General features: G+C 45.6%; 6 protein-coding genes across 12 annotated transcripts in view; 5 read left to right on the top strand and 1 right to left on the bottom strand.

Annotated features, from left to right (window-relative positions):
* The window catches only part of LOC308469338 (uncharacterized protein), a 23713-nt gene extending 20770 nt beyond the window's left edge, over positions 1-2943 (top strand). For both annotated transcript variants that reach the window (XM_080991629.1, XM_080991628.1), the window contains one exon: positions 1-2943. This exon is cut by the window's left edge and continues 700 nt beyond it. In XM_080991629.1, the coding sequence (XP_080847755.1) occupies positions 1-2155 (2155 nt within the window). In that variant the 3' untranslated portion in view covers positions 2156-2943.
* A 12313-nt stretch (positions 2944-15256) lies between these two features.
* Positions 15257-79434, top strand: LOC308469372 (uncharacterized protein). Of its 4 annotated transcripts, XR_013982103.1 has the most exons (4): positions 15277-15627; positions 16859-17032; positions 38620-41627; positions 77573-79434. XR_013982103.1 is itself a non-coding variant. In XM_080991713.1 (3 exons), the coding sequence occupies exons 2-3, from the start codon at positions 16900-16902 to the stop codon at positions 41091-41093; spliced, it is 2607 nt and encodes an 868-aa protein (XP_080847839.1). In that variant the 5' UTR covers positions 15277-15627; positions 16859-16899; the 3' UTR covers positions 41094-41773. The 4 variants fall into 4 exon arrangements, 1 of the variants encoding a protein (XP_080847839.1); XR_013982101.1 differs by lacking the exons at positions 38620-41627; positions 77573-79434 and adding an exon at positions 20734-22224 and having other exon boundaries at positions 15257-15627; XR_013982102.1 differs by lacking the exons at positions 38620-41627; positions 77573-79434 and adding an exon at positions 33188-33357 and having other exon boundaries at positions 15264-15627.
* Positions 56285-77363, top strand: LOC308469392 (uncharacterized protein). The gene is made up of 3 exons (XM_080991771.1): positions 56285-56405; positions 57952-58125; positions 74776-77363. The coding sequence occupies exons 2-3, from the start codon at positions 58002-58004 to the stop codon at positions 77163-77165; spliced, it is 2514 nt and encodes an 837-aa protein (XP_080847897.1). The 5' UTR covers positions 56285-56405; positions 57952-58001; the 3' UTR covers positions 77166-77363.
* Positions 79435-83309: 3875 nt separating the features above from the next.
* Positions 83310-95685, top strand: LOC308469419 (uncharacterized protein). Its single transcript, XM_080991859.1, has 3 exons — positions 83310-83819; positions 89179-89352; positions 93283-95685. Exons 2-3 carry the CDS (start codon positions 89220-89222, stop codon positions 95481-95483), a joined length of 2334 nt encoding a protein of 777 aa, XP_080847985.1. The 5' UTR covers positions 83310-83819; positions 89179-89219; the 3' UTR covers positions 95484-95685.
* Positions 95686-106441: 10756 nt separating this feature from the next.
* LOC308472099 (E3 SUMO-protein ligase ZBED1-like) lies at positions 106442-110692 on the bottom strand. Its single transcript, XM_080996591.1, has 2 exons — positions 110445-110692; positions 106442-108561 (listed from the first exon to the last, which is right to left on the bottom strand). Exons 1-2 carry the CDS (start codon positions 110645-110647, stop codon positions 106593-106595), a joined length of 2172 nt encoding a protein of 723 aa, XP_080852717.1. The 5' UTR covers positions 110648-110692; the 3' UTR covers positions 106442-106592.
* Positions 110693-112968: 2276 nt separating this feature from the next.
* LOC308471533 (uncharacterized protein) lies at positions 112969-118168 on the top strand. 3 transcript variants are annotated; one of them, XM_080995570.1, is made up of 2 exons: positions 112969-113077; positions 116605-118168. In XM_080995570.1, the coding sequence occupies exon 2, from the start codon at positions 116712-116714 to the stop codon at positions 117462-117464; it is 753 nt and encodes a 250-aa protein (XP_080851696.1). In that variant the 5' UTR covers positions 112969-113077; positions 116605-116711; the 3' UTR covers positions 117465-118168. The 3 variants fall into 3 exon arrangements, with proteins under 3 accessions (XP_080851696.1, XP_080851697.1, XP_080851698.1); XM_080995571.1 differs by lacking the exon at positions 112969-113077 and adding an exon at positions 113559-113594; XM_080995572.1 differs by lacking the exon at positions 112969-113077 and adding an exon at positions 113605-113736.
* The last annotated feature ends 3807 nt before the right edge of the window (positions 118169-121975 follow it).

The raw sequence follows: 121975 nt of genomic DNA on the forward strand, positions 1-121975 counted from the left end.
GTGCTTAGAATGCGGAAAGAGCTTCATTCAAAGTTCCGCTCTAACTATGCATCATAGAGTCCATACACGGGAGAAACCCTATCAGTGCTTGAAATGTGGGAAGAGCTTCAGTCACAGAGAGAGTCTCACTTGCCATCAAAGAATTCATACAGGGGAGAAACCCTATCAGTGCTTGGAATGTGGAAAGAGCTTTAGTCAAAATGCACATCTCACTTCCCATCAAATAATTCATACAGGGGAGAAACCCTATCATTGTTTGGAATGTGGAAAGAGCTTTCGTCAGAGAGGTGCTCTCACTTTACATCAAAGAGTCCATACAGGGGAGAAGCCCTATCAGTGTTTGGAATGTGGAAAGAGCTTTCGTCAGAGAGGTGGTCTCACTTTACATCAAAGAGTCCATACAGGGGAGAAGCCCTATCAGTGCTTGGAATGTGGAAAGAGCTTTTGTCAGAGGGAGCAGCTCACTTCCCATCACAGAAGTCATACAGGGGAAAAACCATATCCATGCCTGGAATGTGGAAAGAGCTTCAGTCACAGCCAGAATCTCACTTCCCACAAAAGAATTCATACAGGGGAGAAACCCTATCAGTGCTTTGAATGTGGAAAGAGCTTTCGTCAGAGAGGTGGTCTCACTTCCCATCAAAGAATTCATACAGGGGAGAAACCCTATCAATGCTTAAAATGTGGGAAGAGCTTCAGTCTCAGGCACGGTCTCACTTTGCACCAAAGAATTCACACAGGAAGGAAACCCTATCAGTGCTTGGAATGTGGAAAGAGCTTCAGTCAAAGTTCCGCTCTAACTATGCATCATAGAATTCATACAGGGGAGAAACCATATAAGTGTTTGGAATGTGGAAAGAGCTTCCGGGAGGGGGCCAAGCTCACTTCCCATCAAAGAATTCATACAGGGGATAAACCTTTTCAATGCCGTAAGTGTGGAAAGAGGTTTCGTCACAGTTCCAATCTCACTTGCCATCAAAGAATCCACACAGGGGAGAAACTTTTTCAATGCCATGAGTGTGGTAAGAGCTTTGGTCACCATTCCTATCTCATCACCCATCAGAGAACTCATACAGGTCAGAAACCATATCAGTGCTTTGAATGTGGGAAAAACTTCAGTCAAAGCACCCATCTCACGACCCATCAAAGAATTCATACAGGGGAGAAACCCTATCAGTGCTTGGAATGCAGAAAGAGCTTCAGTCATAGTTCTGCTCTAACTATGCATCATAGAATTCATACACGGGAGAAACCCTATAAGTGCTTGAAATGTGGAAAGAGCTTCAGTCACAGAAAGAGTCTTACTTGCCATCAAAGAAGTCATACAGGGGAGAAACCGTATAGGTGCTTGGAATGTGGAAAGTGCTTTAGTCAAAATGCACATCTCACTTCCCATCAAAGAATTCATACAGGGGAGAAACCCTATCAGTGCCTGGAATGTGGAAAGAGCTTTCGTCAGAGAAGTGCTCTCACTTTACATCAAAGAGTCCATACAGGGGAGAAACCCTATCAGTGCTTGGAATGTGGAAAGAGGTTTCGTCAGAGAGGTGATCTCACTTCCCATCAAAGAGTCCATACAGGGGAGAAACCATATCAGTGCTTGGAATGTGGAAAAAGCTTCAGTAAGAGGATACAGCTTACTTCCCATTACAGAATTCATACAGGGGAGAAACCATATCCATGCCTGGAATGTGGGAAGAGCTTCAGTTACAGGCAGATTCTTACTTTGCATCAAAAAGTTCATATAGGGGAGAAACCCTATCAATGCTTTGAATGTGGAAAGTGCTTCAGCCAGGGGATCCATCTCACTTCCCATCAAAGAATTCATACAGGGGAGAAACCATATGAATGCTTAAAATGTGGGAAGAGCTTCAGTCTCAGGCACAGTCTCACTTCGCACCAAAGAATTCATACAGGAAGGAAACCCTATCAGTGCTTGGAATGTGGAAACAGCTTCCGTCAAAGTTCCCATCTCACTTCCCATAACAGAATTCATAAAGGGGAGAAACCCTATCAGTGCTTGCTATGTGGAAAGAGCTTCCGGGAGGGGACCAAGCTCACTTCCCATCAAAGAATTCATACAGAGGGAAAACCAAAAAGGAAAAATAATAACGCAAACATTATTGAACAACCCTTACAAAACACATTTGTATAGAAAAGAGAAAGGGCGGAGGAGAATAACTAAAAATACCCTTTATCACATTTGTATCATATATATCATATCATTTGTCAACACATAGAAAGGCAGGCTCCCCCAGCTCTCCCCTGGGTGCCCCCCTTCTCCCCGTCTCCCACCCTGAGTGATCATTCCTCTGCAGCAGTAATTATTCAGAATATGCACTCCAGGATAAACCCAGCTGTGTTTAGTATCCAGTATTTAGTATCCAGTATCCTTCAGCAAGATGGCACTTTTCCTACATTGTGCCCCCACAGCCCAGCCTTCAAATCTTAAGCACTCAGACAGTGCAATATGACTCTTATAATGATAGCCTAATAATCCAAATTAGTATTTCTCCAGTTTCTAGGTCCAGTTTCTATAAAGCCTTATTAAAACTGTTCCAACAAGTCTCAGTCAAGTCACAGTCCAAAATTATTGTCTCTTTCAATGTTCATCCAATCCTGCTTCCTCTTCTTTTACTAATCTTCTTTCCTAATCCACTGGGGATGGGGAAGAAGGCATATTAAATCCCTTTCCTCATACGAGATCATAGCTTGTGTTATGAACAGTTTCAGTAGTTGCACTGTATCCCCTTTTGCTGGATGTACATTTTTCTCTGCTGATAATTCCCACACCAGCTCATCCCAACGCAGCCTTGTCTTTCCATGGAGCTCTTTTTCTCTCCTCCTGTTCTTCCTTCACCTGCTCAACAGAACCTTCTGCCACTCCCAACAACTCCTTTCCAACGACTCCCAGCTTATGACCCACACATTCTCCTCGGTCTCTTTTTCTGGGACCCATCTTGGTCTTCAGTGCCAAGGCGCTCCATGTCTGGATGGAGAGCAGAGCTGCAGAAGTTTGTTTGGAGTGGATGCATCTGGTTCTCCATAAATCAGGCAGAGGCAAAGTTTGTTGGCAAAAGAAGAACTTTCTACTAAAGGTTTTCCAGCTTCGTTACAGATAAAAGCTTCAGGAGACTTCACAGATGTGAAAGTTAGAAAATGAAAGTAAGAAAGAGAAGCCAGCTCACTGAGCTCACAAAGTTATTTTTCTGGCTCAGTGTGACCTTGAGATAACAAAGCGCAAATCATAATAAATCCAGCTGCCTCAGCAGAAAAAACAAAACCTTCTGGAAGGAACCAGTGTTTTCCAGTATTTTCCGGTTTCTGCCCTCAAGATTTTAGCCATGACATTTTGTCCCACTGCCAGAAAAACATCTTTAGCTCCCTAGTTTCTGTGGCAACACTTTGGCTTAGGTTTCCATCACAGAATCGTAGAATGGGAGAGTCGGAAGTGTGGGGATTTTTAGGGAGGCAGGAGAGGATATATTGTTTACTAATATCCTTCCTAACTTGTGTTAGCAAGTTCTATAACTTAGCAGAGTTCCAAACATTCCCCTTTTTAAATTTGCACGGTGGTTAGCTTGTTGCAGGCTTGCTTAAGCCTCTTGAAATATAGGATTCCTGGTAAGATCCCTTCTATTCCCTCATAAAAAGACATGACACAATCTTGCTAAAGTCAGTATAAAAGTAGTTTACTCACTCATTCAGTTCACAGATGCATCCCTGAAGGCAGACTTAGGTTACAAAAGTGTCTATATGAACTATCCCATAAGGGAGTTAGTCCCAAGTGACTGCAACTGACCTGTCACTTCTAACATATAGAAAGACAAAATGGAGAAAAAGAGCAGAACATGGAGGACATGTGCTCCTCTACTCAGAATAGGCCACACCTACTTCAAGTCACATGCAGTGGAAGTCTGTCCCAGCTCAAGAGGAAACAGGAAGTTTTCTCCTGAGTGCTACGAAACATCCCAAAACATGTTCACTGAAGGAATGTTGTACTTGACTTCTATAAGTTTCACATCCCACAGGAAGGGAGCCTGGGTGTCATCTGGTCCTGCCCCCTGCAAGTCAGGAATCTCGTCCAAAACAGATGGCCATCCAACCTCTGCTTTGAAAACTACCAAGGGAGTCTGTTTCACTCTGGAAAAACTTCCTGTCCTAAAGTATTTCCTGAGGTTTAGCTGGAATCTCCTTTCTTGTAACTTGAAGCCATTGCTCCATCCTGAACACCTTGCTCCATCCTGCAGGTGACAGCCCTTTCATAACATGTATACGTTGTAGAAAATAACAATTCCATAAAACGGCATTTGGATGATTCCGATTTCTTTTAAGCCTATGGCTTAGCCTAACTGAAAAGGCCTATGCCTGCCTACCTTTGACAGAACAGAACGAGCTGCTTTAGGTACTGTATGTAGCAAATGTCTGTTCCAGAACCCTGAAAAGAATAAAGTGGGAGTTGTATACATGAAAAGAGAATCAGCTAGGCATGGCAATTGTGATTCATCTTGAACTGTTTTGTAGATGGATGAAAGAGGACGTTGGAAGACATTTAGTGAATAGGAATAGTAGCCAAAGGCTTAATAAAGAAAGACACAATAAAATAGTTATATGTCATGACATGATATTATGATGAGGGCTTCTCTGAAGAGCCAAATGATTTTGGTTAGCTCAGGATGATGACATTGGGTTGCAACTATTAAGATTGCTGCGGTCCTTTGATTGATGAATAGAAATGATGTGCAATTTGCCATTCCATAAAAAAAACCCTAGAATAAAATATAAATTACTTTTTGATTGGAGAAAGAGAGGCAGATTTGACCTACCTGACCTGGAATTATATCATGGTGCAGCAGCTCTGACCTGCTTAAGGGAGTGGATTAAGTTAAAGGACACTGATGTGTTAGATCTGGAGGACGTAGGCACTCAATTTGGATGGCATGCATACCTAACAGATGAAAAGGAGAGAGTCCACAATGGTTTTATGGACCATATTATAAGGAAGTCATTGTATAAAATATGGATGAAATATAAAGGGATCCTAGAACCCAAAACTGTTGGATTTAAGCAGACGACTTGCACAACCTGCTATGATTTCTGGCCGTCCTTCACACTTCTCTGTGCCTCTGGACGTTTCCCAGTTTCAAGCAGAGTATCGCAGCTGCGGTGTGTGCCTTGTGTAGGTGCAATAAATAACAGGTCCATACACCGGCTTTTTCCTAATCTAAAGAAGCTTTAGGTAAGGTTAAAGGGACCCCTGACAATTAGGTCCAGTCGCAGCCGACTCTGGGGTTGCGGCGATCATCTTGCTTTATTGGCCGAGGGAGCCGGCGTACAGCTTCCGGGTCATGTGGCCAGCATGACTAAGCCGCTTCTGGCAAACCAGAGCAGCGCACTGGAGTGCCATTTACCTTCCCGCCGGAGCGGTACCTATTTATCTACTTGCACTTTGACGTGCTTTCAAACTGCTAGGTGGGCAGGAGCAGGGACCGAGCAATGGGAGCTCACCCCATCGTGGGGATTTGAACCACCGAGCTTCTGATCAACAGGTCCTAGGCTCTGTGGTTTAACCCACAGTGTCACATGCAGCATAGCAAAATAAATCATCCAGGAGAAAGCGCAGGCCTCTCCCGTTTGTCAACGAAAAACAAAAGTAACTCACACACGAAGAAATATTCTTGAATGTGAAAAAGCCACACCTCTCAGTAGGCAGGACGATACCTAGAGCTGTTTAACCCTGTAAGTTCTGATTCTCACAAAAACACCTTGGTGGGCCTCACCTTAGAAATCATGACCGTAAAGAGAAAGAATATGAGTAACAACTGGGCAACATATAAGGATTACTGGGAAAGGAAAATAATAAACTTAAATTGAAAAAATATAAGGAAGTTAAGAGATATTTGAACAATTGGCTGCAGTTCTTTAAATTATTAAGAGATTGGCAAAAGATAAACAAAAGGGGTTTTAGAAAGAAATTTCAAGATTGGATGAGTACTTAATCTAATCTAAAAGTAAACATGTTTCCAAACTATATGATTTGCTCCCAGAATGCAAGGTAAAGGAGGAGCAAGTGAAGACAGAGAATTCAGAACATGATTAGAGTGAAAGGAGAGTAAAGTTAAGATAGAAGAGATTAAAGAAATAATGAAATGCGTTTAAGTCAATTGGATAAATAAAGTAGCATAACAAGAACGGCAAAAAAAGAAGAGGAGTTTGGATTTGATATCCCGCTTTATCACTACCCGAAGGAGTCTCAAAATGGCTAACATTCTCCTTTCCCTTCCTCCCCCACAACAAACACTCTGTGAGGTGAGTGGGGCTGAGAGACTTCAGAGAAGTGTGACTGGCCCAAGGTCACCCAGCAGCTGCATGTGGAGGAGTGGAGACAAGAACCCGGTTCACCAGATTACGAGTCTACCACTCTTAACCACTACACCACACTGGCTCAAGTCACTTTGTGGCTGTTCATGTGGGGTAGGTGTGTTGGAATGTATAGTATAGGTAGGTATAATATAGAGTAATGTTAGGTATGCTTTATGTTAGGAAATAAGGTATTGTGTATAGAGTGGTACCTCGGATTAAGTACTTAATTCGTTCCGGAGGTCCGTTCTGAACCTGAACCTGTTCTTAACCTGAAGCACCACTTTAGCTAATGGGGCCTCCTGCTGCCGCCGCGCCGCCGGAGCACGATTTCTGTTCTCATCCTGAAGCAAAGTTCTTAACCCGAGGTACTATTTCTGGGTTAGCTTAGTCTGTAACTTGAAGTGTATGTAACCTGAAGCGTATGCAACCAGAGGTACCACTGTATGTACTTTGTAAATGTATGTGTTCTATATGCTAATAAAATATTTTAATTTTTTTGAAAAAAAGGAATGTGGTTGGGAGGGATGTGGTTCTTTGCAGACACATTTGTATTTAAAAAAAGGCCTATCTTTCTACTTGGAGACTTCCTCCTTTTCTTTTGGGTTTCTGTGTGGATAACCTCCAGTCTGGGAACCTCTTTTTGAATTTCTACTACATATACATGACAGGATTTTTAATTTTTTTAAAAAAAGTGATTTGTAATGAGACTGAATACAATTATTGGTAGAAACAACTCTTTAAAACTTTCAAAAAATGAATCAGCAATACATTTTAAAAAAGAAATTTTTCTTACCGTGAAGTTGAGTTTACAGATGGTTGGGGAGGGGGCACAATATGCCGAAGCAGAGCCCATTTTTTATTTTTTATTTTTCAAATCATTTTTATTATTTTTTCTAGTAAGGCTGTTTCCCATACTATTTGGTACCATTGGTCCATGCTTACTCCTGACAGGTCTCTCCAGTGTCTGGTTATTATGCTTCTGGCTGCTGAAAGTAGGTGGGTTATGAGTGGCTGAGAGCGAGGAGAGCAGAGGGAAAGGGCCCCTCGCTCACGAACCCCCCCAAGTCTGAATCTGTGATGGAAGCAGGGCTGCGTCCCAAGGATTGAATGGGAGCACAACACAGGGAAGGAACGAGAGGGAAGGAGCAGAAACCCAGGGAACATTTGGCCCCCATTTCTAGAAAGCAGAACATCCGCCTGAAGTGGAGCAACTGCTTTTTGGCAAGCGGAGCGGAAGAAAAGCTGTGCCTGTCCTGCTGTGACATCCTCCAAGTTGAAGGAATAAGTTGACTTCCGCCATAAAGAAGACATCTGACAGCAGGTTTTTCTGGGTAAATAGAAATTTTTGTGTTTGTTCAGCTTCGGCCCAAGACTCTAAATCACCAAGTTCTCCCTCACACAAGAGAGGCTGTGGTCAATGGCAGAAATTCATTTAATGGGCGTACCGTGAGGCAGATCCACTATATTTCATTGGGGGCCATTAGCAGGGACATAATGCGACTTTATTAATGGGAGGCTTGAGGTGGGATCCGCTACAGGGCCATTATAAAATGATCAGAAAGAGTACAACAGAAAGAGTTGGAATGCATTTATACCAAATACAGTAGGTTAAGAATCAACATACATGTTTTTGAATAATAATATCACCTAGACATTAGATAAGTATATATGGAATTGGAATTGTTAACTCTTATAATAATATCCAGGGGTACCTCAGGTTACATACGCTTCAGGTTACATACGCTTCAAGTTACAGACTCCGCTTAACCCAGTACCCTGGGTAAAGAACATTGCTTCAGGATAAGAACAGAAATTGTGCAGCGGTGGCGCAGCTGCAGCAGGAGGCCCCATTAGCTAAAGTGGTGCTTCAGGTTAAGAACAGTTTCAGGTTAAGAACGGACCTCCGGAACGAAGTAAGTACTTAACCTCAGGTACCACTGTAGTGTGTGTTGGGATACTGCCAGGGAGATAAAGTCCATCAAGGCCCCCAAGCCGTCTGCCGGACAATCCATCGACCTCCCGTAGGCACGCAGCGACATGAGTTTCTAGAAAATATCTTGCCACATTCTAGAGCTCATGCACACTCTATCAGCAGATAATGCGCAGCCAAAAGTTGCAGTCAGGAGAGCATTATTTACAAGTTTATTCAGCGTTGATCAGAACACAGAAAAACATGACTGCCTGCTGATTTAGTGTCTGCGACACCGAGAGAAAACGAAAGCAACAGAAAACATAAACATCCTGTGAACAGGAAATACGCAGACTCTGTGACTCACAGCCTGCTCCCTTTTAAGGTGGAACGGAAATATCCTAACATCCTCCCCCTTTCCGTGTAACCTGTAGTACCTGTGGTTCAACCCAATTGCAACCTTTGTACGTAAACCTTAAGTTGTTCTCTGTTAACAACCTTAGACAACAGATCAGCAGGAATTTCATTTCCTGCCATGTAGGACACCTGAATGAGTCCTTTCTGAATACACTCTCTTGCACGATGTAGCTTAATCTGCAAGTACTTGGTCCTTTGCTTGCAACTCTCCGAGTTCAGCAAAGCCAATCACGATCTATTGTCTTGATACACTTGTACAGGACATTTCACAGAAACTCCGATGTCCTTAAACAGTTGCATCAACCATTCACAATCCATGAGTGAAAATGACAGAGCATTGAGTTCTGCTTCACAGGAACTTAGGCTCACTGTCGTCTGCTTTTTGCACAACCAGTCAAACAGGCAGTGGTTGTACATGTAGCATACTCCAGAAGTGCTTGTACCATCCGTGGTGTCACTTCCAAAACTTGCATCTGCAAAGATTTCAAGACCTTCAGTCTTCTGACTGGTGAACCTCAGCCTGTAGTGCAAAGTCCCTTTCAGATAGCGGGCTATGCGCTTCAGAGCTTTCCAATCCTGAACAGTAGGATTATTGGCATGTCTGCTAAGCAGGTTACAGCTTACAGCTATGTCAGGTCTTGAACATCTAGCAATGAAATTCAGCTTGCCTAGAATGCATCTGTACAGCGTTGTGTCAGAAAACGCTTCAGCAGTACTATCTACCTGGTAACCTGTCACCATCGGTGTGTCTGCTGGGTTTGCATCAACCAAATTCAACCTGGTTAATACATCAGCAATTTTCTGTGTTTGGTGTACCAGAAAATTACCTGCTTGGTCCCTCTCCAAAAGATAGTTGGATACCTCACCAAGATCCTTCATGTCAAAGTGCTCCTTCAGCTGAGCTAGGGTGCTTTGGTACAAAGCCTGATTCTTCCAAAACATCAGAAGATCATCAACAAAACATAAACAATACAGTTTGTTTTGCCCCTCCTCCTTGACAAACACACATGGATCAGCTTTGGCCTGGTGAAAACCTAGAGAAAGCAATGTCTCAGTGAGTTTCGTGTTCCAACACCTGGCACTCTGCTTGAGACCATATAAGGATTTCCGCAGTTTACAGACCATTCCCTTCTGTATCTGCATTCCATCAGGTGGAAGCATAAACAGCTCCTCCCCCAGAATCCCGTACAAAAAAGCTGTATTAATGTCATGATGGGAAACATGCAGTTTCTCCTCTGCAGCTATCTTGAGCATCAGCCGAATGCTCTCATATTTGACGGTGGGTGAGTAGGTCTCGTGGTAATCCTGTCCTGGTACCTGTGAAAAACCTCTGGCAACCAATCTGGCTTTGTGTCTGACAACCTTGCCATTCTGGTCTGTCTTGGCCTTGAAGACCCATTTGCTGCCAACCAGTCTCATTCCTGGGACTACCGGTACCAGTTCCCAAGTTTGGTTCCTATTCAAGGAATCAACTTCAGCCTTCATGGCATTAAGCCAAGGCTCAGCATCTTTAGAGGTTAACTCCTGAACCTCTTTGAAGCTTGAAGGTTCCCATACCTTCTCTGAGCTACTAAGAACAGCAGTTGCTGTCTTAGCAAACTCATCAGCAAATCTCTTTGGAGGTCTGCCCTTGGTCGCTCTCTCAGATCTGCGTACTAGACGCAAGTCTTCTGGACTCATCTCCTCTTTCTTAGGAGAAAAGTGACCAATGGTGAACAGTGGCTCTTCCAGTTCATTGTCAGACGCATCAGATGGTCTGACTGAGGCCTTTGCGCTCTTGTAGTCTGCTGTGTCACCACTGTCACTGACATCAGCAACAGCGCCGCCCACTGAACTGGAATCCGAACTCTGATCATCATCATCATCATCCTCAGCAGCTTCCTCAGCTTTAGCTGCTTCTTTGACATCACCTTCATCCTCCTCTGGGTAACTCTGGAAAATTCCCACATTTTCCCCCCACTTAGGATTGTACTCAACACTCTTTGTGAACTTAATGGACTTAGAGTCAGTCATCCATACCCTGTATGCTCCTTTGTCGTACCCCATGAACAAACCATGTGCCCCACGCTTCCCAAGCTTGTTGCTCTGTGGGGTGTGTACCCACATGTCAGAACCAAAGATTCTCATGTGTTTGATGTTGGGTTTCTTACCAAACATCTTCTCATAGGGAGTACAACCAATAGGTGATGACAATCGGCGATTATAAGTGTAAGCAAAATTCGACAGAGCCTCCCCCCAAAACTTATCAGGGAGATTGGCATCATGCAACAATGTTTTCATTCCTTGCAGCAACGTTTGATTTGCTCGCTCCGCAAGCCCATTCATCCATGGTGATCTAGGCGTTGACAAGTCATGCTGGATTCCCTTCTCAGTCAGGAAGAAGAAGAAGAAGAGTTTGGATTTGATATCCCGCCTTTCACTCCCCTTCAGGAGTCTCAAAGTGGCTAACATTCTCCTTTCCCTTCCTCCCCCACAACAAACACTCTGTGAGGTGAGTGGGGCTGAGAGACTTCAAAGAAGTGTGACTGGCCCAAGGTCACCCAGCAGCTGCATGTGGAGGAGCGGAGACGCGAACCCGGTTCCCCAGATTAGGAGACTACCGCTCTTAACCACTACACCACACTGGCTCTCAGGAAAGCTTCAAACTGCTGAGAAGTGAACTCCCCGCCCCGATCAGTAAAGAGACAGCCAATACGTTTACCGTGAACATTCTCCAACCAAGCACAGAATGCCTTGAACTTAGGAAACGCTTGCGATTTCTGCTCGAGCATAAACACATGAATGTACCTGGAAAAAGAATCAATTAGAACCATGAAGTACCTTGCTCCACCCAAAGAGGGCGCAAGTGGACCAACCAGGTCTGCGTGCACTAGCTGGTAGGGTTTGGAAGCCTGCCTGCTAGACTCCTTGCCTTTTGGAGCAACCTTCACCTTGTTCTCTGCACAAGATACACATTTCATGTGAAACTTACAGGGTTTGATGTTCAAACCCTCAACCATCTCTGGCATCTTGGCCAGTGCCTTCCAAGAGAGATGGCAAAACCTTCTGTGTGCATCGTGAATGCATCCTGCATGAAGAACTTTGTTAGTTTGTGCAACACAACAAGAATCAGCATTAGACACAATAGCACCATTGTCAGCATAAGTTATACAGAACAAGCCATCCATAAACTTTGCATGCAAAATGTCCTCTTTGCCTTTTCTGATGACACAGACGCTCCTCTTGAAGGAAATCTCAAAACTATGCCCAGTGAGCTGTGGGACACTGAGCAAATTGTCTGCAGCGCCTGGAACATACAGTACATCTTTGATGGTAGTGTGCAGACTTGCCAGTTTCACAGTCCCGACTCCTGCGATTCGCAACGTCTTTCCGTCAGCCAGGTGGATCTCACCTTCTTGAGGTTTGAAGGAGATAAAGAGATGGCGGTCTTTTGAGACATGGCGGGTACAGCCTGAATCAACAACAAACCTGGCTTTGGCCTTCGGAGCAGTCTTTGCAGCAAGCAAAACCTTGTTTTCCACCGGCGTGGGCTTTTGCAGCTTGCCCCCCTGCTCCTGGCCATCAGACTTGCCTTTAGCCTTTGGTGAGGCTGTGCCAGCAAACAAAACCTTGTTTTCCACTGGCGTGGGCTTTTGCAGCTTGCCCCCCTGCTCCTGGCCATCAGACTTGCCTTTAGCCTTTGGTGAGGCTGTGCCAGTAAACAAAACCTTGTTTTCCGCTGGCGTGGGCTTTTGCAGCTTGCCCCCCTGCTCCTGGCCATCTGCAGGCGTCTGCCTCTGTTTACCTTTGCCCTTCCGGCCTCTGCAAAGGCGATGACCTTGGCTCCCACGAGAAACAGAGCTCTCAGCTGCCGACTCCTTGGCTCCCCCTGGAGGCTGGAATGCTGCCTGGGATGACATGACAGTCAGCTCCCCTTGCAGTTTGCAACCGGTGCCCTCAGCATCCCTGCATTCACTCGCATTCTGGGAAACAGCCAGGACCTCCGATGCAGTCAAACTCTGGGCTGGGATGACTGGCAAATGGGCTATCTTCAAAGCATGCCACATCTTACGTGCAGTCAGATTGCCAGCTAGCGTTTTTATTTCCTCCAGAGAGACGGACAAGACGATTACGTCTATCGCCCTCAAATTTTCGGCCTCCCATCTATCTGTCAGAGGAACTGGAGGGGCCTCACACACAGTATGCCACACTCCAAACTGACGCAGCAAGCTCTCACACCACACAGCCCAGGTCCCATAATTGTGCCGATTTAACTTTGGGCACTCAGCAGCCTCAGAAGCCTGGAAAAACTCCATTCCAGCTTTTTATTTGAGCCTGAGTCTTATTCACTTCAGAGACGTCTTATCTCAGCAGCTCATTTATCATGAAGCCTGCTGGGCTCGACGCCCAGACCAATTAGTCTGCCGGAGTTCAAAGGCCCTTGCCTCGGCAAACAGAAAAGCCTCACTTTCGCTTTTCTTCCACATACCTTTTAGCAGTCTGTCGCAGTCTTACTCTCCTGTAAGTGCTGTGAATCTGGGCCCGAAACCTGTTGTTGGGATACTGCCAGGGAGATAAAGTCCATCAAGGCCCCCAAGCCGTCTGCCGGACGATCCATCGACCTCCCGTAGGCACGCAGTGACATGAGTTTCTAGAAAATATCTTGCCACATTCTAGAGCTCATGCACACTCTATCAGCAGATAATGCACAGCCAAAAGTTGCAGTCAGGAGAGCATTATTTACAAGTTTATTCAGCGTTGATCAGAACACAGAAAAACATGACTGCCTGCTGATTTAGTGTCTGCGACACCGAGAGAAAACGAAAGCAACAGAAAACATAAACATCCTGTGAACAGGAAATACGCAGACTCTGTGACTCACAGCCTGCTCCCTTTTAAGGTGGAACGGAAATATCCTAACAGTGTGTTGGTGTTGTTTAGTGTTGTTCAACACTGATCTTTTAAAAAGAACTAATAATAATAAACAACTGTGAGGTTGGACCCCAACTGACATCTAGTCCCACCCCCTGCAATAAAGAATCCCTGACATTTGGCCTTCCAGCCTCCGTTTGGAAAACCTCCAAGGAAAGCAATTCTGACACTGGTGGTTTACAAACAGAGATCGGGGAAGGAGTGTTTGCTGACACTGAAGATCCAGAGAATCATTTAATTTTGTTTAACTTCTTAACGCAGGAGTGCTGGAAAGGAGACAAAGCAAGAGTTTGTGTGGGGGGGGGGGCATAATAATTAACTCATGCCCAGGTTGGGAAATGCATCAGCCCCACAGTGAAATGGGTGCAGTTTCCCAGCCTCAGTTGTGGCGCCTGTGAAATGGATATATCACAGTGAGGCTGAATTTAAAGGTGCTTCAAGGTGAAGGAGAAGCAGGGAAGGAAGGGGGCAGGCTGGGCTTTGCAAAGGGCCTGGTTTTTATTTTAAGGGTGGGGGTCTCCAGACCCAGGACCTGGAAGACCAGGCCGGCCTCAACCTCCGGGGGCAACTCGGACTCCAGGGCAGATTCTTCCAGGCGTCTCCCGGGTGGGGGCAGGAACAAAATGGCGGGGCGCTGCTTGAGGGCACTGGGCATGACTGAGCCTCTGCCCCCAGCCTCCTCCACGAACCAGCAGCCCAGCTTGGCCACCGGAGGAAAATGGCGCTCCTGGGAGGAGGAGGAAGAAGGGGGTGGACTAGATGGCCCCCGGGTGTGATTCTAGGAGCGGAAGGGCTCAGGAGAGCCCCAAATCAGCAGCAGCAGCAGCAGAATCTGGGTCCGGACCAAGGGGACCCCTCCCACCTAGCCCAGCCTCCTGGCAGCAGCCGACCAGGCGCCCCCCCAGGGAACTCCGCAAGCAGGAGCTGAAGAGCATCCTCCCCTTCTCCTTCTCCCCCGTTCCAAGGTAGACTGGCTCTGTCCATGGAGGATCCCCTTGGGCATCGCGGGGACAAAGCAGAGCCAAAGGGGACCAGGCTCCCCCCAAGCCAAGAGGCCCACGGGGGCAGCGGCACTCTCTCCCCAGGGGCAGCACTGGGCCTTCTCCAGGACTACGCTTCCAGGAAAGCGGAGGGACTATCCCGGGCCACATTCCCCTCCTCCCCGCGCCCTCCCGGATCCTGGCCAGGCCGCCCCACCTTCCCCCGCCTGGACTAGATGACCCTCAGGGGTCCCTTCCAGCTCCAAAATTCTACGGTTCTCTGAATTCTAAGATTCTGAAGTTGAATCGGAAACAGCGGGAAACAAGCTGCCTTCTCCAGAATTTGGGGAGGGGGCGGGAGGGAGAGCAGCCGGGGGGGGGCGCCCCATCTGACCTTTGTGCCTCTGAGTCTTCCTGCCTGAATTCAGAACCCGACCTTTGTCCCCACTGAAGGTCACTTTCTAAGTCTGGAGCGAGTTCTCCAACTAGGGAGTGTACTGATTTATTTATTTGCATTTCACAGATTCACAGGGGGGTCGAGGGTCCTTCAGTCCAACCCTTTGCCATGCCTAAAGTGGGGCTTGAACCCAGGACCCTCAAATCGAGAGTCTCCTGCTTTACCAGCGGAGGATTTTGCTCCCAAGGGACCCGTGTCTCTCTCAGGTACCCTCCTAATATTGCAACAGACTTTCAGTCTGCTAGTGAGCAGCTGAAGCATTATTATTATTTTATTTATACCTCATCCACCTGGGGGCAGGGCACTAAGCTGCTGTCTTGAGGGACTCTGAGTCGAGAATCACAGAGAACTCTGCACATGCCCTGGACCACCCGGATTCTGGGAGGGAAGGAGGACAGCCAGCCAGCCAGGGGGCTGTGCTCGGCTTGCGAAGGGTTAAATCGAACAGAGCCGGAGTCCTAGAGAGGACAGGAAGTAGAGAGGCGGGGCGGGCCCTCCAGAGCAGAATCCCTTCCCTCCGTGCCCAGTCCCGCCTTTTGTCTCTTGTCTCCTCCCCGCGCTGCCTCGGTTTCCCTCCTGGGAAGAATCCGGTGAGTCTCCTCTCTCTTCCCCCTTGGGGTGCCCATGGGAGAAGGGGGTCCCGGGGCTGCAGGGGGAGACCCCCAAGTCTGGGAGCAGAGGGTCCTGCCCCCCAGTCCTCTCTGCCAAGCCTGGGAGGGGGCGAGTTTCCAAGGGGACTGCAGCTCTGCTCTTCCTTGGCATCCTCTTTGGGGAAGGAGGGAGGGGTCTGGGGGGGGAGGGCATGCCCAGAATGCCCCTTCCAGTGGAGGAGCCCCTGCCAGGCCGGCCTTTGCTCCTGGCAGAGTCTTTCCCCCTGCCAGCTCCTCCTCCAGATCAGCTCAGGTCTCCAGCCCAGAGCCTCAAGGGAAGCCTCTCTGGGCAGGGGCCACGCCTGGGGCTCCTCCGTGGAGAAAAGGGGAGAGCCAGAGGGCTGAGCTGGCTGCACTGGGCTTGCCAGGGTTCAAGGGAACAGAGCTGCCTTCCTTGAGAGGAGAGGGTGGAAAGGCGCCTTAAGGACCCCAAGATCTTGTCCTGAAGGGGGTGAGGCGATGCAGGGAGGAGAAGGAGGGGGCCAGGATATAGATGCCTGGTGTTCTTAAGAACACTGCAGATTTAGGACATGGGGAAGATCTATACTTTGGTTGCTTCCGTGCCAGGGTGGGGGCCACATTTTGGGACTGGAGACTTGCGAAGATGGTGTATAAGTGCAGGCGATATCTAAGGAGGAGGGGTGTATTAGTTTCCTGATATTTCAAAAATGTGGCATCACCGGCTCCTCTGCTTCCACGTATAGATTTGGTCCCCATGCAACTCCTGACAGAGGCAGATACGGCCACAACATCTGCCTGGCTTGTGATGAGAGAGCTCAAAGATTGTGAACAGGGCTCTCCATACAAAGCACCTAGCATGGGGGCACCTACATGTAATATCTACTCTTCTCTTTTCTGCCCATGCTCTGGGGTTGCAGTTTTCAGGCTTGGAGACAGGACGGTGACTGGTTTTTGTACCAAGTTCTGTCAATTATCCCCACTGAGTTCAATGGGATCTAATCTCAGGTCACTACTGTGCAGACCATGCCAGGCTTGCAAGTGGGGTGAGGAGCATACAGAAGAAATTGGAATCACTGGAGATCTTTAGAAATGGGGCTTCTTTTGAGAAGGGGCTGCCCCATTTGTGCTTCTCCAGGGGCAGGAGATTATCTAGGGCAACAGAATCCCTGCAGGGCCTCTGAAACTCCCTTTGCTTCTTCCTCTCTCCCAGGACCCTGCAGCTTGTTGTGGCTTCTTGACTGCTCAGGAAGGATGAAAGAGGCGGATCCTGCAAAGCTCGTAAGGATGGAAGGGGGAAGATGGACGGTTGACCTGGTCAGGTTGTCTCCTGCATCCCTCCTCACAGCCTCTGAGCATTCCCTCCCAGGGACCTCCGAGAGATCTGGTGAGTTCCAGGGGAGTGGAGATGGGGACATGGATGGATGGAGCCAGAGAGGTATTGGGGCTTGCTCAGGGGGGCACCATTTTTGGGCTCCTCCACCTGCCTGCCTGCGCCTTTGTCATCTGCAGACAATTTGAGTTACGAATACATCACAGCTCCCCGACCACCGCAATGTATTGGCAGCTCAAAACGTCTAAAACCAGCACCGTGATTGAATGCTTTACCAGAAAACTTACCGATGCATTGGGCAGCACTGGAAGCTATGACTTTTGAAAGTAACCTGATCCTGGGCTTCCGATTTGTCTGCGAAGGGAAATGGCAAGGTGGTGTGAGTCGTCCGTCTAAAAGACGACCGTTACCGGGGCTTTTGAGCAGTGGAAGTGAGTGCCAGGGTCAGACCCCCCCCCCAAAAAGGTGCCCTACAGGTAGTGGGGTGTCGAGGGGACCAGCCGGGCGTGAAGAGGCTTGACGCGATTGCCGGAGCCCCAACACTGCATCAGCAGCGAGTGGGGGGGGGGGTATGTGAGACAGTGGCTTGAGCCTGCCCATGGCTCCAGCGCAGCTCAGAAACCAGAAACCAGAAATCGCCACCTGAGGCAGAAGACTTTCAAAGGAAAAAAGGTATTGCCAACAACAATGGACTTTTCAAAATAAAAATAATTGGATTTAATTTAGATTTGTCAAAGACGGAATCTAAACAGGAAGTCAACTTCCGTATTTTGAAGGGAAGATTTTGAAGTCCAGACTTGTGAATGGGAAAAAAACCTTTGGGGACACATCAGTCTTTAGATGCTTTTTAAACTGCACTTTGTTACTTTGCTACCTATTAACACTATGTACTCTGGATACAAGAAGAAACTGTAGCTCTTTGTTCTTTGATTCCTTAAAAGGAAGATACAGGAAGCGATTGGAGTACTCTCAGTTTTTTTGAATGGGGATGCAGATTTTATGAATGAAAGCACTGAAAGGCTTGAAAACATTGCAAATTCTTTTTTAAAAAACCTCTAAAAAGGACCCTGGATCTTGGCAAGTCCTACCAAAGCTTGGCAGGAGGACACTTTTCCATAACTGGGAGGTAATCCCAGGGAGGGGAAGTCCCTGGTAAGAGCCTTAGTAGGAGAAAGCGGGGGGGGGGGGGGGGAGGGGCCTGTATTGGAATAAAAACTGAGAGAAATAGCATATATACCGTAGATTCCAGCGTATTAGGCGACTGGGCTTATTAGACGACCCCCCAAATTGGCAGCTGCAATTTGGGGATTCGTCTTATAAGCCCAGTTGCCTAATACGCTGGGCAGCAACAGGGGCCGGGCTCAGCTCCATTGATGTAATAATTATATCTCCTGCTTTACTATTTCTTTATCTAATGCTTTTATTAATGGGAAGTGAGACCGGAACTGTGACGAAAGCTCTTTCCACACTCAAGGCATTGAAAAGGCTTATCCCCTGTAAAGGTTTATCTCCTGTAAAGCAGGAGATATAATTATTACAATAAGAATATCCAATGGTAATCAATGAGGAAATAGCATGAAAAATTAAAAAAACAAAAGAAAAAATTCTTTGAAAATGCTAATAAACAGGGAAACCTTTGGCATGACAATTGAGAAAAAGTGAACAAAATAATTATGTGAATTGGATAAAGCTTAATGGTAGAACAATTGAGAAACCAAAAGAAATAAGGGAGGCCTTTGTAAAATATTTTACTGATCTTTACAGAAAAAGATCGTAGGATCCAAAGATGATAGAAGATTATGTTAAAAATAGTGAACTAGCAAAGATAACAGAGGACCAAATGAGGATATTAAATACAGAAATTTCAATCCAAGAAGTAATTGAGGCAATAAATCAGACTAAGGTAGGGAAATCTCTAAGGCCAGATGGAATAACAGCAAAATATTATAAAAAATGGAGTGAGCAGCTTGTGAACCCTTTGAAAGACACAACAAATGAGATTTTGAAAACGGGATGTTCCTGAAACATGGAAAGAGGCCTATATAACCTTGATACCAAAGCAAGATTCGGATGTGACATTAGTAAAAAGTTATAAGCCGATCTCATTGTTAAATAATGATTATAAATTATTTGCCTTTGTTTTGGCAAATAGAATGAAAAAAATTCTAAAAGAATTTATTCATCATGATCAGGCTGGATTCCTTCCAAGTAGACAAATTAAAGATAATATCAGAAATGTATTGAATATTATAGAGTACCTGGAAGTGAGAAATGAGAAAAAAGCAGCATTAATGTTTACAGATGTGGAAAAATGTTTCTTGGAGCTTCATGAAGAGGGTGATGGAAGAGATGGGATTTGGAGTAAATTGTAATAGGGGAATGCAAGCTGTTCACTCAGCTCAAAATGCAAAAATAATTATAAATCGGGTGATAGCGGATAAATGCAGTATACAAAAAGGAACTAGACAAGGTTGCCCCTTGTCACCGTTGTTGTTTGTTCTGGTACTGGAAGTCTTGACAAGAAAGATAAGATAGAGAAGTAGTAGGAATTAAAATCAGAAAGAATGAACACAAATTAAAAGCATTTGCAGATGACTTGGTAATGTTGGATTGAAAATAAGTGGTTTCCAGCTGTACAGGTTAAAGTTAATGATAGACTAAGATTAAAGATTAAGATTAAAGATGTTTAAAGAAATGGAAATTTGATATTAAGAGGGAAAATTTTAATGTTATATGATACTAAGACCAAGGATTAGGTTTAAAGAAGTTGAAGTTATATATTTTAATATTTTATTAAATTAAAGTTTGGGATTAAAAAAGTGGAAAAGAAACTGCTGGACAAATAATTTGGATTGGAATACAAAAGAGGGAGGTATGAGGAAGTCCAGAAAGTAAGTAATTTAAAAATGGAAATGGAAAAGAGATATTGTTTTTAATTGTTATGTTTTTTGTTTTTTTTATTGTTGAATTTTGTGTTGCTTTTTGTGTGTGTTGTTGTTATTATATGTATTGTGTATGTTTCTTTTTTCTCTTTCTTTATTGTCTAAAACCTTAATAAAAATTATTTTTAAAAAAAAAAAGGAAAAATGTTTCTTGGAGCTTCATGAAGAGGGTGATGGAAGAGATGGGATTTGGAGTAAATTGTAATAGGGGAATGCAAGCTGTTCACTCAGCTCAAAATGCAAAAATAATTATAAATCGGGTGATAGCGGATAAATGCAGTATACAAAAAGAAACTAGACAAGGTTGCCCCTTGTCACCGTTGTTGTTTGTTCTGGTACTGGAAGTCTTGACAAGAAAGATAAGATAGAGAAGTAGTAGGAATTAAAATCAGAAAGAATGAACACAAATTAAAAGCATTTGCAGATGACTTGGTAATAACAGTAGAAGATCCAAAAAATTCTCTCCCAAAAGTAATGAATATAATACAAGAATTTGGTCAAGTGGCAGGATTTAAATTAAATAAAAATAGAAGTAAATTGTTATTAAAAAATATTAAAGAATCGGAAAAGAAAGAAATAACAGAGATGGTAGGGATAGAGGCATATAAAAAAATAAAATATTTAGGAGTTTGGATAACATCAAAAAATAGAAATATTTTTAAAGACAATTATGAAAAAATTGTCAGGAAATTAAAAGAAACTTGGAAACATGGAACAGGATGAAATTTTCTTTAATGGGAAGAATTACAACTATAAAAATGAATGTACTCCCAAGGAAGTTATTTCTTTTCCAAACTGTTCCACTAATAACAGGGAATACGTGCTTCAAAGAATGACAGAGAGAAATATCAAGATTTGTCTGGAATGGGAAAAAGCCAAGGATAAAAAATAAAATATAGATTATATCTGGAACCACAGACACCTTGGTGGATATCACCGCTGGGGGAATATGCTATTAAAAAATTGAATATGAGGACAAATTGGCCAACATATAGACAATTATTGGAAGAGGAACAAGGGAAACTCAGATTAAAATCCTATGAAGACATACGGCAATATGAAGCTGACAGATGGCATTATATTACAACTTAGAAGTATATTTAACTCAGATCAAAAGAAAGGACTTGCAAAAGCGGATTCACAATTTAATGTCACAGTGATACAGAATAACAAGAAATTGTTATCAAAAACATATAATTTTTTATTGGACTGGGAATTGATGGAGGAAGAAGTGAAAGAAACAATGATTAAATCGTCTCAGGATCTCAGACATACTATCTAGAGCAATGGGAGAAACTCTGGCGAGAGGATATACGATTTACTGCCTCATATACAATTAAAGAAAATTTTGTAAAGATGTTCTATAGGTGGTACTTAATGCCAGTTAAGTTGGCAAAGATATATAAATTGAAATCCAACCTCTGTTGGAGATGTGGGGGAGAAATAGGAACAACAGTACATATGTGGTGGACGTGAGAGGAAATTAAGAAATTTTGGATAGTAGTACATGAAGAACTAAAGAAGATGTTGAAAATATAAATAACAAAGAAACCAGAGATAATCTCCTAGGATTGATAGATGAAGAGATGCCATGGGGGGGGGGGAGTTTTTTCTATATGCAAGTACAGCTGCTAGAATAGTGATTGCTACTAGGTGGAAGTCACAAACTATACCCACAAAGGAGGCATGGATTTGTAAACTAAATGAATATTTAATTTTGGCAAAATTTACTGCTATAATAATAAATCAGTTGAATCAAAAATTTAAAAAGGAGTGGAAATGTTTTGATGAATATATGGCAAAATATTGCTCAAAAAATGATACGCTAATATGCCTAGATTAAGGTGTGAAGTACTGGATGGAAAAAAATTAGTAAGGAAAGATAATAAGAATATATAGATGATTTGAGAAGGTTGTAGAATGCAAGGATTTTTGTAAATTGTATAATGTGGAGGAAATCGAGTGGGTGCAGAGGGAAGTGGGAGGAAGGAGAAAATAATAATATGATGGATTGAGGAAATATAAATGTAAATGTATGGGGGGATGGGGAAGAAATGGTGTTGGCTTTGGTACATCTGTATTGTAGTATGTGGAAACCAATAATAATAATAATAATAAATAAATAAAATTTAAACAGATGTGAAAGAAAGAGGCAGATTCTCACTTCCAAACTCAAAATTGTATTATAAAGCAGCATCCCTAATTTGGATACGAGATTGGATCAAGCTAGAAAGGGAGGAAATAACAGACTTGGAAGGACATGATAATAGGTTTGGATGGCATGCCTACCTCTGGTATGGAAAAGCAAAAACACCTTGGTGGCTATCACCTATTGAATTTCTACCACTTAAAACATTGGGGGGGAAAGGTGAGTGGCCAACATACAGAGAATGGCTGGTTGAATAAGAGGGAAAGTTAAAATTGAAAGAATATGATGAAATAAAAGAACATCTTCAGAGCTGGCTGTATCACAGAAAATTTAAGGATATATTTAAAGAGGATAATAAGAAAAGCTTTTCATATTCAGTTTCCAAATTCCAAAAGGGAAGGGAGAGAAGAAAATACAAAATTATTAAAAAAAGGCATACAACATTCTTTTGGAGTGGGAAACCAAAGATGAAGAAGTAAAATCGGTAATGATTAAATGGGCGAAAGATATAGGCCATAATTTGAGGATTGGATAAAACTGTGGAAAGTAAATTTAAAATTTACAGATTGTATATTATTGAGATAGAACTATATGAAAATGATGTATAGATGGTATCTATCACTGGTCAAAGTAGCAAAAATGTATAAAAATGAAAAGAAAGGAAGGTACATTTTATCATATGTGTGGGATTGTAAAAAAGTAAAAGTCTGGGAGGGGGCAAGTTCAGGAGGTCTGCAGCTCTGTTCTTCCTTTGCATCCAGGCTCTTCTTCCTCTTTGGAGAAGGGGGGAGGGCATGCCCAGAATGCCCCTTCCAATGTAGGAGCCCCTGCCAGACTGTCCTTTCCCCCTGCCAGCTCCTCCTCCAGATCAGATCAGGTATCCAGCCCAGAGCCTCAGGGGAAGCCTCTCTGGGCAGGGGCCACGCCTGGGGCTCCTCCGCGGAGAAAAGAGGAGAGCAAGAGGGCTGAGCTGGCTGCACTGGGCTTGCCAGGGTTCATGGGAACGGAGCTGTCTTCCTTGAGAGGAGAGGGTGGAAAGCCGCCTTAAGGATCCCAAGATCTTGTCCTTAAGGGGATGAGGCAATGCAGTGGGGAGAAGAAGAGGGCTCTGGGTGGCAGGTCTGCAAACGTTTCTCACTCTGATCCCAGAGTGAGCTTTCAATGATGTTCCCCATCCTGGAGTTTCTCTGCAGCTGCTGCTATTAGAAAACAAGCCCATAGCCTTTTGAGTCACCAGGTTGCCCATCCCTTCCCAAAGGAGAAACACCATCTGGTTGAAGATGGAGTAAGCAGCAGAAACTGAGAGCTCCTGGAGAAAATATTTTAAAAGACGGATTTCTCACTCTGAAGAACAAGTATCATGAAGCAAAGAATACAGGTCAGTCCTTAAGAACTTTTCAAGCAGGAATGTAACCTGGAGTAGTGAAAAAATAAGCACTACTACTTAATTTTTGGGCTAGATGCCAGGCCTGGTCCGGACGCCAAACTTACCGGCTGGAAAAGAATCTAAAGCAAAGGGCTTGTGAATGTTTCTGTTTGTTACTGAGCAGCTGCTTGAAGTCACAGGACTCTGTTTACATTCCAGAGGCCTTGCAGGCTGTTGGAAGTCTCACGGAGGCAGGAGACGGATGTGATGTTTCCTGGTTTCCTGTTTCCTTTGTTCCTTTGTTCAGTTGCTCTCTGCTCTCACAGGAAGAGGATGTATATTTCTTTGCTGTCTGCGTAGTAAGAAATAAAGCATAACAATGTAGCCCAAACCTCTCGTCTCTTTCCTGTGCTGGAAACTCTGCTGAACTGAACGTGCCTTGGAGCCTCATCAAAGGCTCATGTCATTAATTATTTGTCGGGAGGGCGATTCCAAAGGACTCGGAGGAAGATGAGCGTTATCAGCTTGGCCGAGCGGAGATCCCGACAGTGAAGACAAAAAATGGACAATTAGAAATTATTGGACATCTTAAGTTTAAATAGTAGAAGGAAAAAAGAAAGGATCAATACCCAGGACAGCAAAATATTTGGAAATCTTGCAGTAAATAATTGGATATAATTAATTGCTGTTACTTCTGGTTTCCAGGCCTGAAGCCTGATTGCGTCTTGGGGACTAGATTTAATTGAAGCAGAAAGGAATAGACAAGAGGAAGATTTTGGTAGTATTTACTCTCCCCCCCCCCCCGCCATTGCAGATGTAATCTCAAATGTGCCAAGCTATTTTCTAAGGGGTTTCCCCAAGCTACGGACAAGCTGCCAAAGACAGTGGAGTGAAGGGGAGAACCCCAGCACATTAAGATAATTTTGAGGACTGAAAGAGGAAAAGAGGGACAAATGGTGGAGCTTGAAAGGAGGGGTAGTGAGTGACGGAAGGCCCTCCTAAAGAGGAAATGGTGAAGGGGAAACTGCTGTCTCATGCTGCTTGAATGACTGTCTGAGAGGCAACGCCCAAGAAGGAGGGGGAGGAGTGAAGCAAGTAAAGTAAACAAGCTGCCAATAGAAGACAGCGACACCAGCTGGAGAACGAATTAACTGCAGGAACACAGAAATAAGTTCATGTTTTTGACTTCCTGTTTTACCACTACCATTTGAAGGAGCGCAGAATCAACTTTCCAGAGAGGTCCTGAGCTTTGTGAGGCAAAAAGAGATTACGCTAGGGCAAAAGCGAACCTTGTAACCTGAGGAGGTAAATCCTCAGGCTTGGGAGGCTGGCTGCGTTCAGAGGCATCTCTCCTGTGTGCACACCGGACCTGTCGGTGTTCGGCAAGGAGGCAGGATTGAAGACGCGAACTCTAGGATCCATTCTGACCTGCAAAGCGATACCACAGGCTCCGAAAGGGGAAGCGGTAAAGTATTCTGAGGCTTAAGATTAAACCCCACACCCCAAAACAAGAGAAAAAGTGGAAAAGAAGCAAAAGAATAAGGAGGTACAGGGGAGAGTTCTAACAATTTGGGAGCAAAGGAATTCCTGATGCTGGTGGAGAAAATGACGCAAGGGAAAAAATCGGTATGAGTAAGCCAGCGTTTTAAAAAGAAAGTCCAAGAAGGAAAAGAGTCTCAGCTCCTAGAAGGGCTAAGAGACAAGATAAAGCTGAACAAATAAATTTAATTGGGAGATATAGGACCATGTTTCAAATACCTGTGAAATTCAGTACATTTGTGAGGAACTCAGAACTTTGTACGTACTGTTAAGGTGCTTTTGGGAATACCAGGTTGGAAACACCATTGAATGTAAAGACCCATCATAATACTGTAACAACATTGTAACAACACGGCTACTGGACGTTACTGAAGGTTTTGGATTGCAGAGAGCTTAGAGACATTGTTTGCACTTTACTTCTCAACGTTTACAAATATCAGCCTTGAGTGATTTGAGACTTTTTGCAGCCTTCCCTACGTGGCAACAGAGGGGGAATTAGAACTGCTACTTCTTCTCTCCTGTTGTTTGCGACTCGTGATGCTGTGTAGAACGATGGAGCTGATTGTGAACTGAATAGGAGGGGGGACTGAGGTCTGGGGAAACCCAAGGTGTTGATATAAACGGAACACAATCGGACAGATATCGAATATATGAGGTATTTGATTGTATATTTCTTTGAGTTAAGTTGCTCTTTAAGAGAGGAAATTTAGACTATCATTGTGTATGATTGTGTGTGATAAAAGGAAGTAGGAGAGATAGAGACACCTTGTGGTGAATGAGGGACTAGCAGAGAAAATAAGTGTCTTGGCAAACAGGGTAAAATAACCCCCCAGCGGAAGTTCGTGGAACTGCATCTTGAAAAATTATTTAATAATTAAAGAAACATGAGTAAGACAGCAAAAATAACAACAACAGGAGAGAGGAGGACACCAAAAGCTGAGATAGAAGGGGAGGGAGATTTTGCAAAAATATTGGCAGAAATAAGAGGAATCAGGAGAGAAGTAAAGGAAAGTGAAAAAAATATTGGGGAAATGTTATTGGAAGTGGCTTCAGATTTATCAGAACAAATGAAGGAATTGAAAGTAAAAATACAAACAGTAGAGGAACAATCAAAAAAATGCAAAAAGAAATGAGGGAAAATAAAGAAGGGGAAAGAATGAAAGGGCAAATGGAAGAACTTTAAAAAACACAAGAAAATGCATTAGACAGTCCAGCCTTTCTTGAAATGAACCAAAAAGCACAGAACTTGAAATTTCAGGGACTTGCAGAGAAAGATGGGTTGAATGTGAGAGAAAGATTTATCATAGAAATTGCTAAAGTATTAGAAATTAGGGAGGAGGATTTAGCCAAATGGAGGACATAGATGATGCCTTCCTGGAACAGATGGCCAAGCATGCAAAAGGAAGGGAGATAGTAGTAATGGGGGACTTCAATTACCCGGAGATTTGTTGGATGTCAAACTCAGCCAAGAGCATAAGGTCAAACAGATTCCTCACTGGCCTTGCAGACAACTTCATTGTCCAGAAAGTGGGAGAAGCAACAAGAGGAACAGCCATTTTAGATCTGGTCCTAACCAATGTGGATGACCTGGTTAGTAGGGTAGAAGTGGAAGGATCATTAGGCGCGAGTGATCATGCTCTTCTGAAGTTTACTATACAGCGGAAAGGAGCAGCCAAGCATACTAGGACTCAATTTCTTGACTTTAAGAAAGCCGACTTCATAAAACTTAGGGAAGTGCTGGGTGAGATCCCATGGACAGTAATACTAAAAGGAAAGGGAGTTCATGATGGCTGGGAGTTTGTTAAGAGGGAGATAGTAAAAGCACAACTTCAGGCAATACCAATGAGACGGAAACATGGAAGGTGCCTAAAGAAGCCAGGGTGGCTATCTAAAGAACTTTTAACTGAGTTAAGATTTAAAAAGGATGTGTACAAAAATGGAAAAGGGGGGAAACCACCAAAGAGGAATTCAAACAAATAGCCAGCACGTGTAGACACAGAGTCAGAAAAGCTAAAGCACAGAATGAACTCAGGCTTGCTAGAGAGATTAAAAGCAACAAAAAAGGCTTTTATGGGTATGTTCGTAGCAAAAGGAAGAACAAAGAAACAGTGGGGTCACTCAGAGGAGAAGATGGTGAAATGCAAACAGGGGACACAGAAAGGGCTGAACTCCTCAATGCCTTCTTTACCTCAGTCTTCTCCGATAAAGAAAACAATGCCCGGCCTGAAGAATTTGGAGCAAATGATTCAGCAGAGGAAACACAGCCCAGAATAACTAAGGAGATAGTACAAGAATACTTGGCTAGTTTAGATGTATTCAAGTCTCCAGGGCCAGATGAATTGCATCCAAGAGTATTAAAAGAACTGGCAGATGTGATCTCAGAACCACTGGCAGTCATCTTTGAGAATTCCTGGAGAACAGGAGAAGTCCCGGCAGACTGGAGGAGGGCAAATGTTGCAGAGGCAAAGTTCATTGGCAAAAGAAGAACTTTCTACTAAAGGTTTTTCAGCTTCGTTACAGAAAAAAGCTTCAGGAGACTTCACAGATGTGAAAGTTAGAAAATGAAAGTAAGAAAGAGAAGAACCAGTGTTTTCCAGTATTTTCCGGTTTCTGCCCTCAAGATTTTAGCCATGACATTTTGTCCCACTGCCAGAAAAACATCTTTAGCTCCCTAGTTTCTGTGGCAACACTTTGGTTCAAGTTTCCATCACAGAATCATAGAATGGGAGAGTTGGAAGTGTGGGGATGTTTAGGGAGGCAGGAGAAGGATATATTGTTTACTAATATCATTCCTAACTTGCATTAGCAAGTTCTATAACTTAGCAGAGTTCCAAACATTCCCCTTTTTAAATTTGCACGGTGGTTACCTTGTTGCAGGCTTGCTTAAGCCTCTTGAAATATAGGATTCCTGGTAAGAGCCCTTCTATTCCCTCATAAAAAGACACGATGCAATCTTGTTATAGTAAATATAGTAAATCTAAAAGTAGTTTACTCACTCATTCAGTTCACAGATGCATCCCTGAAGGCAGACTTAGGTTACAAAAGTGTCTAACTATATGAACTATCCCATAATGGAGTTAGTCCCAAGTAACCGCAACTGAGCTGTCACTTCTCCTAACATATAGAGACAAAATGGAGAAAAAGAGCAGAACATGAAGGACATGTGCTCCTCTACCCAGAATAGGCCACACCTACTTCAAGTCACATGCAGTGGAAGTCTGTCCCAGAGTGCTACAAAACATCCCCAAACATGTCCACTGTAGGAATGTTGTACTTGACTGCTATAAGTTTCACATCCCACAGGAAGGGAGCCTGGGTGTCATCTGGTCCTGCCCCCTGCAAGTCAGGAATCTCAGGAATCCTTTCAAGAAGAGTGACTAGTGGGGTGCCACAGGGTTCTGTCTTGGGCCCGGTCTTATTCAACATCTTTATCAACGACTTGGATGATGGACTCAAGGGCATCCTGATCAAATTTGCAGATGACACCAAACTGGGAGGGGTGGCTAACACCCCAGAGGACAGGATCACACTTCAAAACGACCTTGACAGATTAGAGAACTGGGCAAAAAAAACCAAGATGAATTTTAACAGGGAGAAATGTAAAGTATTGCACTTGGGCAAAAAAAATGAGAGGCACAAATACAAGATGGGGGACACCTGGCTTGAGAGCAGTACATGTGAAAAGGATCTAGGAGTCTTGGTTGACCACAAACTTGACATGAGCCAACAGTGTGACGCGGCAGCTAAAAAAGCCAATGCAATTCTGGGCCTCATCAATAGGAGTATAGCATCTAGATCAAGGGAAGTAATAGTGCCACTGTATTCTGCTCTGGTCAGACCTCACCTGGAGTACTGTGTCCAGTTCTGGGCACCACAGTTCAAGAAGGACACTGACAAACTGGAACGTGTCCAGAGGAGGGCAACCAAAATGGGAGCTGGGCATGTTTAGCCTGGAGAAGAGGAGGTTAAGGGGTGATATGATAGCCATGTTCAAATATATAAAAGGATGTCACATAGAGGAGGGAGAAAGGTTGTTTTCTGCTGCTCCAGAGAAGCGGACACGCAGCAATGGATCCAAACTACAAGAAAGAAGATTCCACCTAAACATTAGGAAGAACTTCCTGACAGTAAGAGCTGTTCGACAGTGGAATTTGCTGCCAAGGAGTGTGGTGGAGTCTCCTTCTTTGGAGGTCTTTAAGCAGAGGCTTGACAACCATATGTCAGGAGTGCTCTGATGGTGTTTCCTGCTTGGCAGGGGGTTGGACTCGATGGCCCTTGTGGTCTCTTCCAACTCTATGATTCTATGATTACATGGTGATTAATGTTTTCAGAATAAAAGTCACCTCGGTCCAGGCAAGTCAAAAAAAATACCCTAGAGATTGTTTAGCAATCTTTAACTCACCAGAAGTGAGGAATACTATTCTGAGGAAGAGCCGAGAAAAACAATTGATTATAGATGGGAAAATTTTGGTGTTTAAGGATATTCCCAATCGTTTTTTACACAAAAGAAATGTTTACAAAGAATTGACCAAAAAATTAACAGCTAACAAAATAAGGTTCCAATGGGAGTATCCAGAAGGTGTGTCATTTTACTATAAAGACAGTAAATTTAAAATTAAGACAGTACAAGAAATGCAGAAATTTGGAAGAAGATATAAGGAGTTGGAGGGAGGGGAACAGGAAAGTGAAGAGGATAAACAAGAACAAGAGGGAGAAGAGGGAGATATTTAAGTGTAAACAATAAAATAAAATTGTTTTTAATTAAATCAAAATGACAATTAAAATTATATCATGGAATGTTAATGGCATGAATAATAAAGCCAAAAGAAATAAAATTGAATGAGTTATTTTTTAAAAAGTAGACATAATCTGTTTACAAGAAACACACATAACACAGAAACACAATAGAGTTTTAAAGAATAAAAAAATTGGGGAATGTATTTATTTCCTCAGATGTGCAAAAGAAGAGAGGAGTTATATATGTAAAAAATAAATACTGTGCACAACAAATATTTAAAGATAATGAAGGAAGAGTAATAGGAATACAAGTACAATAGAAGGAGAAAAAATAATCATAGTGGGCATATATGTGCCAAACGAAAAGAAAGCAGACTTTTACAAAAAAATTAGAGGAAATATTGATGGACTACATAGACTATAATACTATATTGTTGGGAGACTTCAACGGGGTAATCTCCACTGAACTGGATAGATCAATAAGAAGAGTGAAATCAGACCAGGGGGAATTACCACATTCTTTTATAGAATAATGAATTAGTGAACATATGGAGACTAAAAAACCCATTAACAAAACAATTCACATATTATGCAGAACCAAATCAAAGCTGGAACTGGATAGATCAAATCTGGCTATCAAAAGAACTAACTACAAGAGTGGTGAAAGCTGAAATTTTACCAAAGACATTATCAGATCATAATGTTACTGCAATGGAATGGAAGACTAAAGACCCAACAGCTAGGAGGTGGAGAATAAATGACAATTTGTTAGACAGTACAGAAATATTAGAAAGAATTAAAAAAAATCTAAGTACATACTTTGAATTAAACCAAAATAAAGGTACAGACATAAATGTAGTCTGGGATGCAAGCAAAGCAGTTATGTGAGGATTCTTCCTGCAACAGAATTGTATCCAAAAGAGGGAAAGGGTAAAGAATAAAGTAGAAATATTAAATAAAATAAAAGATATAGAAAACCCGGTGGTTAGGAAACCAGAGGACCCAGAGCTAAAACAAGCAAGTAAATTGCTGCAAATGAAACTATCTATGATTATAAATCAGGAGGTGGAATGGAAAATTAAACTACTAAAACAGCAAAATTTTGAATCAGCAAACAAAACTGGAAAATGGTTAGCTTGGCAACTAAAGAAAAAACAAGGATAGAGGATCATAAATACAATAAAAGACAATAATGAAATAATAGATAATCCCAAAGAAATAAGGAAAGTTTTCCTTAAATTTTACAAAGAACTATATAAAGCACCCAAAGAAAATGAGGAGAAGATAAGAACTTATATAGGAAAACATAAACTGAGGGCAATTTCCCAAGAAAGAAGCGAACAACTAGAAAAACCAATATCAGAAGAAGAGATTATAGATGCAATTAAACAAGGAAAGAATGGGAAGGCCCCAGGGCCGGATGGCATACCAATTAAATATTATAAGAAATTAAGTCAACAATTAGTCTGCTCACCAAAGGAAGTAATGAATAATATAATGGAAAAAGGGCAGATTCCCAACACATGGGAAGAAGCATTTATTTCCCTAATAACAAAACAAGGATCTCACAAACGTAAAAAACTTTAGACCAATATCATTGCTTAACAACGACTATAAACTGCAAACATACTAGCGCAGAGATTAAAAAACGTTATGACTTTACATATACACTCAGATCAGGCAGGCTTTTTACCAGGATGGCAGTTAAAAGACAATATATGAAACATAGTAAATATAATTGAATATTTAGAAACAAAAATAAATAAGCAGGCTGCACTAATCTTCATAGACGCGGAAAAGGCGTTTGATAACGTGGTTTTTTATGAAACACAACTTAGAAATGATGGGTCTGGGAACAAAGTTTTTAAGTATAGAGGCAATTTATAAAGATCAGAATGCAAAACTTATAACAAATAATGGATTAACAGAGAACTTCCATATTACAAAGGGCACAAGACAGGGCTGCCCATTGTCGCCCCTATTATTTACGTATATCAATACTGGAAGTATTACTTCAAAACATAAGAGAAACAGGGAAAATTACAGGAATAAAATGTGGAGAAAAGGAATACAAGGTTAAAGCTTTTGCTGATGACATAGTCCTGACATTACAAGAACCTCAAACTTTGACAGTATAAGCATTAAAAGTAATAGAAGAATTTAGAGGGATGGCAGGATTTAAAATTAATAAAAGTAAAACAAAAATGATGGTAAAAAACATTAATGAGGAACAATTAGACCAATTACAAAGCAAAACAGAAATAAAATATCTGGGTGTTTGGTTCTCCCTGAAAAATACAAACCTATTTAAGGATAATTATAAAACAACATGGAAAGAAGTAAAAACAAAATTGGAAATATGGGACAGACTGAAACTATCCTTCTGTGGAAGGATAGCAGCTATTAAGATGAGTGTCCTACCGAAGATGCTCTTTTTATTTCAAACTATTCCAATTAAAACAGGACAAGGCCAATTCAATGAGTGGCAAAAAGTGATTTCTAGGTTTGTATGGCAGGGGGAAAAGCCTCGAATAAAATTCAAACTTTTAACGGATAAAAAGGAAAGAGGCTCTTCATTACCGGTCCTCAAAATATATTATGAAGCTGCATGTATAACATGGTTAAAAGAATGGTTCAGCTTGGAAAATACGGACATATTAGATCTGGAGGGGTTCGGAAACAGATACCGGTAGCATGCATACGTTTGGTATGACAAGGTCAGAGTACATCGGGACTTTTAAAATCACATCATAAAAAGACCACAATTTGAAGTCTGGATAAGATATAAAGGAAGACACCGTGGTGGCTGTCACCCCAAGAGGCATTTTCACTGAAAAGACTAAATATGAAAGGAAAATGGTTGACCTATAGAGACATGTTACTGGAAGAGAATATTGTAATTAAGTTCAAACCTTATGAGGAATTAAAAGACAAATTATCAAGTTGGATGGAATACCGTCAAATGAATGACATCTTCTCAAAAGATAAGAAAGCAAGAGGGTATGAACAATCAATACTAGAAACTGCAATACTACAAAATAACAAAAAAAAACACTATCTAAGGTCTATGAGTATTTACTAGAATGGCACACAAAAGATGAAGAAATCAAAAGTGTCATGATTAAGTGGACAATAGATGTAGGCCACAACATTGAGTATGAAAAGTGGATAAAATTATGGAACACTACAATAGATGAGTGGTAGTACAAGGTTGTGGAGTATGCAGAAATAGCCAAACTAACAGCAAAAATTTGACATAACATATCAAAAAGAATGGGCAAAATTAGAGAAGACGATCTGAAATAGGGAAACCAGTAGAGCTAAAATAAACCTCACAACGGGAAAACAAAAGAAATTTATTGGATAATAATATCAAAATGAATTAAAAATGTATATTAGGAATATTGTTGAACAATATTTGTAAATGAATATAGACAAACAAAAAGAATTGTATATATAGATTTATTTGTTTACAGATATTTTATGGAAAAAAATGAAGAAGAAATGGACAAAGACAATGGGAAAAGTTAAAGACGACATAAAAAAGCAGGAAGGAGGAAGGAGGAAGTCAGCTCGGGAGAGCAAGAACAAATGTGAAACATAATGTATGTGTATGTATAGTATGTAACTAAAAATTCAATAAAGATCATCTAAAAAAGAAGAAGAAAAGAAACACCATCTTGTTTCCATTGCAGAATGCTTTATTTACATTAAACTTAAAATTTTCACAGTGTGTAGGTAAAACTGGAACTCCCTCACGCAGGAGACAGGGATTGGAGAGGCTTTTCTAAAGGGAAATAAGACAATCTATACGGAACACATGGCAAGCATGATTGTGAATAATACTCTCTTAGAAAAATGTAAGATACAGAAAGGGACATTTGTCTATGTATTATCAAGAAGAACAAGGAAAACTCCAGATATAAAAGGAGGTGAGGGTGGGGCAACAAAATGACAGACTGAAGTCCTCTGCATATGATGTGGTATTATCTTTAGGGGAACCTCTTAGTAGTGTATTAGAAGCAATAAGGCTGCTTGGAAATGCTGCAAGGTTTTTAAAATAAATAGAGGGGAAACTAAGGTGTTAGTGAAAAGCATGGATGCACAGTCAAAAAATGAATTACAGAGAGTGAGTGGATTGGTGATAAAGTAAAATATATTGGAGTATGGTTAACAGCATAAACAACAACAACAACCCTGATATAGTTCAAGATAATTCTATTAAAATCATTAACTTCAAAATAATATATATATATCAGTCCATAACTAAGAAGTAGTCAAAGTAATGGATTGCTGGTGGGGAACACCACGACGCCTTTCAATGGATGATGTCCAAGATAGTATAGCTTCGTCAGCTGATGATGAAATTGAATACATTACATACAATGAATGACAACAAAAATAATACTGAGCAACCTGCAAATTAAATAATGAATAAATAATAAATGAGGAATACATACCAAATAATTTTAGATGGAATATACATACAGTTGGGTGGCTTGTAATGGAGGCACCCCTAGTTGAACACTTTATCAAATATCATCATTCAGACACAGATTTATACACGGTTCTTTGGTTCAAGCAGAGAAAACGTGGGATTAGGAAAGATTACAAGAGGTTACTGTGACAAGAAACTAGGTTGATTTATTTATTCAAATCCACACATCCGGGGGTTTGAATTCAGAGCTAGATTTCAACTGTTTTATTTAAAGTCTGTAACTTTATGGTTTCAGCTTGCGTTGTGATGCTAGATTTGATACTCTGTACCTTTACATTTTCTTGCATTGGCCTTAAATATTTGTTATTTCCCACACCCGAGGATAACCTTATAAGTTCTATACATCTGTTTTATCAGTATCAGTTAGCTACACTGGTTAGTGTGCTCTGATCCACAAGTATTACATTTATGTTCCGATAGAGTTATTGCTTTATTGTTTGGCGCCCAGCCATGCTTCCCTGCGAGCCTCTGCAGCTTCTGTTTATTCAATGTGGCTTTGGAGCGGTCGTAAAGCAATTAGCAGAATTACACAGCGGCGTGTGTCGAAAGATCAGTAAACAAGTCCCACACGTTTCTTCTGTCCTAATATCCCTTTATTTGCACAAAAGTAGTGTATTTACAATCCATAACGGCCATCAGATTCAAGCTGCATTTTCTCTGCGTCCTTCTCTCTCAGTGCAGCGACGCAACAACCTGCTTTCGCTTTCCACTCAGCTCACAGCATTCCAAGCTGCTTTCGTCACGTCCTGGCTTACTTCCCTTGTAAGCGCCTCCTCTCAGCCTCGAGACATAGGTTAACCCTTCACTACACCCAAACCCCCTCTTGTCTCACGCCTGAGGGGAGAATCAACCCTTGGTCGTCCCAAACCCAAACCTTCACAAAACTCCCCATGTCTTTGGAAGGAGAGCGGCTTCATGAACCCATCAGCTAGGTTCTTGGCAGAGGGACAATACTTCAGTGCAACTAATCCCTCCTGAACACTCTGGCACACATTCCAAAAGTGAATGTCTAGGTGTTTAGTTCTAGCCTTGAACTGACCTGACTCTGCCAAACACAGGCATGGTTGATTGTCCTCGAAAACACGTATCGGTTGACAATCCACTTCGTAGAGTTCCTGTACTAAGCAAGCATAGAACTCTACTTCTCTGCACACCTCTGAAAGAGCACTAAACTCAGCCTCAGTGGATGAGAGCGCTATAAGACTTTGCTTCTTGGACCTCCATCCAACTACTGAGTTCCCAAACTTCACCACTAGGCCAGACACAGACTTGGGATCCTCAAGATTAGCCCAATCTGAGTCCACAAAACAAGTCAGTTTGACTTCTCCTTGTGCTGGTAACCTAAGACAAAAGTCTTTGGTTTCCTGCAAATACCTCAGAACTCTCTTGATGCCATTCCAGGCTTGCACACTAGGGTTTGAAGCTTCCCTGCTGAGCAGATTGACAGCAAACGCTATATCAGGCCTGCTCCACTGGGACAAGTACAACAAACTCCCTAGGGCTGACTGAAACACTTCAGTATTTTCGAACGCAGCGCGTTCTACTTGCTGGCTGTCCTTCACAAAACTAGTCTCCATAGGACTTCTCACTCCTGCACAATCACTCATCCTGAACTTCTGAAGCAATTGCTCAGTTTTACCTCTCTGGCTGAGCAAGAAGCTACCATCCTGTGCACGCTCAACACTGACACCTAGATAGTTTTTGACAGCACCAAGCTGTTTAAGCTTGAATCGTTTACCTAGCTCTTTGGCAAACTTCTCTGCCTGTTCATCTGTCTCTGAGAAAAACAGCACATCATCTACATAAATCTGCAAATACTCTTGTGTTGCCCCTGATCCTCTCAAATAAAAACAACTATCAGCAACACTTCTTCTGAAACCTAGCTCTTCTAAGGCTTCATTCAAGCACATGTTCCAGTTTCTAGCAGATTGACGCCATCCATAGATGGATTTGTGCAATCTCCACACAACACCCTGCCTCAAGTTCTCAAAACCCGGAGGAGGAATCATGTACAACTCCTCCTGGAGATTTGAGTTTAGGTAGGCAACATCCACATCAAAGTGGTTTACCTTCCAGCCTCTCTGTGCTGCACAAGCTAAAAGCGTTCTCAGAGTCTCTGCTCGTGACGTTGGCGAATACACCTCCGTGAAGTGTATTCCCTTTCTCTGAGTAAATCCTCGAGCAACTAACCTGGCTTTATACTGTGGCTCTCCAGTGTCAGTGGGTTTCAAGCGGTAAACCCACCTGCAACTCACAGCCTGCTTGCCCGGTGGCAACTCTGTGATTGAGAACACACCTAGATTTTTCATGGACTTCATCTCTTTGTCCATTGCTCTGTGCCACTTATCTGCTTCTTCCTCAGGTAAACTCTGAAGATCCTTGAAGGTTCAGGTTCACATCTGGCTGAACCTACCCAGACGCTAGAAGTGTCGTACCGATCAGGAGGCCTCCTTGTCCTCGCTGATCTCCTCAGTGTGAATCCTGGTGACCCTGCTGCTTCACTGGGTCCAGCTAAATCATCCTCAACTTCAGTGTCTTCCCCCTCTGACCTGCTGCGCCTCTTGGGCCTTACAGCTGGTCCAGCAGGTGAAGAAGGCTCACTCTTTGGCTCAAACTTGACACTTGCCTGAGGAGGTGTTCTAGGTTCCCCAATCTGAGGGATCCTGAGCTGTCCTTGCCTTGGACTCTATCCCTGTGGTGGATCCTGTTGCTCTGGACCGTGGTCCCCAGCACCAAGTTCCTCTTCCTCCTCAACGTCTGAGTCATAGAACTGCTGTGGAATCACGTCTGGATTAGCGTGCAGACGCTTCCAACCGGCTTGTTCACAGAACTCAGAGCTATTGCTGATAACCAACCTTGACTGGTTTCCACTTGGGTACGCAAACCGCCAGGCCTTTGAGCCAGGCTCATACCCTACAAAAATCATTCTTTTAGATCTTGGCTCACCTTTCTTGTGTAGAGCCTTTGGAATAAGCACCCAAGCCTCACAACCAAACACACGGAGGTAGTGTACCTTGGGCTTCTTTCCATGCAGCAAGAAATACGACGTATTTCCTACACCAGAGTTGTACACTCTGTTCTGCGTATGAACTACGTAGCGCCAGGCCTCAGACCAATATTTCTGGGGTGGCCCTGCGTCCCACAGGATCGCAGACACAGCTTCCTCCACCGTCCTGTTCTTTCTCTCTGCCAGCCCATTCTGTTGCGGAGAGTAAGGAGCGGTCAATCTGTGGCTAATCCCCTTCTCTTCCTTTGGCTTTTTGCAAGAGCAGCCGATAATACTCACTCTGCAGCCAAACCGGGCACTCCGGACGACGTGGCTCTCATCCCCCTCTCTGTCAGCCTCCTCCGATCTGCCCTCTGCTCTCTTTGAAGCCTTGGCAGTCGATCAAGCTGACGTTCAGTCCTTTAAAGTCTTCTAAACCCTTTCTCACACTCTTCGCGTTGGCCCATAACCTGTTCCGATAGATTTATTGCTTTATTGTTTGGCGCCCAGCCACGCTTCCCTGTGAGCCTCAACAGCTTCTGTTTACGCAGTGTGGCTTTGGAGCGGTCGTAAAGCAATTAGCAGAATTACACAGCGGCGTGTGTCGAAAGATCAGTAAACAAGTCCCACAAGTTTCTTCTGTCCTAATATCCCTTTATTTGCACAAAAGTAGTGTATTTACAATCCATAACGGCCATCAGATTCAAGCTGCATTTTCTCTGCATCCTTCTCTCTCAGTGCAGCGACACAACAACCTGCTTTCGCTTTCCACTCAGCTCACAGCATTCCACGCTGCTTTTGTCACGTCCTGGCTTACTTCCCTTGTAAGCGCCTCCTCTCAGCCTCGAGAAACAGAAGGTTAACCCTTCACTACACCCAACAATTTACCTATATGGATATTCTGTCTAAAATTATTTGGTATGTGTTCTTTATTTATTCTTTATTCATTATTTAATATGAAGGTTGCTCAGTATTATTTTTGTTGTCATTCGTTGTATGTAATGTATTCAATTTCATCATCAGCTGACGAAGATTCATCTTCAAAACAGTTGATTAAATCCGGACGTCTTGGACATCATCCATTGAAAGACACTGTGGTGTTCCCCACCAGCATTCCATTACATTGACTACTTGGTTATGGACTGATATATATATATATCATTTTGAAGTTTATGATTTGTAAATTTTAGATGACAATCTACTACTAATAATAACACATTTACTATATTAATTAGCCACATGTTGTGACCATATTTGAGCAGCTCAACTGCTAAGTCAGCTCTGGCACTGAGACTAGTAGCTCAAGTGACTCAAGGCCTAATTCAGGCTAAACACTTCTAACTCTCTTCAGTTCTTCCTCTATCACAAGCATTCATTAACTTTGTTCTTCCCTAGGTGCTAATTAGTTTCTCTCTTCATTGCAGAACGTAATGAATTGGAAGCTAAGAACAAGGGGGAACACAACAGAATCCACATATCAGAGAAGTCTTATAAATATTCAGGGTGTGGAGAGAACATCCATCACAGCTCCCAGTCCACCTCCCATCCAAGAAAGAGCTTCATTCAGAGGGATAGCCTCACTTCACACAAAAGAACTCACAGTGGAGAGAAATTGTATCAGTGCTTGGAATGTGGAAAGAGCTTCACTCGGAAGGACTATCTCACTTCGCATCAAAGAATTCATACAGGGGAGAAACCCTATCCGTGCTTGGAATGTGGAAAAAGCTTCAGTCAAAGGTCCCATCTAACTTCCCATCAAAAAGTTCATACGGGGGAGAAACCCTATCAGTGCTTCGAATGTGGAAAGAGCTTCCGGGATGGGGCCGGGCTCACTTTCCATCAAAGAATTCATACAGGGGAGAAACCACATCAGTGTTTGGAATGTGGAAAAAGCTTCAGCCAGGCGATCCATCTCACTACCCATCAAAGAATTCATACAGGGGAGAAACCCTATCAGTGCTTAGAATGCGGAAAGAGCTTCAGTCAAAGTTCCAATCTAACTAGCCATCATAGAGTTCATACACAAGAGAAATCCTATCAGTGCTTGAAATGTGGGAAGAGCTTCAGTCACAGCCAGAGTCTCACTTCCCATAACAGAATTCATACAGGGGAGAAACCATTTCAATGCCATGAGTGTGGAAAGAGCTTTGGTCACCGTTCCACTCTCACTATCCATCAAAGAATTCATACAGGGGAGAAACCGTATAAGTGCTTTGAATGTGGAAAGAGCTTCCGGGAGGGGGCCAGACTCACATCCCATCAAAGAATTCATACAAAGGAGAAACCTTATCAGCGTTTGGAGTGTGAGAATAGCTTCAGGCACAGGCAGGGTCTCACTTTGCATCAAACAAATCATACCAGGGAAAATCCCTATCAATGCTTGAAATGTGGAAAGAGCTTCAGTCAGAAGAACACTCTCACTAGACATCAAAGAATTCATACAGGAGAGAAATCATATCCATGCCTGGAATGTGGAAAGAGCTTCCAGGAGAGAGCCAGTTTTACTTTGCACCAAAAAGTTCATACAGGGGAGAAAACCTATCAGTGCTTCAAATGTGGAAAGAGCTTTCGTCACAGTTCCGGTCTCACTACCCATCAAAGAATTCATACAGGGGAGAAACCCTATCAGTGCTTAGAATGCGGAAAGAGCTTCAGGGAGGGGACCAACCTCACATCCCATCAAAGAGTCCATACAGGGGAGAAACCCTATCGGTGCTTAGAATGTGGAAAGAGCTTCAGTCACAGACAGAGTCTCACTTCCCATAACAGAATTCATACAGGGGAGAAACCCTATCCGTGCTTGGAATGCGGAAAGAGCTTCACTCAAAGTTCCCATCTAACTAGGCATCATAGAGTTCATACAGGGGAGAAACCCTATCAGTGCTTAGAATGTGGAAAGGGCTTCAGGGAGGGGACCAACCTCACATCCCATCAAAGAGTCCATACAGGGGAGAAACCCTATCAGTGCTTGGAATGTGGAAAGAGCTTCCGGGAGAGGACCAACCTCACAAAGCATAAAAGAGTTCATACAGGGGAGAAACCCTATCAGTGCTTGGAATGTGGAAAGAGCTTCAGTGAGAGGGTGCAGCTGACTTCCCATCACAGAATTCATACAGGGGAGAAACCATATCCATGCCTGGAATGTGGAAAGAGCTTCCGTTACAGGCAGAGTCTTACTTCGCATCGAAAAGTTCATACGGGGGAGAAACCCTATCAGTGCTTCGAATGTGGAAAGAGCTTTCGTCTGAGTAGTATTCTCACTTCCCATCAAAGAATTCATACAGGGGAGAAACCACATCAGTGTTTGGAATGTGGAAAAAGCTTCAGCCGGGTGATCCATCTCACTACCCATCAAAGAATTCATACAGGGGATAAACCCTTTCAATGCCATGAGTGTGGAAAGAGCTTTGGTCACCGTTCCACTCTCACTTCCCATCAAAGAATTCATACAGGGGATAAACCCTTTCAATGCCATGAGTGTGGAAAGAGCTTTCGTCAATGTTCCACTCTCACTTTCCATCAAAGAATTCATACAGGGGAGAAACCTTTTCAATGCCATAAGTGTGGAAAGAGCTTTCGTCACAGTTCCAGTCTCACTTTCCATCAAAGAATTCATAAAGGGGAGAAACCATATCAGTGTTTGGAATGTGGAAAGAGCTTCTGGGAGGGGGCCAAGCTCACTTCCCATCAAAGAATTCACACAGGGGAGAAACCCTTTCAATGCCATGAGTGTGGAAAGAGCTTTGGTCACAGTTCCTATCTCGTGACCCATCAAAGAACTCATACAGGTCAGAAACCATATCAGTGCTTGGAATGTGGAAAGAGCTTCAATCGGAAAGATATTCTCACTTCCCATCAAAGAATTCATACAGAGGGAAAACCAAAAGAAAAACAATAATGCAAACATTATTAAACAACCTTTACAAAACATATTTGTATAGAAAAGAGAAAGGGTGGGGGAGAATAACTAAAAATACCCTTTATCACATTTGTATCATATATATCATATCATTTGTCAACACATAGAAAGGTAGGCTCCCCCAGCTCTCCCCTGGGTGCCCCCCTTCTCCTTGTCTCCCACCCTGAGTGATCGTTCCTCTGTAGCAATAATTATTCAGAATACGCTCTCCAGGATAAACCCAGCTGTATTTAGTATCCAGTATTTAGTATCCAGTAACCTTCAGCAAGATGGCACTTTTCCTACATTGTGCCCCCACAGCCCAGCCTTCAAATCTTAACCACTCAGACAGTAATCATCTAATACAGTGGTACTTCGGGTTACATACGCTTCAGGTTACATACGCTTCAGGTTACAGACTCCGCTAACCCAGAAATAGTACCTTGGGTTAAGAACTTTGCTTCAGGATGAGAACAGAAATGGTGCTCCGGCGGCGGCAGCAGGAGGCCCCTATTAGCTAAAGTGGTGCTTCGGGTTAAGAACAGTTTCAGGTTAAGAACGGAACTCTGGAACGAATTAAGTACTTAACCCGAGGTACCACTGTAATCCAAATTAGTATTTCTCCAGTTTCTAGGTCCAGTTTCTATAAAGCCGTATTAAAACTGTTCCAACAAATCTCAGTCAAGTCACAGTCCAAAATTATTGTGTCTTTTAATGTTCATCCAATCCTGCTTCCTCTTCTTTTACTAATCTTTCCTAATCCACTGGGGGTGGGGAAGAAGGCATATTAAATCCCTTTCCTCATACGAAATCATAGCTTGTGGTGTGAACAGTTACAGGAGTTGCACTGCATCCCCTTTTGCTGGATGTACATTTTTCTCTGCCAATACAGTGGTGCCCCGCAAGACGAATGCCTCGCAAGACGGAAAACCCGCTAGACGAAAGGGTTTTCCGTTTTTGAGTTGCTTCGCAGGACGAATTTCCCTATGGGCTTGCTTCGCAAGACGAAAATGTCTTGCGAGTCTTGAGATTTTTTTTTCGCTTCCCCCCCCCCTTTATCTAAGCCGCTAAGCCTTTAATAGCCTTTTAGCAGCTAATCCGCTAAGCCTTTAAGCCTTTAATAGCCGCTAAACCGCTAATAGCGCTAATCCGTTAAGCCGCTAATAGGGTTGCTTCGGATTAATCGCGGAACGGATTAATTTCGTCTTGCGAGGCACCACTGTAATTCCCACACCAGCTCATCCCAATGCAGCCTTGTCTTTCTATGGAGCTCTTGCTCTCTCCTCTTGTTCTTCCCTCACCTGCTCAACAGAACCTTCTGCCACTCCCAGCGACTCCTTTCCAACGACTCCCAGCTTATGACCCACACATTCACCTCAGTCTCTTTTTCTGGGACCCATCTTGGTCTTCAGTGCCAAGGCGCTCCATGTCTGGATGGGGAGCAGAGCTGCAGAAGCTTGTTTGGAGTGGATGCATCTGGTTCTCCATAAATCAGGCAGAGGCAAAGTTCATTGGCAAAAGAAGAACTTTCTACTAAAGGTTTTTCAGCTTCATTACAGATAAAAGCTTCAGGAGACTTCACAGATGTGAAAGTTAGAAAATGAAAGTAAGAAAGAGAAACCAGCCCACTGAGCTCACAAATTTATCTTTCTGGCTCGGTGTGACCTTGAGATAACAAAACGCAAATCATAATAAATCCAGCTGCCTCAGCAGAAAAGGACAAAACCTTCTGGAAGGAACCAGTGTTTTCCAGTATTTTCCGGTTTCTGCCCTCAAGATTTTAGCCATGACATTTTGTCCCACTGCCAGAAAAACATCTTTAGCTCCCTAGTTTCTGTGGCAACACTTTGGCTCAAGTTTCCATCACAGAATCGTAGAATGGGAGAGTCGGAAGTGTGGGGATGTTTAGGGAGGCAGGAGAAGGATATATTGTTTACTAATATCCTTCCTAACTTGCATTAGCCAGTTCTAGAACTTCGCAGAGTTCCAAACATTCCCCTTTTTAAATTTGCACGGTGGTTAGCTTGTTGCAGGCTTGCTTAAGCCTCTTTAAATATAGGATTCCTGCTAAGATCCCTTCTACTCCCTCATAAAGATATGACACAATCTTATTATAGTAAATCTAAAAGTAGTTTACTCACTCATTCAGTTCACAGATGCATCCCTGAAGGCAGACTTGGGTTACAAAAGTGTATAACTTTATGAACTGTCCCATAGGGGAGTTAGTCCCAAGTGACTGCAACTGAGCTGTCACTTCTCCTAACGTATAGAAGGGAACCTGGGTGTCACCTGGTCCTGCCCCCTGCAAGTCGGGAATCTCAGGAATCTTGTCCAAGACAGATGGTCATCCAACCTCTGCTTTAAAAACTCCATGGAAGGAGAGTCCAGCACCTACCAAGGAAGTCTGTTTCACTCTGGAAAAACTCTTCCTGTCCTAAAGTATTTCCTGAGGTTTAGCTGGAATCTCCTTTCTTGTAACTTGAAGTCATTGCTCCATCCTGAACACCTTGCTCCATCCTGCAGCTGACAGCCCTTTCATAACATGTATACGTTGTAGAAAATAACAATTCCATAAAACGGCATTTGGATGATTCCGATTTCTTTTAAGCCTATGGCCTAGCCTAACTGAAAAGGCCTATGCCTGCCTACCTTTGACGGAACAGAACGAGCTGCTTTAGGTACTGCATGTAGCAAATGTCTGTTCCAGAACCCTGAAAAGAATAAAGTGGGAGTAGTATACATGAAAAGAGAATCGCAATTGTGATTCATCTTGAACTGTTTTGTAGATGGATGAAAGAGGACGTTGGAAGACATTTAGTGAATAGGAATATTAGCCAAAGTCTTAAAAAGACAAAAAAATTGTTATATGTCGTCACATGATATGATGAGGGCTTATCTGAAGAGCCAAATGATTTTGGTTAGTTCAGGATGATGACATTGGGCTGCAACTATTAAGATTGCTGTGATCCTTGAAGATGATTGGTTTTTCGGAGCTAACCAACCTAACCGGAAGAGTCCGCGACCAGAAGGAGGAGGAATATCAGAAAGAATGGACTAAATTTAATGATTATTTAGTTAAATATGTCAAGTTAGATGAATTGGAATCAGCTTGCAGATACTTAATCGACTTAGGATTTAATATAAGTTAAGTGATGAATTAATAGGTGTAATTTCAAAATGAAAAGATCTAAGGATGTTAATGTTCAAGTTAAACTTTATAAGAACTGTGATTTGGAAAACCCTTAAAAGGATATGCATTGAAATTCAACCAAGGGGAAGTGAGGAAGGCACTTAACAATGTTAATAAGTGTAATTTTTAATATGGTTATGATTTATGTTTGTTTGTTTGTTTTATGTGTTTGTTTGTTTATAATTTTGTGAAAACCAATAAAAAAATTGAAGTTAAAAAAAAAGATTGCTGTGATCCTTTGATTGGTGAATAGGAATGATGTGCAATTTGCCATTCCATCCAAAAAACACCTACAATAAAATATAAATTACTTATTGATCGGAGAAAGAGAGGCGGATTTGACCTACCTGACCTGGAAATATATCCTGCTGCAGCAGGTCTGACCTGGTTAAGGGAGTGGATTAAGTTAAAGGACACTGATGTGTTAGATCTGGAGGAAGTAGGAACTCAATTTGGATGGCATGCATACCTAATAGATGGAAAGGAGAGAGAATGTAACAAAAATGCAATACAGATGGTACCTGACCCTGGTTAGACTGGCAAAAATGTATAAAAACTGTAGTGATGTTTGTTGGAGATACAACAACGGGGCGGGAACCTTTCTACACATGGGGTGGGAATGCAAAGAGATTGTGGGGTTCTGGGAAAATATTTACAACAAGTTGAAAAAGTGAATAAGGAGTGGGCTATCTTTAAGGAATACATCAAAAGCTATGTGGAAAAAGTTGAACTTTTGACAGATATTGAGTGAATCCAGAACATGATTAGAGTGAAAGGAGAGTAAAGTTAAGATAGAAGAAGAGATTAAAGAAATAATGAAATGTGTTTAAGGCAATTGGAAAAATAAAAGTAGCGTAACAAGAATGGCTGGAAGTCAAGTCACTTTGTGGGTGTTTGTGTGGGGTAGATGTGTTGGTATGTATAGTATAGGTAGGCATAATACAGAGTAATGTAGGAATGCTTTATGTTAGGAAAATAACGTATTTTGTATATGTACTGTGTAAATGTAAATGTATGTGTTCTATATGTTAATAAATTATTTTAATAAAAAAAAAAGAATGATATGCAGTTTGGAAGTTTATTTTAAAAAGCATTTTATCAAATGTGGTTCTTTGCAGGAACATTTGTATTTCAATAAAGGCCTATCTTTCCACCTGGAGACTTCCTCCTTTTCTTTTGGGTTTCTGTGTGGATAACCTCCAGTCTGGGAAGCTCTTTTTGAATTTCTACTACATATACCGGTACATGACAGGATTTTTTTTATTTTAAATGAAATGAATCAGCAATACATGTTCTCTTAGTGTTTACAGTTCAGTTTACAGATGGTTGGGGCGAGAGGAGGGCACAACATGCCGAAGCAGAGCCCATCTTTTTCAAGGGATCCTTAGTAAACCTGGAAATGTCTGCATGTGATCCCATCTCTACAGCTGACATAAACACCATGGAGAAGGAGGCTGGAGCCTGAAAGGCAAAAGCATTGCCCTCGAAGGGAGACCTGGGACCCCCTTTCCTTCTAAAGGGACCTCCGAGGAGGAAGCCAGGGCCGCCAGGGTGGATCAATCCCTGGACCTTGGAAGTGATTCCTCGGCTCATCTGGAAAGTGCCATATCATGTTCCTTTCCCCATTTGCCAGGAGCCTAAGTTCCATTTAGGATTCCTTATTCCACACCCCAAGGTTCTGTTGAGCGGATTGATGTATTGCTCAGATAAGCCTAAAGTCCGACACGCTTCCCAGCGCGCAGCTCTGCAGGCCAGGCCTCTGCATTCCAAAGTCCACATTCCGATGCTTCTGAGCAAAGCAGAGATCGGCAGCAGTTAGAGAAAGACTGCAAAAACTCCAGTGCCTGCTTCAGTGTGCTTAAATAAAGTCCACTCAGGATCTTAGCAGCTAAAAGCAGTTTTATTTACAGCAGACTATCCATTATCTATCACAGCGAACAGCATCGTGAAAACACGTCTTCTCTCCTCAAAAGCGAAAGTAGAGAGAAAGAACAAAGGCTTGAGGCTCTCGGAAATGACAAACCTCCCCCCTCCCAACAGTAGGCGGGGCATACACTCTGAGCTGTTTAACCCTGTAAGTTCAGGTTCTCCTCACACCCCCTCTCGCCCTGCGCTACTGTGGGGAAAGTAAGTACAGAACTTACCCACAACTCCAAACCACCACAAAACTCCCCATGACGCTGGAAGCTTAAAGGTTTGGTAAATCCATCGGCTAGGTTACTGTGACTGGCACAGTACTTCAGCCGTATCAAACCTGACTGAACACTCTGACACACATTTTGGAAACGTATGTCCAGATGCTTGGTTCTGGCCTTAAATTGCGCAGATTCAGCCAATTTCAAACAGGGTTGTTTGTCTTCCCAAACCGTGATGGGCAAGCTACAATCCCCATAGATCTCTTGCACCAAGCATCTATAGAACTCTAGTTCCCGGCACAAATCTGACAGTGCACTGAATTCAGCCTCAGTAGAAGACAGCGCAATGAGACTTTGCTTCCGGGACTTCCACCCAACTAGTGACTTCCCAAACTTTACCACCAACCCAGACACAGACTTGCGGTCCTGCGAATTCGCCCAGTCACTGTCTGCATAGCATGTGAGCTTCGCCTCACCTTCAGCTGGCAGCTTAAGACAGAAGTCTTTGGTATGCTGCAGGTAGCGCAGTACCCGCTTGATACCGTGCCAAGCACTCACACTGGGCTTTGACACTTCCCTACTTAGCAGGTTGGTAGCAAAGGCAATGTCTGGTCTGCTCCATTGGGACAGATACAACTGAAAGAGCTCAGCATTCTCAAACTCAGCACTTTCTGCTTGCTGGCTATCTTTCACAAAGTTCGTCTCCATGGGTGTCCGAACTCCTGCACAATCGGACATTCTGAACTTCTCAAGCAGCTGCTCAACCTTGCCTTTCTGACTGAGCAAGAAGCTACCATCCTCAGTTCTCGCTATCTGGACACCTAGGTAGATCTTTACTGCACCCAGGTTCTTGAGCTGAAACCGTTTCCCAAGCTCTTTGGCAAACTTCTGCACCTGTTTGTCTGCCTTTCCAACATGGATGATGTCATCAACGTAAAATAACACCAGTTCCTGTGAGTCTCCTGGTCCTCTAAGGAACAGGCAACTGCCAGCAAGACTCTTCCTGAAACCTAGCTTCTCCAAAGCTTCATTCAGGCACAAGTTCCAATTCCTGGCCGACTGCTTAAGGCAGTAAATTGACTTGTGAAGTTTCCATACAGTACCTTGCTCATTGCCCTCAAACCCTGGAGGAGGAAGCATGTACAGATCCTCCTGGAGGTCTGAGTTCAAGTAAGCAACATCCACATCAAAGTGATGCACCAGCAAACCTCTTTGTGCAGCGATGGCCAAGACCAAGCGTAGAGATTCACTCCTACAGGTGGGAGCATAAACTTCCGTATAATGCAACCCCCTGCGCTGCGTGAATCCTCTCGCCACTAATCTGGCCTTATACTGCTGTTCTCCTGCCACTGTGGGCTTAAGACGGTAAACCCAGCGGCTACCCACTGTCTGTTCACCCACCGGCAACTTCGTGAGGGAGAACACACCTAGAGACTCCATTGAGTTCATCTCCTTCTGCATCGCCTCATGCCATTTCCTGGCTTCTTCCTGAGGCAGTTTCTGAACATCCTCAAAACTCTCGGGTTCACACTGTGCCATTCTGACCCACACGCTAGTGACGGCAAACCTTTCAGGAGGTTTCCCCTTGGTCGTCCGCGTTGAACGGCGCAGCACTACTTCAGGAACCCCCTCTGACCCACTAGGGCCAGCCAGAACGTCCTTGGCATCAGAGAGCTCCCCCTCTGACTTACTGCGCCTTCTGGACTTCTCAGCCGAACCTGTGGGGGAAGATAGAGCACTGCGTTGCTCAATCTTCACAGCCTTGGGAGAAGTTCTCCCCTCTGCCTGCACTGGGTCTGGACTCTGAGCCTCAGTAGCAGGTTCAACCTCTTCCTCTCCTTCATCAGCAGAGTCTAGCAGACTCTCTGACAGGATGTCAGGGTTCCCATGTATCCTTGCCCAGCCACTCTGCTCACAGAATTCAGCACTGTTGCTGAGCAGAATCCTGGACTGATTCCCTGACGGATAAGCAAACCTCCACCCCTTGGTCCCTGGCTCATACCCACAAAAAAAATCATCTTTTGGGACTTGGGTTCACCTTTCTTGCGTTTGGCCTTTGGTATGAGGACCCAAGCCTCACAGCCAAAAACGCGGAAGTAGTGCACTTTCGGTTTCTTTCCGTGCAGCAAGAAGTACGGTGTGTCACCTACCACTGAATTGAACGACCTGTTCAGAATAAAGTTGGCCGTTCGCCAAGCCTCCCCCCAAAAGCGCTGTGGGAGCCCGGCATCAAACAAAAGAGCTGCGGACATCTCCCCTAGAGTCCTGTTTCTGCGTTCCGCGATCCCATTCTGTTGGGGACTGTGTGGAGAAGTCAACCTGTGTTGAATCCCCTTTTTGCGGAAGAAACTTTGCAGTGCAGACCCGGTGAACTCCCCACCGCTATCGCTCTGAAAGTTTTGCACCCGTGTGGAAAACTGCAGTTCCACAGCCGCAATCCAGTCTTTGATTAGCGGCGCAGCTTCATTTTTGTGTCGAAGCGTGAAGGTCCAGGAGTTCCTCGTATGGTCATCAATCAGAACCAGCGCAAATTTGGCTCCGCCCATACTGCTCACAGAAAACGGACCAGACAAATCTGCATGAATTAACTGAAAAGCCCTAGTGGTCACCCTCTCAGACCTTGGGTATGTGCACATTTTCACCTTTGCGGACTTGCACGCTCTGCAATCTAGAAACTTAGCACATGATTTCATTTTGCACCCTTGCGTATACTCTGGGATCTTCATCACTGACCCTCAGGACACGTGTGCCATGCTTCGGTGCCATAAGTGAGCACACGCATCATGAACTGGAACATTGGCACACTGCGCTTGAGCCTCCTCCGTGTCATCTGGACCTGCAAAAGAAGCATCTATCACAAACAACCTGTCTTTACATTCAACACTGACTAGGTGCTGTCCATTCTTAGAAATAGAACACTTATTGTTCTCAAAACACACTCTGTAGTTCTCAGCAAGAAGTGCACTGACAGACAGCAACGCGCAGGACAGTCCTGGAACAACAAAAGCCTGGATTGAATCCTGTAAGAAAGAACAAAACAGTGAGCCAGTCTGCGTGAGTGGGTGTCGAGTCCCATCTGCTAAACAGACAGTCTTCCCAGAAGTTACAGAGGTGCAGTTCTCCAGGAATCCTGCAGATGGCACTAGGTGATGCGACGCTCCTGAGTCTATGACAAAAGCCAGCACAGCATCCTGTTGACAACTCTTGACTACAGCCATAGAGGCTGCCAAATGTTTACGTTCAGTGTCTCTGCCAGCTGCCTTCGGCTTGCCTTTCCCACGCTTTGAAGAAGAGCCCTTTATCTGGTTGCTACGGGAGACGGCCTTCGGCTGTTCCTGTGCCTCTACTGGACATTCTCTCACCAGATGGGAGGGGGAGCCACAGCGATAACAGAGGCAACGTGTAGCAACAGCTCTCACAGCTCCCTCTTCAGCCATTCCTTTGTTCCCTGCACCCCCACCTTTGGGTGCACAGCCTGGGCCTGCACACTCCCCAGCACTCTGGTTGTAGGCCTCAACATCACATGGCCCCTCGGAGACAAAGCAGCTACTCCCAGCTGTAACTTCAGGAACATGGCCAGCAGCCCCCTCTGGGCTCTCGGCTTCCTCCCTGCTCTTGGCTTTCTCCCGGCCCTGGGCTCCTGCTGAGCTCTCACACAGACTCCTCAGCACCTGCCAGGCAGCCTGAGCCGACTCAACACCCTCCAGATGGGGCAACAGCAAAGCGTCCACGCTTGCTCTCAACATGCAGAGCTCTCTTTGCATTCTCTGCTCTCTATCTTCCAGCAAAGCAGCCTCCAGGTCTGCTCCGCCATCTTCAGCAGCAACTGGCATGGGTGGGGCCGACTCCTTCTGGGCTATACTCCAGAGCCCTGTGGCCAAAAACCACCCCCTTACTCTTCTAACCCAGATATCCCAGGACTGGGTTGTGAGCTTTTCAAACGGGACATCATAAAAGTCCTGGAGCTCAGCCATCTCCTCCCCCAGTGCTCCCATTGGGACTTTGAAGTACTCACGCGTACCAGCCAGCTTCAACGGAGAGGCCTCCAGTGGCTCTTTGCAGCACACAGCATTGCAGCCAGTCTCCCTGCTTTCTCTCAGGCAAAGCCTCAAAGCAGGTCTTTTTCCTTCCAGCAGCAAAACAGCAGCTTCCCAGGTTTCTCAGCCTTTTTAAGCACACAGCACTTCAAAGCAGGCTTCCTCTAATTGCAGTAACTGTCTCCCATAACCTGTTGAGCAGATTGATTTATTGCTCAGATAAGCCTAAAGTCCGACACGCTTCCCAGCGCGCAGCTCTGCAGGCCAGGCCTCTGCATTCCAAAGTCCACATTCCGATGCTTCTGAGCAAAGCAGAGATCGGCAGCAGTAAGAGAAAGACCGCAAAAACTCCAGTGCCTGCTTCAGTGTGCTTAAATAAAGTCCACTCAGGATCTTAGCAGCTAAAAGCAGTTTTATTTACAGCAGACTATCCATTATCTATCACAGCGAACAGCATCGTGAAAACACGTCTTCTCTCCTCAAAAGCGAAAGTAGAGAGAAAGAACAAAGGCTTGAGGCTCTCGGAAATGACGAACCTCCCCCCTCCCAACAGTAGGCGGGGCGTACACTCTGAGCTGTTTAACCCTGTAAGCTCAGGTTCTCCTCACAGGTTCCTCCAAGGCTTGGGGGAAGGAAACTGAGGCAGGCTGAGCCATGGCTTTGGTTCCTCCCAATGGCCCTGCAGGGGATTCAGGCTGGGGGGCCTGTCTCTTCATCTGGCCATGGCAGTTCCCAGGAAGCCTTTTCAGAAAGGCAGTAGACCCTCAGCACAGAACAGCCAAGTTCAGTTCTTCTCCGCAATGGCTTCCTCTTCTGAGAGTTCTTTCTCTTGTCTGGGCTGGACTGGGAGGACCCCAGTTCAGCCAGTTCCTCAGTCCCCCCACTGGGCTCCAGTGGCCCCTTGAAACCAACAGGGATCCAGAGGGGGAGCGACTTCTCCTGTTGAACTACCACCTGAGAAGGAGGAACAGATGTCTTAACCCATTTGGGGGGCAAGCAAGAGCCATCCAGAAAGGGCCCCTGGGATCCCTTGTCTAGGGAAGAGCCCCCTTTCCCCTGGGCCTGCAGGTGGAGCCCTTTTCCTAGCTCTGGCTCTTGGGGTGACAAAGGAAACTGGTCCGGAGGTCAAACTCCCCTGAGGGAACCCTCCACTTCAGAGGGGATAAAAGCCCCAATTATTGTTATTCTCCTTTGGCCTCAGAGACAGAGAGGGCCTTGCCCTCCTCGCCCTCCTCGCCTGTCCTGGCGCAGAACTGGCAGATCCCCCAAGGCCTCTTGCCTGGCATGTCCCAATGGAGAGGCCTCCTCCGTTGGGCCAATGTTATAAGAAAAAAACTGCTCCTTTTCGCTTATGGGGTATCTAAGAGCCCATAGAGTCCTTTTGTAGGTTCTCTTTCGGTAAGAGAAAACAGAGGCCAACCAAAGAATTTTGTTTTATAATATATTTTTATTAAATATTTTCTTGATTTACAAAAGTATATGCAATGTCTCTCATATTCCCCCCCCCCCATGTTGGTTTCATTTGTTGAGACATTAGGAAGAAAAGGGGGAAAGAGGTTGGGGGGAAGATGGGTGGAGGGGTCGGGTGACGATAATAATAATAATAATAATAATAATAATAATATTTTATTATTTGTGCCCCGCCCATCTGGCTGGGTTTCCCCAGCCACTCTGGGCGGCTTCCAACAAAGATGAAAAATACACTAAAATGTCACATATTAAAAACTTCCCTGAACAGGGCTGCCTTCAGATGTCTTCTGAATGTCAGGTAGTTGTTTATCGCTTTGACATCTGATGTTTCTATTTTACTTAATATATGTAGGGTTTGGTGTCAGCGTTGCTTGTGCAGGTTCTTTGCTGTTCACTTGTGTTCCTTTGGTGGTGAGAGATGTTGGGGTTGGCCTAGGGTGTGGTTGTTCATTTGTGGTTGGCTGTGGTGGTCTTTGTTTTCATGGGTGAGTGGGGTGGGTGGGTGTTTTGGATCAGGTTAGCCATATTGATTTGTATGCTGTTGGTGGATTTTTGTCATTGTCTTGTTGGGCTGTGTGTGTGATAAGGGGGAGCCATACTGGGGTAAAGGCATTAAGAATGGAGCTCAAGAATGAATTAAGTACTTAACCTCAGGTACCACTGTAGTGTGTTGTTGTTGTTTAGTGTTGTTCAACACTGATCTTTTAAAAAGAAACTAATAATAAGGTTGGACCCCAACGGACATCTAGTCCCACCCCCTGCAGTAAAGAATCCCTGACATTTGGCCTTCCAGCCTCCGTTTGGAAAACCTCCAAAGAAAGCAATTCTGACACTGGTGATTTAAAAACAGAGATCAGGGAAGGAGTGGTTGCTGACACTGAAGATCCAGAGAATCATTTAATTTCATTTTACTTCTTAATGCAGGAGTGCTGGAAAGGAGAAAAATCAAGGGTGTGTGTGTGGGGGGGGGGTTATAATAATTAACTCATGCCCAGGTTGGGAAATGCCACATCAGGCCCACTGTGAAATGGGTGCAGTTTCCCAGCCTCAGTTGTGGCGCCTGTGAAATGGGTATATCACAGTGAGGCTGAATTTAGAGGTGCTTCAAGGTGAAGGAGAAGCAGGGAGGGGAAGGGGGCAGGCTGGGCTTTGCAAAGGGCCTGGTTTTTATTTTAAGGGTGGGGGTCTCCAGACTCAGGACCTGGAAGACCAGGCCGGCCTCAACCTCCGGGGGCAACTCGGACTCCAGGGCAGATTCTTCCAGGCGTCTCCCGGGTGGGGGCAGGAACAAAATGGCGGGGTGCTGCTTGAGGGCACTGGGCATGACTGAGCCTCTGCCCCCAGCCTCCTCCACGAACCAGCAGCCCAGCTTGGCCACCGGAGGAAAACGACGCTTCTTGGAGGAGGAAGAAGAAGGGGGTGGACTAGATGGCCCCTGGGTGTGATTCTAGGAGCGGAAGGGCTCAGGAGAGCCCCAAAGCAGCAGCAGCAGCAGCAGAATCTGGGTCCGGACCAAGGGGACCCCTCCCACCTAGCCCAGCCTCCTGTCCTCACAGCAGCCCAAGGCCCCACAGAACAGAGCCGCCTGGGTAGACTGCCTCCTGGCCTGGAGGCTCCATAAGAAGAGCCCTGCTGGATCAGGACCAGGGCCAACCTAGCCCAGCCTCCTGGCAGCAGCCGACCAGGCGCCCCCCCGGGAACTCCGCAAGCAGGAGCGGAAGAGCATCCTCCCCTTCTCCTTCTCCCCCGTTCCAAGGTAGACTGGCTCTGTCCATGGAGGATCCCCTTGGGCATCGCTGGGGACAAAGCAGAGCCCAAAGGGGACCAGGCTCCCCCCAAGCGAAGAGGCCCACGGGGGCAGCGGCACTCTCTTCAGGACTACGCTTCCAGGAAAGCGGAGGGACTATCCCGGGCCAAATTCCCCTCCTCCCCGCGCCCTCCCGGATCCTGGCCAGGCCGCCCCACCTTCCCCCGCCTGGACTAGATGACCCTCAGGGGTCCCTTCCAGCTCCAAAATTCTACGCTTCTCTGAATTCTAAGATTCTGAAGTTGAATCGGAAAGAGCGGGAAACAAGCTGCCTCCTCCAGAATTGGGGAAGGGGGCGGGAGGGAGAGCAGCCGGGGGGGGGGGCGCCCCATCTGACCTTTGTGCCTCTGAGTCTTCCTGCCTAAATGCAGAACCCGACCAGAAGGTCACTTTCTAAGTCTGGAGCGCGTTCTCCAACTGGGGAGTGTACTGATTGATTGATTTGCATTTAATAGATTCACAGGGGGGTCGAGGGTCCTCCAGTCCAACCCTTTGCGATGCCTAAAGCGGGGCTTGAACCCAGGACCCAGCTGAAGCATTATTATTATTTTATTTATACCCCACCCATCTGGGGGCAGGGCACTAAGCTCCTGTCTTGAGGGACTCTGAGCCGAGAATCACAGAGAACTCTGCACATGCCCTGGATCACCCGGATTCTGGGAGGGAAGGAGGACAGCCAGCCAGCCCGGGGGCTGTGCTCAGCTTGTGAAGGGTTAAATGGAACAGAGCCGGAGTCCTAGAGAGGACAGGAAGTAGAGAGGCCAGGCGGGGCGGGCCGGGCCGGGCCGGGCCGGGCCCTCCAGAGCCGAATCCCCTCCCTCCGTGCCCAGTCCCGTCTTTTGTCTCTTGTCTCCTCCCCGCGCTGCCTCGGTTTCCCTCCTGGGAAGAATCGGGTGAGTCTCCTCTCTCTTCCCCCTTGGGGTGCCCATGGGAGAAGGGGGTCCCGGGGCTGCAGGGGGAGACCCCCGAGTCTGGGAGCAGAGGGTCCTGCCCCCCATTCCTCTCTGCCAAGCCTGGGAGGGGGCGAGTTTCCAGGGGGTCTGCAGCTCTGCTCTTCCTTGGCATCCTCTTTGGGGAAGGAGGGAGGGGTCTGGGGGGGAGGGCATGCCCAGAATGCCCCTTCCAGTGGAGGAGCCCCTGCCAGGCCGGCCTTCCCCCCTGCCAGATCCTCCTCCTCCAGATCAGCTCAGGTCTCCAGCCCAGAGCCTCAAGGGAAGCCTCTCTGGGCAGGGGCCACGCCTGGGGCTCCTCCGTGGAGAAAAGGGGAGAGCGAGAGGGCTGAGCTGGCTGCACTGGGCTTGCCAGGGTTCAAGGGAACGGAGCTGCCTTCCTTGAGAGGAGAGGGTGGAAAGGCGCCTTAAGGACCCCAAGATCTTGTCCTGAAGGGGGTGAGGCAATGTAGGGAGGAGAAGGAGGGGGCTCTGGGTGGCAGGTCTGCCAACCTTTCTCTCTCTGATCCCAGAGTGAGCTTTCAAGGATGTTCCCCATCCTGGAGTTTCTCTGCAGCTGCTGCTATTAAAAAACTAGCCCATAGCCTTTGGAGTCCCCAGGTCGCCCAAACCTTCCCAAAGGAGGAACACCAATCTTGTTTCCATTGCAGAATGCTTTATTTACATTAAAGTTATAACTTTCACATTGGTAAAACTGGAACTCCCTCCCACAGGAGCCAGGCATTGGAGAGACTTTTCTAAAGGGAAATAAGACAATCTATACTGTGATAAGAATTTTAAGGTGTTAGATATATTTTAAATGCTCATAGATGTACCAACCAAGCCATGAAGCCGTATTTGCTCCTAAACTGACCAAATATTTTCTCTGCAAAGTCAGAGGGAAATGGAACAGCTTCCCCATTGTCTTTTCTTTCACAAATCATGTATTAAGGGCACATTTAAGATATGAATAGGGTGAGAGCCTGTGATCTGGCTCAGGAACTAAGTATTTATCATTACAAAAGACTGGGCAGGCTCCCCAGGCAATCCAATCAAGTGACCATTAAACAGGTAACCTGGCAGACAGGAGGTAAACAAAGCACTCAGATTTCTGCTGTGGACCGCCCTTTCTGTGATGTAGGTGTGATGTATCTGGGGTGGTGGTCTTGAGCTACACCCCTTCTGTGATGTATGTATGATGTATGGAGGGGTGGTCTTGAGATCCAGGGCAGGGAATTTAAAATGTCTATATAAGGCCTTGCGGCCATTGTTCTAGGTTCCTCCTCCCTCCTGTCTGTGGTGAGTGACATAAAGATCAGGCTTACTAGCTGCTTTGCTTCTCAATATTCTCTGGTTGGCCTCTGTTATTTTCTTCTACCAATAGGGAACCTACGTAAGGACTCTATATGGGCTCTTGGAAAAGGGCAGATTTTGTTTACAACAATACGGAACACAAGGCAAGCATGATTGTGAATAATACTCTTCTGTAAGATACAGAAGGGGACATTTGTTTATGTATTATCAAGAAGAATAAGGAAAACTCCAACTTGGGAGTTCTCCAACTGGGGAGTGTACTGATTTATTTATTTTTTTACATTTAATAGATTCACAGAGGGGTCGAGGGTCATCCAGTCCAACCCTTTGCAATTCTTAAAGTGGGGCTTGAACCCAGGACCCTCAAATCGAGAGTCTCCTGCTTTACCAGCGGAGGCTTTTGCTCCCAAGGGACCCGTGTCTCTCTCAGGTACCCTCCTAATATTGCAACAGACTTTCACTCTGCTAGTGAGCAGGTGAAGCATTATTATTATTTTATTTATACCCCACCCATCTGGGCGCAGGGCACTAAGCGGCTGTTCTCAGGGCCTCTGAGCCGAGAATCACAGACAACTCTGTACATGCCCTGGACCACCCAGATTCTGGGAGGGAAGGAGGACAGCCAGCCAGGGGGCTGTGCTCAGCTTGCGAAGGGTTAAATCGGACAGAGCCGGAGTCCTAGAGAGGACAGGAAGTAGAGAGACTGGGCAGGCCCTCCAGAGCAGAATCCCCTCCCTCTGTGCCCAGTGCCTTGCGGCATCTCTTGTCTAATAGGTAGAGGAAACACTAAGGTGTTAGTGAAAAACATGGATGTGCAGTCAAAAAATGAATTACAGAGAGTGAGGGGATTGGTGATAAAGAATAAAGTGAAATATATTGAAGTATGGTTAACAGCATAAACAACAACAACCCTAACATATTTCCAGATAATTATATTAAAATCATTAACTACAAAATTATATATATATATATATATATATCCATAACCGAGAAGTAGTCAATATAATGGATTGCTGGTGGGGAACACCATGACACCCATCTCGCTTTACTGGCTGTGGGAGCCGACATTTCTTCGCAGACAGTTTTTCTGGGTCATGTGGCCAGCATGACTACACTGCTTCTGGCAAAACCAGAGCAGTGCACAGAAACGCGTTTACCTTCCTGCCAGAGAGGTACCTATTCATCTACTTGCACTTTGACATGCTTTCGAATTGCTAGGTTGGCAGGAGCTGGGACCGAGCAATGGGAGCTCACCCCGTCGCAGGGATTTGAACCACTGACCTTTCGATCGGCAAGCCTTAGGCTCATTGGTTTAGACCACATGCCACCTGCGTCCTGATAGGTCCTTGAAAAATCTTTAGGAAAAGATCTAGCAGAGAGTCTGTGGGTTTTGATAAACAAGAAATGGCAATTGGTGCTTTCTCAAAATAGACTAGTTCTATCAAGCTGCCCTAAGTCTCCTGATATTTCAAAAATGTGGCATCACCAGCTCCTCTGCTTCCACATACAGATTTGGTCCCCTTGCAACACTTGACAGAGGCGGATACGGCTACACCATCTGCCTGGCTTGTGATGAGAGAGCTCAAAGATTGTGAACAGGGCTCTCCATACAAAGCACCTAGCATGGGGGCACCTACATGTAATATCTACTCTGCTATTTTCTGCCCATGCTCTGGGGTTTCAGTTTTCAGGCTTGGAGACAGGACGGTGACTGGTTTTTGCACCAGTTTGTCAATAATCCCCACTGAGTTCAATGGGATCTATTCTCAGGTCACTACTGTGCAGACCATGCCAGCCTTACGAAGTGGAGTGAGGAGCAAACAGAGGAAATGGGAATGACTGTAGATGTTTAGAAATGGGGCTTCTGTTGGGAAGGGGCTGCCCCATTTGTGCTTCTCCAGGGGCAGGAGAATATCTAGGGCAAGAGAATCCCTGCAGGGCCTCTGAGGCTCCCTTTGCTTCTTCCTCTTTCCCAGGACCCTGCAGCTTGTTGTGGCTTCTCAGCTCCTCAGGAAGGATTAAAGAGATGGATCCTGCGAAGCTCGTAAGGATGGAAGGGGGAAGATGGACGGTTGATCTGGTCAGGTTGTCTCCTGCATCCCTTCGCACAATCTCTGAACGTTCCCTCCCAGGGACCTCCGAGAGATCTGGTGAGTTCCAGGGGAGTGGAGATGGGGATATGGATGGATGGATGGAGCTGGAGAGGTATTGGGGCTTGCTCAGCAGGGCACCATTTTTGGGCTCCTCCACCTGCCTGCCTGCCTGCCTGCCTGCGCCTTTGTCATCTGCAGGCAATTTGAGCTAGGAATACATCCCAGCTCTCCGACCACCGCGATGTATTTTTAAAAAAATAATAATATTTATTATTTTTCCAAAAACATAGACATTTTAAAAAAACCAATACAATACAACACACCAAATCAACAAAAACAAAACAAAAACAATAAAATAAATCAAACAATTTCGTTATCCCATCTTTCATTCACTTATTTCCATGACCTCCTCACACCTCCCTTTTTGTATTCCACTTCTGTTAATTATTTCAGCAATTCCTTTCCATCTTCCTCTGTTTTCTATCCTATAATTATCTTAACTCATTCTAACCTTATTTTTTCCTTTAATGCTCTATTAACCTATCTGTACTTAATTCCTTATAACATTTCTACTAAAGCCATATAACTTCATTCCAACATTTTTCTAACATTCATTAATTTTACAGTATTTCTGTAAATAGTCTTTAAACTTTTTCCAATCTTCTTCCACCGACTCTTCTCCCTGGTCTCGGATTCTGCCAGTCATTTCCGCCAGTTCCATGTAGTCCATCAACGTCATCTGCCATTCTTCCAGAGTGGGTAGATCTTGTGTCTTCCAATACTTTGCAATAAGTATTCTTGCTGCTGTTGTTGCATACATAAAAAAAGTTCTATCCTTCTTTAACACCAATTGGCCGACCATGCCCAGGAGAAAGGCCTCTGGTTTCTTCAGGAAGGTATATTTAAATACCTTTTTAATTTCATTATAAATCATCTCCCAGAATGTCTTAATCCTTGGGCATGTCCACCAAAGGTGAAATAATGTGCCTTCAGTCTCATTACATTTCCAACATTTATTTTCGGGCAAATGGTAAATTTTTGCAAGCTTGACTGGTGTCATGTACCACCTATAAATCATTTTCATTAAGTTTTCTCTTAGGGCATTACATGCCGTAAATTTCATACCTGTGGTCCATAACTGTTCCCAGTCAGCCATCATTATATTATGTCCAACATCTTGTGCCCATTTAAGCATAGCTGATTTCACCCTTTCATCCTGAGTGTTCCATTTCAACAGCAAGTTATACATTTTTGACAAATTCTTAATTTTGGAATCTAGCAATTCTGTTTCCAATTTTGATTTTTCCACCTGGAAACCATTTTTTTTGTCCAAATTGTATGCCTCCATTAGTTGATAATAATGGTGCCAATCTCGGACATTATTTTTCAATTTTTCAAAGCTCTGCAATTTTATTCTGTCTCCATCTTGATCCAGAATTTCCCAATATTTCGGCCATTTGGCCTCCATATTGAGTTTTTTCTGTGCCTTCGCTTCCATTGGTGACAACCATCTTGGGGTTTTCTTTTCTAACAAATCTTTATATCTTATCCATACATTAAACAATGCTTTTCTAACAATATGATTTTTAAACGCTTTATGTACTTTTACCTTATCGTACCACAAATATGCATGCCAACCAAATACATTATTGAAACCTTCTAGGTCCAACACATCAGTGTTTTCAAGTAGCAGCCATTCTCTCAGCCAACAAAAAGCAGCTGATTCATAGTAGAGTTTAAGGTCTGGCAGGGCAAATCCACCTCTTTCTTTAGCATCAGTTAATATCTTAAATTTTATTCGAGGCTTCTTGCCCTGCCAAACAAATCTGGAAAGATCTTTCTGCCACTTCTTGAAACAATCCATCTTATCCAAAATTTGTAATGTTTGAAACAAAAACAACATCCTTGGCAGCACATTCATTTTTATCACAGCAATTCGGCCTAACAATGATAACTTCAAATTTGACCATATTTCTAAATCCTTTTTCACTTCAACATTTTCCATAATTATCCTTAAGTAGATTTACATTTTTAGCAGTCATGTTAACCCCTAAATATTTCACTTTCTTAACCAATGTTAGTCCTGTCTCTTCCTGAAACTTCTCTCTCTCATTCACAGTTAAATTTTTCTCTAAGACCTTAGTTTTCATCTTATTCAGCTTAAAACCTGCTACTTGCCCAAATTCTTGAATCAGTTCCCATACCCTTTTTGTACTAGATTCTGGTTCCTGTAGGGTCAATACTAAATCATCAGCAAATGCTTTCAGTTTATACTGTTTAGCTCCCACTTGTATACCTTTGACCTCTTGGTCCTTTCTTATCATGTTTAACAAAAACTCAAGGACCGATATAAAAAGCAGTGGAGAAATTGGGCAACCTTGTCGTGTCCCTTTCTCAATCTTAAACTCTTCTGTCACTACATTGTTCACAATTAATTTTGCCTTTTGTTCTGAATAAATTGCACCTATTCCATTTTCAAAACCTTGACCTACCCCCATCCCCTGTAGATTCTTCTTCATAAAGCTCCAGGAAATGTTGTCAAAGGCTTTCTCCACGTCCACAAATATCAAGACAGCCTTAGTATTAATATTCACTTGAAGTTTTTCTAAAATATTAATTATATTCCTCATATTGTCAGATAAATGTCTGCCCGGGAGAAAGCCCGCTTGGTCTTTATGAATTTCTTCTACTAACACCTTTTATAATCTTTTGGTACAATGTCTGCAAAAATTTTATAATCCACATTTAGCAGCGATATGGGGCGGTAGTTCTTGAGCTGTGTCTTTTCAGTCTCTGTTTTCGGTATAAGTGTAATGTAAGCTTCCTTCCATGACTCTGGTGCCTTTCTTCCTTCCAATATTTCATTACAGACTTCCTTCAATGGTTGTATTAACCAATCTTTCAAAGATCTGTAATAACTTGAAGTCAAACCATCTGGTCCTGGAGATTTACCTAATTGCATGTTCTGGATAGCCCCTTCCACCTCCTGATCCGTTATTTTGTAATTCAACATTAGTTGTTTTTCCTGAGAGATTTTGTGTAGTCCATTTATTTTCAAAAATCGATCAATGTCCATTTCTTTCTGCTTTTACTGTGTATAAAGTTGTTTAAAATACCTCTGGAAACACTTCGTAATCTCCACTGGGTTCTGTATATTTTTTCCTTCCACTTCCAAATTCGTGATAGTATTGAGTTTTTGTCTTTTTTTCATTTGCCAGGCCAACAATTTCCCACATTTATTTGCCGATTCAAATGTCTTTTGCCTCATCTGTTTAATCTTCCATTCTATTTCCTGATTCATCAGCTTCACATATTGTACTTGATATAACTTTATCTCTTTCAGAATCTCCTGTGACTTCGGTTTTGCTCTCAGTTTCTTCTCTCCTTCCTCTATCTTTCCCAGGATTTTGTCCTTTTTTTTCATTCTGAGTTCTCTTAATTGCATTCTGTTGTATTAGGAATCCTCTCATAACCGCTTTGCTTGCATCCCAAATTACTCTTTTTTCCACTGTAGTGTTCATGTTTATCTCAAAGTAATCTCTTAGAGTTTTTTGGGCCTTCTTGGTCACCTCTTCATTCCTAAACAAAGTGGCATTCATCCTCCATCTGAAGGAACCACTTGGCATCAATTTCATTTCCATCTTCACCGCATTATGGTCAGAACAAGTTTTGGGGCAGATCTCCACTTTGCTGATCTTCGGAGCCAATCCCCTGGTTACCCAGATTTGGTCAATTCTTGTCCATGTCATTTTAGCCTCAGAGAAGAAAGTTCCCTCTATTCCCAGAGGGTTCTTCATTCTCCAAATATCAACTAAATCCATATTTTCAGTCATGTCAAAAAAGGTTTTTGGTAGTCTACCATCTTTGGTGACTACCTGTCTCTGTGCCTTATCCATATTTGTAGACACCACTCCATTCATATCTCCCATCAAAATCATATTATAGTCCATGTAATCCATCAGAGTCTCATGTAACTTCTTAAAGAATTCCGATTTTCCTTCGTTTGGTGCATAGATACCTAGAATCAAGAATTTCTCTCCTTGTGATTGAATTTCAATTGCTACAAATCTTCCTTGGTCGTCTTTAAATAGGAATTTCGGTGATAGGCTCTCCTTTGCATAGAGGACCTCTCCTCTTTTTTTAACTTTGTCTGATGAAATGAATTCTTGGCCCAATCTTTTATTACTCAATATCTTCCTGTGTAGCCTTATCACATGTGTTTCTTGTAAACAAATCAAGTCCAAATGTTCTTTTTTCAATAAATGAAAGACACTCCCGCCTTTTTTCTGGGGACCGACCACCGCGATGTATTGGCAGCTCAAAATGTCTAAAACCAGCACCGTGATTGAATGCTCTATCAGAAAACTTACAGATCCATTGGGCAGCACTGGAACCCATGACTCTTGAAACCTAGACTTCCGGTTTGTCTGCAAAGGGAAATTGTGAGTCGTCTGTCTAAAAGACGACCATTACCGGGGGTTTTGAGCAGTGGGGGTGAGTGCCAGGGTTAGTGGGGTGTCGAGGGGACCAGCTGGGCATGAAGAGTCTTGACGCGATTGCTGGAGCCCCAACACTGCATCAGCAGCCAGTGGGGGGGAGTGAGACAGTGGCTTGAGCCTGCCCATGGCTCCAGCGCAGCTCAGAAACCCGAAACCACAAATCGCCACCTGAAGCAGCAGACTTTCAAAGGAAAAAAGGTATTGTCAACAACAATGGACTTTTCAAAATAAAAAGAATTGGATTTAAAACAGGAAGTCAACTTCCGTATTTTGAAGGGAGGATTTTGCAGTACAGACTTGTGAATGGGAAAAAAAACTTTGGAGACACATCAGTCTTTAGATGCTTTTTAAACTGCACTTTGTTACTTTGCTACCTATTAACACTATGTACTCTGGATACAAGAAGAAACTGTAGCTCTTTGTTCTTGGATTCCTAAAAAGGAAGATATAGGAAGCGATTGGAGTACTCTCAGTTTTTTTGAATGGGGATGCAGATTTTATGAATGAAAGCATTGAAAGGCTTGAAAAGATTACAAATTCTTTTTAAAAAACCCCTCTAAAAAGGACCCTGGATCTTGGCAAGTCCTACCAAAGCTTGGCAGGAGGACACTTTTCCATAACTGGGAGGTAATCCCAGGGAGGGGAAGTCCCTGGTAAGAGCCTTAGTAGGAGAAAGCGGGGGGGGGGGCTGTATTGGAATAAAAACTGAGTGAAATAGCATATATACTGTAGATTCCGGCGTATTAGGTGACTGGGCTTATTAGACGATCCCCCAATTTGGCAGCTGCAATTTGGGGGTTCGTCTTATAAGCCCACTTGCCTAATACACTGGGCAGCAACAGGGGGCGGGCTCAGCTCCGCGCCACCCATACCCAGCGTATAAGGCGACCCCCGACTTTGGAGAAGATTTTCCAGGGTTCAAAGTCGCCTTATACACTGGAATCTTGGATTACAGTGTATTGGATTACAATTACCATTTGGATTACAAATCTAATTTGAATTATAAATACGTCTGGAAAATTTTTGGACTCACAGTGGAAATATTTTGGATTACAAGACACATTGTGGATTATAATATAACTAGAAGCCTGGCAAGTGCTAATCAAAATCAAGGAGACAATGTAACAGTAAGTTTGAACAATGGTAACTGTTAGACTTTTGTTGTGGCCTGCTTTTTTATTCTTTTTTGTAGATTGTATATAAAGGTGATTTTGCCCTATTTTCACTCTCTCTCTCTCTCTCTCTTGGATATTGTGGAACTTTTATAATTCTGTAAGTTTGAAAGTATTGTTACATGTGCTGGTCCTTGGGGGCGTTACCATGCGGCGTGGTCTGAGTCCGGTTCTGGGTCGAGGTTCTGGAGGCTGTCCATCAGGGACGAAGCGAGGTCCAAGGCAAGGAGCCGGGCGTGGTCAGGAACTCCTGAAGAGCAGGTCAGAGTGCTGGCAGGAACAGGTTTCCAGCAATGTTGCTCCCGCAACCTGGGACTGGGCTGACTGGCCTTTATCTCCTCTGAGGCCTAGGGCAGTCCCGGCCCACAGGTGACTCGCCTCTCCTGGCCTTAAGGCGAGCACTCCTCCTGAGAGAACTTAGTGTTGGGAGACTGCCAGGGAGACAAAGTCCATCGTGGCCCCAAGCCGCCTCCGGACGTCCATCGATCTCCCGTAGACACGCAGTATCAGCAATTAGCGACACGAGCTCCAGAAATAGCCTGCCACATTCCAGAGCCGATGCACGCTCTATCAGCAGATAATGCACAGCGAAAGATGCACGCAGGAGAGCATTATTTACAAGTTTATTCAGCATTGATCAGAACAAAGAAAACATGACTGCCTGCTTCAGTGTCTCTGACGCAGAGAGAGAAACGAAAGCAAAGACACAACAGAAACATCCTGTGAACAGGAAATTCGCAGGCTGTGACACAAACATCCTGCTCCCTTTTAAGGTGGAACGGAAATATCCTAACACTTAGTTCCCTCCGCCTCTCTGCCCTGAGCCTCTGCAGCTCAGGAGAGGCTGGAGGGTTAGTGGACCCAGAGGCAACCTCACCTTCCCCTGACAGAGCTGGGAGAGGAGCACCTGCAGGCAATGGGTCCTCAATCACCTCCGGAGCCAGAGTGGATTCATATGGTGTCTGCTCCTGAGGATCCGGCACAGGAGCGGGCCCTTCAGATTCAAGCCCCTGCCCCGGCTCAGCCGGCCCGGGAGGCGGGGACTCCTGTGCAGGCTGGGATTCCTCAGGTTCAGCCTCTGAATCAGATTCCCAGGCCATCATACCATCCCCTCTCCCAGGCCCCCCCTCAACCGAGGGTCTGGACCCGGCTTGCTGGGGTACCCCACATGGAACTCACGGAGCGAGGCAGGCGCATGGACGTTGGCTAGTGGTTCCCAGGAACGGTCCTCGGGTCCATACCCCTTCCAGTCTATGAGATATTGGAGCTTTCCCCTGCGGTATCGTGAGTCCAGAATGCGTTACACCTCATACTCTGGCTCCCCCTGAACCAAAACTGGCTGTGGTCGGGGATGGTTTGGGTGGAACTCGTCGGGCAGGGCCACCGGACTCGGTAGGGACCTGTGGAATACCGGGTAAACCTTCAGGGTTGAGGGTAACCGCAGACGGAATGCCACAGGCGAGACCCGGTCCACGATAGGAAATGGGCCGGTGAAGCAGGCGTCCAGCTTCCGTGAAGGCCGAGAGGAGTGGAGGTGGTGAGTGGAGAGCCATACCAGGTCACTGACGTGGAGTTCCGGCCCCACCTGGCAGTGGCGGTCGGCCTGGGTCTTGTATGCCTCATTCGCCTGGCGCAGCTGCTCCATCAATAGTTGTTGCTGAGACTGGAGCTCCTGAAGCCACTCTGTCACCGCAGGGACTGTGGATGCCAGCAGCACATCCGGGAACAACCGCGGATGGTAACCGTAACTGGCCTGGAACGGGGTCTGCTGGGTGGAAGTGTTCACCGTTTTTTTGTAAGCGAACTCCACCAATGCTAGGTGGTCAACCCAGTCATCCTGCTGGAAGCTGCAGTAACCCCGGAGGTACTGCTCCAGCACTGTGTTTGCCCGTTCCGTCTGGCCATCGGTCTGTGGGTGGTAGGCTGACGATAGACAGACCTCTCTCCCGAGGGTCTGGTGCAACGCTCGCCAGAAACGGGATGTGAACTGGATGCCCCGCGACGTAGCCAGCCACGTCAGCCTTCAGACGGGGCCACCAAAACTCCCGGCTTATCAGATGGGTGGTCCCGCCGCTGGGGCATCATGGGTCATCCGGAGAACCTCAGCCCACAGTGGCCCTGGCGGGATGTACAGGCGACCGTGGTGCAGCAGTAGGGCCTGATACAAGACCAGCTCCGGATACTGAGGGCATGACCCTTCGGCCAGTTCCCTGAGTCGTTCTCCTTCCCAAGCTTCGACCCGCTCCTGTTCCTGCACCTGAGCCCGCAGCGGCTCAGCTTCCTGAGTGGCCAGGAACGAGGCCGGTGGTAAAATCGTTGTTGATACTGCTTGCTGTACCGTGTCTGTGATGTCTTCGGGTTTCTGGGACAGGGCATCCGCCTTCTGGTTTTGGGAGCTACGGATGTAGCGGATCCAGAACTGGAACCGGAAGAACAACGCCCACCAGATCTGTCTTTGTTTCAACTTGTGGGTGGTCTGAAGGTACTCCAGGTTCCGGTGGTCAGTTCTCACTTCCGGGTGTCGTGCCCCCTCAAGGTGATGGCGCCAGACCTCAAAGGCCACCTTAATGGCCAGTAGTTCCCGCTCCCACACGGTATAGTTACGCTCCGCCGGAAGGAACTAGTGGGAATAGTAGGCGTAGGGTAACAGTGGCGCATCCGGTCCATGCTGCTGGGACAAGACGGCACCGAGAGCTGTGCTGGAGGCGTCGGTCTCCACCACGAAGGGCCGAGAGGGATCAGGATGCTGCAAAATTGGCACCCTCTGAAAACAGGCTTTCAACCCCTGAAACGCTTCCTCTGGGACTTCTGGGACTTCCGGGACAGCGCCATCCGCAATGGCGGAGTTCCTCTGACAGAGTGGAACCCGCTCCGTGAAAATCGGGTCTTGCCTCCGCGGCGAAGGCGGAGACCCTTTAAAAATCCCAGGCGGAGGAAGCCTGGGAACGTGGGATTCGGCTGACACCAGGAGCGCCTCCCCTACTCGCAGGGAACCCCTTTTTCGGGGGTCCGAAGCGACATGGGGTGAGTGGCGCGGTGTTTTGAATCAACCGCTACTTTTACGGAGTGAAGCCGCACAGCCGTTGCCGGAGAGCGCTGACTTTTTCCTGTGGACAATTTGGACTCTAAACAAGTACCCGTGAGTAGAACGGAAAATTGGATTAAGTATCAAGAAGTATTTTAATTTGGCACCGAAACGGGAAGGTTCTAAACAGGAAGTCCGCCTCCCGTTTTTTGTAAATAGATTGAAGCAAAAACTTTGTAAGTTAAAGTCTGGAAAGTCGGACATAAAGTTCTAAATTTCCTTCATTCATCACCACCAAAACCCCTCTTGGAAGCAGGAGAAAAGAGGGGGATTTTTGACTGTTTAAGCCTGCAGGAGAGAGAGAGTAAAGAAAGATAAATTTTCCACTGTCTCAAACCTGGGAACGGGTTGTCAGAGACAGAATTTTATGGGGAAAGTTCATCGACTGTGAACGGAACATCTTTTGACAGATAGTAAAAAAAAAAAGAGAGAGAGAGAAATATATTGATTCCAATGTTGCTTCTTGCAATCAAAAGAAACAAAGCATTTGAAAAGTGAAAGTAATCTTTCCTTGTCGGTCCTGCTTTTAAAAGATGGATACAAATAGAAATTGTCTCCTCTAGAGGGAGCTTGTTAATTTGTTGCCGGAGCTCATCTGGGGACCTCACAGCTGTATGATTAGGATCGTGAGACCAGACTCTAACCTTGGGGGGGGGGGGGAAATGTGTTTACAATAAGTCTTGGTGCTTGCTTTTTGCAAGACAAGTGCTTTGCTGGAGCAGATGCATGAGAAGATGGATTTGATGACTGTCGCAGTTAAAAACTTTGGACAAACGGCGAATACCCATATAGAAACCATTCAGGAACCAGCCCAGGAATCTGATTTGATAGGGCAAGCGCAAGGGCAGAAGAAAATGGAGGAGGTTGTTGTTGAACCTCAAATAACACAAATGGAGAGACCTGAGGCCTTGCAGGAGTATAAGCCGCTGTTCTTGAAGTTCAAATCTGGAGTGGACCAGGGGGGTCTGGAGTTGTGAGGGCTCTTAATTTTGGAAAGACTTTGAAACATGCTTTTAAATACTTTCTGGATTACAGTGTTGACTGTGGGGAATGGGACTGTGGGGAATGGGCTGATCTGCTGAGGAGAGATGGAGATACTTTTGGATTGGAGTCCTCCCAAGACCTACCCCCCAATGAAAAAGGAAAGAAAATAAGAAAAAGATCAACAAAAGATAAAGTAAAGGGCAGGTATAAACAAGAAGAAGGCCTGCAGAAGGGACATGGAAAAGATTTAAGAGCTTCGGACATAAGAGCACCAGGTTGATGGATTAGATAGACGAGAAAGGACTGACAAAGCCCGAGACCAGGAAGAAGAGACGATGGATGAAGATTGGAAGAAAGTTTCAAAATTTATTTAAGTATTGTAAAATTAATGAGTATTAGAAAAATGTTGGAATGAAATTATTTGGCTTTAGCAGAAATGTCAAAAAGAATTATGAAAGAATACGTTATGGTTAAAAGAATTTGGTATATATAAGTTTTAAGTTTTAGGGTTTTTTAGGTAAGATAAGGTTAAAATAGATTAAGGTAATTTAAATGACAGAATATTGTGAATGATGGAAAGGATTTGCTGAGATAATTAATAACTAGAATACAAAAAAGGGAGGTGTGAGAAGGTCGTTGAAATAAGTTAATGAAAGTTAAGGATTTGGGAATATTAGACTTGTTTTTTAATTGTTTGTTTATTTTTGTTTTTTGATTTAGATGTATTGTGTGTTTTGTTATTTTTTTTTTCTTTGGTTTTTATTGATCTGTATTGTTTAATTGTTATGTCTATCTACTTTTTTCTTTCTTTTTCTCCTTTTCTTGTCTTTTCTTTCTTCTTTCTTGGTAACTTTAAAATTCTCAATAAACATTATTAAAAAAAAAAAAGAAATGCTTCCTCTGCCCCCTTGTCCCAGGAAAATGGCCTCTTGGGGCGCAGCAGTCAGGTCAACGGGGTGGTGTGATGAGCATAGTCTGCAATGAAGGTCCGGCAATAGTTGGCGAACCCCAGGAACCGCTGTAGGTCCTTGTGGTTCCGGGGTGCCGCCCACTCCCGAACCGCAGCCACCTTCCCAGGATCCATCTGCACCCCATCTGGAGAGAGTCGGTGACCCAGGAAGTCTACCGACCGCTGATGAAACTCACACTTGCTGAGCTTAGCATACAGGTGGTGCTACCGCAAGCGCTGCAGGACGGTCTGGACATGACCCTTGTGGCGAGCTGGTTCACGGGAGAAAATCAGAATGTCATCTAGGTACACCACCACGAACTTGTCTAGCAAGTCCTGGAACACGTGGTTGATGTACTGTTGGAACACGGCGGGTGCGTTGCACAAACCGAAAGGCATTACCAGGTACTCGAACTGCCCATACCGGGTCCCGAATTCTGTCTTCCACTCATCCCCGGCTTGGATCCGAATCAAATTGTAGGCCCCCCAGAGGTCTAGCTTGGTGAACACCTGCGCCCCTTGCACCCGCTCCAGCAATTCCGAGATAAGGGGCAAGGGGTACCGGTCTGCGATAGTAATCTTGTTCAGGGCCCGGTAATCATGGCAAAGACGAAGCTCCCCACACTTCTTAACAAAGAGCACCGGAGCGGCAGTGGGCGAGGTGGAAGGCCGAATGAATCCACGCTCTAGGTTCTTGCGAAGGAAGTCCTACAAAGCTTTGCGCTCCGTCTCCGTAAGAGAGTATAGGCAATGCACAGGCAGGGATGCCCCGGGCTGGAGGTCTATGCCGCAATCAAAAGACGATGGGGCAGCAGCTGGTCTGCCCCCCATTACTCGAACACATCTTGGTAGTCCTGGTAAACAGCAGGGAACGTTGATGCAGCCTCCCCAGTGGGGGTGGCCGCTAGCATCTCGGACCGAGCATGGGGACACAGATCTGGGAAGTGCACAGTCCGATTGACCCAGTCAATCTGAACATTGTGGGACTTCAGCCAGTCCATCCCGAGCACCAGGGGAAACCGGGGCATGGTAGCAATGTCCAAAGTTTGCACCTCCCGGTGCTGCTGGTGACACAGAACCAAGGGCTGGGTCTCCTGAGTAATGGTGCCCGAGCACAGGAGCCGCCCGTCAATTGCCTCCACCTGTACCGGTTCTGACTTATTCTGAAGTGGCACCTGATGACGGGCGGCAAAGGCAGAGTCCATATAAGAGCGGGTTGCCCCTGAATCCACCAGAGGATGGGCCCGCCAGGGGGGTATAGGCGCACTGGAACCATGAGATATCACAATTCCACCGGTGAGGGCCCCTCAGGCGTTGTTCGGGCCCCCAGGTAGCCAGGGCAATCGGCTACCGGGGTTGGCGGTTTCCCTGCGGCTGGCATGTTCTCGGGACAGGATCAGGCATAATGTCCACTCCCACCGCAGTAGAGACACAGGTTCCCCTCCCGATGCCGCGTCTTCTCCAAGGGGGAGAGGCGAGGCCGCGCTGTCCCGAGCTGCATTGGCTCGTCCGACAACTCGGCTGTGGCCATGGATCTGCTGGTAAGGACTGGAGCCAGAAGCCGGGAGTGCTGGTGGTTCCGGGCCTGGCGACGGTCCTCCAACCGATTGTCTATCTGCAAGCTCCGCTGAATGAGGGCATCCAGTGTGGTGGGGCGATCCATCATGGCCAGCTGGTCCAGTATCTCATCCGAAAGTCCCTCAAGATACTGGTCCCGCAGTGCAGAGTCATTCCAGGACAAGTCCTGCACCAACAGCCGAAATTCTGTGGCGTAGGCAATGGCTGTGGACTTGTCCTGTTTCAACCGACGAATCGCCCGATTGGCTTGGCTCCCCTTCAGAGGGTTGCCAAACGCAGTCTCCAAGTGGTTACAAAACCCCACATAGTCTTGTCAGCAAAGGAGAGTCTTGCCGGAGCAGTGGCAAAGCCCAGTTGGTCGCCTGGTCCTTCAGCAAGCTGATCAAGAATTGCACCTTGGTGCGATCGTCAGGTAAATTCCGGGCTCGCCCCTGAATATACAACTTGGCCTGGGCGAGGAAAAATGGGAAAGCTGGCCGGGGACCCATCAAATTTCTCTGGAAGGGCCACTGGGTACTTGCCAGAAACTGGGGCGTCAGCCACAGGAGCCGGTAAGGCGTCCAACCGCTGCTGAAGCACTGAAACTGCATTGCTTAGCTGCTGAACGGTGTAAGTCAGGGCCTGATTCTCCTGGGCCAGCTGCCTGGTCGGCCATGGCTTCTGGCTCTTCCCAAACGCACCCTAACGAAGGGGGAGTGCAGGTGTGTCGGGAGCAAACTGTGCTGGTCCTGGGGGGGTTACCATGCAGTGTGGTCTGAGTCTGGTCCTGGGTTGAGGGTCTGGAGGCTGTCCGTCAGGGGCGAAGCGAGGTCCAAGGCAAGGAGCCGGGCGTGGTCAGGAACTCCGGAAGAGCAGGTCAGGGTGCTGGCAGGAACAGGTTTCCAGCGATGTTGCTCCCGCAACCTGGGACTGGGCTGACTGGCCTTTATCTCCTCTGAGGCCTAGGGCAGTCCTGGCCCACAGGTGACTCGCCTCTCCTGGCCTTAAGGCGAGCACTCCTCCTGAGAGAACTTGGTTCCCTCCGCCTCTCTGCCCTGAGCCTCTGCAGCTCAGGAGAGGCTGGAGGGTTAGTGGACCCAGAGGCAAACTCACCTTCCCCTGACAGGGCTGGGAGAGGAGCACCTGCAGGCAATGGGTCCTCAATCACCTCCGGAGCCAGAGTGGATTCATCTAGTGTCTGCTCCTGAGGATCCAGCACAGGTGCGGGCCCATCAGATTCAAGCCCCTGCCCCGGCTCAGCCGGCCCTGGAGGCGGGGACTCCTGTGCAGGCTGGGATTCCTCAGGTTCAGCCTCTGAATCAGATTCCCAGGCCGCAGTCACAAATGTGTGGGTAGGTATGGCTCAATGTGAACCTGAGAGTTTTGAGAATGTTCAGAAACCGCCTCAGGATGAAGCCAGGAAATGGCATGAGGCAATGCAGAAGGAGATGAGCTCAATGGAGTCTCTAGGTGTGTTCTCCCTCACGACGTTGCCAGCGGGCAAACAAGCTGTGAGCAGTCGCTGGTCTTAAACCCACAGCAACTGGAGAACCACAGTACAAGGCTAGACTAGTAGCCAGAGGGTTCACGCAGAGGAAGGGGCTGCATTACACTGAGGTATATGCTCCCACTTCCAGAAGTGAAACTCTGCGCATGCTCTTAGCCATTGTTGCACAAAGAGGTTTTCCGGTGCATCACTTTGATGTGGATATGGCCTATTTTAACAGACCTCCAGGAGGATCTGTGCATGCTTCCTCCTCCAGGGTTTGAGGGCAATGGGCCAGGAACTGTGTGGAAACTGCACAAGTCAATTTACCGGCTGAAACAATCACCAAGGAATTGAGACTTGTGTCAGAATGAAGCCTTAGAGAAGTTAGGTTTCAAGAAGAGTCTTGCTGACAGCTGCCTGTACCTCGAGGGGTCAGGAGAGTCACAAGAACTGGTCTTGGTCTTTGTTGATGACATCATTCATGTTTCACGGGCAGACAAACCGGTGCGGAAGTTTGCCAAAGAGCTTGGAAAACATTTCCAACTCAAGATTATGAGTGCAGTAAAGATTTACCTGTGTGTACAGATAGGCCTGAAGATGGAAGTTTCTTGCTCAGTCAGAAAGGCAAGATTGAGCAGTTGCTTGAGAAGTTCAGGATGTCTGATTGTGCAGGGGTTAGGACACCCGTGGAGACAGGCTACGTGAAAGACAGTCAGTTAGCAGAATGTGCTGAGTTCGAGAACGCTGAGGTCTTTCAGTAAGCTCTGGGTAGTCTATTGTATCTGTCCCAGTGGAGCAGGCCAGACATTGCTTTTGCTACCAATCTGCTCAGCAGGGAAGCTACAAAGCCCAGTGTAAATGCCTGTAATGGTATTAAGTGGGTGCTGAGAAACCTGCAGGATACCAAAGACTTCCGTCTCAAACTGTCAGCTACAGGTGACGCCAAGCTCACGTGCTGGACAGATAGCGAATGGGCAAATCTGGATGACAGGAAGTCCATATCTGGGATGGTCATAAAATTTGGGGAATCTCTAGTTGGGTGGAAGTTCCAGAAGCAGAGTCTCATTGTGCTGTCCTCTACTGAAGCTGAGTTCAGTGCACTGTCAGAGCCGTGCGGGGAACTGGAGTTCTACAGATGTCTGGTTCAAGAAATCTGTGGGGAGTGTTGCTTGCCCAGCACTGTTTGGGAGGACAATCAACCCTGTCTGAAGTTGGCAGAGCCTGGGCAATTTAAGGCCAGAACCAAACATCTGGACATATGTTTCCAGAATGTGTGTCAGAGTGTCCAATCAGGCTTGCTGAAGTTGCAGTACTGTCCAAGCCATAAGAACCTGGCAGATGGGTTCACGAAACCTTTGAGCTTCTAGCATCATGGCGAGTTCTGTGAAGGTTTGGTTTTGGGGTAAGTGGTGGTACTTAGAAGCCCCCCGGCAGCGCAGGACGAGAGGGGGTGTGAGGGGAACCAGAGCTTACAGGGTTAAACGGCTCAGTTCCATTGTCCTTCCTCTGAGGGGTGGAGAGATCCTACATTCGGGATCTGTTTCTTTGTTCTGTATTCTGCTTTCGTTTTTGTCCGAGCCAGAGATGTTTTTTCTGCCGGACACTGGCTGATTTATACTGCTGTAAAAATAAAGCTTCTAGAATAGAAAGAAGCTGAGCGGGCTCTTGATTTATGCACACTATGCAAGCCACAGAGGGCAGAAGGCCAATTCGCTGTGTTTACTCTGCTGTGCTCAGAGGTCCGAAGAAACAGAGAGGCGCCACGGAAGCCTGCAGGGCCTTCACCCTGAGCAATATTTCACACAGAGATGGTAGGGATAGAGGCATATAAAAAAAGTAACATATTTAGGAGTTTGGATAACTGCAAAAATATATAAATATTTTTAAAGACAATTATGAAAAAATTTGGCAGGAAATTAAAAGAAACTTTTCTCTATCAGATCCCAGCGTGAGCTTTCAAGGATGTTCCCCATCCTGGAGTTTCTCTGCAGCTGCTGCTGCTATTAGAAAACAAGCCTATAGGCTTTGGAGTCCCCAGTTCGCCCATCCCTTCCCAAAGGAGGAACACCAGTCTTGTCTCCATCGCAGAGTGCTTTATTTACATTAAACTTATAACTTTCACAGTGCGTAGGTAAAACTGGAACTCCCTCCCGCAGGAGCCAGGGATTGGAGAGACTTTTCTAAAGGGAAATAAGACAATCTATACTGACACATGGCAAGCATGATTGTGAATAATACTGTCTTAGAGAAATGTAAGATACAGAAGGGGACATTTATCTATGTATTATCAAGAATAAGGAAAACTCCAGATATAAAAGGAGGTGAGGGTGGGGCAACAAAATGACAGACTGAAGTCGTCTGCAGATGATGTGGTATTATCTTTAGGGGAACATCTTAGTAGTGTATTAGAAGCAATAGGGCTGCTTGGAAATGCTGTCTAAAATTATTTGGTATATATTTTTAATTCTTTATTCTTTATTTAATATGCAGGTTGCTCTGTATTATTTTTGTTGTCATTCATTATATGTAATGTATTCAATTTCATCATCAGCTGATGAAGATTCATCTTTGAAACAGTTGATTCAATCCGGATGTCTTGGACATCATCCGTTGAAAGACATCATGGTCTTCCCCACCAGCATTCCATTACATTGACTATTTGGTTATGGACTGATATATATATATATATATACATACATATATATATTATTTTGAAGTTTATGATTTGTAAATTTTAGATGATAATCTATTACTATTAATACCACATTTACTATATTAATTATCCACATGTTGCGACCATATTTGAGCAGCTCAACTGCTAAGTCAGCTCTGGCATTGAGACTAGTAGCTCAAGTGACTCAAGGCCCAATTCAGGCTAAACACATCTAACTCTCTTCAGTTCTTCCTCTATGACAAGCATTCATTAACTTTGTTCTTCCCAAGGCTCTAATTAGCTTCTCTCTTCATTGCAGATGGTGATCAATTGGAAGGGAAGGACAAGGAGGACCACAACAGTATCCACATAGCAGAGAAGTCAAATAAATATTCAGGGTGTGGAGAGAACATCCGTCAGAGCTCCCAGTCCACCTCCCATCAAAGAAAAAGCTTCATTTGGAGGGATAGCCTTACTTCACACGAAAAAACTCACAGTGGAGAGAAATTGTATCAGTGCTTGGAATGTGGAAAGAGCTTCACTCGGAAGCATGGTCTCACTTCGCATCAAAGAATTCATACAGGGGAGAAACCCTATCCGTGCTTGGAATGTGGAAAAAGCTTCAGTCAAAGTTCCCATCTAACTTCCCATCGAAAAGTTCATACGGGGGAGAAACCCTATCAGTGCTTCGAATGTGGAAAGAGCTTCCGGGATGGGGCCAGGCTCACTTTGCATCAAAGAATTCATACAGGGGAGAAACCACATCCGTGTTTGGAATGTGGAAAAAGCTTCAGCCAGGCGATCCATCTCACTGCCCATCAAAGAATTCATACCGGGGAGAAACCCTATCAGTGCTTGGAATGTGGAAAGAGCTTCAGTTGGAAGAAAAGTCTCACTTCCCATCAAAGAATTCATACAGGGGATAAACCTTTTCAGTGCCATGAGTGTGGAAAGAGCTTTCGTCACAGTTCCAGTCTCACTTTTCATCAAAGAATTCATACAGGGGAGAAACCCTATCAGTGCTTAGAATGTGGAAAGAGCTTCAGTCTCAGACAGAGTCTCACTTCCCATAACAGAATTCATACAGGGGAGAAACCCTATCAGTGCTTGGAATGTGGAAAGAGCTTCAGTGAGAGGGTGCAGCTGACTTCTCATCACAGACTTCATACAGGGGAGAAACCATATCCATGCCTGGAATGTGGAGAGAGCTTCCGTTACAGGCAGAGTCTTATTTCGCATCGAAAAGTTCATACGGGGGAGAAACCCTATCAGTGCTTCGAATGTGGAAAGAGCTTTCGTCTGAGTAGTTTTTTCACTTCCCATCAAAGAATTCATACAGGGGAGAAACCACATCAGTGTTTGGAATGTGGAAAAAGCTTCAGCCGGGTGATCCATCTCACTACCCATCAAAGAATTCATACAGGGGATAAACCCTTTCAATGCCATGAGTGTGGAAAGAGCTTTCGTCACAGTTCCGGTCTCACTACCCATCAAAGAATTCATACAGGGGATAAACCCTTTCAATGCCATGAGTGTGGAAAGAGCTTTAGTCACCTTTCCACTCTCACCTCCCATCAAAGAATTCATACAGGGGATAAACCCTTTCAATGCCATGAGTGTGGAAAGAGCTTTCGTCAATGTTCCACTCTCACTTCGCATCAAAGAATTCATACAGGGGAGAAACCCTATCCGTGCTTGGAATGCGGAAAGAGCTTCAGTCAAAGTACCCGTCTAAATTCCCATCGAAAAGTTCATACGGGGGAGAAACCCTGTCAGTGCTTCGAATGTGGAAAGAGCTTCCGGGATGGGGCTGGGCTTACTTTCCATCAAAGAATTCATACAGGGGAGAAACCACATCAGTGCTTGGAATGTGGAAAAAGCTTCAGCCAGGCGATCCATCTCACTGCCCATCAAAGAATTCATACCGGGGAGAAACCCTATCAGTGCTTGGAATGTGGAAAGAGCTTCCAGGAGCGGGCCAAGCTCACTTCCCATCACAGAATTCATACAGGGGAGAAACCCTATCAGTGCTTAGATTGCGGAAAGACCTTCAGTCAAAGTTCCAGTCTCACTTCCCATAACAGAATTCATACAGGTGAGAAACCCTATCAGTGCTTAGAATGCGGAAAGAGCTTCAGTAAAAGTTCCCATCTAACTTCTCATCAAAGAGTCCATACAGGGGAGAAACCCTATCAGTGCTTAGAATGTGGAAAGAGCTTCCGGGAGAGGACCAAGCTCACATCCCATCAAAGAGTCCATACAGGGGAGAAACCCTATCAGTGCTTGGAATGTGGAAAGAGCTTCAGTGAGAGGGTGCAGCTGACTTCCCATCACAGATTTCATACAGGGGAGAAACCATATCCATGCCTGGAATGTGGAAAGAGCTTCCGTTACAGGCAGAGTCTTACTTCGCATCGAAAAGTTCATACGGGGGAGAAACCCTATCAGTGCTTTGAATGTGGAAAGAGCTTTCGTCAATGTTCCACTCTCACTTTCCATCACAGAATTCATACAGGGGAGAAACCCTTTCAATGCCATGAGTGTGGAAAGAGCTTTGGTCACAGTTCCTATCTCGTGACCCATCAAAGAACTCATACAGGTCAGAAACCATATCAGTGCTTGGAATGTGGAAAGAGCTTCAATCGGAAAGATATTCTCACTTCCCATCAAAGAATTCATACAGAGAGAAAACCAAAAGAAAAACAATAACGCAAACATTATTAAACAACCTTTACAAAACATATTTGTATAGAAAAGAGAAAGGGTGGGGGAGAATAACTAAAAATACCCTTTATCACATTTGTATCATATATATCATATCATTTGTCAACACATAGAAAGGTAGTCTCCCCCAGCTCTCCCCTGGGTGCCCCCCTTCTCTTCGTCTCCCACCCTGAGTGATCGTTCCTCTGTGATCATCTAATACAGTGGTACCTCGGGTTACATACGCTTCAGGTTACATACGCTTCAGGTTACAGACTCCGCTAACCCAGAAATAGTACCTTGGGTTAAGAACTTTGCTTCAGGATGAGAACAGAAATGGTGCTCCGGCGGCACGGCGACAGCAGGAGGCCCCTATTAGCTAAAGTAGTGCTTCAGGTTAAGAACAGTTTCAGGTTAAGAACGGGCCTCCGGAACGAATTAAGTACTTAACCCGAGGTACCACTGTAATCCAAATTAGTATTTCTCCAGTTTCTAGGTCCAGTTTCTATAAAGCCTTATTAAAACTGTTCCAACAAATCTCAGTCAAGTCACAGTCCAAAATTATTGTGTCTTTTAATGTTCATCCAATCCTGCTTCCTCTTCTTTTACTAATCTTCTTTCCTAATCCCCTGGGGGTGGGGAAGAAGGCATATTAAATCCCTTTCCTCATACGAAATCATAGCTTGTGTTATGAACAGTTTCAGGAGTTGCACTGCATCCCCTTTTGCTGGATGTACATTTTTCTCTGCTGACAATTCCCACACCAGCTCATCCCAACGCAGCCTTGTCTTTCCATGCAGCTCTTTCTCCTCCTGTTCTTCCCTTACCTGCTCAACAGAACCTTCTGCCACTCCCAGCGACTCCTTTCCAACGACTCCCAGCTTATGACCCACACATTCACCTCAGTCTCTTTTTCTGGAACCCGTCTTGGTCTTCAATGTCAAGGTGCTCCATGTCTGAATGGAGAGCAGAGCTGCAGAAGTTTGTTTGGAGTGGATGCATCTGGTTCTCCATAAATCAGGCAGAGGCAAAGTTCATTGGCAAAAGAAGAACTTTCTACTAAAGGTTTTTCAGCTTCATTACAGAAAAAAGCTTCAGGGGACTTAGCAGATGTGAAAGTTAGAAAATGAAAGTAAGAAAGAGAAACCAGCCCACTGAGCTCACAGATTTATCTTTCTGGCTCGGTGTGACCTTGAGATAACAAAATGCAAATCATAATAAATCCAGCTGCCTCAGCAGAAAAGAACAAAACCTTCTGGAAGGAACCAGTGTTTTCCAGTATTTTCCTGTTTCTGCCCTCAAGATTTTAGCCATGACATTTTGTCCCACTGCCAGAAAAACATCTTTAGCTCCCTAGTTTCTGTGGCAACACTTTGGCTCAAGTTTCCATCACAGAATCATAGAATTGGAGAGTCGGAAGTGTGGGGATGTTTAGGGAGGCAGGAGAAGGATATATTGTTTACTAATATCCTTCCTAACTTGCATTAGCCAGTTCTAGAACTTAGCAGAGTCCCAAACATTCCCCTTTTTAAATTTGCACGGTGGGTAGCTTGTTGCAGGCTTGCTTAAGCCTCTTGAAATATAGGATTCCTGGTAAGATCCCTTCTACTCCCTAATAAAGATATGACACAATCTTATTATAGTAAATGTAAAAGTAGTTTACTCACTCATTCAGTTCACAGATGCATCCCTGAAGGCAGACTTAGGTTACAAAAGTGTATAACTATATGAACTGTCCCATAAGGGAGTTAGTCCCAAGTGACTGCAACTGAGCTGTCACTTCTCCTAACATATAGAAGGGAACCTGGGTGTCACCTGGTCCTGCCCCCTGCAAGCCAGGAATCTCAGGAATCTTGTCCAAGACAGATGGTCATCCAACCCCTGCTTTAAAAACTCCATGGAAGGAGAGTCCAGCACCTACCAAGGAAGTCTGTTCCACTCTGGAAGAACTCTTCCTGTCCTAAAGTATTTCCTGAGGTTTAGCTGGAATCTCCTTTCTTGTAACTTGAAGTCATTGCTCCATCCTGAACACCTTGCTCCATCCTGCAGGTGACAGCCCTTTCATAACATGTATACATTGTAGAAAGTAACAATTTCATAAAACTGCATTTGAATGATTCCGATTGCTTTTAAGCCTATGGCCTCACTTAATTGAAAAGGCCTGTGCCTGCCTACCTTTGATGGAACAGAACGAGCTGCTTTTAGGTACTGTATGTAGCAAATGTCTGTTCCAGAACCCTGAAAAGAATAAAGTGGGAGTAGTATACATGAAAAGAGAATCGCAATTGTGATTCATCTTGAACTGTTTTGTAGATGGATGAAAGAGGACGTTGGAAGACATTTAGTGAATAGGAATATTAGCCAAAGTCTTAAAAAGACAAAAAAATTGTTATATGTCGTCACATGATATGATGAGGGCTTATCTGAAGAGCCAAATGATTTTGGTTAGTTCAGGATGATGACATTGGGCTGCAACTATTAAGATTGCTGTGATCCTTGAAGATGATGGTTTTTTCGGAGCTAACCAACCTAACCAGAAGAGTCTGCGACCAGAAGGAGGAGGAATATCAGGAAGAATGGACTAAATTTAATGATTATTTAGTTAAATATGTCAAGTTAGATGAATTGGAATCAGCTTGCAGATACTTAATCGACTTAGGATCTTATATAAGTTAAGTGATGAATTAATAGGTGTAATTTCAAAATGAAAAGATCTAAGGATGTTAATGTTCAAGTTAAACTTTATAAGAACTGTGATTTGGAAAACCCTTAAAAGGATATGCATTGAAATTCAACCAAGGGGAAGCGAGGATGGCACTTAACAATGTTAATAAGTGTAATTTTTAATACGGTTATGATTTATATTTGTTTGTTTTATGTGCTCGTTTATAATTTTGTGAAAACCAATAAAAAAATTGAAGTAAAAAAAAAGATTGCTGTGATCCTTTGATTGGTGAATAGGAATGATGTGCAATTTGCCATTCCATCCAAAAAACACCTACAATAAAATATAAATTACTTATTGATCGGAGAAAGAGAGGCGGATTTGACCTACCTGACCTGGAATTATATCATGCTGCAGCAGGTCTGACCTGGTTAAGGGAGTGGATTAAGTTAAAGGACACTGATGTGTTAGATCTGGAGGAAGTAGGAACTCAATTTGGATGGCATGCATACCTAATAGATGGAAAGGAGAGAGTCCACATGGGTTTTATAAGGAAATCATTGTATAAAATATAGATGAAATATAAAGGGATTCTAGAACCCAAAACACCTTGGTGGACCTCACCTTAGAAATCATGACTGTAAAGAAAAGAATATGAATAACAACTGGGCAACATATAAGGATTACTGGAAGAGGAAAATAATAAACTTAAATTGAAAGGATATAAGGAAGTTAAGAAATATTTGAACAACTGGCTGCAGTTCTTTCAAATTAATCAGAGATGACAAAAGAGGAAGAAAAAGGATTTGAGAAAGAAATTTCAAGATTGGATGAGTACTTACTCCAATCTAAAAGTAAACATATTTCCAAACTATATGATTTGCTCCTAGAATGGGAGGTAAAGGAGGAGCAAGTGAAGACAGCGATGGTAAAGTAGGCCCAGGATTTAGGGGAAAATATGATGAGCCAACTACTGTGAGACAGGGATATTAAATTTACGGCATGCTATAATTTAAGAGAGAATGTAACGAAAATGCAATACAGATTGTACCTGACCCTGGTTAGACTGGTAAAAATGTATAAAAACTGTAGTGATGTTTGTTGGAGATACAACAACGGGGCGGGAACCTTTCTACACATGGGGTGGGAGTGCAAAGAGATAGTGGGATTCTGGGAAAATATTTACAACATGTTGCAAAAGTGAATAAGGAGTGGGCTATCTTTAAGGAAGACATCAAAAGCTATGTGGAAAAAGTTGAACTTTTGAACAGATATATTTCCACCTGGAGACTTCCTCCTTTTCTTTTGGGTTTCTGTGTGGATAATTTCCAGTCTGGGAACCTCTTTTTGAATTTCTACATGACAGGTTGGTTTGTTTAAAAAAAAGAAAGTGATTTATAATGAGATTGAATATAATTATTGGTAGAAACAATTTAAAACATTCAAAAAAATGAATCAGCAATACATTTTAAAACATAAGTTTTTCTTAGTGTTTACAGTTCTGTTTACAGATGGTGGGGGGCGGGGCACAACATGCCGAAGCAGAGCCCATCTTTTTCAAGGGATCATTATTAAATTTGGAAATGTCTGCATGTGATCCCATCTCTACAGCTCACATAAACACCCTGGAGAAGGAGGCTGGAGCCTGAAAGGCAAAAGCATTGGCCTCGAAGGCCTCAAGGGCAATTTCCCCCATGGAGACCTGGGACCCCTTCTCCTTCTAAAGGGACCTCCGAGGAGGAAGCCAGGGCGGATCAATCCCTGGACCTTGGAGGTGATTCCTCGGCTCATCTGGAAAGTGCCATATCATGTTCCTTTCCCCATTTGCCAGGAGCCTAAGTTCCATTTGGGGTTCCTCATTCCACACCCCAAGGTTCCTCCAAGGCTTGGGGGAAGGAAACTGAGGCAGGCTGAGCCATGGCTTTGGTTGCTCCCAATGGCCCTGCAGGGGATTCAGGCTGGGGGGCCTGTCTCTTCCTCTGACCATGGCAGTTCCCAGGAAGCCTTTTCAGAAAGGCAGTAGACCCTCAGCACAGAACAGCCAAGTTCGGTTCCTCTCCAAAATGGCTTCCTCTTCTGAGAGTTCTTTCTCTTGTCTGGGCTGGACTGGGAGGACCCCAGTTCAGCCAGTTCCTCAAAGTCCCCCCACTGGGCTCCAGTGGCCCCTTGAAACCCACAGGGATCTGGAGGGGAAGCGACTTCTCCTGTTGAACTACCACCTGAGAAGGAGGAACAGATGTCTCAACCAGCGAAATGGGTGCAGTTTCCCAGCCTCAGTTGTGGCGCCTGTGAAATGGGTATATCACAGTGAGGCTGAATTTAGAAGTGCTTCAAGGTGAATGAGAAGCAGGGATGGGAAGGGGGCAGGCTGGGCTTTGCAAAGGGCCTGGTTTTTATTCTAAGGGTGGGGGTCTCCAGACCCAGCACCTTGAAGACCAGGCCGGCCTCGATCTCCGGGGGCAACTCGGACTCCAGCGCAGATTCTTCCAGGCGTCTCCCGGGTGGGGGCAGGAACAAAATGGCGGCGCGCTGCTTGAGGGCACTGGGCATGACTGAGCCTCTGCCCCCAGCCTCCACCACGAACCAGCAGCCCAGCTTGGCCACCGGAGGAAAATGGTGCTCCTGCGAGGAGGAGGAGAAAAAGGGGGTGGACTAGATGGCCCCTGGGTGTGATTCTAGGAGCGGAAGGGCCTCAGGAAATCCCCAAAGCAGCAGTAGCAGAATCTGGGTCCGGACCAAGGGGACCCCTCCCACCTAGCCCAGCCTCCTGTCCTCACAGCAGCCCAAGGCCCCACAGAACAGAGCCGCCTGGGTAGACTGCCTCCTGGCCTGGAGGCTCCATAAGAAGAGCCCTGCTGGATCAGGACCAGGGCCAACCTAGCCCAGCCTCCTGGCAGCAGCCGACCAGGCGCCCCCCCGGGAACTCCGCAAGCAGGAGCGGAAGAGCATCCTCCCCTTCACCTTCTCCCCCGTTCCAAGGTAGACTGGCTCTGTCCATGGAGGATCCCCTTGGGCATCGCTGGGGACAAAGCAGAGCCCAAAGGGGACCAGGCTCCCCCCAAGCCAAGAGGCCCTCTTCAGGACGACGCTTCCAGGAAAGCGGAGGGACTATCCCGGGCCAAATTCCCCTCCTCCCCGCGCCCTCCCGGATCCTGGCCAGGCCGCCCCACCTTCCCCCGCCTGGACTAGATGACCCTCAGGGGTCCCTTCCAGCTCCAAAATTCTACGCTTCTCTGAATTCTAAGATTCTGAAGTTGAATCGGAAACAGCGGGAAACAAGCTGCCTCCTCCAGAATTTGGGGAGGGGGCGGGAGGGAGAGCAGCCGGGGGGGGGGGCGCCCCATCTGACCTTTGTGCCTCTGAGTCTTCCTGCCCGAATTCAGAACCCGACCTTTGTCCCCACTGAAGGTCACTTTCTAAGTCTGGAGCGAGTTCTCCAACTGGGGAGTGTACTGATTGATTGATTTGCATTTAATAGATTCACAGAGGGGTCGAGGGTCCTCCAGTCCAACCCTTTGCAGTGCCTAAAGTGGGGCTTGAACCCAGAACCCTCAAATCGAGAGTCTCCTGCTTTACCAGCGGAGGCTTTCGCTCCCAAGGGACCCGTGTCTCTCTCAGGTACCCTCCTAATATTGCAACAGACTTTCATTCGGCTAGTGAGCAGGCGAAGCATTATTATTATTTTATTTACCCCCACCCACCTGGGGGCAGGGCACTAAGCTGCTGTCTTGAGGGACTCTGAGCCGAGAATCACAGAGAACTCTGCACATGCCCTGGACCCCCGGATTCTGGGAGGGAAGGAGGACAGCCAGCCAGGGGGTGTGCTCAGCTTGCGAAGGGTTAAATCGAACAGAGCCGGAGTCCTAGAGAGGACAGGAAGTGGAGAGGCGGGGCGGGCCCTCAAGAGCAGAATCCCCTCCCTCCGTGCCCAGTCCCGCCTTTTGTCTCTTGTCTCCTCCCCGCGCTGCCTCGGTTTCCCTCCTGGGAAGAATCGGGTGAGTCTCCTCTCTCTTCCCCCTTGGGGTGCCCATGGGAGAAGGGGGTCCCGGGGCTGCAGGGGGAGACCCCCAAGTCTGGGAGCAGAGGGTCCTGCCCCCCATTCCTCTCTGCCAAGCCTGGGAGGGGGCGGGTTTCCAGGGGGTCTGCAGCTCTGCTCTTCCTTGGCATCCTCTTTGGGGAAGGAGGGAGGGGTCTGGGGGGGGAGGGCATGCCCAGAATGCCCCTTCCAGTGGAGGAGCCCCTGCCAGGCCGGCCTTTCCCCCGGGCAGATCCTCCTCCAGATCAGCTCAGGTCTCCAGCCCAGAGCCTCAAGGGAAGCCTCTCTGGGCAGGGGCCACGCCTGGGGCTCCTCCGTGGAGAAAAGGGGAGAGCCAGAGGGCTGAGCTGGCTGCACTGGGCTTGCCAGGGTTCAAGGGAACGGAACTTCCTTCCTTGAGAGGAGAGGGTGGAAAGCCGTCTTAAGGACCCCAAGATCTTGTCCTGAAGGGGGTGAGGCGATGCAGGGAGGAGAAGGAGGGGGCTCTGGGTGGCAGGTCTGCCAACCTTTCTCTCTCTGATCCCAGAGTGAGCTTTCAAGGATGTTCCCCATCCCGGAGTTTCTCTGCAGCTGCTGCTATTGCAGAATGTTTTATTTACATTAAACTTATAACTTCCACAGTGCATAGGTAAAACTGGAACTTCCTCCCGCAGGAGCCAGGGATTGGAGAGACTTTTCTAAAGGGAAATAATCTATACATAGCAAGCATGATTGTGAATAATACTCTCTTAGAAAAATGTAAGATACAGTAGGGGACATTTATTTATGTATTATCAAGAAGAATAAAGCAAGGATAAAAGACACCTACTCCCCACCTTCTGGGACAAAAGAGGGATTATCAGTCATTGTGTGGCTCCTACTACTAACAGGAGACATTGGTGCTATCTCAAAATAGACTAGTTCTATCAAGCTACCCTAAGCCTTTGGGAATCTTGTCACAAGAGGAGTGTAAAGCTCACCTCAGGCGTTTTTGGAGGATATACATGCCTGGTGTTCTTAAGAACACTGCAGATTTAGGACATGTGGAAGATCTATACTTTGATTGCTTCCGTGCCAGGGTGGGGGCCACATTTTGGGACTGGAGACTTGCGAAAATGGTGTATAAGCAGAGACGATATCTAAGGAGGAGGGGTGTATTAGTTTCCTGATATTTTAAAAATGTGGCATCACCGGCTCCTCTGCTTCCACATACAGATTTGGTGTTAGGATATTTCCGTTCCACCTTAAAAGGGAGCAGGCTTTGAGAGTCACAGAGTCTGCGCATGTCCTGTTCACAGGATGTTTATGTTTGCTATTCCTTTCGATTTCAGTCGGTCAGAGACGCTGACTCAGAACGGTCATGTTTTTCTTTGTTCTGTTCAACGCTAAATAAAGTCTGTAAATATGCTCTTCTGCTCTTCTGCGGTGCAAGCTTTCTGGCTGTGTTTCTGCTGATAAAGGATGTGCACGAGCCTGGAATGTGGCAGTCTATTTCTAAGGCTTCGTGTCGCTAATTGCTGGATCTGCGTGGCTACAGAGATCGATGGACGTCCGGCAGCCGGCTTGGGGCTCAGATGGACGCTATCTCCCTGGCAGTATCCCAACAACAAGGTTTCGGGCCCAGATTCACAGCACCTACAGGAGAGTAAAGCTGCAACAGACTGAGAGGTACGGGGGAAAAGCGAAAGAAAGGGAGGCTTTTCTTTTTCTGTTTACCTTGGAAGGAGCCTTTGGAACTCCGGCAGATTAATGGCTCTGGGAGCCAAGCCAGAGAGTTCGTGATTAATGAGCTGCCAAGATAAGGAGTCTTTGAAGGAATAAGAGACTCCCGACTCAAAGGAAAAGCTGAAATGGAGTTTTTCCAAGCTTCAGAGGCCACTCACTGCCCTAAGTTACATGGGCAGAATTATGAAACCTGGGCAAAATGGTGTGAATCTTTGCTGCGTCAGTTTCGGGTGTGGCATACCGTATCTGAGCCCCCCCCCCCAGTTCCTCTGACAGAGAAATGGAAAGCCGATGATTCGAAGGCGATAGACGTAATCGTCTTGTCCGTCTCTCTGGAGGAAATAAAAACGCTAGCTGGCAATCTGACTGCACGTCAGATGTGGCATGCTTTGAAGAAAGCTCACAAGCCAGTCATCCCAGCCCAGAGTTTGACTGCATCGGAGGTCCTAGCTGTTTCCCAGAATGCAAGTGAATGCAGGGATGCTGAGGGCACCGGTTGCAAGCTGCAGGGGGAGCTGACCGTCATGTCATCCCAGGCAGCATTCCAGCCTCCAGGGGGAGCCAAGGAGTCGGCAGCTGAGAGCTCTGTTTCTCGTGGGAACCAAGGTCATCGTCTTTGCAGAGGCCGGAAGGCCAGAGGTAAACAAAGACAGATGCCTGCAGATGGCCAGAAGCAGAGGGAGGGTGAAGAGCCCGCGCCAGGGAAAAACAAGGCTATGTTTGCTGGCACTGCTTCACCAAAGGCTAAAGGCACGTCTGCTGACCAGAAGCAGGGGGGCAAGCTGCAAAAGCCCACGCCAGTGGAAAACAAGGCTATGTTTGCTGGCACAGCTTCACCAAAAGCTAAAGTTGAGGAAGCTGCTGAGCATGATGAGGATGATGATGATCAGAGTTCGGATTCCAGTTCAGTGGGCGGTGCTGCTGCTGGTGTCAGTGACAGTGATGACACAGCAGACTACGAGAGCGCAAAGGCCTCAGTCAGACCATCTGATGCGTCTGACAATGAACTGGAAGAACCACTGTTCACCATTGGTCATTTTTCTCCTAAGAAAGAGGAGATGAGTCCAGAAGACTTGCGTCTAGTACGTAGGTCTGAAAGGGCGACCAAAGGCAGACCTCCAAAGAGGTATGCTGATGAGTTTGCTAAGACAGCAACTGCTGTTCTTAGTAGCTCAGAGAAGGTGTGGGAACCTTCAAGCTTCAAAGAGGTTCAGGAGTTAACCTCTAAAGATGCTGAGCCTTGGCTTAATGCCATGAAGGCTGAAGTTGATTCCTTGAACAGGAACCAAACTTGGGAACTGGTACCGGTAGTCCCAGGAATGAGACTGGTTGGCAGCAAATGGGTCTTCAAGGCCAAGACAGACCAGAATGGCAAGGTAGTCAGACACAAAGCCAGATTGGTTGCCAGAGGTTTTTCACAGGTACCAGGACAGGATTACCACGAGACCTACTCACCCACAGTCAAATATGAGAGCATTCGGCTGATGCTCAAGGTCGCTGCGGAGGAGAAACTGCATGTTTCCCACCACGACATTAATACAGCTTTTTTGTACGGGATTTTGAACGAGGAGCTGTTTATGCTTCCACCTGATGGGATGGAGATACAGAAGGGAATGGTCTGTAAACTGCGGAAATCCTTATATGGTCTCAAGCAGAGTGCCAGGTGTTGGAACACGAAACTCACTGAGACATTGCTTTCTCTAGGTTTTCACCAGGGCAAAGCTGATCCATGTGTGTTTGTCAAGGAGGAAGGGCAAAACAAACTGTATTGTTTATGTTTTGTTGATGACCTCCTGATGTTTTGGAAGAATCAGGCTTTTTACCAAAGCACCCTAGCTCAACTGAAGGAGCACTTTGACATGAAGGATCTTGGTGAGGTATCCAACTATCTTTCTCTGCAGGTGGAGAAGGACCAAGCAGGTAATTTTCTGGTACACCAAACACAGAAAATTGCTGATGTGTTAACCAGGTTGAATTTGGTTGATGCAAACCCAGCAGACACACCGATGGTGACAGGTTACCAGGTAGACAGTACTGCTGAAGCGTTTTCTGACACAACGCTGTACAGATGCATTCTAGGCAAGCTGAATTTCATTGCCAGATGTTCAAGACCTGACATAGCTGTAAGCTGTAATCTGCTTAGCAGACATGCCAACAATCCTACGATTCAGGATTGGAAAGCTCTGAAGCGCATAGCCCACTATTTGAAAGGGACTATGCACTACAGGCTGAGGTTCACCAGTCAGAAGACTGGAGGTCTTGAAATCTTTGCTGATGCAAGTTTTGGAAGTGACACCACGGATGGTACAAGCACTTCTGGAGTATGCTACATGCACAACCACTGCCTGTTTGACTGGTTGTGCAAGAAGCAGACGACAGTGAGCCTAAGTTCCTGTGAAGCAGAACTCAATGCCCTGTCATTTTCACTCATGGATTGTGAATGGTTGATGCAACTGTTTAAGGACATCGGGGTTTCTGTGAAATGTCCTGTACAAGTGTATCAAGACAATAGATCTTGTTTGGCTTTGCTGAACTCCGAGAGTTGCAAGCAAAGAACCAAGTACTTGCAGATTAAGCTACATCGTGCAAGGGAGTGTATTCAGAAAGGACTGATTCAGGTGTCCTACATGCCAGGAAATGAAATTCCTGCTGATCTGTTGTCTAAAGTTGTTAACAAAGAACAACTTAAGGTTTATGTACAAAGGTTGCAATTGGGTTGAACCACAGGTACTACAGGTTACACGGAAAGGGGGAGGATGTTAGGATATTTCCGTTCCACCTTAAAAGGGAGCAGGCTTTGAGAGTCACAGAGTCTGCGCATGTCCTGTTCACAGGATGTTTATGTTTGCTATTCCTTTCGATTTCAGTCGGTCAGAGACGCTGACTCAGAACGGTCATGTTTTTCTTTGTTCTGTTCAACGCTAAATAAAGTCTGTAAATATGCTCTTCTGCTCTTCTGCGGTGCAAGCTTTCTGGCTGTGTTTCTGCTGATAAAGGATGTGCACGAGCCTGGAATGTGGCAGTCTATTTCTAAGGCTTCGTGTCGCTAATTGCTGGATCTGCGTGGCTACAGAGATCGATGGACGTCCGGCAGCCGGCTTGGGGCTCAGATGGACGCTATCTCCCTGGCAGTATCCCAACATTTGGACCCTATGCAACACCTGACAGAGGCGGATATAGCCACAACATCTGCCTGGCTTGTGATGAGAGAGCTCAAATATTGTGAATAGGGCTCTCCATACAAAGCACCCAGCATGGGGGCACTTATATGTAATATCTACTCTTCTCTTTTCTGCCCATGCTCTGGGGTTTCAGTTTTCAGGCTTGGGGACAGGACAGGACGGTGGACTGGTTTTTGTACCAAGTTCTGTCAATTATCCCCACTGAGTTGAATGGGATCTACTCTCAGGTCACTACTGTGCAGACCATGCCAGGCTTGCAAGTGGGGTGAGGAGCATACAGAAGAAATTGGAATCACTGGAGATGTTTAGAAATGGGGCTTCTCTTGGGAAGGGGCTGCCCCATTTGCGCTTCTCCAGGGGCAGGAGAATATCTAGGGCAAGAGAATCCCTGCAGGGCCTCTGAGGCTCCCTTTGTTTCTTCCTCTCTCCCAGGACCCTGCATCTTGTTTTCGCTTCTTGACTGCTCAGGAAGGATGAAAGAGATGGATCCTGCAAAGCTTGTAAGGATGGAAGGGGGAAGATGGACAGTTGACCTGGTCAGGTTGTCTCCTGCATCCCTCCTCACAGCCTCTGAGCGTTCCCTCCCAGGGACCTCCGAGATATCTGGTGAGTCCCAGGGGAGGGGAGATGGGGACATGGATGGATGGAGCCAGAGAGGTATTGGGGCTTGCTCAGGGGGGCACCATTTTTGGGCTCCTCCACCTGCCTGCCTGCGCCTTTGTCATCTGCAGGCAATTTGAGCTAGGAATACATCACAGCTCTCCGACCACTGCGATGTATTGGCAGCTCAAAATGTCTAAAACCAGCACCGTGATTGAATGCTCTACCAGAAAACTTACCGATCCATTGGGCAGCACTGGAAGCTATGACTTTTGAAAGTAACCTGATCCTGGGCTTCCGATTTGTCTGCAAAGGGAAATGGCAAGGCGGTGTGAGTCGTCCGTCTAAAAGACGACCGTTACCGGGCTTTTGAGCAGTGGAAGTGAGTGCCAGGGTTAGACACCCCCCCACAAAAAAGTGCCCTACAGGTAGTGGGGTGTCGAGGGGACCAGCCGGGCATGAAGAGGCTTGCCGCGATTGCCAGAGCCCCAACGTTGCATCGGCAGCGCGTGGGTGTGTGTGTGTGAGAGAGAGACAGTGGCTTGAGCCGGCCCGTGGCTCCAGCGCAATTCAGAAACCCGAAACCACAAATCGCCATCTGAAGCAGCAGACTTTCAAAGGAAAAAAGGTATTGTCAACAACAATGGACTTTTCAAAATAAAAAGAATTGGATTTAATTTTGATTTGTCAAAGACGGAATCTAAACAGGAAGTCAACTTCCGCATTTTGAAGGGAAGATTTTGCAGTACAGGCTTGTGAATGGGAAGAAAACCTTTGGAGACACATCAGTCTTTAGATACTTTTTAAACTGCACTTTGTTACTTTGCTACCTATTAGCACTATGTACTCTGGATACAAGAAGAAACTGTAGCTCTTTGTTCTTTGATTCCTTAAAAGGAAGATACAGGAAGCGATTGGAGTACTCTGTTTTTTTGAATGGGGATGCAGATTTTATGAATGAAAGCACTGAAAGGCTTGAAAACATTGCAAATTCTTTTTTAAAAAACCTCTAAAAAGGACCCTGGATCTTGGCAAGTCCTACCAAAGTTTGGCAGGAGGACACTTTTCCATAACTGGGAGGTAATCCCAGGGAGGGGAAGTCCCTGGTAAGAGCCTTAGTAGGAGAAAGGGGGGGGGGGACAGGGCCTGTATTTGAATAAAAACTGATAGAAATAGCCTATATACTGTAGATTCTGGCCTATTAGCAGCTGCAATTTGGAGGTTCGTCTTATAAGCCCAGTTGCCTAATACGCTGGGCAGCAACAGGGGGCGGGCTCTGTTCCGCGCCACCCATACCTGGCGTATAAGGCGACCCCCGACTTTGGAGAAAATTTTCCGGGGTTCAAAAGTCGCCTTATACACTGGACACAGTATATTGGATTACAATATACTGTTCTATGGGTCAACCAGAGAAAACGTGGGATCAGGAAAGATTACGAGAGGTTATTGCGACAACAAGAAACTAGGTTGATTTATTTATTCAAATCCACACATCCAGGGCGGTTGAATTCAGAGCTAGATTTCAACTGTTTTATTTAAAGTCTGTAACTTTATGGTTTCAGCTTGCGTTGCGATGCCAGATTTGATACTCTGTACCTTTACATTTTCTTGCATTGTCCTTAAATATTTGTTATTTCCCACACCTGTGGATAACCTTTTACCGTATTTTTCGCCCTATAGGACGCACTTTTCCCCCTCCAAAAATGAAGGGGAAATGTGTGTGCGTCCTATGGGGCGAATGCAGGCTTTCGCTGAAGCCTGGAGAGCGAGAGGGGTTGGTGCGCACCGACCCCTCTTGCTCTCCAGGCTTCAGGAGAGCCCCGTGGCCAGCCCCGCAAACTCGGGGGACAGCGGGAAAGGCGCAGCGCGCCTTTCCCGCTGTCCCCCGACTTGGCTAGAAGGCTGGCGAGGGGGAGAATCCTCTTCCTCCCCGTCGCCAGCCCCGCAAACTCGGGGGACAGCGGGAGAGGCGCGGCGCACCTTTCCCGCTGTCCCCCGACTTGGCTAGAAGGCTGGCGGGGGGAGAAGCCTGCTCCTCCCCGTCGCCAGCCCCGCAAACTCGGGGGACAGCGGGAGAGGCGCGGCGCGCCTTTCCCGCTGTCCCCCGACTTGGCTAGAAGGCTGGCGGGGGGGAGAAGCCTGCTCCTCCCCGTCGCCAGCCCCGCAAACTCGGGGGACAGCGGGAGAGGCGCGGCGCGCCTTTCCCACTGTCCCCCGACTTGGCTAGAAGGCTGGCGGGGGGAGAAGCCTGCTCCTCCCCGTCGCCAGCCCCGCAAACTCGGGGGACAGCGGGAGAGGCGCGGCGCGCCTTTCCCACTGTCCCCCGACTTGGCTAGAAGGCTGGCGGGGGGAGAAGCCTGCTCCTCCCTGTCGCCAGCCCCGCAAACTCGGGGGACAGCGGGAGAGGCGCAGCGAGCCTTTCCCACTGTCCCCCGACTTGGCTAGAAGGCTGGCGGGGGGAGAAGCCTGCTCCTCCCCGTCGCCAGCCCCGCAAACTCGGGGGACAGCGGGAGAGGCGCAGCGTGCCTTTCCCACTGTCCCCCGACTTGGCTAGAAGGCTGGCGGGGGGAGAAGCCTGCTCCTCCCCGTAGCCAGCCCCGCAAACTCGGGGGACAGCGGGAGAAGGCTGGCGGAGGGCTTTCCCCTCCTCCAGCCCCGCAAGCTCCCAGAGCGATGCCAAAGCTGCACGCAGCTTCCACATGGCTCTGGGTCCCGTTCTGGGGGCTGGGGGAGGGTGAATCTCCGCTTTCCCCTCCTCCAGCCCCGCAAGCTCCCAGAGCGATGCCAAAGCTGCCAAAGCCCGAGCTTCCCCAGCCCCGCGCCTGGGGGGGGGAATAAATTTTTTCCCTTTATTCCCCCCCCCCCAAAAATCTAGGTGCGTCCTATGGGCCGGTGCTTCCTATATGGCGAAAAATACGGTAAGTTCTATACATCTGTTTTATCAGTATCAGTTAGCTACACTGGATAGTGTGCTCTCATCCACAAGTATTACATTTACCTATATGGATATTCTGTCTAAAATTATTTGGTATGTATTCTTTATTTATTCTTTATTCATTATTTACTATGCAGGTTGCTCGGTATTATTTTTGTTGTCATTCATTATATGTAATGTATTCAATTTCATCATCAGCTGATGAAGATTCCTTTTCGAAACAGTTGATTCAATCCGGATGTCTTGGACATCATCCATTGAAAGACGTTGTGGTGTTCCTCACCAGCATTCCATTACATTGACTACTTGGTTATGGACTATATATATATATATATATATGGGACGCGGGTGGCGCTGTGGGTAAAAGCCTCAGCGCCTAGGACTTGCCGATCGAAAGGTCGGCAGTTCGAATCCCCGCAGCAGGGTGCACTCCCGTCGCTCGGTCCCAGCGCATGCCAACCTAGCAGTTCGAAAGCACCTTTGGGTGCAAGTAGATAAATAGGGACCGCTTACCAGCGGGAAGGTAAACGGCGTTCCGTGTGCTGCGCTGGCTCACCAGATGCAGCTTGTCACGCTGGCCACGTGACCCGGAAGTGTCTGCGGACAGCGCTGGCTCCCGGCCTATAGAGTGAGATGAGCGCACAACCCTAGAGTCTGGCAAGACGGGCCCGTACGGGCAGGGGTACCTTTACCTTTACATATATATATATATATATATATATATATATATATATATTATTTTGAAGTTTATGATTTGTAAATTTTGGATGATAATCTATTACTATTAATACCACATTTACTATATTAATTATCCACATGTTGCGACCATATTTGAGCAGCTCAACTGCTAAGTCAGCTCTGGCATTGAGACTAGTAGCTCAAGTGACTCAAGACCTAATTCAGGCTAAACACTTCTAACTCTCTTCAGTTCTTCCTCTATCACAAGCATTCATTAATTTTGTTCTGCCCGAAGCTCTAATTAGCTTCTCTCTTCATTGCAGATGGTGATCAATTGGAAGGGAAGAACAAGGGGGACCACAACAGTATCCACATAGCAGAGAAGTCTTATAAATATTCAGGGTGTGGAGAGAACATCCATCAGAGCTCCCAGTCCACCTCCCATCAAAGAAAGAGCTTCATTTGGAGGGATAGCCTTACTTCACATGAAAGAACTCACAGTGGAGAGAAATTGTATCAGTGCTTGGAATGTGGAAAGAGCTTCACTCGGAAGCATGGTCTCACTTCGCATCAAAGAATTCATACAGGGGAGAAACCCTATCCGTACTTGGAATGCGGAAAGAGCTTCAGTCAAAGTACCCGTCTATATTCCCATCGAAAAGTTCATACGGGGGAGAAACCCTATCAGTGCTTCGAATGTGGAAAGAGCTTCCGGGATGGGGCCGGGCTCACTTTCCATCAAAGAATTCATACAGGGGAGAAACCACATCCGTGTTTGGAATGTGGAAAAAGCTTCAGCCAGGCGATCCATCTCACTACCCATCAAAGAATTCATACAGGGGAGAAACCATACCAGTGCTGTGAATGTGGGAAAAACTTCAGTCAAAGCAGCCATCTCAAGACCCATCAAAGAATTCACACAGGGGTGAAACGCTATCAGTGCTTGGAATGTGGGAAGAGCTTCCGGGAGCGGGCCACGCTCACTTCCCATCAAAGAATTCATACAGGGGATAAACCTTTTCAATGCCATGAGTGTGGAAAGAGCTTTCGTCACAGTTGCAGTCTCACTTCCCATCAAAGAACTCATACAGGGGAGAAACCCTATAAGTGCTTGGAATGTGGAAAGAGCTTCAATCGGAATGATAGTCTCACTTCCCATCAAAGAATTCGTACAAAGGAAAAACCCTATCAATGCTTGAAATGTGGAAAGAGCTTCAATCGAAAGAATCATCTCACTTTGCATCAAAGAATTCATACAGGGGAGAAACCATATCCATGCCTGGAATGTGGAAAGAGCTTCCGTTACAGGAAGAGTCTTACTTTGCATCAAAAAGTTCATACAGGGGAGAAACCCTATCAGTGCTTAGAATGCGGAAAGAGCTTTCGTTACAGTTCCAATCTAACTAGCCATCATAGAGTTCATACAGGCGAGAAATCCTATCAGTGCTTGAAATGTGGGAAGAGCTTCAGTCAGAGACAGAGTCTCAATTCCCATAACAGAATTCATACAGGGGAGAAACCCTATCAGTGCTTAGAATGTGGAAAGAGCTTCAGACAAAGTTCCAGTCTCACTTCCCATCAAAGAGTCCATACAGGGGAGAAACACTATCAGTGCTTCGAATGCGGAAAGAGCTTTCGTCACAGTTCCAGTCTCACTTCCCATCAAGGAATTCATACAGGGAAGAAACCCTATCAATGCTTAGAATGCGGAAAGAGCTTCAGTCAAAGTTCCAATCTAACTAAGCACCATAGAGTTCATACACGGGAGAAACCCTATCAGTGCTTAGAATGTGGAAAGAGCTTCAGTCTCAGACAGAGTCTCACTTCCCATAACAGAATTCATACAGGGGAGAAACCCTATCAGTGCTTAGAATGCGGAAAGAGCTTCAGTCAAAGTTCCCATCTAACTTCTCATCAAAGAGTCCATACAGGGGAGAAACACTATCAGTGCTTAGAATGTGGAAAGAGCTTCTGGGAGAGGACCAACCTCACATACCATCAAAGAGTCCATACAGGGGAGAAACCCTATCAGTGCTTGGAATGTGGAAAGAGCTTCCGGGAGAGGACCAACCTCACAAATCATAAAAGAGTCCATACAGGGGAGAAACCCTATCAGTGCTTGGAATGTGGAAAGAGCTTCAGTAAGAGGATGCAGCTCACTTCCCATCACAGAATTCATACAGGGGAGAAACCATATCCATGCCTGGAATGTGGAAAGAGCTTCCGTTACAGGCAGAGTCTTGCTTCGCATCAAAAGCTTCATACGGGGGAGAAACCCTATCAGTGCTTTGAATGTGGAAAGAGCTTCCGGGATGGGGCCGGGCTCACTTTCCATCAAAGAATTCATACAGGGGAGAAACCACATCATTGTTTGGAATGTGGAAAGAGCTTCAGCCAGGGGATCCATCTCACCACCCATCAAAGAATTCATACAGGGGATAAACCTTTTCAATGCCATGAGTGTGGAAAGTGCTTTCGTCACAGTTCCACTCTCACTTTTCATCAAAGAATTCATACAGGGTAGAAACCTTTTCAATGCCATGAGTGTGGAAAGAGCTTTGGTCACAGTTCCTATCTCATGACCCATCAAAGAACTCATACAGGTCAGAAACCATATCAATGCTTGAAATGTGGGAAGAGCTTCAGTCACAGACAGAGTCTCACTTCCCATCAAAGAATTCATACAGAGGTAAAACCAAAATAGAAAAATAATAATGCATCATTAAACAACAACAACAACAACAACAACAACAAAACAACAACAACAACAACAACAACAACAACAACAATAATAATAATAATAATAATAATTTATTATTTATACTCCGCCCATCTGGCTGGGTTTCCCCAGCCACTCTGGGCGGCTTCCAAAAGAATATTAAAATACAATGATACATCAAACATTAAAAGCTTCCCTAAACAGGGCTGCCTTCAGATGTCTTCTAAAAGTCTGGTAGTTGTTGTTCTCTTTGACATCTGGTGGGAGGGCGTTCCACAGGGAGGGCGCCACTACCGAGAAGACCCTCTGCCTGGTTCCCTGTAACTTGGCTTCTCGTAGTGAGGGAACCGCCAGAAGGCCCTCGGTGCTGGACCTCAGTGTCCGGGTAGAACGATGGAGGTGGAGACGCTCCTTCAGGTATACTGGACCGAGGCCGTTTAGGGCTTTAAAGGTCAGCACCAACACTTTGAATTGTGCTCGGAAACGTACTGGGAGCCAATGTAGGTCTTTCAAGACCGGTGTTATATGGTCTCGGCGGCCGTTCCCAGTCACCAGTCTGGCTGCTGCATTCTGGATTAGTTGTAGTTTCCGGGTCACCTTCAAAGGTAGCCCCATGTAGAGCGCATTGCAGTAGTCCAAGCGGGAGATGACCAGAGCATGCACCACTCTGGCAAGGCAGAGTATTAAACAACCCTTACAAAACACATTTGTATAGAAGAGAGAAAGGGCGGGGGAGAATAACTAAAAATACCCTTTATCACATTTGTATCATATTATTTGTCAACACATAGAAAGGCAGGCTCCCCCAGCGCTCCCCTGGGTGCCCCCTTCTCCCCGTCTCCCACCCTGAGTGATTATTCTTCTGTAGTAGTAATTATTCAAAATCTGCAGTCCAGGGTAAACCCAGCTGTATTTAGTATCCAGACTTTTTCCTCCCCTTTAGCAAGATGACACTTTCCCTACATTCCACCCCCCCAGCCCAGCCTTCAAATTTTAACCTCTCAGACAGTGCAATATGGCTCTTATAATGATCATCTAATAATCCAAATTAGTATTTCTCCAGTTTTTAGGTCCAGTTTCTATAAAGCCTTATTAAAACTGTTCCAACAAGTCTCAGTCAAGTCACAGTCCAAAATTATTGTCTCTTTCAATGTTCATCCAATCCTGCTTCCTCTTCTTTTACTAATCTTCTTTCCTAATCCACTGGGGATGGGGAAGAAGGCACATTAAATCCCTTTCCTCATACGAGATCATAGCTTGTGTTGTGAACAGTTTCAGGAGTTGCACTGCACCCCCTTTTGCTGGATGTACATTTTTCTCTGCTGACGATTCCCACACCAGCTCATCCCAACGCAGCCTTGTCTTTCCATGGAGCTCTTTTTCTCTCCTCCTGTTCTTCCCTCACCTCCTCAACAGAACCTTCTGCCACTCCCAGCGACTCCTTTCCAACGACTCCCAGCTTATGACCCACACATTCACCTCAGTCTCTCTTTCTGGGACCAATCTTGGTCTTCAATGCCAAGGTGCTCCATGTCTGAATGGAGAGCAGAGCTGCAGAAGTTTGTTTGGAGTGGATGCATCTGGTTCTCCATAAATCAGGCAGAGGCAAAGTTCATTGGCAAAAGAAGAACTTTCTATTAAAGGTTTTTCAGCTTCGTTACAGAAAAAAGCTTCAGGAGACTTCACAGATGTGAAAGTTAGAAAATGAAAGTAAAAAAGAGAAGAACCAGTGTTTTCCAGTATTTTCCGGTTTCTGCCCTCAAGATTTTAGCCATGACATTTTGTCCCACTGCCAGAAAAACATCTTTAGCCCCCTAGTTTCTGTGGCAACACTTTGGCTCAAGTTTCCATCACAGAATCATAGAATGGGAGAGTTGGAAGTGTGGGGATGTTTAGGGAGGCAGGAGAAGGATATATTGTTTACTAATATCCTTCCTAACTTGCATTAGCAAGTTCTTTAACTTAGCAGAGTTCCAAACATTCCCCTTTTTAAATTTGCACGGTGGTTACCTTGTTGAAGGCTTCCTTAAAAGACACGATGCAATCTTGTTATAGTAAATATAGTAAATATAAAAGTAGTTTACTCACTCATTCAGTTCACAGATGCATCCCTGAAGGCAGACTTAGGTTACAAAAGTGTCTAACTATATGAACTATCCCATAAGGGAGTTAGTCCCAAGTGACTGCAACTGAGCTGTCACTTCTCCTAACATATAGAAAGACAAAATGGAGAAAAAGAGCAGAACATGAAGGACATGTGCTCCTCTACCCAGAAGAGGCCACACCTACTTCAAGTCACATGCAGTGCAAGTCTGTCCCAGAGTGCTACAAAACATCCCCAAACATGTCCACTGTAGGAATGTTGTACTTAACTGCTATAAGTTTCACATCCCACAGGAAGGGAGCCTGGCTGTCACTTGGTCCTGCCCCCTGCAAGTCAGGAATCTCAGGAATCCTTTCAAGAAGAGTGACTAGTGGGGTGCCACAGGGTTCTGTCTTGGGCCCGGTCTTATTCAACATCTTTATCAACGACTTGGATGATGGACTCAAGGGCATCCTGATCAAATTTGCAGATGACACCAAACTGGGAGGGGTGGCTAACACCCCAGAGGACAGGATCACACTTCAAAACGACCTTGACAGATTAGAGAACTGGGCCAAAACAAACAAGATGAATTTTAACAGGGAGAAATGTAAAGTATTGCACTTGGGCAAAAAAAATGAGAGGCACAAATACAAGATGGGGGACACCTGGCTTGAGAGCAGTACATGTGAAAAGGATCTAGGAGTCTTGGTTGACCACAAACTTGACATGAGCCAACAGTGTGACGTGGCAGCTAAAAAAAGCCAATGCAATTCTGGGCTGCATCAATAGGAGTATAGCATCTAGGTCAAGGGAAGTAATAGTGCCACTGTATTCTGCTCTGGTCAGACCTCACCTGGAGTACTGTGTCCAGTTCTGGGCACCACAGTTCAAGAAGGACACTGACAAACTGGAACGTGTCCAGAGGAGGGCAACCAAAATGGTCAAAGGCCTGGAAACGATGCCTTATGAGGAACGGCTAAGGGAGCTGGGCATGTTTAGCCTGGAGAAGAGGAGGTTAAGGGGTGATATGATAGCCATGTTCAAATATATAAAAGGATGTCACATAGAGGAGGGAGAAAGGTTGTTTTCTGTTGCTCCAGAGAAGCGGACACGGAGCAATGGATCCAAACTACAAGAAAGAAGATTCCACCTAAACATTAGGAAGAACTTCCTGACAGTAAGAGCTGTTCGACAGTGGAATTTGCTGCCAAGGAGTGTGGTGGAGTCTCCTTCTTTGGAGGTCTTTAAGCAGAGGCTTGACAACCATGTCAGGAGTGCTCTGATGGTGTTTCCTGCTTGGCAGGGGGTTGGACTCGATGGCCCTTGTGGTCTCTTCCAACTCTAGGATTCTATGATTCTATAATGTATACGTTGTAGAAAATAACAATTTCATAAAACTGCATTTGGATGATTCCGATTTCTTTTAAGCCTATGGCCTCACTTAATTGAAAAGGCCTGTGTCTGCCTACCTTTGACGGAACAGAACGAGGTGCTTTTAGGTACTATATGTAGCAAATGTCTGTTCCAGAACCCTGAAAAGAATAAAGTGGGAGTTGTATGCATGAAAAGAGAATCAGCCAGGCATGGCAATTGTGATTCATCTTGAACTGTTTTGTAGACGGATGAAAGAGGACGTTGGAAGACATTTAGTGAATAGGAATATTAGCCAAAGTCTTAATAAAGAAAGACACAAAAAAATTGTTATATGTAATCACATGATATGATTAGGGCTTATCTGAAGAGCCAAATGATTATGTTTGGTTCAGGATGATGAACTAACCAAGTTGCATTGGGCTGCAACTATTAAGATTGCTGCGATCCTTGATGATGGGTTTTTCGGTGCTAGCCAACCTAACCGGAAGAGTCCGTGACCAGAAGAAGGAGGAGTATCAGGAAGAATGAACTAAATTTAATGATTATTTAGTTAAATATGTCAAGTTAGATGAATTGGAAACAGCTTGCAGATACTTAATTGGCTTCGGATTTTATATAAGTTAATTGATGAATTAATAGGTGTAATTTCAAAATGAAAAGATCTAAGGATGTTAATGTTCAAGTTAAACTTTATACGAACTGTGATTTGGAAAACCGTTAAAAGGATATGCATTGCTCCTAGAATGGGAGGTAAAGGAGGAGCAAGTGAAGACAGCAATGGTAAAGTAGGCCCAGGATTTAGGGGAAAATATGATGAGCCAATGGGAACGGCTGTGAGACAGGGATATTAAATTTACGGCTTGCTACAATTAAAGAGAGAATGTAATGAAAATGCAATACAGATGGTACCTGACCCCGTTAGACTGGCAAAAATGTATAAAAACTGTAGTGATGTTTGTTGGAGATACAACAATGGGGCGGGAACCTTTCTACACATGCGGGAGTGCAAAGAGATAGTGGGATTCTGGGGAAATATTTACAACAAGTTGAAAAAGTGAATTTCTTTAAGGAATACATCAAAAGCTATGTGGAAAAAGTCGAACTTTTGACAGATATTGAGTAAATCCAGAACATGATTAGAGTGAAAGGAGAGTAAAGTTAAGATAGAAGAAGAGATTAAAGAAATAATGAAATGTGTTTAAGGCAATTGGAAAAAGAAAGTAGTGTAACAAGAACGGCTGGAAGTCAAGTCACTTTGTGGGTGTTTGTGTGGGGTAGATGTGTTGGTATGTATAGTATGTTGGGGAAAAAGCACCAAGGCAAAAGCCAGCTCCAGATGGCTGGAATGCAAAACAGGTTTGCAGATGTACTGTTGGAGAAAAGGTGGAGCCTATTCTCTGTACTGAGCACCGGATGTTAGCTCAGTGTGTCATATGACCTGTGCTGGAAGTACAGGGGAGGAGTTGTGACTCTTCTAATGGAGACTGAAGGGTGCAGTCACATTTCTATGTACTGTTGAGTGACAGGAATAAAACATGTAGAAAGGACTCCTGTCTGTCTCATTTCTCCTCCCTGGGAGAATGCAGGGAGGGACAGAGAAGCAGAGGGTGTGTTCTTCTCACGACTAATGAGAAGAATCGCCGGGTTTGTTTACCTAGCCTGCCGGGGTCGCAGACGGACGGTAAACACAGTATCTCGCTCAATTGCCTCGGGGGAGGCCAGGTACCTCTGCCTGTGAGCTGAAGATACTAACATATGGTAGCAGAGGATGGTTTCGATCCTCTGCATGAGAGGCTGGTGGATTGTCCTCCTCTGCTCCAAGGAGGAAGAGAAGCGTCTGAAAGAAGCCAGAGGCTCAACAGACAGCTGGTGGAAAGAAGAGGTGTTTTCCAGAGCAACAAAGATCAAGGTATGCTGCATTTCGGGCTTAAAGTGTGAACGCAGGTTGATAAATTCACTGGTTCACGGAGCTGCGTTTCAAAGAAAACAAAAGCTCCAGAAGGAAGAGGCCTGCAGCTTAAAGGCTGAAGCCTGCATTCCACAATAGTCTCCCAACCTCTGGTTGGTGCTGCAGGGATGGGGTTTTCAATTACATCAAATTCCACAAATTCTTGTGGTTGATAAACTGTCCTATTGAAATGCATTGTTGCTAAGTAACGCAAAGTTGGAAAGTTACTGGCAAAAGGGCTGGACTGTGAGTGTGAGCCTGGGAAAGCGAAACAAAATCAGAGAATGTTTTGGCTACAAGTTTACGTGCCCTTGGAAGGGACTTTCCATAGCAGCCAGAGTTTAGCTGCCAGGTGCTAAAGAGCGTAAACAGCTTGCAGTTTGCCTGACTGAGAAAGGAAAAAACAACTGTTGGATTTTACAGCTTGTTTGACAGTGTGAGCTGGAGGCTTGGCTTCAAGATGGATGCCAAGAAAGGGGGAGGTCTGCCTTACCCACCTCCCTTAACCAATGACAATTATTCATCTTGGTCTGTAAAGATGAAGGCCCTGCTAACATAGTATAGGTAGGCATAATACAGAGTAATGTAGGTATGCTTTATGTTAGGAAAATAAGGTATTGTGCATATGTACTATGTAAATGTATGTGTTCTATATGTTAATAAAATATTTTAATTAAAGAAAAGGAATGATGTTCAATTTGGAAGTTTATTTTAAAAAGCATTTTATCGGATGTGGTTCTTTGCAGGAACATTTGTATTTCAGTAAAGGCCTATCTTTCTACTTGCAGATTTCCTCCTTTTCTTTTGGGTTTCTGTGTGGATAACCTCCAGTCTGGGAACCTCTTTTTGAATTTCTACATGACAGGATTTAAAAAAATAAAAATTGAAAGTGATTTATAATGAGATTGAATATCATTATTGGTAGAAACAATTTAAAACTTTCCAAAAATGAATCAGCAATACATTTTAAAACATAAGTTTTTCTTAGTGTTTACAGTTCTGTTTACAGATGGTTGGGGCGGGGGGAGGGCACAACATGCCGAAGCAGAGCCCATCTTTTTCAAGGGATCCTTAGTAAACCTGGAAATGTCTGCATGTGATCCCATCTCTACAGCTGACATAAACACCCTGGAGAAGGAGGCTGGAGCCTGAAAGGCAAAAGCATTGGCCTCGAAGGGAGACCTGGGACCCCCTCTCCTTTTAAAGGGACCTCCGAGGAGGAAACCAGGGCCGCCAGGGTGGATCAATCCCTGGACCTTGGAGGCGATTCCTCGGCTCATCTGGAAAGTGCCATATCATGTTCCTTTCCCCATTTGCCAGGAGCCTAAGTTCCATTTGGGGTTCCTCATTCCTCACCCCAAGGTTCCTCCAAGGCTTTGGGGAAGGAAACTGAGGCAGCTGAGCCATGGCTTTGGTTGCTCCCAATGGCCCTGCAGGGGATTCAGGGTGGGGGGCCTGTCTCCTCCTCTGGCCATGGCAGTTCCCAGGAAGCCTTTTCAGAAAGGCAGTAGACCCTCAGCACAAGTTCGGTTCTTCTCTGCAATGGCTTCCTCTTCTGAGCTGGACTGGGAGGACCCCAGTTCAGGCAGTTCCCCAGAGTCCCCCCACTGGGCTCCAGTGGCCCCCTGAGACCCACAGGGATCCAGAGGGGAGCGACTTCTGTTGAACTACCGCCTGAGGAGGAGGAACAGATGTCTTAGCCCGTTTGGGTGGCAAGCAAGGGCCATCCAGAAAGGCCTCCTGGGATCCTGAGGGACCAAGAAGGGGAGTATCCAGTCTTGTCTGGGGAAGCAAAGGAAACTGGTCCGGAGGTCAAAGTCCCCTGAGGGAACCCTCCACTTCAGAGGGGATAAAAGCCCTTATTATTGTTATTCTCCTTTGGCCTCAGAGACAGAGAGGGACTTGCCCTCCTCGCCTGTCCTGGCGCAGAACCTGGCAGATTCCCCCAAGGCCACTTGCCTGGCATGTCCCAATGGAGAGGCCTCCTCCGTTGGGCCAATGTTATAAGAAAAAAACTGCTCGTTTCCCCCTATGGGGTATCTAAGAGCCCATAGAGTCCTTTTGTAGGTTCTCTTTCGGTAGGAGAAAATAACAGAGACCAACCAGAGAATTTTTTAAAAAATGTATTTTTATTAAAGATTTTCTTGATTTACAAAAGTATGTACAATGTCTCGTATTCCCCCCCCCCCCATGTAACATTTTTACAAATCGGTTTCATTTATTGAGACATTAGGAATAAAAGGGAGAAAGAGGTGGGGTGGAGATGGGGGGGTCGGGTTGCAATGTTTCTATTTTACTTAAAATATGTAGGGTTTGGTGTCAGCGTTGCTTGTGCAGGTTCTTTGCTGTTCACTTGTGTTTCTTTGGTGCTGAGAGAGGTTGGGGTTGGCCTAGGGTGGGGTTGTTCATTTGTGGTTGGCTGTGGTGGTCTTTGTTTTCATGGGTGAGTGGGGTGGGTGGGTGTTTTGGATCAGGTTAGCCATATTGATTTGTATGCTGTTGGTGGATTTTTGTCATTGTCTTGTTGGGCTGTGTGTGTGATAAAGGGGAGCCATACTGGGGTGATGGCGTCTTCTTCTATTTGTCCCCGTGTCAGTTTCAATTTATTGGTTTATTTTTTTAGTAAGGCTGTTTCCCATACTATTTGGTACCATTGGTCCATGCTGACTCCTGACACGTCTCTCCAGTGTCTGGTTATGATGTTTCTGGCTGCTGAAAGTAGGTGGGTTATGAGTTCTTTGTGGTGTAAGTGGTCATTATTGTCTTGGAGTTTTTTGGATCCTGTTTGTAGTGTGATGAGAGGGCAGTGATGTCTTACTCTATTTTGCTAATTTTTGAGGAGGTTTTTTTAAGGAATGCTTTGTCTTTTATGCAAGCTCCTCTGGTGACTGCTTTCATTGCATCCCATAAGAGGGGGGTTGTTATAGCGTCTACATCATTTTCCTTGAAGTAAAAACTAGTTTTTGTGAGACTCTCTCTAATTTGTTTCTTTGTAGTTAGGATGGGACTGAAGGACCATGCTGGGGTGGTTTGTGTTCCCTCTCCTATTTTAACAGTGACTTCTACTGGGGTGTGATCTGTGATTTTAATGTTACCTATGTTTGTTGATTCTACTGAGGGGATCAGACCCTGCGTGAGCAGAATGCTGTCCAGACTGGACACTGTACCATGGCGTCCGGATTGGAATGCATGGCTGGTGTCTCCCGGGTTTTGCTCACCCCAAATGTCATAGAGACCCCATTTTTAAAACATTTTTAGTAATTTGTAAGAGTCCCTAGTTGTTGGGGGTTTCCTTCGGAAGAAGGTTGCCCATGGGGTTGTAAGGTGAATGTTTTTCAGGGATATGCCTTTCATATTTAGGTTGAGGTCACCTCCTAGGATTGCTTCCCCAGAGAAGGAGAGGAACTTGTTTAGTGTCTTCTGGAAGAATCCTAGTTGTTTTGAGTTTGGGGCATATATGGAGCCGATTGTCAGTTTAATTTTGCCATCTAGTGTCCCTTTAGCAAAAATGAATCTGCCTCTTTTGTCCTTTAGGACTGTGTGGCGTTGAAGTTCAGGTCTCTACTGAGTATTATAGCTACTCTGCAGGCCTTCCCTGAGTCAGGTGCAACCCATTGTTGACTGAAGCGAGGGTCCTTCAGGAGTTTGCTCCTTTTGGGTGGGTTGTGTATTTCTTTTAGGAAGGTGATGTGTGGTTTCATGGTATTTATGTATGAAGTGATGCATTTTCTTTTGATGGGGTTTCCCAACCCCGTCACATTTAATGTAATTGCTTTTACGTTAGCCATCTTGCTTATCTATTATGTGGGGCGATTCCCTGCCAGCCCATCCGGGTTGTCCTGTGTCTCTCACTTCATGTTGTTTAGCGAACCAATGGGGTTGCACTGACCTAGAGTGTAGTGGGTGGGGGACTAGTGGGATTAGAGTTACATTTGGATTAAAGAGTAGGGGGTAGGTTGAAGAGAATTTCCTATATGTAGTCATATAGGTGTTTGTTTGGGGTATTTTGGGCCATCTGGCATTTAGCCGGTTGGTCCTAGGTCTCAGCTAGTGTGGAAGGCCATGTTCAGGGACAGGCCATCCCCCCGTCATTTGCAATAGGGGGTGATCAGCGAGATGGTTCCTGCAGCCAATCGGAAGCCGCAGAAGCCGTGTCGAACGTTTGGCTTCCAAAAAAAGTTTACAAAGCGGAACACTCACTTCCAGGTTTGTGACATTCAGGAGCCTAAGGCATTCAGGAACCAAGGTATGACTGTATTGCAATATCTGAAATAAGGCTGGGGCTATGTAGAGCTAAACATGCTAATGACCTGGCAACTGCTAATACAGTGGTGCCTCGCAAGACGAAATTAATTCGTTCCGCAAGTTTTTTCTTCTTGCGAGTTTTTCGTCTTGCGAAGCACGGTTTCCCATAGGAATGCATTGAAAATCAATCAATGCGTTCCTATGGAGACCGTCCGGGGACAGAGGGGAAGCGCCGCGGGCCTTCCCCTCTGTCCCCGGACCTGTTTTAAAGCAAGGGAAGGGGCAGCGGGGAGAATTGCTTCTGCCCGTTGCCGCCCCTTGGTTCAAAAGGGGTCTGGGGAGAGAGGGGAAGGCGCGCGCGCGCCTTCCCCTCTGTCCCCGGAGATTGCGGGGCTGGCAACGGGGAGAAGCGATCTTCTCCCCGCCGCCCCTTGCTTCAAAAGAGGTCCGGGGTGCGGGGGCAAGCTTCGTTTTGCGAAGCAAGCCCATAGGGAAATTCGTCTTGCGAAGCAACTCGAAAACGAAAAAACCTTTCGTCTTGCGAGTTTTTCGTCTCGCGAGGCATTCGTCTTGCGGGGCACCACTGTACTTACGGGTCTAACTTTAAAACTGGTAAATTTTTGCTAACCTTTAAAATATTGTTACAACTCTTGTGTTATGGAACTACCATACCAGTAATGTTTGAATTAGCACATTTTCTCTAAAATTAAAGCTGTAGAAATAATCAGCAGCATAGATATCAAAAGGTGAGGTGAGATAATGTTCCCTAAAAATTTAATTACATTACTAAACAAGAAAAAAGCCAATTCAACACCACACTTTAAGATATTCAAATATAATTAACTATTGAGTCTTAATTGAACGTGTGTACATCCCACCAGTTATCTGTTAGTTAATTTTCTTTTCTAAACTAGGCCAAAATAGAAAGAAGGGAAGGGATAAATTTTAACAGAACAAAAGTTTGTTAAACAATATTTTTATTGCCAGAAATGTGCATTTTTTTAAATAAACCAGGCCAAACCAGAAAGAATGATTAAAATTTTACAGAAAAAAAATATTAATCTATCTATCTATCTAGATAGGAAAATTTTTGTTTCTTTTACAAACCAGGCCAAACTAATAAGAATAGATAACATTTCACAGAACAAAAAAATATATTAAACAATATATATATATATTTGCAAGGAAAATGTGCATTTCTTTTATAAACCAGGCCAAATGAGAAAGGATGGATAAAATTTCACAGAACAAAAAAAAAATATTACATGAAATCTATGTTTTTTGCAAGGAAAATTTGCATTTCAGCATTCTCTGGCAATAGAGATGACCTTTGTCTTTGAAAAACATTGCCAGCCGTGCTGAACACACTTTCAGATGGCACCCTCGTCCCTGGGATAGCCAAAAACTTCTTTGCCAGCACCTTCAACATTGGGAAGGAAGCCTCGTGTGCCTTCCACCACGTCAGAGGGCATCCATCAATGTCCACTCTTGGCATGGCTATATACTCCTTTAGCTCTTTTTCTGCTTTCGACTCACCATCTGCCACTGCCAGGTCCTCCTCTTCTTCGTCCAAATCAAAAATTTTCGCCAGCCCCTTTTTCTTTTTGGGTGGAGCAGGGCAAGTATTTGGCTCCGGAGAAGCAGAATGCAGACTCCCGTGCAAGTCTGTCATCTTCTTGATGGCCTCCTGCCTGACGGCCTCTGGCGCCTCTAAGAAACGCAGGCGAAACCTCGGGTCGCACAAGGAGGCCAGGCCTAAAGTGGTTGCCGTGGGAGCGCTATCGTACTTTTCTGACAGTGCGCCTAAAATTGCACATTTAATGTCCTTCAGCAGCACACTGTCTCCCTCATCAGGCTGGAGACTTTTCTTAATTTGCCTATAAAGAGGCAGAACGGTTGACGCCGCGACATAATTGCTTCCACTTAGAGTTGTGGTAATGTCCTCCAGCAGAGTAGTTGCAGACACAAAGTCCTGCACGGCTGAGACGTCGCCCCCTTCCAACATCAAAAGTCTTTTAGATGGATGCTCCGTGAGTACCTTGCAGAGTGGAACTTGGTTTTCGAGAAACCTTTGGCACAGCTGAAGCGTACTCCACCATCTTGTCGGGCAAGCGCTTGGCAAACTGACTTGGTCCATCTGAAGTAGCTCTTGAGCTCTGGCGAGGTCCCTCCTCATCTTCCAGCTGCAGCAAATGCTATTTTGCAGACCCTTCAGTTTCCCAATTGCCCTTTTCAACGGTGTCAGGCTTAAAGCTCGGTTAACACCGATATTTATATTCTGGGCAAAGCAGGAAATGTGCTCAAAACCAAGCTGCCTGACCGCTTTCAGAATATTTGAGCCGTTGTCCGTTGTGCTGCAAAATATGTTCTTCACATCAATGTCCCACTCCGATAAGGTGTCTGTGAGCATTTCACAAAGATGATCTGCAGTGTGGTCCTCCAAAAAATGCTTACAGGCCAAGCAAGCGCTTGTCAACTTCCACTCGTCGGAAATGAAATGTACTGTCACAGCCACAAAGGGAGTGCCTGCCACTGATGTCCAGCTGTCCATAGTGATGGCCACTTCACTCTCACTTAGCCGCTGTATCTCCCCCTTCATTTTCTCCATGATGTCACTGTACAGTTTTGGAACCCCCGTGGTTGTGAAGTATTTCCTACTAGGCAACCGATACCTCGGGTTTAGAGTGTTCACCATCTGGATAAATTTTGGGTGCTCTACAGTGTTGTAAGGCTGCATACACGTAGCCAGAAACTGCGCGACTGCCTGAGTGCAAGTCCTTGAGGTCTTAGAAGGGAGCAGCTGGGAATCCAATGCTGTTTTTTGCTGTCGTCTAGAACTTTCCCTAGCAGTTCTTGCCGGCTCAGCAGCCCTAGCTGTTGACACCGTTACAGCTGGAAGATCGTCTGAATTAGCAGCAGTACGTGAAGAAACGGAAATGCCTCTTGATGAGGAAGGTACTGCCAGAGGTGTGGACAACTCCCTAAATTTCAGAGGGTGGTGAAACTTGAGGTGGCTGCTTAAATTGGAGGTGTTTCCGCCTTTTGCTGATACCGAATGTAAACATATTTTGCAAATGGCGCCATTGTCAGTCAAAACACGGCCGCTCTCATCAGCAGGCAATCCAAAATGCATCCAGACAGCACTCTTGGTTTTTCGTTTTTCTACCAAATGGTGGTATTTGGGAACATCTACAGCACGGTGATGACGAGGCATACTGAAGACAAATAACCTGGGGATACATTGAACAACAATAAAACTCTTAATTTTGATGTATTTAATTGTATGAAAATTTACTCAATGATAGCATAATAATAATAACAACAACAACATCAATCATTTTATTATTTATACCCTGCCCTTCAGGCTGGGTTTCCCCAGCCACTTTGGGCTGCTTCCAGCAAATATAAAACATAATAAAATATCAAACATCAAAAACTTCCATAAACAGGGCTGCCTTCAGATGTCTTCTAAAAGTTATGTAGTTCTTTATATTCTTGACATCTGATGGGAGGGTGTTCCACAGGGCGGGCGCCACTACCGAGAAGGTCCTCTGCCTGGTTCGCTGCAACTTCGCTTCTCACAGTGAGGGAACCAGCAGAAGACCCTCGGAGGTGGACCTCAGTGTCTGGGCTGAATGGTGGGGGTGGAGACACTCCTTCAGGTATACTGGACTGAGGCTGTTTAGGGCTTTAAAGGTCAGCACCAACACTTGTGAATGTGCTCAGAAGCATACTGGGAGCCAGTGAAGATCCTTTAGGACCGGTGCTGTATGGTCTCGGCGGCCACTCCCAGTCACCAGTCCAGCTGCCACATTCTGGATTAACTGTAGATTCTGAATCACCTTCAAAGGTAGCCCCACATAGAGCACACTGCAGTAGTCCAAGAAGGAGATAACCAGGGCATGCAGCACTCTGGCAAGACAGTCTACGGGCAGGGAGGGTCTCAGCCTGCGCAGCAGATGGAGCGGGTAGACAGCTGCCCTGAACACAGAATGGATCTGCACCTCCATGGTGAGGTGTGAGCCCAAAATGACTCCCAGGCTGCACACTTGGTCCTTCAATGGCACAGATACCCCAGTCAGGACCAGGGAGTCCCCCCCCATACCTGCCCACCCCCCGTTTCCCCAAAACAATACTTCTGTCTTGTCAGGATTCAACCTCAATCTGTTAGCTACCATCCATCCTCCAACCGCCTCTAGACACTCACGCAGGACCTTCACCGCCTTCACTGGTTCCGATTTAAAAGAGAGGTAGAGCATGCTTCAACTATACCATTACAGATTTCAGAGCAATAGATCAATGTTAATATATTAATTTGTTATTAATATTGTATTAATTTCTGCACAACAAGTGTAAAAGGTTAAAAGTAAAGGACCCTTGGACGGTCAAGTCCAGTCAAAGGCGACTATCGGTTTGTGGTGCTCATCTCGCTTTTCAGGCTGAGGAAGCAGGCATTTCTCCGCAGACAGCTTTCTGTTGTCATGTGTCCAGCAGGACTAAACCGCTTCTGGTGCAACAGGACACCATGACGGAAGCCAGAGCGCAAGGAAACACCGTTTACCTTCCCGCAACCGCGGTACCTATTTATCTGCTCACACTTGCGTGCTTTCAAACTGCTAGGTTGGCAGGAACCAATGCATGAGAAATCAAAATGGTTGTGGGGAGAACTGAGAAGAGTTCCAGGGCAGGGAGCGGCACCAGAGGAGAAAATGGGCAGCTTAATGAGAGGGAGGGAGAGACAAAGATGGGGGGAGGGAAGAGCAGTGTCTCAAACGCAGAGCCGAGTCTGTCTCTCCTTTTAACTATGAAAAACATTCTAGCAGCAGTGACAGTGAGCGCCCACGGTAAACGCAGCACAGCGAAGGGGCTGGATCTGTCGGCTTAGTTAATAATAAAACCGGTGAGGCCGAGGGCTGCTTCCTTCGCAGAAGCAAAACCCGGGAGGGGAAAGAGAGAGAGAGAGAGAGAGACAGGGGGACAAACACACACAGAGACGGGGGAAGAGGTTCAAATGGGGGGGGCTTTGTTTGTTCATGGTTTTAGGTGAGAAATGGGTTCCGGAAGCGAGGACTTGTAAAGAGCCAGCCCTGACCAGCCTTCTTAAGCAACCTACCAGATTTGCTGCAGAGAGATTCCGAATTTTTCTTTTGCCAGCCTCTCTCTCTCTCTCTCTAAAGCTGCAGCAGCTGCTGGGGGCGAGGCAACCTGGAGGCGGAGGAAACGCTGCGCTTGGTTGCTCCATCGTTTCAGCCGCCGACTCGGATTCGCAGGGAGGAGCTTAGGCGGAGTTAGCGAGGGCTGCCCAGCAGGAAGCATACAGCTTTTCCAATACCGGGCTTGATGCACGATAATTTGCCATGTCTTTATATATAGAGAGATAGATATATAAGGTTATCACGATTTTTTCTAAATATCGGTTTTAAACAATGAGTTGATATGTATTGCACAGGCCTAAACCTGACACACACAAAACCACCTCTGTAGTCGTGGTCCCCCTCCGCCCACAGCCCAAGCCTCCTGTATCACCTGGCAGCCTGCGTGGATTTCCTGGGTTGACGACTGATGCAACGTCCTTTTCCCCAGGGAAGCTTTTAATATTTAATGCTGTGTTGTTTTTAACATTCGATAGGAAGCCGCCCAGAGTGTCTGGGGAAACTCAGCCAGATGGGCAGGGTGTAAATAAATTATTATTATTATTATTATCCCCAGAGTCTTATCAGCTGGTGCAAAGCAGAGTATTCCACGTATTGGGAGGTTGTGTAAACCGCTCAGGGGGCCTGTGAAGGAAAAAAGTCAGGACCCACCAGTGGGGGCACAGAGTCTCCTTCCTCCTCCTTTCCCAGCCCCGACATGCCAGGGGTTTGAGACCAAGGTGGGGGGCTGTGGGCTTTGTGTAGGTGCCATCACTGCAGGGGGCGGGGGAGACGTAAAGTCTGGCTGACAATGGTTTTGTGGACATCCATTGTGCTCCCTCTGTGTGTGGAGGGGATACAAGGAGGTTCCCTCAGACCAGGGTTCAACCTTGAGGTTATCCAGTGCCTTTTCTTCTGGGGGGGGGGACATACCCCTAAACATTTTGTGAATCTAAGTTTGGCCTCATTGAGGGGCAGTATTTCAATATGAGTAGGAAAATTAGGTAAAGGTAAATGGACCCCTGACCATTAGGTCCAGTCCTGACCGACTCTGGGGTTGCGGTGCTCATCTCGCTTTATTGGCCAGGGAGCCGGCGTACAGCTTCCTTGGTCATGTGGCCAGCATGACTAAGCGGCTTCTGGCGAACCAGAGCAGCGCACGGAAACGCCGTTTCCCTTCCCGCCAGAGCGGTACCTATTTATCTACTTGCACTTTGATGTGCTTTCAAACTGCTAGGTTGGCAGGAGCAGGGACCGAGCAATGGGAGCTCACCCCGTCACGGGGATTCAAACCACTGACCTTCTAATCAGCAAGTCCTAGGCTCTGTGGTTTAACCCACAGCGCCACCCACTTCCCCATGTAGGAAAATTAGAATACCCCTAAACATATTTTTTTTAGAAAAAAGCACTGAGGTTATCTATATCCTCTGCTCTTTTAAAATGTGGGGTTTATTTTGATTATGGATTTTGTGGTTTCATATTTTGATTTTTATCTATAAACCACCCTGAGACCTGCAGGTATAGGGCAGTATATAAATTCAGTTATTGTTGTCATTACCATTAATAATAATAATAATAATAATAATAATAAAGAGATCCAGGAAAAGCTAAATGATTGCTTTGCACTGCAGGAAATAGGCCAGAGCCCAATGCATGAGCTAAACTTTGCAGGGGGAAAGTAATAAACTACTTGGGCAAAGGAATTGAGGAGATTATCATCAAATTTGCAGAGGACACCAAACTAGGAGGAGTAGCTAAAGCCGCAGAAGACACAATTGGGATTCAGGATGACCTTAACAGATTGGAGAACTGGACCAAAACTAACAATGTGAATTTCAACAGGGGCAAATCCTATATAAGATTTGGGGAGGGGACGACGACGAGGACGACGATGACACCTGCCTTCCCTGTAGTACCATGTGAAAAGGATTTAGGCGTCTTAGTGAAGGAGTTTGTAAATAAACGCAAGAGTGAGTTTTTCTCTTTGTAAACTGACTTTTGGTGAGAAATAAATTTCTGCAGCCCCCCCCCCCCCCCAAAAATGAGAGAGGCAGCTACCCTTCCCCTGTCCCAACAGCCCTTACTGTCAGAACGTCCTTCTGAGGTTTAGGGACATGATGCCCCTCAGGGGTGCCAACTTGAATAAAATATTGGGGTGGTGGGCAGGTAAGCCCCGCCCTGCATAATTGATCACACCATTTGAATGACAATGTCTATCAACTTTATGCGGACGGACACCCTAAAATATTTTATTGGGGGTGTGTGAAGACCCCCTGGGCCCCTAGGAGTTGGCTCTTAGGATGTCCCTCTGCCAGTTCCAGTTCCCCAACCCCCTCCCACGGCAGGGATCCCTCCTGGCTCTGCAAGTGCGGCGAAGTGCGCCCGTGTTGCAGCTGGCCGGTCCCTTTTGGCTGAAGAGACTTGAGAGAAGGAGTCCACGAAGGGGTTAAAGGAAGCGAGAGAGGACTGGATGCCTTGAAAGGCCTGGAAAGGGACACTCCCTTTGTCCGTCCCCGTCCCCCCCATCTGCCCTCCCTTCTCCGCTCGTCTAGGGTGGTCCCTCCAGATGGAGAGGTTGGCGCGCTCGGGAGAAATGCGGCACGGAGAGCGAGGGGTGAGCTGTGCCAAGGGGGGGCTCTGGGCGCAGGAGAGACTCTGGGGAGGGGGTCTCCTTCAAGTCATCTGAGAGAGGGATCCTTGAACACTGGGGTCCACTTCGCCCACCCCTCTCTCCCTTCCTGGAAGCCGAACTCCTCCCCCTCTATGAGCCCCAGACAAGCCAAGTCAGGCCATTGGTCAACCTGGAAATAGAGGAGGGGGAAAAGGCAGGAATTTTCCTACTGCAGAGGAAGGACGGAATGAAAAATCCTCCTCCAAAACGGCTCTTTGTTTTTGGAATTCCTTTCACAAAGTAGCCAAAACCCTTTTCCATCTCCCATGTTTTCAGTTTTCAGTGTTATTTCCCTTGCATGGTCAATGATTCCATACACCATTCCAAAAATATGGATGGAGGTACTATGGAAATGTTTCAGCATTTATATATAATATACATATTGGAAGCATTTCATTATTTTTGTTTATTTTTTGTTTATTTTATTGCATGCTGAGATACAATCCATCAGCATCAAAAGGTAATAGAAGCCTGCACCTTCCCAGTCTGGGTTGCTTCAAGGTCAAAGGACTCATTATCATGATAGACAATACCTGTGGCTGGAGGCTCTACACAGAGACATGTGCATATTCAGGCCAAGGATTGCCAGTATTATAGGCAAGGTGTGTGAACTTGCCAAATTTATAAATGCTGAGTGTGAGAGAAAGTGAGTGGGTGGGATTATAGTATATACTATAAGGTAAAGGGACCCCTGACCATTAGGTCCAGTCATGGCCGACTCTGGGGTTGCGGCGCTCATCTCGCTTTACTGGCCGAGGGAGCTGGCGTACAGCTTCCAGGTCATGTGGCCAGCATGACTAAGCCGCTTCTGGCAAACCAGAGCAGCGCACAGAAACGCCGTTTACCGTATTTTTCGCCCTATAGGACGCACTTTTTCCCCTCCAAAAATGAAGGGGAAATGTGTGTGCGTCCTATGGGGCGAATGCAGGCTTTCGCTGAAGCCAGGAGAGCGAGGGGGGTTGGTGCACACCGACCCCTCTCACTCTCCAGGCTTCAGGAAGCTATCCGCAAGCCGTGGGAGCCCGCGGGAGTTCCTGCCGGGCTCCCAAGGCTTGCGGACAGCAACCTGCAGCCCGAAACCCGGTGAGTGCAGCGGAGCGCACCCCGGGCTTTGGGCAGATATCCGCAAGCCTGGGGAGACCGGCGCCTGGGGGGGAATAATTTTTTTTTCTTTATTTCCCCCCCCCCAAAAAAAACTAGGTGCGCCCTATGGGCCAGTGCGCCCTATAGGGCGAAAAATACGGTACCTTCCCGCCGGAGCGATACCTATTTATCTACTTGCACTTTGACGTGCTTTCGAACTGCTAGGTTGGCAGGAGCAGGGACTGAGCAACGGGAGCTCACCCCGTTGCGGGGATTTGAACCGCCGACCTTCTGATCGGCAAGTCCTAGGCTCTGTGGTTTAACCCACAGTGCCACCCGCGTCCCTAGTATATACGTTAATGATGTCCATCCATAACTTTTCATGAGTTTATATTGTGATTCACTTGTGGTACACGCTCCAGTATTACTAATATACTTTGCTGTCCTTGCTTCAAAAGGTGAAAAGGTTTTAACATTTTAACTCTGCAAAGTTTGCAGAAGAAGTCACAGGTTAATGGCGGCACCAGATACTTTGCTGTCTTTGTGTCAGTGGATTAATACAGTAGTTTTGAATAGTTCTACATTCACGTATGGCACCAATAACACTTCTGCTTTACTTATTCCATTTAGGAGAGACTCTGATACACAAGTCTCAACTCATTTCCTTCCTTGAGACACAAAAATACAGAAATGCAGGAGAGGCTGAGAGGCATTTCCCTTCAGTATGCAGTGAGACTGTCTCCTTTCAGTGTGTAAGAACATATGAAGAAGCCTGCTGGGTCAGGATGATGACCCACCTTTGGCTTGTCAACTGCGATTTCGTCCATTTCCCCACGTCTCTCTGGGGAAGATTTAAGGGAAGATTGCTACTGAGTTATTTTTTATTTTTTTGGAGGGGTTGTCCAACAGTCTGTTGCTATGATTTATTAGATTTTTCGATCACTTTCTCTTCCTCAGGGCAACCCAAAGCGACTTGCAACCAAACACACATCAGCAAGATTAAGTAATAAAAGTCCTGATCTTAGTGACCAGCCAAGATCTTCTTTGCCATGTTTTCTGTATTTTGGAAGGCAGAGAGAAGGCTGTTCTCAGGGCCTGCTCCACCATGAGGCAGACTGAGGCAGCCCCCTCAGGCAGCAGATGCAGAGAGGGGCAAGTGGACCGAGCTGAGTGCCATTTTGTTGCTGTTTAGTCGTTTAGTCATGTCCGACTCTTCGTGACCCCCCTGGGCCAGAGCACGCCAGGCACTCCTGTCTTCCACTGCCTCCCACAGTTTGGTCAGACTCATGCTGGTAGCTTCGAAAACACTGTCCAACCATCTCGTCCTATGTCGTCCCCTCCTTGTGCCCTCGATCTTCTTGTGCCATTTGGCCTGCCCTAATTTAACCTTTAATTTACCTTTAATTTACCTTTACCTTTAATTTAACCTACTGTCCTCTCATCCAGTGGAAGGTGCTGTCCCATTGCCAGTGCCCTAGGCACAATGGAGCAGCCTTGGAAAGTAAATGGTGCAGGATTAGGGAATGCGTGCAGTTGATTGGAAGATTTTGGAAGGATATTACAGATCATGGAGGAAGGAGGGTAATGGATTTCCAGTGGAGGGGAAAGGTGACAATGCTACGTCCCTCCAGATGTTGCTGCAGTACAACTCGCATCATTGCTGGCCATAAGCCATCCTTGCTTGGGTTGATGGTAAAGGTAAGGTAAAGGGACCCCTGACCATTAGGTCCAGTCGTGACCGACTCTGGGGTTGCAGCGCTCATCTCGTTTTATTGGCCGAGGGAGCCGGCATACAGTTCCGGGTCATGTGGCCAGCATGACTAAGCAGGGATTCGAACCACCGACCTTCTAGTCAGCAAGTCCTAGGCTCTGTGGTTTAACCCATAGCACCACCTCGTCCCTCTGGGTTGATGGTACTTTGAGTCTAACCACATCAGGAGGGCCAGAGGTGCCCCACCTTATCATAGAAGTTTTCTTTTGGTGCTCAGTGTTAATGGGAAGTTCAAGGTGGAAGTGGATACTAAGGGTCCTTGAGACAATTTCCCAGAGTGTATTATGGATATTTATTTAAAAAGACAATCCAACAGTGTAACTGTATTCTAAGATCATGTGGCTTAATAATAATAATAATAATAATAATAATAACTTTTATTTATATCCCGCCCTCCCCAGCTGAAGCCGGGCTCAGGGCGGCTAACAACAATAAAACAGTACAAAAGTACAGCACAAACAACACTCTAAAATCATTCATTATAAAATTAATTTACTGATGATGATTGAAGATCAGGAAAGTTTGAAGAGATTTTACCATTATTTCATTTCATTTCCTAACAAATCAGACCAATGTGTGTTACTTTCCTTTATTCTCTTTCTTGAAACCCTTACAGGAATTTTGTTACACTTCCACCACCTCTGAAGCAAGGGAGAAAGACAGAATTCTGTGAGCACACTTAGTTCGTATCCCTGAACTCACAAAGAAGAGAAACCACAAGGGATGGAGTGCGGAAAGAGTCTCACTGATTGTAGAACACTCAGTAAACACCAGCAAACTCATACGGGAGGAAAACAGTTTGAATGTATGGTATGTGAAAAGAGCTTCACTCGGAATGAAAGCCTTGTTACACATCAACGAACTCACACAGGAGAGAAACCATTTCAATGTGCGGAGTGTGGAAAGAGCTTCAGTTGGAGTGGAAGCTTTAATTTACATCAACGGATTCACACGGGTGAGAAACCATATGAATGTATGCAGTGTGGAAAGAGTTTCAGTTGCAGTGAAGGCCTTAATTTACATCAACGAACTCACACAGGTGAGAAACCTTTTAAATGTATGGAGTGTGGAAAGAGCTACAGTCAGAGTGGAAGCCTTAAGAAACATCAACAAACTCACACAGGGAATAAACCTTTTAAATGTTTGGAGTGTGGAAAGAACTTCCGTCAGAGTTCAGACCTTACTTTGCATCGTCGGACTCACACGGGTGAGAAGCCATATAAATGTATGGAGTGTGGAAAGAGCTTCAGTCAGAGTGGAAACCTTAATAAACATCTACAAACCCATACTGGGGAGAAACCGTTTAAATGTATGGACTGTGGAAAGTGCTTTTGTCGGAATGAAAGCCTTACTTTACATCTACGAACCCACACAGGTGAGAAACCATATAATTGTATGCAGTGCGGAAAGAGCTTCCGTCAGAGCGGACAGCTGAGAATTCATCAACGAACTCACACAGAGGGGAAAACCATTTAAATGTATGGAGTGTGGAAAGAGCTTCATTAAGAGAAGAAGCCTTAAAAACCACCAACAAACCCACAGTGGAGGAACTGTTTAAATTGAAGGAGTGTGGAAAGTGCTTCAGCAGTGATGGAGCGCTTACAATCAGTGGAAAAACCATTCAAATGTATGGAGTGCATAAATTGTTTTCTCTCAGAGTTCACTCCTTCAGATCAGCAAATTCATATCGGGGCAATCGGTTGTAGATGCTTCGGGCGTGTATGATGTTCTGGTTTTTGTAAAGTTGTATAGACATGTTTTTAAGGAATGAACTCGCAGTAGTAAGTATAATTTAAGATTCATGTACTGTTAGATAGGGAGGGGGAGAGTGAATCTGTAATGCTGGTGGTCGGGGTCAGCCGAATTTTGATCTAGAGAGCTAGAAATGTCAGATCACTTCCTATTGAGATTCATACTTTAGGCACGTAGTCCATCCTTGAAGGCTATTTGATTTAATGGGCTTCTGAGGGGATTTTCCAGTTGATATGACTGGTGCTACCGTCGAGTCAGTTTACACGTCAGTTTTTACTTACAAACTCTTTTGCCGAAACGTCTAGATCCTTTTCACGTGTACTACTGGTAATCAAGTGTCCCACAACTTAAATTTGTGTAGCTGGTTATTCCTTCCTTGGTGTTGAACCTGATGTTTATCCCTCTTGATAAACCTTTAGCTAATTTTGGCCCAGTTCTCCGTTAAGTTATTCTCTGTTATTGTCATCTTCAATCCCAATTCTCTCTTCTCCAGCAATAGCTAACTTTTCCAGTTTGGTATAATCCCTTTATAAGCTTTATATAATTCTTCAGACTCGCCCCCTGCAAAGCTTAGTTCATGCCTTGGGATCTGCCCTACAGGCGCAAAGAAATCATTTAGCTTCCGCTAAATCTCTTTACAAGTAACCTCAAGTTTTTGTTTTTTTAAAAATGTTTTTGTTAAAAGGTTTTCTTGGGGATCAACAAAACATGTGGGGGTCTCCTTTTTCCAAGTCAGAGTGAGGCAAAAGAGAGAAGGGAAGTGAGAGGGTAGGGAGGGGGAGAGACAGTAATTTTTCATTATTCTGCATAGTATATACATGCTTTTTTGCAGACGGTTGGTTGCAGTGTGTTGCTGTCTGTGTGGCAGGGGTGTAGCTGGGTCAAGTTTACCATATTGATTGGTATGTTTCCAGGGTCAGTCAGTGGACTGAGTTTGAATCCTGACAATGCAGAAGTACTGTTTCTAGGGGACAGGGGGTGGGTAGGTGGGGGACGGGATTCCCTGGTCCTGATTGGGGTAGCTGTGCCCCTAAAGCACCAGCATCAGAGTACCATATTTTTCACACCATAAGATGCACTTTTTTCTTCCTAAAAAGTAAGGGGAGATGTCTGTGCGTCTTATGGAGCGAATGTGTGGTCCCTGGAACTGAATTTTTTGCCCAGGGGCAAAAAGCAGTGTTCTCAAAGCTACCAGCATGAGTTTGACTAAACTGCGGGAGGCAGTGGAAGACAGAAGAGCCTGGCATGCTCTGGTCCATGGGGTCACGAAGAGTCGGACACAACTAAATGACTAAACAACAACAACAAAAAGCAGATCATGCTTTTTTCTTTTTTCTTTTTTTGAAAGAGGGAAGTGGGTGTTGAAACAAAGCCGCTGATCGCAAGCGATCGGGAGCGAGATAAGGGACCTAGCAATAAAGGAGGCTGGCAGGGAGGGGGGAGGTAAAGACAACAAAATTGCAAGGAGAGGAGACAGGAAGACTAAATCAGTGAGGAGAGAAATTAGAAGAAAAGGAGGAGCAAAGAACTCGCCAGCTAAGGAAAAGACACTAAGGCAAACAAGAGGGAAGGGAGTGTTGAAAGGAAGCAGCTGATCGGGATCGGGAGAGAGATAAGGGAGGCTAGTGGAGGCTCCCTGGGAGGGGGGAGGTAAAAGCCCATGGATCCTCAGGATTTTTGCATTGGTTCACCCCAAATTCACCATCAGATCACATAGCATGTCCATGGCTACAGCCTGCACCAAAAAAATCACGCCACTGTTTCCTGGGGCTGCAACGGTGGAAAAATGTGCTTACAAAGCACGGATCCACATGAATTCTCAGGATTTTTGCATTGGGCTACCCCAAACTCACCGTCAAATCACATGTCTGTGGCCGCAGCATGAACCACAAAAATCATAAATCTACTGTTTCGTTCAGAATATTTTTTTTCTTATTTTCCTCCTTTAAAAACTAGGTGCGTCTTATGGTCAGGTGCATCTTATGGAGCAAAAAATATGGTAGTTTTGTGTGGCAGTTAGACTTTTCCAGAGTTGCGCTGGAAGAGAGCCCCGGTCATTTGACCCTTTAATTAGTTCCCTTCCCCCTCCTATAAAAACTACGCAAGACACTCTCTTTTAAGGTTTAAATAGCACATAACTTTTTTACGCAGCGCACTTGCCTGTGTTAGATTAAATACACAATGCAGGTAGCTGTTCCTTTATGTTACATATGGATTAACTCTTGAGGCAGACACCAGCACAACAGAATTTTGCTGCTGTTGACTGTTAAAGCTGTTCAGAACTGACTTAACTGCCAACCGACATCACTGCGTCAGACGTATGACACCTCACATCTCCTTAGCCCTTGTGAGCATTAACCCATTAACTTAGCATTTTGGCTATTACCATCCTACATTTTGGACTCACAAAGAATTAAAGCTTTCCTTGCAGAAACTTGATAATAACCCATACAATGGCTAAAAACAGAAAGGTGACAGAAAGGTGGCGTTCCCTCTCCAAGAGTTTCCTGCTTAAGTATAGGACAGGGTGCAGCAGTTGTCCATCTTCCCCCTTCTGGCAGAGTTGCCCCAACTCCTATAATGGAGGCATCCGTGAAAAGGATAAAGGGCTCTAGGAAAGAGCTCTCAAAATAGGCTCCGTTCAAAACTAAACAGGAATGCCTCTACAGCATCACCTTTGACATACTTTGGAAATCTGAGGTAAAATCTCCACCCCGCAACAATGGCTGCGGCAGTTCTGCTCTTAAGCTTCCTTTCCTCCATTTTTAAAAGAAACATGTCTTTTTCATGGGCCATCTTGCCCTCCCTTTCTCTTGCTTTTTCCTCACGAGCTGCTCTGCTCTCTCTCTCTCAGCCTGTATCTGAGCGTCAGCTGCGATTCTGGCTTGTCCAGCTGCTAATTTTGCATTTTCTCTTTCTGTTTCAACTTTGTTTTTCTTTCTCTGCTTCAACCTTACGTCTTTCTTTATCTGCTTCAACTTTAGCCAATTCTAATCTTAGCCTCATCAATGGAGGTTCGTTCTTAACCTGAAACTGTTCTTAACCTGAAGCACCACTTTAGCTAATGGGGCCTCCTGCTGCCGCTGCGCCGCCAGAGCACGATTTCTGTTCTCACCCTGAAGCAAAGTTCTTAACCCAAGGTACTATTTCTGGGTCAGCGGAGTCTGTAACCTGAAGCATATGTAACCCGAGGTACAACTCTATTAGATACAGCAGCTGGGTCATCCCGAGTCTCTTTTGCTTGGTGATTGCCGGCCATTTTCTGACAGAATTTTTTTCTTTTTTAAATAAAATAGCCTCAATATTTTATCAAAGTAGTTGTTCTGTATCTCTGGGTACATTGCTGTGTGGGTTTTAACTTCGTATCATGGCGCTTCCACCAATTAATATGGGATGGCGCTACAACCCTTTCCCCTCTTTCACCCACCTCACAGAACAACAGTTCCACAAATTCCCACAAACTACCCCAGATTATGTTGTGGGGGACTTGTGTGAGAGAAAACTTAATAATTTGGAGTCTCAGGCAGGATTTGATCAAATAAACAATAAATATTTTATTTAACAAAGGTTGTTTATGAGGGTCCTGACCTTCTTTCTTCACAGACCCCTGTGTGATTTACACAACCTCCCCAAACCTGCAACACCCCACTTTGCACCAGATGATAGACTCTGGGGAAAGGGACATTGCATCAGCCATCGGAAACGAGACACCAAATTTAACCACATTGCAAGGAGAAAATCCACTCGGGCTGCCAAGTAATACAGGAGTCTTGGGGGCATGGGGACGGGGGACACTTGGTGGTGGTTGTTGGGATTTCAGTATCCACAAGCTGCCAAAAGCAGCAAGAGCTGTTTACATCAGGAGCTGTTGGGACAGGAAGTCTGCTCAGGAGAAATTGGTGTGCTTTTCTCAAAGAGACAAGTCGCCTAATTATCAGTCTCTCTGGACTGAAGGAGGATTCCTGGACAAAGGCTTTGGGATGCTGGCATTGCTCCCGGGCGGGCGATAATCCAACAGTGGTGGTGTGTGTCCAGTTGCACATTTAAATATTATTTCTCCCTCCTCAAGAAAATGAATCCCGACTATGGTAGTTTGGGAAGGTTGCTGGGAATTGTAGCTCTGTGGTGGGTAAAGTACAGTTCTCAAGATTCTTTTGTAATAAACGAAAATCTGCCCTTATTCACTTATGGGGGACACAAGACCCCTTATAGAGTCCTTTGCAGGTTCTCCATCG

The sequence above is a fragment of the Podarcis pityusensis genome (assembly GCF_964106645.2).
Source record: "Podarcis pityusensis genome assembly, chromosome: 2".
Classification (NCBI taxonomy): Eukaryota; Metazoa; Chordata; class Lepidosauria; order Squamata; family Lacertidae; genus Podarcis; species Podarcis pityusensis.

Bases quoted from the DNA above. Each gene is read 5' to 3' on its own strand.
- LOC308469372 (XM_080991713.1), top strand. From the start codon at position 16,900: ATGAAAGAGGCGGATCCTGCAAAGCTCGTAAGGATGGAAGGGGGAAGA. The intron at 17,033-38,619 runs GTGAGTTCCAGG...TCTTCATTGCAG, and splicing joins AGGGACCTCCGAGAGATCTG to AACGTAATGAATTGGAAGCT.
- LOC308469392 (XM_080991771.1), top strand. From the start codon at position 58,002: ATGGATCCTGCGAAGCTCGTAAGGATGGAAGGGGGAAGATGGACGGTT. The intron at 58,126-74,775 runs GTGAGTTCCAGG...TCTTCATTGCAG, and splicing joins AGGGACCTCCGAGAGATCTG to ATGGTGATCAATTGGAAGGG.
- LOC308469419 (XM_080991859.1), top strand. From the start codon at position 89,220: ATGAAAGAGATGGATCCTGCAAAGCTTGTAAGGATGGAAGGGGGAAGA. The intron at 89,353-93,282 runs GTGAGTCCCAGG...TCTTCATTGCAG, and splicing joins AGGGACCTCCGAGATATCTG to ATGGTGATCAATTGGAAGGG.
- LOC308472099 (XM_080996591.1), bottom strand. From the start codon at position 110,647: ATGCTTCCTGCTGGGCAGCCCTCGCTAACTCCGCCTAAGCTCCTCCCT. The intron at 108,562-110,444 runs GTAGGTTGCTTA...ATGTATCCCCAG, and splicing joins ATCTCTCTGCAGCAAATCTG to GTTATTTGTCTTCAGTATGC.
- LOC308471533 (XM_080995570.1), top strand. From the start codon at position 116,712: ATGGAGTGCGGAAAGAGTCTCACTGATTGTAGAACACTCAGTAAACAC.